This window comes from Eschrichtius robustus, chromosome 7 (genome assembly GCF_028021215.1).
Source record: "Eschrichtius robustus isolate mEscRob2 chromosome 7, mEscRob2.pri, whole genome shotgun sequence".
Lineage (NCBI taxonomy): Eukaryota > Metazoa > Chordata > Mammalia > Artiodactyla > Eschrichtiidae > Eschrichtius > Eschrichtius robustus.
The window spans coordinates 5,954,074-6,075,969 of record NC_090830.1 but is presented as its reverse complement, the minus strand read 5'-3'; the positions used below and the strand labels follow the sequence as shown (position 1 = coordinate 6,075,969).

At 41.0% G+C, this 121,896-nt stretch overlaps 2 protein-coding genes and 1 long non-coding RNA gene across 4 annotated transcripts; all 3 read left to right on the top strand.

Moving 5' to 3' along the window:
* The first annotated feature begins 13,734 nt into the window (after window positions 1–13,734).
* Window positions 13,735–15,450, top strand: LOC137767011 (uncharacterized). Its single transcript, XR_011074467.1, has 3 exons — window positions 13,735–13,854; window positions 14,107–14,199; window positions 15,337–15,450. It is a non-coding gene; the product is annotated as an uncharacterized lncRNA (long non-coding RNA).
* A 103-nt stretch (window positions 15,451–15,553) lies between these two features.
* On the top strand, window positions 15,554–17,545 carry LOC137767009 (zinc finger protein 33B-like). Its single transcript, XM_068547546.1, has one exon. The coding sequence runs from the start codon at window positions 15,872–15,874 to the stop codon at window positions 17,051–17,053; it is 1,182 nt and encodes a 393-aa protein (XP_068403647.1). The 5' UTR covers window positions 15,554–15,871; the 3' UTR covers window positions 17,054–17,545.
* Window positions 17,546–33,732: 16,187 nt separating this feature from the next.
* Window positions 33,733–77,975, top strand: BMS1 (BMS1 ribosome biogenesis factor). Of its 2 annotated transcripts, none has more exons than XM_068547521.1 (23): window positions 33,733–33,821; window positions 35,697–35,911; window positions 36,628–36,818; window positions 37,797–37,876; window positions 40,895–41,083; window positions 41,720–41,862; window positions 42,603–42,724; window positions 43,039–43,232; window positions 44,291–44,430; window positions 46,229–46,989; window positions 47,205–47,306; window positions 48,209–48,366; window positions 53,202–53,283; window positions 67,769–67,842; window positions 68,446–68,622; window positions 71,583–71,771; window positions 71,860–72,040; window positions 72,243–72,301; window positions 73,098–73,220; window positions 73,994–74,141; window positions 74,471–74,646; window positions 76,740–76,901; window positions 77,434–77,975. In XM_068547521.1, the coding sequence occupies exons 2-23, from the start codon at window positions 35,736–35,738 to the stop codon at window positions 77,662–77,664; spliced, it is 3,858 nt and encodes a 1,285-aa protein (XP_068403622.1). In that variant the 5' UTR covers window positions 33,733–33,821; window positions 35,697–35,735; the 3' UTR covers window positions 77,665–77,975. The 2 variants fall into 2 exon arrangements, with proteins under 2 accessions (XP_068403622.1, XP_068403623.1); XM_068547522.1 differs by having other exon boundaries at window positions 33,753–33,821; window positions 35,702–35,911.
* The last annotated feature ends 43,921 nt before the right edge of the window (window positions 77,976–121,896 follow it).

The following is a 121,896-nucleotide window of genomic DNA, read 5'->3' as shown; positions in this document are numbered from 1 at the left end:
AGCAAGTTGGGGAAAACTGTTTTCTTTCTCATCCCAGCTAGCTTGGATCCACTTAAGGGCAAGGACCATGTTGCATCCATCTTTGTAACTCCAGTGCCTCGTATAGGCACAGAGAAGGCCACAGAAAAAAATACTGTAGAACTGAACTGATGACAATTTATTATAGGTAAAAGGGAGGACTGAACTTGCACATGAAATTCAGAGTACCCTGGAGTGGTAGCTGATCCACATATGTGTGTGAGTCGAACAGTCTTCCAGAAAGGAGTAGTAATACTTTTGTTTCAGGATGTTTGCAACTATGGTGTAACCTTTTTAAGAACAGAGTTCAAAATTATTTTGAACATTACATAGCACCAAGCATAGTACTGAGCATGCAGTGGATGTTCAATTAGAAATATTTTTAAATATTTTTTTAAAAACCGACAATAAAAACAAATCTCTTTCACCATCTTCATTTTATCATAAAATATTTAAGTCCAGTGTTTTCAAAATCACATGAGATTTTCCCCTGCTAATGAATATTCTTTCTATATAGAGAAAAACACATAAAGATGTTATGATGTTGTACCCTCATTCTAGAACTGACTAGAGAAAAATGAAAAAGTTTTCCTTATATCCGATTTAAAGGAAAGGAAGAAGAGTTAGACTATAGATTATAAAAAACAAACAAACAAAAAAGGACATGCTTCTCAAAGTGGTTTGTCTTTTTGGATTACCATAAAACGTCATTTTAACTGATATCATTATTTAGTAGACACTTTATCTTTGAATCCTCTCTGAAATGTTTGCTCTCTCCACGTAATAGTAAGCTTATAGAATCTGAAAAATTAATCTGTAGAGAAGGCACTGTTCCTAGAAGTAGCTTCCGTTGGCTTTTTAAACAGCTTTATTGAGGTATAATTTTCATACCATGACAATGACCCTACGTGTACAATTCAATGATTTTTAGTAAATTTTCAGAGTTGTGCAAACATCACTATAATCCAAGTTTAGGACATTTCTGTCACCCAGAAATATTCCCTTGAGTAAATTTGCTGTCATTATCCACCCTCAGCCAACCACTTGATCTGCTTTTTCCCTCTATAAATACATGTCTTTTCTGGATGTTTCATATAAATATATAGTCCTTTATGTCTAATTTCTTTTATTTAACAAAATTGTTTTATAGGTTCATTCATGTTATGGCGTTCCAGTTTCTCTCTATCCTTACTACCATTTGATATTATCTGTCTTTATAATAGTCATTCTAGTGAGTGTGAAGTGGTATTTCATAGTTTTAATTTGCATTTCCCCAGTGACTAATGATGTTTGGTACCTTTGCATGTGCTGGTTAGCCATTTTTGTATCTTCTTTGGTGACATGTCTCATTCAAGTCTTCTGCACATTTTTTGAATTAGGTTGTTTGTCTTATTATTGAGTTGTAAGTCTACACATTCTGGTTACAAGTCTTTTATCAGAAATATGATTTGCAGCTATTTTCTCCTAATCACGTGATTTGTCTTTTCATTGTCTTAATGCTATCTTTTGAAGTGTAGTAGGTTTTAATTTTAATGAAATCCATTTTTTCAATTTTTTCTTGTATAGATCATGCCTTTGGTGTCTGGTCTAAAAACTCTTTGCAAAGGTCATAAAGATTTTTCTTCTGTATGTTTTATAGTTTAAGCTCTTATATATATGTCTTTGATCCATTTGCTCTAATTTTTGTTTATCGTGTTAGGTAAGAGTCTAAGGTCACTTTTTTTGCTTGTGAGTATACCATTTTCCCAGCACTCATTGTGGACATCCAATTTGTTTTAGCACAAAACTTAATTTCCCCTTGAATTGTCTTAGCACCTTTGTCAAAAATCAGTTGACCATTGATACACAGCATCTTGTGCAGTAAGAGTTTGTTGACTCAATTAAGCTGGATTTATCTGTTTGCCTGTACTTACACCAGTACCACACTGTATTGATTACTGTAGCTTTACAGTACATTCTGAAGTCAAGTAGTGTGTATCTTCCAAATTTTTCAAGATCGTTTTGGCTATTCTAGGTCCTTTGCATTCGCATATAAGTTTAGAATCAGCTTGTCAGTTTCCACAAGAAGCCTGTGGAGATTTTGATAGGGATTGTGTTTAATCTGTAGGTCAATTGGGGGAGAATTACCATTATAACAATATTCAGCCTTTTAGTCTGTGAACATGGAATGTCTATTCATTTATTCAGTTCATGTAAATCCAAATTTACATAACATATACAAAGGTACGATACAATTGTTAACACTACAAAATGATGTTTGTGAAAGAAAGCAGCTGTATACCTTGAAGTTTATAAAATAAAAAGTAGTATTGTTTAAACAACTAAACTGATCTTTCATACTACTCTTATTTTTCAATGGGATGACTTATTATGTATAAACATGCATAACATTAAAACTATACGACCCCCAAATCATGTGCATCTTTATTTTATGTAGTATTATATAAGGCATATAATACCTTTTCTCTTGTTTTCCTAATTTTTACTGGGTTGCCTTGGAACTAATACTAGGACATTGGATCTGACATTGTTGGTTGTCTACAAGTCATTCCACATTATTTCCCCACTCTCAGGCTTTGGGAATGACACTAGACACACCTAGGCACCTAGGACATGAAAAACAAACCCATAATCAGAAAACATTTGAATCCCAAATAGGACAATTCACTGTCTTTTCAGGATGGAAGGACTCCAGTGAAATCAACCTGCCAAAGGAATCTAGTTAATCTCAGCAAAAAAAAAAAAAAAAGGGTACTATATTGAGTGCTCTGCATTGATCTCTACTTCTGAAAGATCAGATATTTAGCAGTAGTTTGCTCAGCCTTGGTGAGACAGAACCCATGCTGTCAGGCCCATGAGTAGTCTCCATCCCAACCACAATGGCTACTCCGTTCTTGGGCTTGTGAGGCCAAGGCTGATATACACTGGATGAATGGTTCTGTCCACCTGAATGCCCCTTGCCTCTTCTGTGGTAGCTGCTCCTTGATGGACCCTGACAGAAGACTCAAAGCTCTGTACAATTTGTGCCTGCTACCATGTATCCAGCCATATGCTTCTTTCCCAGACTTCCTCAGCACCAGTCATCCAGCCTTGCTCCAACCAGCCAAACTATTTGCCAGTCTTCAAGAGTATGGGTATATCCTTACCTCAGATCGCTTTTCCTGCCACAAAGATGATGAGCAAGTGTACAATTTAAAGCCCTACTCACTTGGAGGATTTCTCCCTCACCATTGTCTTTCAGAGTGGAGTTGAGTTGTACTGGCCACGGAGGACACTGGGTGAGAGATTGTAATTATTTTTCCATTACACCAGCTGAAATCAGCTCATTCATTTTTGATCTATTTTTGATTATGTAAGCTAAGTGCTTGGGGAAGTCAACTGTGAGTTGTCTTTTCACATTCTTGATAATGTCATTTGATGTACAAAAGTTTTTAAGTTTGATAAATTCCAATTTAAATATTTTTTTCCTTTGTCTGGTGGGGCTTTCGGTGTCATATCTAAGAATGCATTGCCATATCCAAAGTCATGAAGATTCACCCTATGTTTTCTTCTAAAAGTTTTATGGTTTTATCTCATGCTTTGGCCTCATATCCACTTTGAGTTAATTTTTGTAAATGTTGTGATGGAGTGGACTGGCATGGGTTTATTTTTGGACTCTCATTTCTATTCCATTGATCTATATGGTTTATCCTTATGGTAGTACCACACTGTTTGTTTGTTTGTTTTTTTACCACACTGTTTTTGATTACTGCAACTTTGTAATAAGTTTTGAAACCAAGGAAATGTGAATCTCCAAATTTGTTCTTCTGTTTCAAGATTGAAATTCCATATTAATTTGAGGATTGGCTTCTCCTTTTCTGGAAAAAAAAAAGCCATTGGAATTTTGACAGAAATTGCATTACATCTGCAGATTGCTTTGGGGAAGTACTGATATCTTAACAATATTAAATCTTCCAGTCTATGAACACAGGCTGTCTTTATATTTATTTAAGTCTTCTTAAATTTCTTTCAGCAAAGTTTTCTAGTTTTCATTGTACAAGGCTTTCACTTCCTTGGTTAAATTTATTCTTAGATATTTTATTCTTAAAAGATGAGAGGGAATTCCCTTGCGGTCCAGTGGTTAGGACTCGGTGCTTTCACTGCTGAGGGCCTGGGTTCAATCCCTGGTCGGGAAACTTAGATTCCACAAGCCACGCGGTGCAGCCAAAAAAAAAAAAAAAAAGAGGGGAAGGTAGAAATTCCTTCAACTGAGACTAAGGTGATGGATGAGAAACTGACTTGTAGCAGTCTCGTACAAGACAGGCATGAAAAACTCTCTCATGGCAGCTCCTTGCCAGGCTTATCTCCTTTTGCTTTAAAGGAACTGCATCCAACCAAGACTCAGGAGATGTACCAGCCCACCACTGTGTCATGGCAGAGATATTTTCTTACAACTCTACCCCCAATCTTTTATGTAAACAGTTAATGTTTTGAAGCATAGGCTGTTCCATCATATACCCTAATTAATTGTACCCATCCTTTCTATTGTCTTAGACAACATTAGACGAGCATGATCACAACTATGAGCGCCAGCAGGATAGTCAATCCCACTTGGAGGGAAGACTGCAACCAGGCTCCCCATCCAGAGCCACTCCAGGTAAATATGTTGCAGGTATCGTTGAGATTAAAGAGCCATTCTCTCTAAGCTGAGAGATTGACTTGTTCACTTTCCATGGTTCAGTAGTCCAACTGAAGCAAGAGGTTTTGGCAATTACACGTACTCTGCCTTATACAGCTGGCAGGAAATTCTGGGTGATGTGATTGTCCATTACCACTCATGCTATAAAGTTTATTCTTGGTTGTAGCAATCTCTGCGGTAGCTTTTGCTGTCTTGGGATCAGGATCCAATTCTTACACGTCTAAAAGTTGGGATTATAATGTGAGGGATCTTAAGTGCCAGAAAGGACCTGTAGGAGGAACACTACCTTCTGAAGTGTACAGAGGAACAGCTTTTAAATTTTTATCAGCACAGACAGGATGACCAATCCAGCAATCAATTTCAGAGCTGTATCTATGGTCTAGGAAGAATGTATAAGGGAGTTTTTTTTTTTCCTCAGGCAATACAGGATGGCGGGGTCATTCAATGCCTGGCAGCAAGATCTAGTCCTAGCCCTTGTGGGGTTGAACATTATAAAGCAGATTGTGCAGGATTCCTTGTCCCTGTTGTCACCCACGTGGACTCCCACAGGAAAGGACCCTTCAACAATGAACATCAGTGGACCAACAGATGTTAGTTCAGGTTGATCAGCCTTGAGACACCCAGATAAAGAACACAGACATCTGGATATTGCATCACACAGTATGTCCATCTATATTCCAGGATTGAGACCAAAATCTAGGCTTAGTGATTTAGCCCACGAGGCCAGGGAAGCCTGACAAATGTGCCTAGATTGCCAGCTACACAGTTGAATGGTGTTATTAGTTTCCTAGGGCTGTCATAATAAAGCACCACAAGCTGGGTGGCTTAAAACAACAGGAATCAGAAATATATTCTCTCACAGTCCTGGAGACTAGCGGTCTGAAATTAGGTGTCAGCATGGTTGGTTCCTGCAATAGCAGGTTCTAAGGGAGAATCTATTTCATGCTTCTCTCCTAGCTCATGGTGGCTTCTGGCAATCTTTGACATCCCTTGGCTTTAGACACGTCACTGCACTCTCCATATTGTGTCTGTCTCCTCTATTTTCTCTTATAAGGACACCAGTTTTTGGATTAGGGCCCACTCTAATCCAGTATGACAGCATTTTAACCTAATTACATCTACCAAGACTCTTCAAACATGGTCACCTTCTGATGTTGCAGACGGACATGAATTTGGAGGTGAGGGAGCACTATACTACTCAACACAAAGCACAAAATCAACCTGCTTATAACTGTGTAGTTCATATTTCCCCAATGGTCCCTAAAATTCCTTTATAGGTTATTCTTTTAAACAGATTCACTCAACGACCCTGCATCACACTGCGGTGTTTGGCAGTCTCTTGCAGTCCTGAAAGAACCAGCCTCAGGGAGCTCCAGAGCCAAGCCACGCGGGGTAGAGAAGCCTCCTCTTTCATGCATAACCCTTTAACCCTCCGGGAGGGCGTAGCACCAATCCTTATGGGAAATGTAGTCCTACGTTCCCTGGCTCACACTGCGCGTGGTTCGGGAAGCCCCTCTGCCGCGGCTCATCCTGCGCACGTGCAGTTCAGTAGCCCCGGTGTCTCGCTTTTCCGTGTCTTGCGGAGAAAATCCTGGAGCGTCCAGGTCTGCGCGCGCTCAGGGAGCGGGTGCTGCCTGAGTCAGAGCTGCGGGTGAGCCCGAGCTGGGTGAGGGCCGAGGGGTGCCGGTGCAGCTTGAGGACTGGTGGGAGGTGGCAGGGGGGAGGAACCCCGCGGTGTGACCCACGGTGAGAGAGCCTGCGAGGATGGGGGCGGCCTCGGCTGCAAGGAGCGATGACGGGGTCGGGGCGCCTCTGTCAGGGGAAGGGGCGGCCTCGGTCGTGGGGATGCGGACGTACGGAACCCCGAGAGGCTGCCGAGTCCACGCGACTGCGGGAGGGGGGGCGTGAGTTTTGTATCCAGGCGGAGCCAGGTGTAAATTAATTACTGCTGGCAAGATGATTGATCTACCTGAGACGAGGTTTTCTCATCTGTAAAACGAGAATATTGATATGTACCACACGGGGTTGTTCTGAGGATTACGTTTTTACATACGTTTTGAAAATATGGACGTAAAGTTTTTACATATAGCACAGAACTTATAGTTGATACTAGCTGATAAGGTGTTTGGAAGATACTTTGTTGTTTTCATTAGCTGTTTTGTTTAATCTTCACAACAGCCTTTATGTAACTGTTTTCTATTTTGACAAAAAAGGAAAACTGAGGCTCAGAGGGTTCAAGTGAAATACAGCAGGTCACACAGCCACGGTAGATATCCAGCCTAAAACCAGCATTGTATTCCTCACAGCACCTCCCGCGGGGCACAGGGAAACAATCCCAAAGTGTGTGGAGTGAATCTCACCTTGTGGTCAGTTATTCTGGGATTTCTTGGCATCTCAGAACCCTTGGCACAGACTACATAATGTGTTGCTTGGACTGCTACACTGTCCAAACTTCAGCATCCTCAGTGCCCTTGGAGTTTAGACAAGTAAGTTCTGTGACATTTGGAGCCCTGAATGAAACTTCTAAATAAGATGATTTTGTCCTTTAAGCCTAGGTTCCTGTTCCTTTGCAAGTAGCAATCTTTATCCTGCTCAGAATGAGCAATCCTTCGCTAATATCACCACATCCAGAAGACCTCACCATGATGGTGAAAGGTCTGGACCAAGTTTCAGGAAAGATAGGTGAGTGGGACCCTGAGAGTGGTGGGCAAGGAAGTGTTCATTCTTTGGAGGGTTCATGTGGGCATGGTCTGCAGAGAGAGATCGCTAGGCCCAGCTTTTAATAAGCATACCATGCCTTCAGCCTCCACTCACTTCATCCAAATTCTGAGCTGCTCTCCTATGACGTCCGTCATGATGTGTGCCCTCTAGAGGGATGCTGGCTGCTCCATCTACCCTGACTTTATAGAGTCATAGAATAGGGTCATCTGTGTCTGCTTCATTTCAAAGCTGAGAAACCTTGACTGTGAGTGTACAAGTAACCTGCCCATAGACACCCAGTTTGTTAGTGGTGGAGCCAGGAGTAGAAAAAGGCTGTCCATATTATAACGGGTAAGTCACCCACCAGGTTTTATTACAACTCAGTTAGAAACAAACAAGTTTTTAAATAGACCTTTTCCTGAAGGAACTCCCCCATCCCTTTCTGCAGGGTGATTTCTCTGACTCGAAGGGTAGGCAACTCAGTAGGATATAAGCAAACATATCTTGAGTACTTTTCCTACAACATTGATGATGAAAATAATGGTTTGTCTTCTGATGTAATATTATTTGTTCAATTAGTCCTGAATTGGTTCTAAAAGAAAAATGAAATTAATAAATCATTAGGAAGTAAACCCAGGGTTAAATTGCTCAGCCAAGCTCTATAACTTGGCTGTCAGAGTTGCACATGTGAATTCTCCCTCCACATAGTTCTTGCTGACTCTTCAGAGGCCAGAGAAACTTTTTCCCACAGAGGGGCATTTAACCAGCTGGTAAGCAGAAGTTCTTAGGAAGCTCAAAGATTCCTAGCAGCCAGATCTCACATGACCCACTCCTGTTTTCTTTTCCCATAGCTGTACATACAGCCTTCTCTGTACTTTCCCAAAAGGAACAGAAAAAGAACAAGTCCCTGGTGAGTTGTTTGTTTATTCATTTCTCACATTGTCTTCCACTGCAAAAATGATTAAAGATTAAAATGATAAAAATTATTAAGGAATATATGGAGTTAACAGATCTAAAACAAGGAAAAATCAGCATTTAATTATATGGAGATAATCATAGTTGCTTTGTTAGTATGTATATTACACATATTGTATAACTCTCATTTCTACAATAATAATTATGTGCGGATTTATCTCTGATACTTTGTACAAAAGGAAAATGCTTTGCTTTGACTCTAAGAATAAACAAAAGTAACTCTTCATGGAACATAAAGACTTCTTGCGTGGCCTGAAGTCTGAAAAAAAATTCTTTGTCTTAATGAAAGTGTGGTAGTTGACAACCTCACTTAACAAGCCTGAAGTGAATGCTACCTCTGTTTTTCTTCTCTGATTGTTCTTTAGTGGGCACAGAAGGCAGAGAGCCAAAGCATGACTCAGTTGATGTAAGTTGATGATTTCTTCTGTCTGTTTCTTGGTATGGTCTTTTTCCTGTTGCCTTTTAGCAAAGCTCATCCCCACGCATTCCTCCTCGGTCCATTATAATTCTTACCTTACTATTGTTCTTGACTAATTTCATACCATGTGGATTTTTAACTATATCCGAGGATGAGACAACCACTCCAAATCTGAAATTCAGAAGCTGAATTTTGTGCCTCGTTAAGTAAGTAAGACCTATCACTGGCCAGACGTATTTTCAAAGCAAACTGTTGATTTCCTATAGGGTTTTTGCAAAGAGTTAGTATATTAGTTTCCTATGGCTGCTGTAACAAGTTACTGCAAATTTGGTGGCCTAGAACAACAGAAATTTATTGCCTCGCAGTTCTGGAGGCCAGAAGTCTGAAATCAAGCTGTTGTCAGGGCTGCACACCTGCCTAAGGTTCTAGAGAAGACTCTGTTCCCCATCTCTTTTGGCTTCTGGTGGCTGTTGGGAGAGAGGGAGGAGATGGAATGGAAAGAAAACCAAGATGAAGAAAAATATTCCTTAAACCCTGTATCAGTCAGGGTTTTCCAGAGAAACAGAACCAATTTTGTGTGTGTGTGTGTGTGTGTGTGTACACATATATGCATATAACACACATGTACACACACCCATATATATTCATACATGTATATATTCATTCATTTAAAGGAATTGGCTCGCGTGATTGTGGAGGCTGGCAAGTCTAAAATTTGTAGGGCAAATCGGTAGGCTGGAAACTGTCAGTTATAAATGTATATGGAAGTTGAAAAATAATACAGCTAATATTTAGTACCGAGTTCCCCTTCCCTGAGTTCCTCTGGCTGCAGGTCTAGAACGTCTCCAGTAGCAGCAATGTCGACAGTCCCACAGCTATTTCTTCTAAAACACCATTTATATTCAATTTGAATTTCATTTCTAAAAAACCCCTTTTCATTTCTTTACTGCTGTTTCATCTTTGTTGGCCAGTTCCCTGTTGCAGTTAACTGTTCTTGCAAATGTCTTATTGCTGAGAGACAAGGAGGCAACAGGGCTACATGCTTTGCTGTGTGTGGTGAAGGCACAGCAACCAGTCACTGGCAGACTTTGGAAAAAACGACATGGTTGATCATTGTTCATGATGTGTGTCTGTTATTTTGTAGTGATTTGTGGACTGAAAAACAAGCAGTGAAGTTTCTACTTTGCGCAATTACAGTTATCCTAGTAACTAAAAATCTGACCCGTGTTGTTGGGCTGGTGTTATTTAACTAAACTGTGGTGACTGAAATTCGTGCATATCAGAACCATGCAAAGTTGGACTATCTGTATAGACATAAACATTCATACATACCTATCTATTAACACAAATTTGTAGATGCTTAAAAGTTTTTCCTGGCAGTGTAGGTTATCAGAGACTTAGGAGAACTCTTGTGTAAAGGGATAATCCCAAGATTACACATCATCTATTCCCTGAACAGACCAGGGCATTTTTAAAGTTTATTTATTTTTTGGCCGTGCCATGCGGCCTGCAGGATCTTACTTGCCCAACCAGGGATCGAACCCGTGCCCATTGAAGTGGAAGCGTGGAGTATTAACCACTGGACCGCCAGGGAAGTCCCTAGACCAGGGCATTTTATATCACTGAAGCCCCAAACTGAGTTCTCTCCTGATTTTATGCTATTTGTTAATCCAGTTTGCATCCATACCAGTTTCTAAGCTTTCTGAGGGTAGAAACAGTGTTTTATGTACTTTATACATCCACAGAAACTAGGACACTTTCATACATATAATGTATTTTATGCTAGTGTGGACATCTATGTATGTATATACACTGTAAGGGAGCAAACTTTGCCACACCAAAATGTGTCTCTTTGGCATGAGGATTAATTTAGGCTGATTATTATTATTATTTTTTTATATCTTTATTGGAGTATAATTGCTTTACAATGTTGTGTTAGTTTCTGCTGTATAACAAAGTGAATCAACTATATGTATACATGTATACATATATTCTCATATCCCCTCCCTCTTGCATCTCCCTCCCACCCTCCCTATCCCACCCCTCTAGGTGGTCACAAAGCACCGAGCTGATCTCCCTGTGCTATGTGGCTGTTTCCCACTAGCTATCTGTTTTACATTTGGTAGTGTATATATGTCCATGCCACTCTCTCACTTCTTCCCAGCTTACCCTTCCCACTCCCCGTGTCCTCAAGTCCATTCTCTACGTCTGCATCTTTATTCTTGCCCTGCCACTGGGTTCATCAGTACCTTTTTTTTTTTGTAGATTCCATATATATGTGTTAGCATACGGTATTTGTTTTTCTCTTTCTGACTTACTTCACTCTGTATGACAGACTCTAGGTCCATCCACCTCATGACCAACAGCTCAATTTCATTCCTTTCTATGGCTGAGTAATATTCCACTGTATATACGTTAGGCTGATTATTTTTTAGAAACAGAAGACTCAGGAAGTCTTTCTTTTTACCTAAATAATTTAGATATAGGGCCTGTTCCTGGAGCAGAGCTGTCACCAGAGAAGCTGCAAAGAATGAAAGCTACGTGTGGTGGGGGAAACTCTACAGCAGCGGCCCCCAGCCTTTTTGGCACCAGGGACCAATTTTGTGGAAGACGGTTTTTCCATGGGATGGGGGTGGTGTTCAGGGATGGTTCAGGCGGTAATGTGAGTGATGGGGAGCGATGGGGAGTGGCAGATAAAGCTTCGCTTCCTTGCCCACTGCTCACCTCCTGCTGTTCCGGTCCATGGCCCGGGGTTTGGGGACCTCTGCTCTACAGGGCCTAGAGAGCAGAGTCTACTCTGTGTCCCATTGTCTCTGAAGGCCCAGTAAACCTTTGTTCACCAAACTTTTGCTTTTCCATTTCCATGTAAATTGCCTTCCTCCCCTTTGAAGCCCCAATCACTACCACTAACATCCTTTTTTTATCTTTTGCTCAAGATGGTATTTAAAGTGAGGGTTTCAGCCGTTTTGGCAAGTTACTTAGCTTTCCTGGGTCTCTCCCCTGTATACGTTTTATTAAACTTTTGTTTGATTTTCTTTTGTTAATCTCTCTCATGTCAGTTTATTTATTTTTTTATGGAAGTATAGTTAATTTACAATATTATATTAGTTTCAGTTATATAGCATAGTGATTCAGTATTTTTGCAGGTTATACTCCATTATAGATTATTACAAGATAATGGCTATAATTTCCTGTGCTATACAGTATATCCTTGTTACTTATCTATTTTATACATAGTAATTTGTATGTGTTAATCCCATACCCCTCCTCCTTTCCCTCTCCCCTTGGTAGAAATGTAAATTGGTGCAGCCACTATGGAAAACAGTATAGAGGTTCTTCAAAAACCTAAAAATAGAATTGCCATACTATCCAAGGAATTCCACACCTGGGTGTATACCCAGAAAAAAAAACACTAATTCAAAAAGGTACACGCGGGGCTTCCCTGGTAGTCCAGTGGTTAAGACTTCGCCTTCCAATGGGTTCAATCCCTGGTCGGGGAGCTGTCCCGCATGCCTTGTGGTGAAAAAACCAAAGCATGAAAAACAGAAGCAATGTTGTAACAAATTCAATAAGGACTTTAAAAATGGTCCACATCAAAAAAATCTTAAAAAAAAAAAAAAGGTACATGCACCCCAGTGTTTATAGCAACTTTATTTATAATAGCCAAGACATGGAGGCAACCCACGAGCCCATCAGCAGATGATTGGATTAAGAAGCTGTGTGTTACTCAGCCATAAAAAAGAATGAAATTCTGCCATTTGCAGAAATGTGAATGGACCTAGAGAATATTTGCTTAGTGAAATAAGTCAAGCAGAGAAAGACAAGTACTGTATGACGTCGCTTATATGCAGAATCTAAAAAATAATACAGATGAATGCATGTGCAAAACTGAAACAGACTCATAGATACAGAAAACAAGCTTGACCTAGAGAATATCATCCTTCCTTTTGTCCATGTGGTGTATCACATTGATTGATTTGCAAATGTGGAACTATTCTTGTGACCCTGGAATAAATCCAACTTGGTCATGTTGTATGATCCTTTTTACATATCGTTGCATTCGGTTTGCTAATATTTTGTTGAGGATTTTTGCATCTGTATTCATCAGAGATACTGGCCTGTAATTTTCTTTTTTTGTAGTGTCTTTGTCTGGTTTTGGTATCAAGGTAGTGGTGGCCTCATAGAATAAATTTGGGAGTGTTCCATCCTCTTCAGTTTTTTGGAATAGTTTGAGATAGGTATCTGGTAGAATTCCCCTGTGAAGCTGTCTGGTCCTGGACTTTTGTTTGCTGGGAGTTTTTATTTTTATTTATTTATTTTCGGCTGCTCTGTGCAGCTTGTGGGATTTCAGTTCCCTGACCAGGGATCAAACCCGTGCCCCCTACAGTGGAAGCACTGAGTCCTAATCACTGGTCTGCCAGGGAATTCCTGAAGGGAGTTTTTAAATTACAGATTCAATTTCACTTCTAGTGATTGTTCTGTTCAAATTGTCTGTTTCCTCTTGACTCAGTCTTGGCAGGCTCTGTGTTTCTAGAAATTTGTCCATTTCTTCTAGGTTGTCCAATTCGTTGGCATATAACTGTGTCATAGTCCTCTCTTAACGATTTTTTTTGTATCTCTGTGGTATCCAAATTGGAAATGAAGAGGTAAAACTCTCATGTCAATTTAATTCTTAGAGCAGCCAGAAGAACCTAGAAGGGCGGAGGAAAATTTCTTCCTCTCTGACAACATTACGCATGAATTAATAGATTAATTGGGTATTTTCACTATGTTTCTCTTTGTCCCACCACATATAACACAGAACAGGGAATATGGTAAACGTATAAACTTTTTCTAATAAATTCAACAGTGAATATGGTGAAGAATTAGTTCCTAAATATCTTTTCTCTGTCATACAGTTGTGAATATTTCAGATTGATCAGATATATGCTCTTACAGGGATCAATTTCATTTGAGGATGTGACTGTGAACTTCACCCAGGAGGAGTGGGGTCAGCTGGACCCTGATCAGAGGACCTTGTGCAGGGATGTGACTCTGGAGAACTACAGAATCCTCATCTCAATGGGTAAGCAGAGCTTCTCTAAGTAACAACATCAGACCTATCCTTTCTTTGTTACCAAAGCATATGGATCTTTTGTAGAGTTTAATGATATTTAGGTTTGGACACCAGGAATATTGTTTGTGTTTTCACCTTCCCATTGAAAGATTCCAGTGGGCCTCTTCATTGTGCAGTTCCTGAAGTTAGACCTTGGTTTTTCTTCTGAGTTCCTGAAGCCAGGCAGTGTTCTCCATGTCCTGTATCACTTTCCACTATCAGGGCATTGCATTACCAAACCAGAGGAGATCTTCAAGTTAGAGCAAGAAGCACCATGGATATTAGAGGAAGAATTTGCAAGCCATTGTTACCCAGGTGAGTAATCCAGGGGAAATTAGATCCCAGGTGGTTGTTTTAGATATAAGCATCTTTGGAGCATTTTGAACAAATCTATTTAGAGGCTCCATCTGTTTGGAAATGACTAGGGATATTTAGCCTACATGCCTCAGATACCTAAATTCACCACCAGATATAGCCTCACACATAAATGTTTTCTTTTTCGCTTGGCTTTTTAGGAGTTTAATCCCTATTACATGTACCTTGAATTTCATTCCTATCTCATAATAAATATTTTATCTTAGTTAGTCCCCTTTCCTCTAAGCATTCTCAGTTGCCCACATTCCCTTCTATCAAGGACTCCTTTTGTTTTCAGGAGTTAATTAATTAATTAACTTAACCAATACTGCTTGAACACTTGGTCCATGCCAATCATACTCTAAATGAAAGAGATACAGCAGTGGGTGAAATAAGTCCCTTGCTCTCAGGGAATTTACTTATTAGCAGGAAACAGACACAGGAACCTGACTGCCCTGTGAGAAAATGATTTAGAGGGGTGGCAAGAGTAGAAGCAAGGAGACCAGTCAGGAAAAGAGATAATGCCATTGACTAGGTTTAGGGGGACAGAGTGTATAAAGTGATGGAGTTCTGGGTGTATGTTGACAGTGGGGTTAACAAAATTGGCACATAGACTCTAATCTACCTCCTCTAAATACTTCATTCCTCTGGTAATTTCTTAGAACAACATCCTTGTCTACTTGTGCTCCCTGTCACATTTACTGCATAATTCTCTGATTGGGCATATTTTACTGTGAATTCCACTCTTTGTAATTCATCCATTCTTACTGAACCTTTAATTCTCTATTCCTGATGTTTCTTTCATCCCTTCTATCCATTTTGGAAGGTATATTCGTGAAGGGCCACATAAATATATGCACATTCATTGCCAACTTTACTCTCTCCTTTTCTACCCCGGTAGCTTTGATTAGTTGGTTCACTGTCACCCCGTCCCCTCAGCTCCTCAGAAAAGTGGGGGAAATGGAAAAATTTATTTGGAACTTTTATCTCAAAAGAATGATTCTGAAACCAAAGAGTCAGATAAATAGTATTTGTGTATTAGCCCAATTTTATAAGTAGTTTAATTCATAATGTATGTTTAATTTTTCTTATTTTTAGATGAATTGAAAATTGATGGCATGATAAAACGCAAAGAAAACCAAGACAGACATTTATGGCAGGCTGCATTTATCAATAACAAAAAAGTAGTTACTGCGAAAGAGAATGTATTAAGAAAACCATTTAATTTTTGCATAGACTCTATTCCTTCCAGAAAAATGCCAGTAAATATAACCTAGGTGGAATCAGTTTAGAAAATATATCAGAGTTAACCAATAATAATAGAAACTATTCAGGAAAGAAATCTGATGATACCAATGGGTGTGAGAAATTGATTCCTGAAATTAATCATGAGAAAACTCATACTGGAGAGAAACTTAATGAATTTAATAAAAATGAGAGCACTTGCTATCATAATGAAGATTTTATTCAGCAACAGGAGAGTCACAGTGTGGAGTAACTTTTTGAATATAATGAACACATTAAAGCCTTCCACAGTAATGCCCTCTTCATTACTCAAGAGGGAACTCACACAAGAGAGAAACTCTGTGACTATGGTGAGTGTGAGAAAACCATCAAGGATGAGTCAAACCTCATGTTACATCAGGTAATTTTCTCAAGGAAGAATCACTATAAACTTAATGAATGTGGGGAAACCTGTGATAAGTCAGTCCTCTGGAAGAAACATCATAGACTTCACATGGGTGAGAAATACCACGAGCATAACGTATGTGGAAAAGCCTTCTTCCAGAAGTCAAACCTCACAGTACACCAGAAAACACACACAGGAGAAAAACCCTATCAATGTAATGAATGTGAGAAATCTTTTTACCATAAGCCAGCCCTCACTGTATATCAAATAATTCATACAGGAGAGAGACCCTATGAATGTACTAAGCGTGGGAAAACCTATCAGAAGTCAGCTCTCCGTTGTCAACATCAAAGAACACACACAGGGGAGAGGCCTTATAAATGTAGTGAGCGTGGAAAATCTTTCTCCCAAAGGTCAGACTTGACTGTGCATCAGAGGTCTCACACAGGAGAAAAACCTTATAAATGTTATGAGTTTGAGAAATCCTTCAGTATAAAGTCAAAACTTACTATACATCAGAGAATACACTCAGGGGAGAAGCCCTATGAATGTAGTGAATGTGGGAAGATGTATTATATGAAGTCAACCCTCAATAAACATCAAAGACTTCACACAGGGGAGAAAATATGTGAATGCAGTGAATGTAGGAAGACCTTCTGTGGGAAGTCAGTTCTCCTTAAACATCAGAGAGCTCATACAGGGGAGAAACCTTATGAATGTGTTGAATGTAGGAAAACCTTTTCTGAGAAGTCAACCCTCAGTAAACATCAGAGGATTCATACCGGGGAGAAACCCTTTGAATGTAGCAAATGCAGGAAAGCTTTCTGCCAAAAGTCACAACTCATTCAACATCAGAGAATTCATACAGGGGAGAGACCCTATGAATGTAAAGAACGTGGGAGAACGTTTTGCCAGAAGGCCTCCCTCAATGTACATCAGAGAACACACACAGGAGAGAAGCCCTATGATTGTAACGAATGTGGAAAATCTTTCTTTAATAGTTCAACCCTCGTTAAACATAAGAGAATTCACTCAGGGGAGAAACCCTATAATTGTAATGAGTGTGGGAAGACCTTCAGCCACAAACCCACTCTTGCCACACATCAGGGAATACACACAGAAGAGAAACAATGTAAAGACATTTGTACAAAACACTCCTCCCATAATTCAGAGCCTTTGGTATGACAGAAGCTATATCTGGGGAAGAAACTCTATGCGTGTAATGAATATGAGAAGTCCTTCTACCAGAAGTCAGCCTTCAGTTTATATCAGAGAACTCACACGGAAGAAACCCTGGCAGTGTTTTTATCAATATACATTTCCTTTTGCTACTGGGCACATTGCTAATCTGTATTTCTGAGTTTCTCTTGCAACCACGTGGGACAATGTGAATGAGAGCTGGCCAATGAGATGTGTGCATAATGATGTCATTCACTTCTAGGTCTGAGACATAATGGACTCCATGGCAGTCCTTTGTGTTCTCTGTTCTCTGTGGGGTAGGAATGTAGTTGCCTTCCATTGAGAGGTCTGTATGCACTGTATGTTGGTGAACTCACACAAGAGTGGAGACTCCTGTCAAAATCCTGAATGTTTAGAAGCCTCGTCCATAAATCAAACTCACTGTAATGGGAAAAATCAGAGTCAAGAAATCTATTGGTTACAACAAATTTAGAAAGGCTTTACTAAAAGGTGATTGATATTTCACTGAACCTCAGGTAAATCAGAGTACAGTAAAACTTTGTAAACGTTTGGCTTTCTGAAAGTTTTCACTAAAACATACTTTATTATATTTCAGAGAATTTTTACTGAGGGAAACAATTTAGAAAACAAAGAAATTTTTTTTTTAGAAAAATGTTTGTTTTGGTAACAAAACTTTTGCTAAATATAATAAAATATTTTCTATGTATGTAGCTGCTGTAGTACATGTGTTTTTGTAAAACATCACAAATATTTTGAATGAATCATGTATACAGCGTTATGTATGTGTGAAAAGTCCTTGAGCTGTGGGAGACTTTTGTATGTGAGTGTATTGTATAATATTTTCCGTGTTTAAAATTTTCACTGGAACCCAATAGAATCAAACTAAAACATCAAGATCCTTAATTTAATGATCATTATGACATAACTATCATTGTAAATATCACTGCAGTCTTTTATATTTTAACACTATATATATATATATATACATTTTAATTAGTTTATTTTTGGCTGCGTTAGGTCTTCGTTGCTGCATGTGGGCTTTTCTCTAGGTGTGGAGAGCAGGGGCTACTCTTCTATTTATTTATTTATTTATTTATTTATTTTGGCTGTGTTGGGTCCTCGTTTCTGTGTGAGGGCTTTCTCCAGTTGCGGCGAGCGGGGGCCACTCCTCATCGCGGTGCGCGGGCCTCTCAGTGTCGTGGCTTCTCCCGTTGTGGAGCACAGGCCCAGACTTGCAGGCTCACGGGCCTAGCCGCTCCGCGGCATGTGGGACCTTCCCGGACCGGGGCACGAACCCGTGTCCCCTGCATTGGCAGGTAGACTTTTAACCACTGCGCCACCAGGGAAGCCCGAGGGGCTACTCTTTGTTGTGGTGTGCAGGCTTCTCATTTTGGTGGCTTCTCTTGTTGTGGAGCATGGGCTCTAGGCGCGTGGGCTTCAGTAGTTGTGGCACGTGGGCTCAGTAGTTGTGGCTCGCAGGCTCTAGAGTGCAGGCTCAGTAGTTGTGGCCCATGGGCTTAGTTGCTTCGCGGCATTTGGGATCTTCCTGGACTAGGGCTTGAACCCGTGTCCCCTGCATTGGAAGATGGATTCTTAACCACTGTGTCACCAGGGAAGTCCAAACACAATATATATTTTATGTGAGATTATATGTGACACATTTAAAGTATCATGCTACAGTTGACCCTTGAATAACGCAGGGGTTAGGGACACTGAACCTCCGTGCAGTTGAAAATAGAGTATAAATTATAGTTGGCTTCTGTATCATGGTTCCACATTCACAGATTCAACCAACCATATATACTCCTGTAGTATTTACTATTGAAAAAAATCCACATATAAGTAGACCCACACAGCTCAAACCTGTGTTGTTCAAAGGTCAACTGTACACACATTTTCTCTACTATGTCCTGGCGTATATTAATGGGTATGGCCATTGTTACTGAACGGTCTGTTCAGTAAAGAAGGCAACAGTATTTTGCCAGCCACATGTTTCTCTAATAACAATTATTTACATACAAAATAGAGGCTAAGTTCACAATTTTTACCTCTAGCATAAGCCTGAATTTAAGAAAGCAGCTGTGAACAGTAATGCTCGAGAAAACAACCCCCTCTTTCAATATCCTGAAATGTTTAAATGGGGACCCTAAGTAGGTTTGAGTGTACCAGCCCAGTTTAGATGGAATTAGGAATTATTTGTATAGTAACATGCTATATATGGTTGTCTTTACTTCCTAGTATTAACAACCATGGTATGGTGCAGAAGTTGGCAGACATTTTCTGTAAAAGGCCATATAGTACATATTTTAACCTTGTAGGCCACATGTGCTTCCTGTCACTTTTCTTTTACAACCTGTAAAAACCATTCTTAGCTCATGGCCCATTGGAAAACAGGTTGTTGGCCAGGTTTGGCCTGTGGGCCAAAGTTTGCTGACCTCTGATATAGCAGTTAAGAGCATGGACTCTGGAACCAGAGTTACTAGACTCAAATCCCAGTTCTGCTGCATATTAGCTGTGTGACCTGGGCCACATCCCTTATCTGTTATGCAGTTCCTTATCTGCAAAATGATGATAATGATATTACCTACCCCATAGGGTTCTAGTGGAGATTAGGTAAGTTAGTAAATGTAAAGTACTTAGACCATTGGATAGAGTGTAGTAAGTGTTAGCTTTTCTACGAGTAGTATAATTTCCTTGCAACAGATTTGTAGGAGCTTTTACAGACTTTTGATTAGTTATTCAACAGCTGTCTCTCACTTTTTCCATGCCAGCAGAATGTTGTTTTTGTTTCATTGTCCAACTTTCCTCTGTATGACACAGGAGATAATGATCTAACCTAATTTATTTTCAGCTTTTTGACTATGACTGATAAATAAAATTGTAAGATACAGTTGGCCCTCCATACCCGAGGGTTCTACATCTATGCATTCAACCAACCACGAATTGAAAATATTTGAAAAATAAATTCTGGAAAGTTCCAAAAAGCAAAACTTGAATTTGCTGCATGCCAGCACTGTTTACATACCATTTACGTTGTGTTTACAACTATTTACATATTATTTGCATTGTATTGGGTATTATTTAATCTAGAGTTGGTTTAAAGTACATGGGAGGGTATGCATAAATTATATGCAAGTAATACACCATTTTATATAAGGGATTTCAGCATCCACGAATTTTGGTATCTGATGTGGGTCCTGGAACCCTTTCAGGACATTTGGTCCTGTCCAAAACATCCATTGAGACATTTGGTCCATGATCCATTAAATAATACAAACATTTAACTTCATTAAAAATTTATGTTATTTTTGTTGTATTTCATGATGGATTTTGGATTTCACATTTATTCTTCCTCGTCATGAAGTTTAGCAGGGTTACTCTTAAGTCGATGACCAATTGCTCTTGAGTATATTTTGACCTGATTATTGGTTTCACGTTCGTTATATCTGCTAACAATTTTGGTTGTATGAATTTGATTTTGTTACTATCGTTGTGAAATTGGTGGCCCTCTTTGAATGTGACTACCAAGAACTGGGTGATAACTTATTCATTGCTTTGCTATTCATCCTTTAACACTTCAGTAAATCTCCAAATTGAAGGATGATGCACTACCATCAGCTTTTGAAATTTGTTATGCCAGCCTTTTACTGTGTTGTTTGTCCTCTGATCGCCAGTTAGTACTGATGTATAAACATTCCAAGTTTCTGGTGGAAATCTTGCAGTTTCTGATCTTCTGCTTCTGCCATGCCTTCCATGAACATACACTCTCTCCACATAATCCATTAGGTATCTAAATTTTCTTTTACAGTCTCCACAGTGTACTCAGAAGTTTCATTTATAACTTCCATAGGCAAATGGAAGTTCAAACAACAGGGATGTACAGGTGTTACTGTACATTGTCATATACTCTGGCGTTAGATCCAAAGAAGACATTTTTTACCACAGTGATTGTGTAACAAGCATCCTTTTACTTATGCACTTGGTAGGGGTAGTTGAATCTTAACTGATATTTGCAATCTTGAAATCCGTCATGCATGATGAAGGGTTAATATTGAGGTTTCTTTCCCATACAAATGCAAGTACTTTCTCATACATGTATATCTGTGTCTTCTCATCCTTTCATTGTCAGTGCATAAATCGGCGGCATAGTATAACCCAGTACTAGACTGCGCACAGTAAATAATTGAGTGAAGTGTGTTGGTGTCATCTTGAAGATGCTATCAGTGAATCTTGTTGTACTGGCACTGATATAGTGAATATTGTCATAAGTTGTGTAAATAAGAATTCTTTTTTCATCTGGAGCACCAGAATCGTGCATAAAAAATGGTTTGCCTCATCTGGTCACTTTACACTCCTCTGGAATTTCAGTTCCATGCAATGATGTTGGGTTTGGAGGTCCATGGGTTCTGGAGCTCCCACCACCTCCCTTTTGGAGTATATTCAGGGTTTCATAAGCAGGTATGAGGAGACTGACATTGTTAATTCAGCATACTTCCTAACCTAGCAACCCCAGATTTTTATGATCTTGTTCATACACGAACTGCATGTTCCTTGGGAGTGTCAGTAGCTTCCATCATATTTTCTGAAAAGTTGATAACTCAAGAATGCAGTTCAAATGAGACCCCCAGGAAGCTCTCAGATGTCCTAGACTACCCCCCCCCAATCACCATTTCACTGGTTCAGTCTGCCTGGAGAGCAAGGTTAAGGAGTTGGGGCTGAGTGTCAGAGCTTCATTTGGAATTTTGTGATCAAATGTGTGGACTCAGCAGTTGCTCTTATGACAACTTCAGTGGCCATGAAAAATCATGTAGATGGCTCCAAGAGAGGTTCAAGGGAATCCATCTGATCCTTCCTTGTCTTGTGATCTTTCTTAGCACAGAACAAGGAGCTTTCCCTCCTTGGCTCAATCAGAGCCCTTTTCCTCTGAACTGAGGGATAAAGGACAAGATATCAGGTCTCTTTCTGCTTGAGGATAGGTAAGGACAATGATCTTTGTGTGGGCAGGATAGCTTTAACACCTAGAAATGTCTGAGGTTTTTTTCAAAGAAAAATCGCAAAGATTTGTTCTTTCAACTTAGAGATACTAGTAACAACTAGGCTGGTTTGATGAGTTACTATGGTAAAAGTTGCATGCAAAGAGTTAACAAATCAGAAGAGATACTCCTCAATCTGCCCTAGGTTAAATTTGTAAAGGTAAAGTGTTATTAATACAAATATTTCAGAAATTTTATACTTTATGGATATCTCTGGAGGTTTGTCAGTGCCCTCTCTGTTGATAATATGTTTATAACCATAGGAATAAAATTCTTAGGAAGTAGTTATGTACAATTCTTCAATAGAGAATTGTATTCTCATTCTGTTATTATTTGCTACAGATATAAATTAACCACAGCCACCAAGTGTCTGTCATCTGCAGATAGTTTTTCATTCTGAGGCTTGCCTGAGCACTCTGCTATAAGCTCAACAGGTCAGAGTTTCTGTCTTCAACAAAGGACAGTCATGGAGCCTCATGGAACAGTACTGTCCAAAGTACTTCAATGATGGATACTTCAAAGAATAGACCCCTGGTTACAGCTTCTGAGATAACATCACTTGGACAACTTTCAGACTTTACCAGTGGACTTGGGATTTCCAAGACTCTTCAGTCCAAAAGTAGATGGCTTCAGGAGAGCAGACTAGTAACCCAAGACCCAGAGGAACAAGAATATATTACATTGGATCAAATGAATTGATGAGAAAAATTTTATTATTGCTATTCATAGGAATATTTTATGTAGTTTTAATTTTCTATTTCCTGTATGTTATGGGATGAATTGTGTTCCCCCAAAATTCATATATTGAAGTCCCAACACCCAGTACCCCAAACATGACAGTATTTGGACATAAGATCTTTATAAAGATATGATAAAGTTAAAATGAGGTCTTAAGGGTGGCCTTAATGAATCTGACTGATGTCTTTATAAGAAGAGGAAATTTGGACACACAAAGAGACATTAGGAGCACACACAAACACACACAAACGGGAAAGTCCACATGAGGACACAGCAAGAAGGTTGCCGTCTGCAAGCCAAGGGAGAGAGGCCTCTTGAGAAACCAAACCTACTGACACCTTGATCTTGGACTTCTAGCCTTCAGAACGGTGAGAAAATACATTTCTGTTGTTTAAGCCACTCAGCCTTTGGTTTGTTACAGCAGCCTAGCAAAATAATTAACTGGATTTATGAGGAAACTTTTCTATTTATAATCCAAAACAATTTAGTAGACTCTGCTTTTGTAAACTAAATTGAAACATTAAAAAATGATGTCTGAGTCTCACTGGCATCTCAGAATTCAGAAACTATTACTATGTCTCCTTACTTTCGTGGCAATATAGTTATTTTCATAGGTTCAATAAGAATCTTTCCTTTTTAACCAGGATATATTTGGACAAATTGATTGCACAACTAAGGACTTAACTAGAGCATCACATTTGTTAGTGTTGCATATTTGATTGGGTATGATGTCTTTATTGTTTTTTTTTAAGGTTTTTGGGTTTTTTTTGATGTGGACCATTTTTAAAGTCTTTATTGAATTTGTTACAACATTGCTTCTGTTTTATGTTTTGGTTTTTCCCCCGGAGGCATGTGGGATCTTAGCTCCCTGACCAGGGATCAAACCCATACCCCCTGCATTGGAAGGCGAAGTCTTAACCACTGGACTGCCAGGGAAGTCCTGGGTATGATGTCATTTTTAAGGAACAAGGTCTACTTATGAAGCCAGTGCCTACAAAGCCCTCGAAGGAAAACTAGCCTGATAGTGTCTTACAGAATTCCAGCCTTACCTTGCAGTCAAAAAGATGATTTTCTGGAATGCCAGGAACATTCGCAAATTTAGAGGATTTTGAGAAAGAGCAATTCACCCAAATGTCTAGGTACCATAAATCTGATGAAATTTGGTGGAGTTTCTTGGGATGGGTTTCCTAGCTCCTGGGATACCAAATACTAGTGGCTTTAAAAAGTACTGCTAAGTATCTCGGTAAGGCTAGGTCTTTAGCATGTAACAAAAAGTTTCACATGGATTCAAGATTTAGAATTTAAAAACTGACCTGTCAAAAGTATTTTAGAATATTAATAAAATGTTCTGTCGCTTTTGTAATTATTTACTGAGCATCAACTATGTGCCAGATCCTGTTCTATGGTTTAGGCACAAAGTGAGCAAACGAGACAAAATTGTGATCTGAACAGAGCTTGCATTCTTGTGGTGGAAGCAGCCAGTAAGCGCAGAAGGTATTCAATATAATAAAAAAGATGATAGGGTTCTCCAGAGAATTAGAATCAGTAGGAGATATGTATATACATGAAGCCCAAGGAAGTCACTTTTGAGCAAAATGTGTAACTCTTCAATGGTCCTTCGACATCAGATGAAATAAAAATTGAAACTTTGCAATGTGATGACATAGAAATCACTGGGGAATTTATTGAAGGTAATTTAGAGCAGTGGGTGTGAAATCAAAATTGTAGTGCATTGAAAAGTAAGGTAAAGTGAGAAAATGGAGACTGAAAGTTGACAACACTTTTGAGAAGCATCTCTTTATGAGGGAAAAAAGAAAAAGTATGTGGCTGCTGGATAATGTGAGGCCAAAGGAGAGAGGCTATTTAAAAAGCTTTTTATTATAGAAGTTTAAAAAAATATATACAAAAGTAGAGGGGATTGGATGATGCCCTTCACTTGGATCAACAAATGTCAACATTTTGATACACTTCTTTTATCTTTTTTTCTTTTATGTTTTCTTGTCAACTTTTAAAGCAAATCTCTGATACCATATCATGTTACTCCTACATACTCCAGAATGGATCCTAAAAAATAGACATTTTCTTGTATAACACCACAGTGCTGTTATCAAACCCAACAACTTTAGTAATTCTTTAATGTTATTTAATGTCCAATCTACACTCAGAATTCCTGATAGTCTCAAAAATATCTTTTTATAGTTGGTGTGTTCAAATCGGGATTCAAACACAGTCCACACTATGCATTTGGTGGTTAGGTCTCTCAAGTCTTTTTTAAATTGAATGCTGTCTCCCACCCCTTTTTTTTATGCCATTGACTTGAAGAAAACAGGTCCATTGCCCTGTAATATATTGCTTGATTGTTGATTTGGCTGATTGCTTCCTGGTGGTGGCATTTGAAATTGTTCTCAAATCCCTTGTATTTCCTATAAGCAGGAAGTTAGAACTGAAGGCTTGACTAGATTCAGGTTCAGCTTTTGAGGGCCCGAATACTTGATAGGTGGTGCCGTATACGTCATCATCATCATGAGTAGACACCTAATCTTTTTTTTTTTTTTTAAATTTATTTATTTATATATTTATTTATTATTTTTAGCTGTGTTGGGTCTTCGTTTCTGTGCGAGGCCTTTCTCTAGTTGCGGCAAGCGGGGACCACTCTTCATTGCAGTGCGCGGGCCTCTCATTATCGCGGCCTCTCTTGTTGCAGAGCACAGGCTCCAGACGCGCAGGCTCAGTAGTTGTGGCTCACGGGCCCAGTTGCTCCGCGGCATGTGGGATCTTCCCAGACCAGGGCTTGAACCCGTGTCCCCTGCATTGGCAGGCAGATTCTCAACCACTGCGCCACCAGGGAAGCCCCGACACCTAATCTTTGACACTCACACTTACAGTGACCCTAAGATTGATTGATGGCTTTAGGTGATGACAGCTTGGTGGTTTTGTAAAGTTCCCTGTCAACTTTCCTCTAATCCTCATATCATCATTAATAAATATTGCATGAAACAATTATTTCATGAGGGTCAAAAATGTATTTTTCTAATTAGATCATTTCCATATTGTGTGGTAAGAGTATATTTAGCTTTGTAAGAAATTGCCAAACTGTCTTCCAAAGGGGCTGTACCATTTTGCATTTCCACCAGCAATGAATGAGCATTCCTGTTGCTCCACATCCTCACCACCATTTGGTCTTGTAGATTTTTTAAAAAATTTAGTCATTCTAATATGCGTGTAGTATTATCTCATTGTTGTGGTAGACTTACTTTGAAAATCATTTGGCAGTATCACATGAGCTCCTCTGATCTGGCAATTTCACATATGTACCAAGAGACATTGTTTATAAGAGCAAAACCAAAAACTAGTAGCAACCCAAACATATAGTAGACAGAAGAATGAATAAATTTATAATATTATATTCATATAATAGAATACTATGTAGCAGTCTAAAAATATTTAACTTAATACATAATTTATGGAAGTGTACATAGCAATAAAACTATAATGAATATGATATTCATAATGATAAAATTATTAATAAGGGTCGCTTTTTTCAGGATCTCATAGCGGAGGGCACACAGGGAGCTTTAAAGTTATTGGTTATATTATTTTCCTTAAGTTGGGTAATGTGTATGCCTGTGTTTGTTTCATTCTTTGTATCATATATGTATTATTTACATTGCATTTTTTTATACTGGTGGCCAGGGGCATTGCACTATTTCATAATGCAAAGAAATAAGTACTTGATAGACAAAAATATTAATTCTCTTTACCCTAAATGGTTGCAGTCTTTGCTCATGTGTCTTTTTCTCATATGTAAACCTCTTCCTTATCTTCTTCAACCATGTTAACCCTTTTTTTTTTTTTTTTTTGGCTGCGGCATGTGGGATCTTGGTTCCCTGACCAGGGATCGAACCCATGCACCCTGCATTGGGAGTGGAGAGTCTTAACCACTGGACCGCCAGGGAAGTCCCTATGTTAACCCATTTTTTAAAAGTAATTTATTTTTGGCTGCGTTGGGTCTTCGTTGCTGTGCGGGGGCTTTCCCTAGTTGTGGCGACCGGGGGCTACTCTTCGTTGCAGTGCTTGGGCTTCTCATTGTGGTGGCTTCTCTTGTTGCAGAGCAGGGGCTCTAGGTACGCGGGCTTCAGTAGTTGTGGCACGCAGGCTCAGTAGTTGTGGCTCGCGGGCTCTAGAGCACAGGCTCAGCAGTTGTGGCGCACGGGCTTAGTTGCTCCGTGGCATGTGGGATCTTCCCGGACCAGGGCTCGAACCCATGTCCCCTGCATTGGCAGGCGGATTCTTAACCACTGTGCCTCCAGGGAAGTCCCTGTTAACCCATTCTTGATGAATCTTCTGAAAAATGGCCTGAGAGCTCTAGCACATGCTGTTCTTTCCCTTACCTGAAATCCGATAGCTTTGCCATTTGTGATAGTCAATTTTATGTGTCAACTTGAGTAGGTCACAGTACCCATATAATTCATCAACCAGTTCTGATGTTGCTCTGCAGGTTTTTTTTTTTTTGAGATGAGATGAACATTTAAATAAGTAGACTTTGTTAACCAGATTACGTTCCATAATGTGGGTGGGCCTCATCCAATCAGTTGAAGGCCTTAAGAGAGGGCATTCTGTCTCTAGAGACTCAGGCTGCAACATTAATTCTTCCCTAGGTCTCAGACTGGTGGCTTACCCTGCACATTTCAGACTTGCCATTCCCACAATCATGTGTGCCAGTCCCTTAAAATAGATCTCTCTCTTTCTCTCTCTCTACGTACACACACACCCCTATTGGTTCTGTTTCTCTGGAGAACTCTAACATGTCACTTACTGTATATCCATTTTTGAGATAACATATTAAAAGCATCTGGAAGTGCCTGTCAAATTGTAGGTACTTATAAGCATTCATGTTTTTTCTCTGACTTCTGCTTTCTATCTGTATTGTTTAACAGGTGCATGTTTTGTTTTCCTGTATTAGTTGTTGATTGCTGTGTAACAAATTACCCCAAAACTTAGTGGCTTGCAGCAACACTTTTATCTCACAGTTTCTGTGGGTCAGCATCTGGGCACAGCTTAGATGGGTGCCTCTGGCCTAGGGTCTCTGACAGACCACAGTCTTGGCTGTTATCATCTCAAAGGTCGACTGGGGAAAGATAAGCTTCCAGGCTCACTCACCGTGGTTGTTGGCAGGATTCAGGTCTGTGCAGGCCCTTAGCCTGAGGGCCTCAGTCCCTCACTGAGGGGAACACTTGGAGGCTGTCCTCAGCTTGCTTCATGAAAGTGTGCAAGCTGAGATGGCAGGAGAGAGTATACCCACAGGAAGGAAGTCACAGTCATTTATAACTTAACCACGGAAGTGACATCCCATCACTTTTGTTAGTTTCCATTCATTAGAAGCGAGTCAGTAGGTCTGGCTTCAAACGCCAGGGCGAATTCAGAGGTGTGAATACCAGCGGGTGGGGATCATTGGGATCATGTCAGAAGATGCCTACCACATTTTCATTTAAATCCATTCATTATTCAACAAACAGGTATTATATATGCCAGGCACTGTTCTAGCCACTTGTACCAGTGAATAAAACATACAAAATTCCCTGCCTTTAGCAGAGAGAGAGAGAGTTAATTACATGTTTGTATGTTTCAAGGTGATAAATGCTATAAAAATTAGGTCAGGATAAGAGCACTGGGGGTAAGGGTGGGAAGTCAGAAAAGGCTTCAGAGAGAGGGGACAGTTGAGCAAAAGCTTAAAGGGGGTGAAGGAACTGGCTACATGAATATCTGGAGGAAGAGAAACCAGTGCAGAGACTCAGAGGCAGGAACATACCTGCATCTTCAAGGAAGAGCAAGGAGGCCAGTGGCACTGAAGTCCAGTGAGCAAAGGAGAGTGTAATAGGAAATGAGGTCTGAGAAGATGGGACCGAAGTCTGCAGAGCTGGGAGGTTATTGTAAGGATTTTGACTTTTTCCTGAAGTGAATTGGATGCCGTTGAAGGGCTCTGAGCAGACGAATAACATGATCTTACATGTTTGTTTTATAAACTTGAAAATTAAATATAATATACACTCAGAAAGCACACAAAGCACAAGTGTACAGCCCAATAAATATTTACAAAGTAAAAATACCCATCAGTTAGCACCAGATGAGGAAAGAGAACATCACTGGCATTCGAGAAGCTGTCCCCAGGGCCCAACCTAGTCATACATCCCTCCTCTACAAAAGTAAATTATCTTGACTTCTATCACCTAGTTTCAAATTTTATATAAATGGAGTCATACAACATATTATCTTGTGTCTCGCTTCTTTTGCTGAATATCATCTATGTTGTTGCTCAATGCAGCTTATTTTCATCGTTACGTATTATTCCATTGTATAAATATACTATAGTTTATTCATGCTTCTATTGATGGACTTTTGGGGTTTTCCAAGTTTGGACAATGCTATGAACATTCTTGTACATGTCTTTCAGTATATATTTTTGTCGCTGGCTTGTAGAGTAGGTGTATGCTCAGTAATAATAAATATGCCAAACCATCTTCCAAGGTGTTTATACCAATTTAAATTGCGATTGATGCCTTACGTTTTTACAGGATCACTCTGGCTGCTGCATTGTGAAGTGACTGTGCAAGGGTAAGGGTGATTGGAGGAAGACTAATTAAGAGGTCATGCAGTAACCCATTTGTGGTAAGATGGGGCTCAGCCCAGAGCAGGAGTATTGGAGATGGTGATACGTGGTTGGATACTGGTTATATTTTAAAGGTAGGATCAACAGGAATTTCCTGACAGGTTGGATATGGAGGATAGAAAAAGAGAGGAGGCCAGGATGTGTCCACGGTGTTTGGCCTAATCATCTTTATGGACAGAACTGTCATCAACTGAGATAAAAGCTGGGCAGCCAGTTAGAGAGAAGATCATTAGTTCCATTAGGGCCTGTTACATTTGAGATGTCTATTTGACATCCAGCTGGATTGTCAGGGAGGTGGCTGGAGTTCAGGAGAGAGGTCTGAGTCATTGATACAAATTTGGGAATTGTTGGCAAATGATATTATATTGATCAGGGTCCAGTCGGGAAAAAGAAACCACACTGTAATTTGAACAGGCAAAGTTTATGTTAAGAATTATTACAGGATGGTATTTTACAACAATTCAACAGTTACAGGCTAGGACTTCTGTGGAAGTATCTCTTTCCCTTTTCCCTTCTTCCTCAACCCTCTCCTTTCCTTTCCTCTTTGAAATTTAACCTGGTGGATGTGGACTTACTGCTGCTGAGAGCCATCTTGATACCAAATGAAGCCTAAATACAGAATCCATGATAAAGGAAAACATAACCACAAATGGAGAGATGTGCCATTATGTGTGCCCTTGAATCAAGCTTTTCTTGAAGTAATTTATACTCTTGGGCCTGTCAGCTGTATTAACCAATACATTCTCCATTTGCCCAGTCCAGTTTGGATTCTATTTTCTGATACTCACTACAGGAAGAGTTATAATACAGATGCTTAGTTTTCAGTGTGTTTGCAGTATTTTCTTGAGAAATATTAGTTTCTCATTTCTCCTGTATTAGCCTTGGTGTCAAACTACCTGGTTTAAGTCTTGATCCTGACACTGTTAAGTGATCATCAGCTACTAAAGCTCTCTTTGCCTCATTTTCCTTAGTAATAAATTGACAATAAAAATATACCTGATAGTGGTTTTGTGAGGAATAAATGAGATGAAATGTAAAGTGCTTACTAAGGTGTCTTTCACATGCTAAATAAATGTTAGCTTTATAAATGTTTATAAATTTATAAATGTTATTTAGCTTTATAAAAAGCTAAATAAATGTTAGCTTTTTTTTACTGTTTAATAATTAAATAGTGTTTGTTATTATTTTCCATTGCTGAGAGATATTTGATTTATCCTGCAGTGTGTTTTGCTATAAATCTGCATATTTTTAGCCTTTAATTTCCCAATTACTGAATTTTAAGGCTGTAGTGTGTTCCAGAATAAATCATCCATATCACTATTGCTGAAGTGTGTGTAAACATAATCTCTTCCTATAACTTATTTTGTACATGTCATTGGTGACATATCATAGCCTATGAAATTCTCTTATTTAAGAAACTTATAACAAATGATAAAAGGAGAATATAAAAATTACTGAATTAACTGTGCAAAAAAACCCCAAGAATTATTAACTACAACAGGGAATTGGAGCAATGAGGCATGGACTTAGTAAGAAGTAAAGAGAACTCTAAAGCGTATAAGAACAGCAGATGTGAGGAGCAGCCACTACCCTAGGGTGGAGGTGGAGGGCCCAGGAAGAGGTCCCTCCCCCAGCCCCACACTTGCCCCCCAACAGCTGAGATCCAGACCTCACTGGAGGGGTGTGGCCATGGCCTACCAGTGTCAGGGGAGTCCCTGTGGTGCTGCACCACTGGAACTTGTTGGAAATCCCTCTTTAGGTGCTGGGGAAAGGGGCGGTGCCTTGCGAGAGTCACGCCATGACACAACTGCTGGGAAGTTGGGATGGGGGAATGGGGGGCTGCTGGCCACCACATACCGGAGGAGCTGGCCCTGGAGAAGTACCCACCTTCAGAAGCCCAGCCAGGAAGCACAGCAGAACCAGGAAGAAAGACTGCTTCCTCCTGCAAAGTCTCTCCGTCACCCTCTATTGACAACACCTAACATCATACCAGTGTCAAAGGAAATATAAAGGGCCTAACTCCATTTTTGCAGAGTAGGTAATGAAGGATGAATTTGTAGCACAGTTACAATAAATCAGTGACTGATACAGATGGCATATAAAACTAAAAGACAGAATGAAGTCACCAAGGGAATAAGTATAGACACAGAAGAAGACCAAAGGCTGAGCCCTGTGGGCTACCACTTTAATAGGTCAGGCAGGAGTGGAAGAACCAGCAAAGGCCACCGTGGAGGAGCAGCCAGGGTGGCAGGTGGTATTCTGGGAGCAAAGTGAATCAAAGAATAGGAGGAGAGGAATCAGAAAACATACTGACAGTTCTTTTGTGAAATTTTGCCTCAAAGGGGAGCAGGGGAAAGGTGTGGTAACACAGAGGAAATGGGGTCATGAGGAGTTTGTTTGTTTTGAAGATGAGAGAAATAACGCATGCTGTATGATGGGAATAGTCCAATGAAGACATGATGCTGGGGAGAGAATAGATGGGCTGGAGTGACGCCCTGGAGTAGTGAGGGATGATGCGATCCAGCACTCAAGTACAGAATTCCTTTAGGTGGACACAGGGGTAGTTCATCTACAGTAACAGGCAGGCAGCAGAGAGGGAGGGACACAGCTGGATGTGGTGGTGGAAGTCTTTGGTGACGGGAGTCTCCACTTCCATTTTCTCAGTGAAGTAGGAAGCAAGGAAGGGGGAGGTGGTGAGAAGGATCGAAGAGGGAAGAGGAGGTGTGAAATACACATTTAGAAGAATGGCATAGACCAAGCAAAGTTAGAATTATTAAAGTGAGGGTAGTCCACATGGTTCTGGGTTTTCCTCCAGCCATGCACTGCTGTAGTATGAAGTAGATGGGCAATTGGGTTTATCCAGGGCTCTCAATTTACCCAGCAGGTATGATGAGGTGACAGGGAGGGGAGGGAGTTGAGGATGCAAGACACTGATGATAATGATTCACCATGGAGTTTAAGCTAGGTTACTAGGGAGGGAGAAGTCATAAGGGAATAAGGTAGTACGATGTGGGTTGGAGGTCTTGATTTCAGGGCATTAGAGGGAGTAACCTGGAAAGAAAGCAGGTGGTGGTTATAGTGGGATGCTTCCAGGGTTCCATTCCTTGAACGGGACAAAGTCTAGGGTGTGATCACAGGGAGAGTGAGAGTCTGAGGTAAGAAAGAGGATAAGAGTGGGATTCATGGAGCCAAGAGGTTGTTAGAAGGATTACGTACCTGTATACTGAAATCTCCAAGAAGTGAGGGGAACAGTGTTGTAGGGTGTCACAAAATTATAAGCTCTTCACAGATGAGAGAAGTGTGTGCCCTATACAGTAGCCTCCCAAGCACAGCACAGAATGTGTAGTGTAGGCAGAGTGAATACCTGTGGGATGCTGAGGGAGAGAACAGGTCCGCTGTGAAAAGGCATGAAGCATAGATGAGCCTAGTTTTGTGAGGTAGAAGAACTGAGTCTCGGGTGCTTTGGTGGGATCATATTGAAAAGAAAGCCTCCAAGACAAGAGGGAGATTCAAACTCTGAAAATGTACCTAGCTTTGTAGGCACTAGGGTATTCCAGCTCACCCGAGAGGTGGGAATTGGCAGAGCACTGGGAAGGCAAAGTTGTGCTTCAAGAAAACGGCAAGAAGTGCATCCCCCAGGGAAAGCTCTTTTTCCTGCAACAGGGAAAGGCCAAAGCATTTCGTGCTGGGTCAGAGTCTGTCCCTGCCCTCAGAGTGTTGGTCCCAGCAAAAGAGGGTCCTAGCACTAAAGACGTCCGAGAAATCTCCAGCTCTGTCATCTTTAAGGATGAGCAAGCGGACCAACCGGTGCGACTCCCATCCGAGTGCTACTCCATTGGGCCAGTCGGAGGACGCAGTGCCTGGGGCTTTAGGAGTTGGCCGGCGCAGTGACTCCGGGGTGACCAGGATAAATGTGTTATTTCTGGCTTTTGTCCCGAACCAGGGAGCGGGTACCATGCCGCACCGTCACCACGGCCTCCGGGTGAACTCGGGCGTGCGCTGCACCCGGGGCTCGGAGACCCAGGGTATCACCAGTGCAGTGCGGTTGCTGGGCTGCAAAGCGACGCCCTGCGGCGCGGCAGCGGGGCGGGGTGGGGCGGGGCTCCAGGTGGAGAGCACCGCGCAGACTTTGCCTGCGTCCGCCCTCAGCCAATCACGAGCCTTCCTTCGGCTTTCCCCTGAAAGTCGTCCTTCCGCAGTTCTCTTTCTTCAGCCTCCTTGTTTCCCGCCGGCGTGTAGAGTCCTCGGGTACGTTGCATTTCCGTTTCCGGCGCTGTCCATGCGGGCCTGAGGAGGAGCTGCAGTTGTGTTCCCGGTAACGGTCGCGGGCTGGGGGAGGCGGCGGCGGTGGGGTCTTCGGGGCTGGGGCTCCGGGAGGGTCGCGAGTCGCGCGCGTGGTAAGGTCCTCGCTCGGTTCTCCCGGACAGTCTACTCCCGAGCAGCGCCTCGTGGCCCGGGCAGACATATTTGGTACCTGCCGGAGAAGTGCTGAATGAATTCACGCAGAGAGCCGGCACCGGGAGGGGAGGTGACAGGGAGAGATGAGAGGTCGTTTCCTACCGGGGTAATGCTTGCAGGTGACTTAAACCGGAGCCAGATCTGTGGACTCCAAATTGTGCTTTTCCCACCCCCATACCCCGAAAAAAGGAGGAAGGCATCCGTACAAGTTCGGAACCCAAATATAGTGGAGAAGAAAAATAAATGTCTCTGGAATTCTACAGCTGTTTAGTGAAAGCGTTCCTAGAACCCAGCTCTCCTGACTCCCGGCTAGGGTTTTTTGACATTATGCTGGTATATGTGGACTTTCTGTTTCCTCTGGTGTGTGTCCGTGGGAACCTCTGGCTGACCTCCAGCGGTTGTGCACACTTCTGATGCGGCCCTTATAGCATGGTACAGAAGACGTACGTTTGTATTTCTTCCACTAGTTCAGATCGCAGCTGTAGCCGTTTCTATGCACAATGCCTAGTGCATTATAGGCCGATGCAAATATTTATCGAACTGAAATGAATTCAGTACCTTAATTGAATGAAGTGACCCCACCCCACCCTTTTTTTTTTTTTCAAGCGAGCGCAGCAGATTGTATGCGACCCAATTTCCTAAAGAACTCTCTAATCCAGTGGTTTCCAACTTATGGGCCATAAATTCCTGGGCCTCTCAGAAGTCATTGTAAGGGTTTCTACAAATCCATGTTCCATGTGGTGTCCAGGCGTCATCCACAGTCAGTCAGATCTCACGCATGGAGATATTGCTGTTTTTTAAAGGCAAATAGATGAGTATTAGAACTTGAAAATTTTACATATTCAACAGTTTTAAAAGTAATACTGCTATTATGTTGGAGGGTTGTTAAAATGCTTTAGTTGTTCAGAGTAAAATATCTTAAAAATAGTGTAAGTTTGGAGGCCATTTCATTAGTCCAGTTGATATTTAGGGCTGAGTTAGTATGGTAACCACTAGTCACATATGGCTATTTAAATTTAGAGTTGAATTAATTAAAATTAAATAAAATTTAAAATTCAGTTTCTCAGTTTCACTAGGTACGTTTTAAGTTCTCAGTAGCTACATGTGGCTGGTGGCTACTGTGCTGAAAAATGTAGAATATTTTCATCACTGCAGAAATGGACAGTGCTGATGTAGACATTTAAGACAAATAAAAAGTCACTTAAGCAGAGGTAACTAATTTATAGCATAATAGAGATAAGTGAAATTGGGGATAATTTATTTATTTATGGCTGTGTTGGATCTTCGTTGCTGCGTGCGGGCTTTCTCTAGTTGCGAGCGGTGGCTGCTCTTCGTTGCGGTGCGCGGGCTTCTCATTGCAGTGCCTTCTCTTGTTGCGGAGCATGGACTCTAGGCACGCCGGCTTCAGTAGTTGTGGCACGAGGGCTCAGTAGTTGTGGCTCGTGAGCTCTAGAGCTCAGGCTCAGTAGTTGTGGCGCACGGGCTTAGCTGCTCCGCGGCGCGTGGGATCTTCCCAGATCAGGGCTTGAACCCGTGTCCCCTGCATTGGCAGGCGGATTCTTAACCACTGCACCACCAGGAAGTCGCAAAAGTCGGGGTAATATTAAGCAGTTTCCATGCCTGTTGGGTAAACAAATATATATCTCTTCGAAAAGACGTAAATGAAATTTACTGTTTTTCTATGGGTGTTTTCTGGATTCTAAAATGCTTCCCCTGCCCCCACCCCACTCAGTATAGGTTAGAGTTAGTTGTGGTTTGGTAAAAAGCTACTATGGAGACTAAGGACCAGAAGAAACATAGAAAGAAAAACAGTGGGCCCAAAGCTGAAAAGAAGAAGAAACGTCATCTGCAGGATCTCCAACTTGGAGATGAGGAGGATGCCCGGAAGCGAAACCCCAAAGCATTTGCCGTCCAGTCTGCTGTGCGGATGGCGAGATCCTTTCACAGGTATGTTTAGCTGGAGTCTAGTGGTTCTTCCAGTTATTCTTTTTAAATAGTAGGAGCCTCTCCAGAGGTTTGGATTCACGAGTCTGTTCCAACTCTGAAGGACATGGAGATGCAGGTCGTATATTTTATACTGAAATGTGAGAAGTCTTTCCTGTGGACGTCACTTTGCCTCCAGCATCTGCACACTGATTGGCTTCTTTTGTCCAAGAGAAAAAGAGTTTTTCTTTATAGAATTTGTTGTTTGTAAACTTTAAACAACCTCTGTGGTAACAGGTGTGCTTGTGTTTTTTTCCGGATATGTTTCATATAATTGGAGTATGTAGTATTAAACAGCTTTATTTAATGGGTCCTTATTGTAGGTACTTTAAAGGCAATGTACTTTAAACATTATTGAATTAACTTCTCCTAGTAGGAGAGCCAAATTTAACCCAATAGCCTCTGCTTTTATTTATTATGGTGCACTGCCTCCATGTTTGCCTCTTGTTTTCTTTTTAAGCTATTAAAGTCAACCAGATTTAAGGTGTGTATAGTTTTCAGTTCTGCTATTGTGTTGTATATATTTACTGAAGTGGTTATTTGGATTGGGGCCAGAAGTTAACAAGTTAATTGTATTCACACATTGTCTGTTCTGCTCTCTTTAAAGTTTGTGCTTCTAGGGATGATGCCATTTATATTTTGAAAGTGAATTTACTTTTTTTTTTTTTTTAAACAAATAGGACTCAGGATTTGAAGACAAAAAAGCATCACATTCCAGTGGTTGATCGAACTCCACTAGAGCCCCCACCAATAGTGGTAGTGGTGATGGGGCCTCCAAAAGTTGGAAAGAGCACTTTGATCCAGTGCCTCATTCGGAACTTTACCAGGCAGAAGCTGACAGAGATCAGAGGCCCTGTAACAATCGTGTCAGGTAGGAGGTGCTGTCATCTGTGGGACATGCATGTCTTTGTTTAACATTTTCTTCACTGGTAAATGGTAAAGTAATACTGTCACTCCATGTTACTGCTCTTGTACTTTTATTAAGGCGGCTGTAGCTTCAGAAAAGGATAGATTCCCAGAGATAATAATGATGTAGATGTATACCTTATTCTAACTGCTGTATGGATTTGCCAGCTGTGCTCCTCTGAAAGGCTTGGCAGGCCTGGGCAGGCTGGCTTGGTCATGGTGAGCACCTTCATTTAACAGACAGTGAGCACCTGCTATGTACCAGGTGCACCTGTTTGCCCTCCTGAAGCCACGTTCTTGTGGAAGTGAAGGAGTTTTTCCTTTCTTTTTCCTGTGAGAACTTGTCTGCTCTGGGAAATGGTGATGTTTCTAAAGTCTGAGGGAGGATGAAACAAATTCCCAGATGGCAGTGGTAGAATCTGAAATCTCTTCTCATAGTAATAACATAGTTGGATTGAGCCTTTTCTTTTTCTTTAAGGCATTCCCATCATTTTGACTGATTTCTTTTAGCTTAATTTAGAAATAATGATCGCTCCATGAATATTCTGTCGCATTAGGTTTGAGGGTTTTTTCGCGGTAGTGAGAACAGGGGAAGCTTTGATAGAGACAGAAGCTTTGGCCCACTGCTGAACAGCGGGATCACATCCATCATGAAGCCTACTTGTCTGCCCATTCCAGTTGGAATTTTACCTGTTTGAGCACTTGATTCCTATGGGTAGGCTTTTGATATTATTTTAAAATTAGAGAACATAACAAGAAAACTAATTTACTTTATTTGAAATTTACTTTATTTGATCAGTTTTCTCCTATAAAAATGAACTTCTGGCATACTCTTGTGAATGTACGAGGTGCTTTACTAGATGCAATTAAAAATAATAATTAGAGTTAACAGATTTTTTTCCAAGGCTTTTTAAAAGTAAAATTTTTATCTTTTCACTTATAGGTAAAAAGCGCAGACTCACCATTATTGAATGTGGATGTGACATTAACATGATGATTGATCTGGCTAAAGTAGCGGATTTGGTAAGTCATTGGGGGCAGCATGGGTTTCTGATGGGGATTTACAGCAATGTGACAGGTTTTTTATCCCATGTTGAAGGGAAGAAAGATTTAAGATTATTTAAAAAATGATGAGTATCATCAGGGATACAAAAGATGTGTTTGAATTGATGATGATAATAATTGTTATAGTAAACATAGAATGTGCAGAATGAAATGTATTCTGAAATCTAAAAGCAGACCATAGGTCAGAGAAAACCTTTAATGAATGTAGCTAATAAAAGCTCATTAAGATATGCATACATACATACAAGTTTATAATAGTACCATTTCTTGGACCCTTACTAGGCACTGTGCTAACAGCTTTCTACAAATTTAGCTCATCTAATCCCCCAGTATGCCTTAGAGGTAAGTAGGTATTATCTCTAGTTTACGTATGATGAAATCGAGGCTCCCAGAAGTTAAGCAATTTTTCTGAGGATGAGAATTCTGCTCTTGATGGTGCCAGAAACTCTGTTCTTAATGATTATGATAAAATATGGATCTTTTTACCATATTGGGTAAAAAATCTCATGGATTACCCTTGAGAAGTTGTCAGAGTTTATAATAGAAAATCTATACTGTACTCAGCATCTGGAAATTGTGCAGCCTTGATTGCATTTACAGAAATGTTAATGTCTGTTAATTAGCTTTAAAACTAGCAAAAATAAGCCAAAAAGGAAAAAAAAAATTAAACCATATTGATTAGGAAGTGTGGGGTAACAGATACCTTGTTGGGTTTTTTTTTTGTTTTATTTAACCCCTTCTGAAGAGCTGTTTGGGACAAAGAGCTACAGATTTTACCCTTTGGCTCAGGAAGTCTCCTAAAACATAAAATAAAAAGTAACTTAATATAGATGTTACAGTTGTGCCATCTTAATATCAGAAAATAAGTACCATTCAAATTTTGAATATGTAGTGCTGCCATTAATAAAAATAAGTGTGTTATTGCCAACACAAAATAGTATAAACTTATTAAATCTTGTGTACTTGAAATGATTGAAATAGTTCAGCATGTCATTAGTTTCTCTTTTATGTAACATATGTTGTATACTAATCTTAAAAGCATACACGTATTAAGAAAGATGCCATTCATATACATCTTTTTAAGATTTAAAAAGGAACACATGCATTTGGTAAGATATTCAAACTGTGCTACAGGGTATGCACAATGCATGATTTTGCTTTCCTTGCTCTGACCCCTAGTCTCTCAGTCCCTCTCAGCAGTATTTTCCAGGTACGTATATAAATATACATACAACCCTTTTAAAGCACACACTGTTTATCATACACAGTGTTCTGTGCTTTGCTTTTTTTCACTTAGTATGTCTTGGAGGTGTAAAATAAGCACTAAGTTCAACCTCATTCTTTTTAAGTGTTCTGTTGTCTGTACCATTATTTATTTAGCCTAGCTTAATGTGTTTTTGTTTTTGTTTTATTTATTTTTGGCTGCATTGGGTCTTTGTTGCTGTGTGCGGGCTTTCTCTAGTTGCGGTGAGCGGGGGCTATGCTTGGTTGCGGTGAGCGGGCTTCTCATTGCAGTGACTTCTCCTGTTGCGGAGCGTGAGCTCCAGGTGCGTGGGCTCTAGAGCAGAGGCTCGGTAGTTGTGGCGCACGGGCCCAGTTGCTCCACGGCATGTGGGGTCTTCCCGGACCAGGGCTCAAACCCGTGTCCCCTGCGTTGGCAGGTGGATTCTTAACCACTGCACCACCAGGGAACCCCAGCCTAGCTTAATATTGATTGCTCTGTTCTGGGTCATAAAGCTTCCTAAGTCACAGCGAAGGCACACAGTACATGGATTCGCGCGTGTGTGTGTGTGCACTTGCACATGTATGAACATTGGAGGAATAATAGAGGCTTTACTTATCTTTAGTTGACAAAGATTGTCAGCTCAGGGACTGTTTGCCACCCACCTGTTCTTCTGACTCTACAGCCAATTGCTTGCTAGTTGTCACGCCATGGTATCAAATGGGGTGTAGGAATACTCCACAGCCAGCCCACACAGCTATGCTTCCTCACAATGCTCAGTGGTCCACCTTCATGTATTTTGTGGTTTAGGATTATGAATGTTCCCTAGTTTAATCAAAGATTAAGTTTTTCTGTTTTTTTTAAAAAATTATTTTTAGTTAGCTACAGAAAGATGAGGACAGAGATGTATTAAGTCTCTAGGAATCAACTATGAAATTGTTTGTTTTGCATGTTTGAAGAGTATAAATTTTAAAAATTGGTCTTATGTACTTATATTTTCTTACAGATTACCATCCATGACTATCCTTTGACTCAGTTCTGAACTGGTAGACTTTTTTAGTTTCTGAGCAATTGCATGTTACCAATTAACTTCTAAGGTAGAGCTTTCTTACTACATACTTCCCAGTGGAAAACTTTTTTTCCCCTGAGGAGATTGAAACAAAAATGTTTGGCTTTCTTCATGTTTTTGATGTTTTTCATTGATTACCACGTCCTCCCATTTTTTTGGATATCAGAGATCTGTTATTTGGTTTCCTTGTTAGAGATCTGTTATTTGGCTTAAGAACACCTTACAAAAAACTTTATTTCTTGCAGTGAGGACTTTTCAGGTAAGGGCCAAATTAGATCTGGCCCTTTCTGAGTTATTTCTCATATATGCACATTCTTGAAATGTGGTTGAGACTGTGTCAAGGTTGCCTTTTAGAGCAAGTCAAAGGATAGTGTTTTCTCTATCATGGTGATTCCCTAAATAATCATTTGATTTAGTCTAGAGCAGGAGTTGGTGAACTTTTTCTATAAAGGGCCAGATAGTAGATATTTTAGGCTTTGTAGGTCCCAGTTTCTGTTGCAATCACTCAACTGTGGTTGTAGCACAAATGTAGGTGTAGACAATATGTAAACAAGTCAACATGGCTGCGTTCCAATAGGACTTTAGTTATAAAACAAGTGATGGGCCAGATTTGGCTCATGAGCCATAGTTTGGTGATGGTCTATTTTGGGTAGCCTCCTTGAGAAATTGTGTCTTCTGTTTTTAGGTTCTGATGCTTATAGATGCCAGCTTTGGGTTTGAAATGGAAACATTTGAGTTCCTAAACATCTGTCAAGTACATGGCTTTCCTAAAATTATGGGCGTTCTCACTCACCTAGATTCCTTTAAGTATAATAAGCAACTGAAGAAGACAAAGAAGCGACTAAAACACAGGTTCTGGACAGAAGTCTACCCGGTAGGAAGATAATTAATTATTGAATACTAACACTATAATCCTTTAAAAATAGAATGAGTGGGAGAGATTAGCAAACATCTTTACCGGATCACCTCCTTAGTTTCCTTAATATATCTGTTCATAGTCCCTAGAATATTTCCTTGAGATGGTCTTTATTCCGGACCTCTTGGTGTGTCTCATTTGTCTCTGCATCCCCCAGCACCCGGCAGTGTCTGGCTCTAAGTATTTTGGATTTGTGATTTAATAGAATTTGTCCAAAGTTTTTCCGTGTTACAGGACCAGGAACTATAGCGCACACATACTGCCGCTCCTTCCTCTCCCCCGTACTACTGTGTTGTGTCCCATCGGTCATAAAATTTTTTCTGTGCCCAGGAGCCTCACTGTTCCTTATGTATCCATACTCCAGATAGATGCCACTGCTTGACTTGAAACTAAATATATTTGCAGTTCTGTCCATACAAAGCCCTAAAAAGATGAGTCGTGAAAGAAGCCAGAGAAGTTCTGGAAGCATTGGCACAGTGGGTCACTAGAAGTCTCCCTTTCTTAGGATTGCTTCTTATTTAAAGGCCTTTATTTTGGTGCAGTGTTGACAAGAATTTCATTGAAATTTAATTTTTTGTTTTTCTTAATATTTAGGGTGCCAAGCTATTTTACCTTTCTGGAATGGTACACGGAGAATATCAAAACCAAGAAATTCACAATCTGGGCCGTTTTATTACAGTTATGAAGTTTAGGCCTCTTACATGGCAGACTTCTCACCCTTATATCCTGGCAGACAGGTAAAAAGTGAATGCAAACTTTTTCTTCCTGACCCATATGTTTCAAAGCGAAAAAGTTAGGAAAAAAACAATAATAGAGCTTATTTTGTCTTATTATTGAATAGTGGTGAGAGAACTGTACTTGATGGAAAACATCTACTTCTTTTGTATCATTACTTAAAGATGCCGTGGCTTCAGGAGTAAAGTATGAAATGTTTAGAAAAATGTGAGGATTCTGAAGCATTTAAAGCTACAGGATGTGGGCCCCATCCTGCTTTTTTACCCTTAATTTTCAGTGATGCTGTCTTTGGACCATGGTGCTCCAGTCACTCAGATGTGCCCTGTGCTTTCCTTCCTTTATGCTTTTTTCATATATTTTGTCAGCCTGGAATACCGTTTCTCCACCTGCCAAAATCCAAGCCACACTAAAAAATCCAGGTCAAAGCTTAATCTTCTTCCATAAATGGTTTTTCTGGATATGTTCTCTACTTTTCCTCAACTCCAGGGCCATGTCGTTTCCCATCTTTGGTGTCTTGCTTGTGGAATGTGTATCCTGTAGAGCCTGAGAGAGATGCAGTCATGTGTTTGCCCCTTTGCCCCTGGTAGATGGTGAACTCTGCTCCCTTATTTCTGTATTTTCTATACTTTTCTAAACAATATGGGTAGTGAATTACTGAATGTGATGAATCACTGAAATGTGAAGAGAGGTACAAGAACTCTGACATTTATTTCTGCCATATAATTGGGTTTTATTTTTCTAGGATGGAAGATTTGACAAACCCAGAAGATATTCGAACAAATATCAAGTGTGACCGAAAGGTGTCTCTTTATGGTTATCTAAGAGGAGGATACTTGAAAAATAAGAGCCAAATTCACATACCAGGTATCCTTTTGTCATAAAATATACTATATTTGTAAAACTCTTGGGATGACTTCATTTCTCAGGAAAACTGAAAAATGGCCATACAAGATAGAGCCATCTTCCTGGAGGTTTTAAGAGTTAACTCAGCTCTGCATTGGCCACCCAAGGTGTTGAGTTGACCAAATTTCCTCTGCTCTGATGGTGTTGTTTAGCTAAAGAGATACAGTGCTAGTGTCAAACCGTGCCCTTGTTGTGGTTGAAGCCTTCCGACTGTGGGCCATTTCTGCCGCCAGTCACTCGTCAGCTGAAGCCATCTTCCTGTGTCTGTCTTCCAGGTGTAGGAGATTTTGCTGTGAGTGACGTCAGTTTCCTCCCAGACCCCTGTGCGCTTCCTGAACAACAAAAGAAGCGCTGTTTAAATGAGAAGGAGAAGTTGGTGTATGCACCTTTCTCTGGAGTTGGTGGTGTGCTGTATGACAAAGATGCGGTCTATGTCGACCTTGGGGGCAGCCATGGCTTCCAGGAATCGGTGAGAGGGAAGTCACGGGAAGTTATGTAGTCACCTTTTATTTACTGAAGCTTTTTATCTTTAGTCATATTTATGATAAAGGCCACACTGCATATTGTAAATGTTCAAAATACTTAAATTGCACCAAGCAGAAAGTGAAAGTCACATCCTCCATACCTCCCTGCTGCCGACACACACAGGGGATCCCATGTCCCCAGTGTGAGCTTTGGAAGCAGTTTGGTGCCTGTACTTCCCATTTCTCATCATATAAAATTGATATGTTTTCTAGCTCTCTTTGGTCATTCTCTTTTTTTTTCTGTTTTTCTCTAAACATATACATATTTATTTAGATTATATATCTAAATTATTGTATATTTTTTGCAGATACCATATATATGGTATTTGTGTGTGTGTTAGAGAGAAATAGTATTTGTTATATGGGATCCAACTGTAAATGCTTTTGCAACTTTTTGGGGGCACCTAAGAATATGTGAATCTGTTTTTCCCCTGTTAGTATTCATAGAACTGCTTCAGTTTTTTCATAGCTGTGTAGTATTTCATCGTATAGATAAACTTTGTTTACTGAACCAATCCTTGGAGGGCTATGGTGCTCAGTCCCAGTTTCCCCTGGTTTGAGCAGTACTATAGTGAGCGCCTTCGCCCATGCAGCTTTGCTCACTGGGAGGGGTCTTTTTATGCAGTAAATTCCTTGAAGTGCAATTTTTGTATCAAAGGTAACATTTTTAAAAAATAGACTCCAGATTTTTATTTCTTTGACTGTTCTGAAATGGGATTTTTCCGTAAATGCTTTCTGTAGCATTGGCAACACAGTATTTAGGTTATCAGACTGTATACTCCATGTACTTTGGAAAAGTTTAATGAGGACAGAGATCAATTTTAGGCCTTGTTGTAAGAATTCTTCTTTTTCTTCCTCTTCTTTTTTTTTTTTTTTTGAGGCAGTAAGAAGGGTTCTCAGGAACTGTGTTTAAGGTAATTTTGAGAAACTGATTGAAACCAGTGTGTTTTTCTTCAGAATCCTTGTGCATTCCTCACTTTCCCTTTCTTGGTGGCCTTGACAGGAGGAGGTGAGGCCCACCCATGAACTGGTCCAGAGTCTCATTTCCACCCATTCCACTATTGATGCCAAGATGGCTTCAAGTAGAGTGACACTTTTTTCTGATTCCAAACCACTGGGGTCAGAGGATATAGATAATCAAGGGTAAGTGTGCTGTTTTTGTGTTCTTAAAAAAAAATTATATTACATAAGGTTATATCATACATCATTCTGCCATCATAAAACGTTTTGGTGGGATTCATTCCAGGTTGTTTGGTTTTGCTTTTTGCTTTGTACATGCTTGTATTTCTGAGGGCTCTTTACTTATGTGACATTACATGGAAGTATTTTCTTGAAATCATATGAAGGATTCAGTTTTTTAACAGACTCAGAATATTCCTTAAATTTCACAAAACCTTTTCCATAGGTTGCTTTTGTTTCTTAGGAGTCCTGAGGCCACTTGGCTTTATTTTAATGGCCAAAATAACAAGCAGAGTCAGGGAGCTTTTTCAGGTCGCTGTCCAGAAGCCACATACCTTGTCTCTAAAATTTTTACTAAGTTGTGTTGTAATATCTCCTGTGGCTTAATTTCTACTAATATAGGGCTTATGTGAATTATTATCAGTCTGGGTTGGGAATTTGTATATTTATACATAGTGGGTATTTTGGTTTTATTGTAGTGATTTATGACTGCCAATAAAAATTAGCCTGAAAATGATTGAGATCATCTAATTTATCATTTATTATAAGTATATACAAAAGCAGGAATAATTTTTTGGAAAAAATCATCTGCCCTCTAACTAGCAGATGGTATAGCATGGTAATTAAGTGCAGTGGGCCTGCTAGTTTGAGGAAATCAATTAATTTCCTAATATCTCACAGGAGTTGTGATGATTAAACACAGTAGTGCACATAAACTACTTATCATGGTGCCTGACAGATAAGAAGTATCACTAAAAGATCCCTGTTATTACGATCATTATTATTAGCTATTTTCATTTTTGAGCATTCCTGTAATTATCCTTGAGTACATGGATTTATCTAACATAGTTACAGTTATAATACACGTAAAATTTTTATATCTATATTGTGAACATTTCCTTTTTCTATATAGTTTCTTATATATAGTCATCATTTTGTTATTATTGACATATTCAAACTTATCCATTCTCTTTTAGTACAATTTTTAGTATTTTTCTAATTGTTTTTTTTTTATAGTTTTATATAATACTGCTACATTAAATAGCTTGATAGTTTTTTATTTTATCCCATAGTTTTGGCATCTTGATGATTCTTCTTTATCAAGTATTGCATTGGTGATTTCAAAATGGGAATATTCTTAGTCAGTTATTCCTTCTCCATTCATTAGCTGGCATTCTTTAACAAAGAGCTTTCACCCCTTTATTTTAGTATCACTGTTGACTAATGGAGTTTTAAAAAAATATTTGTTATTATCCCATTACTATCATTAGTCTTTGTGATGTTTATATTGTCCCTTCAGTCTGTCTTCTGTGTCCTTTTGGCGTGTCCCTGTTAGTGCTTGAGCGCTTTTTGCTTTCTGACAGCAGGATGTTCCAGGCTTACTTTGTGCTTTCCCTGCCTTGGACCTGCAGTCAGCCATTTCTCTAAGGATCATCTGGTTCAAGCTTGGAACTAATGGGTCTTCTAAAAGATCTGTTAAGCACTCACTTCCCTTTTGAGCAGTTTCTTTCTAAAATTAGACGTTTTTTAAAAAGGTTATCTCTTTATTTTCCCTATAAGTTCTTTTGTAGAGTGGTATTATGGAAATATGCATGAGTTTGCTTATTAAGTATTCCAGTATTTATCAAATCATTCCTTTATATGCTATGTCATGTAAAATCATTCCTTGACATAATTTTCTATTTCTTTGCATATTTATTGACTTGCAGATTAGCTGGTTATTGTACAAATAGAATTATTTTGCATTCTCTCTTTAATATAGGCTGTGGATGCCAAAAGAGGAAAAGCAGGTGGATTTAAAAACTGGTCGAGTGCGTCGGAAAGCCATTTTTGGAGATGAAGAAGATGAGTCTGGAGATAGTGATGATGAAGATGATAAAGAAATGGCTGAAGGTGACAGGTTGGAAAATAGCTCTAGTGATGATGAAACAGAAGAGGGGGAAGATGCTGAAATGACTGGTAAACAGTATATGTCTGGTAAAGGTATCAAACGGCAAAAACTTGAGATGGAAGAAGACGTTGAGGTGGATTTGCCAGCGTTTGCTGACAGTGATGATGACCTTGAGAGAAGCTCAGTAGAAGAAGCAACAGAGGAAGCTGATGAAAGCATTGAAGAAGAGGATTCCACTGCAGAGGAAGAGAGGGATATTTTAGAATCTAAAGCTGTTAGAAAAGGTGGTAAGGCAGGACTGTTACAAACTAATGGTCTGAGTGATAGTTTGAATCTGGAGAAGTCTTTGACAATGAAAAAAGCAACCCTCACCACTTCAGATTCAGGTCATTGCACAGCTGAAGAGGCATTTGCATCTGAAGATGAATCTGAAGAAAACTCCTCTCTCAGTACAGAGGAGGAGGATTCAGAAAATGAAGAGGTTATTAGGAAAAAGTTTCCAAAGCCTTCTCAAGTGGTCAGTAGTCAGAAACTGGGGTCAGAGAACTTAATTGATGAGACCAGTGATATAGAAGACTTACTCAGAGAAGAAGATTATAAGGAAGAAAATAACTATTCCACAGAAACTTCAGGTATGCTTAAATTTAATTTAACTGCCGTTACAAACTTGGCACTGAAAATGTTCTACAAATAGAATGTCTACCATTTGGGGTCTGCTGTTTTGGAGACTTTGTTAACTGTTCAAGTATTACACCTCATTAAAGGATTTCAGGATGAATGAGTGATGAGCTTGAAGCAGAGAGGACAGACAAACAGACTTAACTGATGTCTGTGTTGGTCGTTTCAGGTGCCCTCAAGTGGAAGGAAGACCTTTCCAGGAAGGCAGCTGAGGCCTTTCTGAGGCAGCAACAAACAACTCCAAACCTTCGAAAGCTCATTTATGGGACAGGTAAAGGAGCTCTGGTTCAGATCTAGAAACATTTTAGTTTCTTAGACTATTTTCTGAGAAGGAGATGAAGAAATTGGTTAGAGGATTTGGGTGGTACTTTTGATATCCATACGATATTCCTGGCTGTTATAGTTTGTATTTGGCAGATGTTTTTAATCATCAGCTCATGAGGACTGTAAATCAGTCGTATGAAGTAGATTTATGGGTTTGCCATAAAACTTTTGATAAGAATAGTCTTCATTATGTCATTTTGTACCCCCTATAGAAAATCCTTCATGAATTTTTTGGTAGAATTTAGTACCAGAAAAATAATTCTGCCTGAAAAGGTGTTTTTTCCTCTCTGAGAATGAGTGCTCTGTATTACTCATTCTGTTTTTTCCTTTTGCCTTTCTCCTCTGATTTTATATTTTATTAAATTTGTCTATATGTTCTTTTTGGAAAGAGCTTGACTCAGTAATGCAAAAAATAAAGTGGCGAACCTGGTATTGTGGTCCCTATTTACTGTATGGTTAGAACAAGGCCAAGGAGTATATGTGAGGTAGGAGCATGGAATCGGGGGTTGGTATTTACTGATTGCCATTCAGGTTTTGTCTAAGTACTCTAAGTGATTAGAGACTCAGCACTCTTCAAGAGAAGCTATGATAATTGAAAGCTCTGTCTTTAAATGTCCCCTCCCTGCCCCATCCCCCAGTATTCTCCCTCCTCAATGGACACTTTGCTGCTGCCTTGCAGGAGGGCAGATGTCCTCCAGACCTGCTCAGCAGTAGTTCCATGGCCTTTCTGTGTCTGTGGCTGATGCGCTCAGGGGCACACACCATACCTACTGCAAACAGAGACCTTCAGTCCCTAGTCCTCTAGTGGGTGGATTTATTCTCACTTTTCTATCATGGTGGTCTCTTTAGTGACAGAGGATAATGAAGAAGAAGATGGTGATACCAAGGAAGAGCTCGGAGGGTTGTTTCGTGTCAACCAGTCTGCCAGCGAGTGTAAGCACAAGGCTGACTCTTTGGACTGCTCCAGATTTCATGTGGAGGTGCCCCATGATTGGGATTTAGAGGAGGTGAGGCTGAATATAAATAGTGTATTTGACTTAATGAGAAAATTAGGGAATTTTTTAAAAAGATTATGTGATTTCAGTATTGCCTACCTGTTATTTGCTTCTTATTTTTTGTTTTTTTTTTTTCACATCTTCATTGGAGTATAATTGCTTTACAATGGTGTGTTAGTTTTCAACTCTTAGTGTGAATAGTATTGTTAATCTTTATTTTGAAGCATTGCACGTAGGTTTTCATACATTTGAGATACTTTGTGTTTTATAACTAGGAGATACGTAGTGTCCCTGAGTTAACATTTATAATTTCTACTATTTGTAAGCAAACAGGAATCCATGACACTGGTAAATTTTCTTCCCCCACTCATCACTCTCTGGTCACACCAGAGAATTCATTCAGTTCTTAAACTTGCCAGGTTTAATCCCATCTTAGACCTCTTGTCTTCTGTTTTCTTTTCTGGAATGTTCTTCTGATCTTCCCAAGGCTGACTTCTTTTGATCATTTGGTTTAGCTGAAATGTCACTCCTCAGGGAGGCCCAATGACTATCATATTATGTATTTTAATTCACTGGGTAGCACTTGTGCACTTTACGAGATTTTTATGTAAGCATTTTTTGGGTAAAATTTAATACAGATTATAGAAAACCACATAAAAGTAATTGTTTAACTTAATGGATTACTAGGTGAGCACCTCTAACCACCATGTGTCCATCCTACTCATAGTCCTCTCCTCCCTGCAGAAGGAATCACCACTCTTATGGCAATCATTTCCTTCTTTCCTTTATAATTTCATCCTCCAAGTATGTATCAGTAAACACCAAAGTTTAGTTTTACCAGGTTATTTTTGTTTAGTTTTCTCTATGCCTTTTAAATCTCTCAATCTACAGTATTCCCCTCCACCCATCTCTTTTTTCCTTACCTTTTCACTTGTTTAAGAAGCCAAATATTTGACGTGTAGAGTTTCTCGTATTCTGGATTTCCTGGACGCATTGCATCCCTATGTGTGGTCTGTCAGACTCCACTCTTCTCTATATTTCCTATAAATTGGTACAGAGCAATACCAATAGAATTGTCTATGGTGATGGGTAAAGAATTGTCTTATGTGGCTACTTGTGGCTATTGAGCACTTTAAATGTGGCTAGTGAGACAGAACTAAAATTTTAATTTTATTTAAGTTTTGTTTAATTTTAATTAGAATTTAAATAACCACATGTTGTAGCTACCCTCTGGACAATGCATCTAGAAGTTTGATTAGATTTATGTTTGAGGTTTTCGTTTTTTGTTTTCAAATTTTTTGGCAAGACTGCTTCCTAGGTGGTGGTGTTTTTTCATTAGGAGGCACATAAAATCATCTTGTGATGTTAGCTATTGATGCTCAATGCCTAGATCCATTAATTTATTAAGGATGTAAAATGGTGATATTTTGTTCAAATTTCTCTTGTTAGCTGGAATACTTCTATATAGAGAAGCTTCTCATCTACTATTTGGTTACCCAGTTCCATATAAGCAGTATAAATGGTTGATTATTTTTATCAGTTTTCAGAATGATTCTCCAAAGGTGACTTTTTTTTTTTAAAGTTTTTTTTTTTAACTCATGAATTTAAATATAGTTGATGTGTTTCCTTCCCCTGCACTTGTTATCCTTACTGATGATCATATTTATCACATCTGTGACCAGTGAGAGTCTCTTCAGATTGGCTCCTGAGTCCTTTTGACATGATCCTAGTAGTCCTTAGATTGCTTCATTGCTGTCAGATATGATAAGGTGTTCCAGTATCATCTTGTACATTTCTGATGCCAGACTTGGAAACAGCCATAAGAAGTCCTGATTTTTCTTAGTACAAAATGGTATTTCAGCATCACAGTCTAGGTCTATGTATACTCATTGCTATGGGTCGGTCATTGTTTCTAGGCCTTTTCAGTGACCAGAGCTAGGAAAATTCATACATACATTTTCAATTCAGATTCAGGACTACAGGGTTCTTACTTAATCTCTTTTATCTTATGTTTATATCTCTTGTTTTTCCACTGTAGAATTAGTCCCTGTTTGAACTTGAAGATGATTAAATTAGAAAATTGTGTAATTATTTGCTTTATCCCAATTATACATAGAAGTGTCAGAATAACATTACACATGTTTCTATTAATATGATTACTGAAAACTTAAAGTTTTTTCCTTTTAAAAAAAAAAAAAATATTTATTTATTTATTTGGCTGTGCGGGGTCTTAGTTGCGGCACGCGGGATCTTTGTTGCCGTGTGTGGTATCTTTTAGTTGCAGCATGCGGGATCTAGTTCCCTGACCAGGGATCAAACCCGGGACCCCTGCATTTGGAGCACGGAGTCTTAACTGCTGGACCACCAGGGAAGTCCCCTGAAGTTTTTTTCTTATATGTTCTCCCTTTTGTTTTTTCAAAAGTGGCTACACCATTTTGCATTCCCACCAGCAGTATATATAGCTTTTGAGTCCTCCACGTCGGAATAACATCACCAACACTTGTTATTACCTGTTGTTGTTTTTGTTGTTCTTGTTTTTTATTGTTATAACCATTCTAGGAGGTGTGATGTAATATCTCATTGCAGTTTTGATTTGCCTTTTCCTGATGCCTAATGATGTTAGACATCTTTTCATGTGCTTGTTTTCCATTTGTATATATTATTTGAAGAAATATCTATTCATACTATTTTCCCATTTGAAAAATTGGGTTATTTGTCTTTTTATCATTGAGTATGTATTCAGGATCCAAGTCCCCTTATCAAGTATATGATTTGCAAATATTTTCTCCTATTCTGTAGGTTATCTTTTCTTTGCCCTTTGAGGCATGAAGTTTTAAATTTTGATGAAGTTCAATTTCTCTGTATTTTTGTTGTTGTTGGTATCATATCTAAGAAACCATTGCCAAATCCAAAATCATGAAGATTTACTCCTATGGTTTGTGTAAGGGTTTTATAGTTTAGCTCTTACGTTTAGGTCTTTGATACACTTTGAGTTAATTTTTGTATTTGGTGTGAGATGAGTCCAACTTCATTCTTTTGCATGTGGATATCTAGTTGTCCTAGCACATGTTGAAAAGTCTGTTCTTTCCCCTATTGCCTTGTCTTGGCACCCTGGGTGAAAATCACTTGACCGTAGTTACATGGGTTTATTTATGGACTCTTAATTATATTCCATTGATCTATACATTTGTCCTTATGCTAGTACCGTACTATTTTGATTACTATTGTTTTGTAGTAAGTTTTGAAATCATGAAATGTGAATCCCGCAACTTTGTTCTTTTTCAAGATTGTTTTGTCTTTTCTGGATCCCTTGGGTTTTCTGTATTTTAGAATCAAAGAATTCTTTGCAGAATCTTCTTCTGCAAAGAAACCAGCTGGGATTCTGATAGGGATTGCACTGACTTGGGTAGTATTGAGACCTTAACAATACCAAGTCTTCTAATCTGTTAACATGGGATGCCTTTCCATTTATTTAGATCTTTTCTTTAAAGAATGTTTTGTAGTTATCAGAGTATAAGCTTTGCACGTCTTTTGTTGGATTTATTCCTGGTATTCTTTTTGATGTGATTGTAAAAGGAACCGTTTTCTGAATTTCATTTTTGGATATTCATTCCTAGTGTATAGAAATAAAGTTTACTGTTGTATATTGATCTAGTATCTTACGATCTTGCTGAAGTCATTTATTCTGATAGTTTTTCAGTAGATTCCTTAGGGTTTTCTATACACAAGATCATACCACCTGTGAATAGAGATAGTTTTTCTTTCTAAACTGGATGCCTTTTATTTTAATTTCTTACCTAATGGCCCTGACTAGAACGCCTAGTACAATGTTGAATAGAAGTGATGAGAGGAGACATCCTTGTCTTACTCCTGATCTTAAAGGGAAAGCTCTCAGTCTTTCACCATTAAGTGTGATGTTAACTGTGGGTTTTTTATGGATGCTTTTTATCAGATTTAGGAAGTTCCCTTCTAAGTTTGTTGAGGGTTTTTATCATGGAGGGTCTATTTTTTAAAATTTATTTGGTCCCTGGTTCCCCTAAGTCAATTGTTAAGCTTCATGAAAGCAAGGATCTTTTGGAACAGTTTGCCATTCAGTGCCTGCAAAGCTTCTTGGCACAGAGTAGATGTTCAGTAAATATTTACTGAGTAATTGTAGGCATGAAGGAATGAGTAAATGAGCAGATTTGCTTTTGCATCCATTGTAGTCATGCTAGCTTCAAGGCTACTCTTTGAGAGTGAGGTTGTATCTGAAAAATGTGAATCATGATCAAAATGTGATTGAAAGCCAGGACCTATGTGCAGATTTCTTTATATGTGCTTTTGAGCCCTTGGCAGTGAGTGACATGTGCTGTCTTAAGTCAGGTTCCCCAGGAAGCAGTCTGAAACAGAGTTGTGTACAAGTTTTAGCCTGTATTTGAGAGGTGCACCCAGCATCCACTACATGTGTGTACTGGATGATCTGGCAGATCTGGGACTGGGAGCCTCATCAATACTCTTTGCACTGTTGGGCTCATACAAGACATTTTGTCTTTGGCAGAGGAATTAAGTTTTCAAACAGCCATGATAAGTCTGGGTTAACGAATTAGTAAATATCTGTTTGTTTACTTATGAGGTCACTGGGCTGACGTTATTTTCCCTATCCACTGGTTAATGCTATAATATTTATGTTTTTATATCTGTTGTTATACTATCTACATCAAAGTTATTTCATAGGCCCACTTGGAATGAAAATATCCATAGAAGTGTCTTGAAAAGTATTTAAAGGCAAATTGTCACCTACTGTTTCTCAAAGCAGTTATTTATTGAATGATTGGAGCCTGTCAACTAAGCTGACTTTTCTGTATAAGGTTATGAACAGTATCAGAGATTGCTTCGTGACTGGGAAGTGGGAAGAGGATAAAGATGCAGCCAAGATCTTAGCAGAAGATGGTAAGTAAATGGCTGTATTCTTCAGAGAAGACTGCCTTCTCTCTATATTATTTTCTTCCATATCTTTAATATTCAAGTTGAAAATATTAGTCAATTGTGAAATGGCTTGGGGAACTCTGACAAGAGTTCTGACAGGAGTAACATTCTAGTTCCTCCTTTCATGATGGTCTTATTTTCTCCCTCTGGTTAGTTGACTTATTAGATATGGACGTTGAAGAAGAGTGGGAAGCTTTCCATAAATTTTATCATGCATTGTTAAAAATAGTCATTCTTGTTTACGTGCTGTGATTAGATTCAGGCTAAGCGTTTTTGGCAGGCATGCATAGGTATGTAAAGGCTTCCTAAGAAACATTTTCAGTTTCTTCTATGATCATTGGTCAAATTTGGTTTTCTTGTAGTGGTGGTTGTGGTTTTTGTGTTTATATTTTGACATTTTCATGACATATTCTTCATAATATTTTCTGACAAGACTTTCAGTGAAATTTTGAATTTATAATAGAATAAAGCACTCATCTGTTATTTGCACTTTCTCATTTCTAACATTGTTCCTTTTTTCTTTTTCTTTTTTGTTTTTTAGTTAGATTTGCACGTTCTCTATTTTGTTAGATCCATAACTTTTGGATTTATTTTTCATTCTACTATTTTTCTCATGATTAAAAAATTAACAAGGTTTGATTTTTTTCTTTTACTTGTATTTGTTAGTTGTGGGATTAGAAAAGGAATTTTTTGGTTTTGTTTTTAAGGAAAGCACTTTTAAAAATTAAGGTATAGCTTAATGTTCAACCTAATATATTTTGACAATTATATACACTTAGATCCATCACCCAAAACGAGAATAAGAACATTTCTGTCACACCCTAAATGTTTGTCTGTGTCCTTTGCAGTCAGCACCCATCCCCTACCCCAGGCAGCCACTTTTGGATTTCTATCACCCTAGATTTGTTTTGCCTGATCTTGGACTTCATACAGATGTAGTCGGACAGTATGTATTTTTTAGTGTCTGGGTTCTTTCCCTCAACACAATGTTTTACTTTTTAATAAATCAACCTTGTTGAGATATGTTTTACATACAATTAAGTATACCTGTTTTAAGAATATTCTTGTTTGGCTAGTTTGGACAGTTGTATATGTTCATGTACTACCATTACAATCAAGAAATAAAGTATTTCCATCACCACAGAAAGAACCCTCATGCCCCTTTGCAGTCAGTCCCTACTCCCACCATCACACCAGTCCCGAGGCAACCAATGATCTGCTTTCTCTCACTATAAATTAGTTTTGCCTTTTCTAGAATTACATAATAAAAATACTCTCTTTTGTCTGTAGATTCTTTTACTTAGCATACTGTTTTTGAGGTTCATTCATATTATAATTTGTTTCTTCTTGTTGCTGAGTTAAGTATTCTGTTGCATGGATATGCCACAATTGTTTATCCATTTTTCTCTTGATGGCCATTTAGGTTGTTTCCAGTAGTTGACTATTACAATTAAGGCTGCTCTGAACATTCACGTATAGGTCTTTTTTTGTGGAAATTGGTTTTCATCTCTCCTTGGTAATACCTAGGAGTAGAATGGCAGAGCTATGGGGTGGGTAGATGGACACCCAACTTGATGAGAAACCAATAGAGTTTGACTCCATTTTTAATGTTAGACTGATGACAGCTCTTAAGCCCCACCTGTTCTGTCCCCCTTTCTGTCCTACATCTGGGCAAGCTGATAAAAAAGCCAAGGTGCTCCTCTTTTGGCATCAGGAGGGATTTCAAACCATATACACTCCAGCTGTCACCAAAGCCCTACCACCTCGTAACCACCATTAACAGCTCAAGCTATTCTCCTTTCCCGCCTGCTCTCCCAAGCTGTATTTGAACTAGCTTGGGAAGTCTGCCCTCCTCTCCCCAAAATGTCTCATTTTGTGAATTACAAATCTTTCCATATCCTCTTGATTCATGTGTGTGTCATCTGTCTCAATATTCAAACCATATTTTGGGTGGGAGGGTCATCCTGTCTCTGTGGGTTGATCACGAAGTAAACTGCCCCACAGTTCTTCAAAGAGAACTCCAGCAGTGGATGACAATTTCAGTTCACATCCTAGTGGGTGTGAAATAGTATCTCGTGGTTTTAATTTGTAATTCCCTGATGACAAAGGATGTTGCGTATCTTTGCATGTGCGTATTGGCCAATTTAGTATCTTCCTTTGTGAGGTATCCATTTAAGTCTTTTGCTTATTTTTTTAAAGTTTATAATAGTTTAGATTTAGAGAAAAATTGTGACTATAGTACAGAGTTCCCACATACCTCACACCCAGTTTGCCCGATTATTATCATCTTACATATGGATGGTACATTTGTCACAATTAATGAACAGAGCACTAACAAAACCTTGGGTCTCTGCCAGTTTGAGCACCTTTCTGTGTGTTAGGGGGCCATTTGTATTTCCTTCCATAAACTGTCTTTGAATATGCTTTGCCCATTTTCTATTGGGTTATTGTTGATATTTTTTCATACTTATTTATAAGAATTTTTTATATATTAGAGAAATAAGTCTTTTGTGATATGAGGTGCCACATTTAACCCCCTTATTTTAACATTTGTATTTTAACTTTTTGATTCTTTCATGTGGAATTTTTTTTTTTTTAATGAAGTTAGATTTATCAGTTTTGCCTTAAATGACTTTTGGGATTTGTCTTATACTTAAAAAGGTCTTTTGTTAAAAAAAAAAAAAAAATCTAAAAAAGGAGAAGAAAAATCTTCCATTGTTTTTTCTAGTACTTCCTGATTTCCTTTTTTTTTTTTTTAACATTTAAATCACCGACTTATCTGCTACTTATTTTAGTATGAGTTGAGAGGCATAGATAGAGTTTTTCCCAGGTGGCCACCAGGTTCTTTCCAATACTATTTATTCTTTTCCCAACTGATTAAAATGCTCTTTTTGTCATATTCTTAATTGATAGATATAGAAAAAAATTTTGGGGCTTTTCTAGTTTACGGCATTGATTTCTGTTGGTTCATTCATCATTGCGATGTTTAAAACCCTTATATAGCTTTATAGTATGCTGTTAAGACACCAACTATTAAAACTGGTATGACTGGTTCCTATCTCTCTCTGTCTCTGCTAGGTTTTTTAGAATTCTTCTGACTATTCTCTTACTTATTTTTCCACGGAAACTTAAGAATCATCTTTTCTGTTTCCAAAAGAAAGTGTGGTGGATTTGTGTCTTTTTTAGTAGCTGCATTGAGGTTTAATGGATATACAGTAAACTGCACATATTTAAAGTGTACAGTTTGAAAAGCTTTGACATGAGTATACAATCACTACAATCAAGATAATGAACATATTTGTCACCCAATGAACATATTTGTCACCCCAAAAGTTTCCTCATGCCACTTGTTATCCCTCCCTTCTGTCCTTTCCCTATCACCAGGTAACCACTCTTCTGCTTTCTGTCACTATACAAGAGTTTGTATCCTCTGCAATTTGATATAAATGGAATCATATGGTATGCAGTCTTTTCTAACTTATTGTACTCAGCATAATCATTTTGAGATTCATCCATGCTGTTGTATGTTCATTCCTTTTTATTGCTGCGTAGTTAATTTCTTTTTATTGGTGAGTAGTATTCCATTGTATAATGCAATACAGTTTGTTTATCTGTTCACCTTTTGATGGACATTTATATTATTTCCAGTTTGGGGCTATTGCAAATAAAGCTACTGTGAACATTCTTCTACAAGTCTTTGTATGAACAACTGCTTTCATTTCTCTTGGGTACATACCTCAGAGTGGACTAAATGAATCATATGGTAGATGTAGTTCTAATTTTTTTTAAGAAATAGCCACATTGTTTTCCTTAGTGGTTGTACCATTTTGCATTGCCACTAGCACTTTATGAGACTTCCAGTTGCTCCACATCCTTGCCAGTGCTTGATATGTTGGTCTTTTTAATTTTAGACACTTTTTAAGGTTTAGAGTGGTATCTTATTTTATTTTCCTAATGATTAATGATAATGAGCCTTTTTTCACATGTGTATTTGCCATTTGTGTTTCTTCAGTGAAGTGTCTGTCAAATCTTTTGCCCATTATTTTACTTTGGTTGTGTGTTATTATTGAAGTTTAATTCTTAATTACTTTTGATACAATCCTTTATCACATGGAATTTGCAATTTTTGCCCATTGTGTAGCAAAGACCATCATATATGATCTGTGAATAAAGACAGTTTTACTTCTTTCTGTGCTATCTAGATGTCTTATTTTTCTTGTCTTAGTACACTGGCTTAAACTTCCAGTACAATGTTGATTAGAAGTGGTCAAAATAGACTATATACATATTGTAATATTACACCTACTGTTACCAACATTTTACCACTTTGAGTAACATGTGTAAACTTTTCTTCCATTTAGGCCCTTTTATCTTCCCCACTTAAAAAGATTTTTTTTTATTATTATATAAGTTACAGATGTACAATATAGTGATCCACACTTTTTACAGGTTATACTCCATTTATAGTTATTATAAAATATTGGCTATATTCCCTGTGTTGTATGGGGAATATATCCTTGTAGCTTATTTTATACCTAATAGTTTGTACTTCTTAATTCCCTACCTCTCTATTAGCCCTCCCCACTTCCCTCTTCCCACTGGTAACCACTAGTTTGTTCTCTGTATCTGTGAATTTGCATCTTTTTTGTTATATTTAGTAGTTTGTTGTAGTTTCCCCACTTTTAAATATCATTGGCTTGAATATTAGATAGTGGTATAATTTTTTTGACTATGAAATATGATTTTACAAATTCATAAGAAGATGGATAGTCTGTTCTGTATATCCATATTTCTGTTCTTTTTTTCTTTTTTCTTTTTTTTTCTGATGGCCTCAGATTACTCCTTTTATAATTTCCTTTCTGCTTAAGAACTTCCTTTAGCCATTTTTTAAGGGTAAGTATGGTAGCTACAAATTCCTGTAGTTTTTCTTCATCTGAGAATGTCTGTTTCCTTCTTCATTTCTAAAGAATAGATACATAGGCTGTCATTTTACTTGGTGTCCCCCTATAGGTAATCTGTCATTTCTTTCTGGCTGCTTTCAGATATTTTTTATTTGGTTTTAGTTTTCAGAAGTTTGATTGGTGTGAATTTTGTTGGGTTTACTCTGTTTGAGATAACTCATCTTCTTGAATCTGTAAGTTAGTGTCTTTCAACAGATTTAGGAATCTGCAGTCATTATTTCTTTCAGCTCCAGACTCCTTGAGACTCTGATGATACAGATGTTGGGATTTTTTTGTTTCTGTCCCACAGGTCTTTGAGGCGCTCTTCATTTGTTTTTAGGCTTTCTCTATGTTGTTCAGACTGAATGAATTCTATTATGTGGCCTCAAGTTCTCTGAGTCCATCCTCTGTCATCTCTACTCTTACTATTGAGCCCACGTAGCCAGTTTTTAATTTCTGTTACTGTATTTTTCAGTTCTATAATTTCCATTTTGTTCTTCAATTTCTTGTTGAGGTTTTCAATTTTTTGGTTGTTGCTGTAAGATTTATAGTTGCTTGTTGAAGTTGTTTTTTTTTTTTTTTTTGGTTTTATAATTTTATTTATAATGGCTGCTTCAAGATACAAGTCAGATAGCTCCAACATCTGATTCATTTCAGTGTTGTTTTCATTTGTCTTTTCACATTCAAATGATGATTTTCTTGGTTCTGGGTATGACAGGTGATTTTCTATTGTAGCCACACATTTTGTTTGGAGACCCTGGGTCCTATGTAATTTTAAAATTTTAGCAGGTGATCATCCTGTTTAGGTTTAATGTGCAGGCCCTGGTCTACTTCATGGGCTGTGGTTCCAATGACAATTTAATTTCAGAGCCTTTGTGGTACTGTTTTGCTCTACTTGGTTTATCTGGTGCTACTGGTTCCTGCTGGTGCTACTGGTTCCTGCTGGTGCTACTGGTTCCTGCTGGTGCTACCTGGGGGAAACAGAGGAGCTTCCCTAGGCTGGGTCACCTAGTGTGGCTAGGTTGGGGAAAGTTGTTTTGGCCTCTGGGGCCAGTTTGCTTGTTCTGGGGGCATCTCCTTTGCTTGGTCCTGCCTGGACGCATATTGTTTTTAAGGTGGAAGAGGAGAGTCTCATGCCTGGTGGAATCCCTCCTTGCTGACAACCCTTGGGCACCTGGTACATCTTGGTGGAGGAAAGGAGATTCAAGCTCTTTGGGAAGGCTAGCACTTTCCTTCATCACTTGCTGTCAGTGGGATACCCAGTTTACCTGGATTGCTGGTGAGATCTGGTTCAATCTGAAGGAAGAATGAGCCTATCTCATTCTGCGGCTGCCTTCTGTTGCCACTTGTGGATTGGAAAATGGTGGCCCTAAGTTGCCTTTCTGTGGGTTGTGGTATAGTGAGACATAGGCCACTATGTCATTCCTCTGGTCCTGGGGATGCTCACCAGCCCATCTTTGTCTTTCCACCTTTCAGAGTTCTCCTTTGGTTGTCTCTTGTGCTCTTGCATCATTTCTGGAGTTGATGGTTATACACAGTCAGGAGGAACAGAGGAGATATGTCTACACCATCTTTTCCAGACTGGAAATCCTTGGTAGTTATTTTCATTGTAACTAAGTAAAAGAGAGAATTAGAGTCTTCATGATATTGAGTCTTCCTTTCCACACACATGGTGGTTTTACTTGTTCAGTAGATAACATTAATAATACCTCCTTCATTGAGTCATGTTGAAGAATATAGTTAAGGCATGTAAAACACTTAGAGCAGTGCCTGGTATGTGAAGCACTTAAAAGCATTAGCTAAGGTTATTCCATGTGTCCTTTATTTTATTTTACTTTTTTATTGGAGTAAAATTGCTTTACAGTGTTGTGTTAGTTTCTGCTGTACAGTGAAGTGAATCGGCTATATGTATACCTATATGCCCTCCCTCTTGGCCTCCCACCCTCCCCCATCCCACCTATCTAGATTGTCACAGAACACCAGGCTGAGCTCCCTGTGCTATACAGCATGTTCCCACTAGCTATCTGTTTTACACATGGTAGTGTAATTATGTCAAACCTAATCTCCCAATTCGTCCCACCCTCCCCTTCCCCCAGTGTGTCCACATGTCTGTTCTCTATGTCTACGTCTCTATTCCTGCCCTACAAATAGGTTCATCTGTACCATTTTTCTAGATTCCACATATATGCATTAATATACGATATTTGTTTTTCTCTTTCTGGCTTACTTCACTCTGTATGACAGACTCTAGGTCCATCCACATCTCTACAAATGACCCAATTTCATTCCTTTTTATGGCTGAGTAATATTCCATTGCATATATGTACCACATCTTCTTTATCTGTTCATCTATCATTGGACATTTAGGTTGTTTCCGTGTCCTGGCTATTGGAAGTAGTGCTGCAGTGAACATTGGAATACACATGTCCTTTTGAATTATGGTTTTCTCAGGGTATATGCCCAGTAGTGGGATTGCTGGGTCATATGGTAGTTCTATTTTTAGTTTTTTAAGGAACCTCCATATTGTTCTCCATAGTGGCTGTATCAATTTACATTCCCACAAACAGTGCAACAGGGTCCCCTTTTCTCCACACCCTCTCCAGCATTTATTGTTTGTAGGCTTTTTGATGATGGCCATTCTGACTGGTGTGAGGTGATATACCTCATTTTAGTTTTGATTTGCATTTCTCTAATAATTAGTGATGCTGAGCAGCTTTTTTTTTTAAGAAATTCACGTTCTTTTATTTATTTATTTATTTATTTATGACTGTGTTGAGTCTTCGTTTCTGTGCGAGGGCTTTCTCTAGTTGTGGCAAGCGGTGACCACTCTTCATCGCGGTGCGCGGGCCTCTCACCATCGTGGCCTCTCTTGTTGCGGAGCACAGGCTCCAGACGCGCAGGCTCAGTAGTTGTGGCTCACGGGCCCAGTTGCTCTGTGGCATGTGGGATCTTCCCAGACCAGGGCTCAAACCCGTGTCCCCTGCATTGGCAGGCAGATTCTCAACCACTGCGCCACCAGGGAAGCCCTGCTGAGCAGCTTTTCATGTGCCTCTTGGCCATCTGTATGTCTTCTTTGGTGAAATGTCTATTTAGGTCTTCCGCCCATTTTTAATTGGGTTGTTTGGGGGTTTTTTGATATTGAGCTCCATGAGCTGTTGGTATATTTCGGAGATTAATCCTTTGTGCTTCACTTGCAAATATTTTCTCCCATTCTGAGGGTTGTGTTTTAGTCTTGTTTATGGTTTCTTTTGCTGTGCAAAAGCTTTTAAGTTTCATTAGGTCCCATTTGTGTTTTTTGTTTTTATTTTCATTACTTTAGGAGGTGTGTCAAAAAAGAACTTGCTGTGGTTTATGTCAAAGAGTGTTTTTCCTATGTTTTCCTCTAGGAGTTTTATAGTGTCTGGTCTTATATTTAGGTCTTTAATCCATTTGGAGTTTATTTTTGTGTATGGTGTTAGGTAGTGTTCTAATTTCATTCTTTTACATGTAGCTGTCCACTTTTCCCAGCATCACTTATTAAAGAGGCTGTCTTTTCTCCATTGTATGTTCTTGCCTACTTTGTCGTAAATTAGGTGACTATATGTGTGTGGGTTTATCTCTGTGCTTTCTATCCTGTACCATTGATCTATATTTCTGTTTTTGTGCCAGTACCATACTGTCTTGATGACTGTAGCTTTGTAGTATAGTTTGAAGTCAGGGAGCCTGATTCCTCCAGCTCCGTTTTTCTTTCTCAAGATTGCTGTGGCTATTTGGAGTCTTTTGTGTTTCCATACGAATTGTAAAATTTTTTGTTCTAATTCTGTGAAGAATGCCATTGGTAGTTTGGTAGGGATTGCATTGAATCTGTAGATTGCTGTGGGCAGTATAGTCATTTTCACAATATTGATTCTTCCAATCCAAGAACATGGTATATTTTTCCATCTGTTTATGTCATCTTTGATTTCTTTCATCAGTGTTTTATAGTTTTCTGAGTACAAGTCTTTCACCTCTTTAGGTAGGTTTATTCCTAGGTATTTTATTCTTTTTGTTGCATTGGTAAATGGGAGTGTTTCCTTAATTTCTCTTTCTGATTTTTCACTGTTAGTGTATTGGAATGCCAGAGATTTCTGTGCATTAATTTTGTATCCTGCAACCTTACTAAATTCATTGATTAGTTCTAGTAGTTTTCTGGTGGCATCTTTAGGATTTTCTGTGTATAGTATAATGTCATCTGCAAACAGTGACAGTTTTACTTCCTCTTTTCCAATTTGTATTCCTTTTATTTCTTTTTTTTTCTGATTGCTGTGGCTAGGACTTCCAAAACTATGTTGAATAAGAGTGGCGAGAGTGGACATCCTTGCCTTGTTCCTGATCTTAGTGGAAATGCTTTCAGTTTTTCACCATTGAGTATGATGTTTGCTATGGGTTTGTCATTTATGGCCTTTATTATGTTGAGGTAGGTTCCCTCTATGCCCATTTTCTGGAGAGTTTTTATCATAAATGGTGTTGAATTTTGTCAAAAGCTTTTTCTGCGTCTTTTAAGGTGATCATATGGTTTTAATTCTTCAGTTTGTTAATATGATGTATCACATTGATTGATTTGCGTATATTGAAGAATCCTTGCATCCCTGGGATAAATCCCACTTGATCATGGTGTACGATCCTTTTAACGTGTTGTTGGATTCTGTTTGCTAGTATTTTGTTCAGAATTTTTGCATCTGTATTCATCAGTGATATTGGTCTGTAATTTTCTTTTTTTGTGATATCTTTGTCTGGTTTTGGTATCAGGGTGATGGTGGTTTCGTAAAACGAATTTGGGAGTATTCCTCCCTCTGCAATTTTTTGGAAGAGGTTGAGAAGGATGGGTGTTAGCTCTTCTCTAAATGTTTAATAGAATTCGCCTGTGAAGCCATCTGGTCCTGGACTTTTGTTTGTTAGAAGATTTTTAATTACAGTTTCAATTTCATTACTTGTGATAGGTCTGTTTATGTTTTCTAATTCTTCCTGGTTCAGTCTTGGTAAATTGTACCTTTCCAAGAATTTGTACATTTCTTTGTGGTTGTCCATTTTATTGGCATATAGTTGTTTGTAGTAGTCTCTTAAAATCCTTTGTATTTCTGCATTGTCAGTTGTGATTTCTTCTTTTTCATTTCTAATTTTGTTGATTTGTGTCCTCTCCCTTTTTTTCTTGATGAGTCTGGCTAAAGGTTTATCAATTTTGTTTATCTTCTCAAAGAACCAACTTTTAGTTTTATTGATCTTTGCTTTTGTTTCCTCCATTTATATTTCATTTATTTCTGCTATGATATTTGTGATTTCTTTCCTTCTACTGACTTTGGGTTTTCTTTGTTCTTCTTTCTCTAGTTGCTTTAGCTGTAAGGTTAGATAGTTTATTTGAGATTTTTCTTGTTTCTTGAGGTAGGATTGTATTGATATAAACTTCCGTCTTAGAACTGCTTTTGCTGCATCCCATAGGTTTTGGGTCGTTGTGTTTTAGTTGTCATTTGTTTCTGTGTATTCTTCTATTTCTTTGATTTCTTCAGCGATCTCTTGGTCATATAGTAGCACACTGTTTAGCTTCCATGTATTTGTTTTTTACAGGTTTTTTCCTTTAATTGATTTCCAGTCTCATAGCACTGTGGTCAGAAAAGATGCTTGGTACGATTTCAATTTTCTTAAATTTTCTGAGGCTTGATTTGTGACCCAAGGTGTGATCTATCCTGGAAAATGTTCCGTGTGCACTTGAGAAAAAAGTGTATTCTGCCAATTTTGGGTGTAATGTCCTATAGATATCAATTAAATCTATCTAGTGTATTTTGTCATCTAGAGCTTGTGCTTCCTTACTTATTTTCTTTTTGATGAACTGTCCATTGGTGTAAGTGGGGTGTTAAAGTCCCCTACTATTATTGTGTTACTGTCGATTTCCCCTTTTATGGTTGATAGCATTTGCCTTATGTATTGAGATGCTTCTGTGTTGGGTGCATAAATATTTATAATTGTTATATCTTCTTCTTGGATTGATCCCTTGATCATTATGTAGTGTCCTTCCTTATCTCTTGTAACAGTCTTTATTTTAAAATCTATTTTATCTGATACAAGTTTTGCTACTCTAGCTTTCTTTTGATTTCCATTTGCATAGAATATCTTTTTCCATCCCTTCCCTTTCAGTCTGTATGTGTCCCTAGGTCTGAATTGGGTCTCTTGTAGACAGCATATATATGGGTCTTGTTGTTTTTGTATCCATTCAGCCAGCCTGTGTCTTTTGTTTGGAGTATTTAATCCATTTACATTCAAGGTTATTATCGATATGTATGTTCCTATTACCATTTTCTTAATTGTTTTGGGTTTGTTTTTGTGGGTCTTTTTCTTCTCTTGTGTTTCCCGCCTAGAGAAGTTCCTTTAGCACTTGTTGTAAAGTTGGTTTGGTGGTGCTGAATTCTTAGCTTTTGATTTCTCTGTCGAATCTGAATGAGATCCTTGCTGAGTAGAGTAATCTTGGTTGTAGGTTTTTCTCTTTCATCACTTTAAATGTATATCCTTCCATTCCCTTCTGGCCTGCAGAGTTCCTGCTGAAAAATCAGCTGATAACGTTATGGGGATTCCTTTGTATGTTATTTTTTGTTTTTCCCTTGCTGCTTTTAATATTTTTTCTTGGAATTTAATTTTTGTTAGTTTGATTAATATGTGTCTTGGTGTGTTTCTCCTAGGGATTATCCTTTATGGGACTCTCTGTGCTTCCTGGAGTTGGGTGACTATTTCCTTTCCCATGTTAGGGAAGTTTTCCATTATAATCTCTTCAAATATTTTCTTAAGACCCTTTCTTTTTCTCTTCTTCTTCTGGGGCCCCTATAATTCAAATGTTGGTGCATTTAGCGTTGTCCCAGAGGTCTCTTTGTCTTCAGTTCTTTTCATTCTTTTCTCTTTATTCTGCTCCTCGGCAGTTATTTCTACCATTTTGACTTCCAGCTCACTTACTTGTTCTTCTGCCTCAGTTATTCTGTTATTGTTTCCTTCTAGTGTAATTTTCATTTCAGTTATTATGTTGTTCATCTGTTTGTTCTTTAGTTCTTCTAGACCTTTGTTAAACATTTCTTGATGTTCTCAATCCGTACCTCCATTCTATTTCTGAGATTCTGGATCATCTTTACTATCATTACTCTGAATTCTTTTTCAGGTAGGTTCCCTATTTCCTCTTCATTTACTTGGTTTTGTAGGTTTTTACTTTGTTCCTTCATCTTGACACTTGACATATTGTTTTGTCGTCTCTTTTTTTTTTTTAAATGGGTGGGATTGTATTCCTGTTTTACTGGTTGTTTGGCCTAAGGCTTCCAGCACTGGAGTTTGTAAGCTGTTGGGTAGAGCTCGGTCTTTGTGCTGAGATGAGGACCTCTGGGAGACCTCACTGTGATGAATATTCCCTGGGGTATGAGGTTTTCTGTTACTCCAGTGGTTGAGACTCGGAGTTCCAACCACAGGAGCTCTGGCCCAACCCCTGGCTTGTGAACCAAGATCCTGCAAGCCTTGTGGGGTGGCAAAAAAAAAAAAAAGAAAAGGAAAAAGAAAAAAGGAGCAGAACAATAACAAAGAGAAAAAAAATAAAATAAGATTAGAAAACTAACAGATATGTAAGAAAGAATAAAAAAATAAAAATATAGATCAAAGAACAACCGGAAAGTAAAAGAGAACCACAGTAGTAAAAAAGAGGAGTTTAAAAAAAAAAAAAAAAAGCCAGACGAGGCCTTGGCTATGGGGGTGGGGCTTATGCAGGGGCAGGGTTTAGGTGGTGGGTGGGGCCTATGCTTAGAACCCACAGGGCTGGAACAGGCCCTGCGGGGTGGTGGGGCTTAGGCTCAACGCAGCAGGAGGTGCCAGGAGTGCCTCTGTCCCTGGAGGGCGCAGTACCAGGTCCAGGACCCCAGCAGGCTCACTGGGCCTGAGTGGGCAGGGGAAATGCTAGGTGCCTTCCCCCGAGTCCTCCGATCCCGGAGGACCCCTCCCCATTGGCCTCTCTTGTCCCCCCCCACCCCCACCCTGCCCCATGCCCCTAGGACCCACGCAGCAGGAGAGGGCTCCGGAAGACAGGGGACCAGACCCCAACAGGCTTCCTGGAGCCGATTGGGCGGGGGAAATGCCCATGGTGCTTCCCCTGATCCCCCGGCCCCAGAGGGTCCCCCCTGTCCACTTCTCCTCCTCTTCCCTTCTTCCCCCTCCTCCCTCCCTCCCATGCCCCTAGGACCCATGAGGCCAGAGGGGACCCTGGAGAACGAGAACGGATGACTAGGCTGAGAGCCCAGCAGGCTTCCCAGGGCCGAGTGGGTGGGGGAAATGCCCATGGCACCTTCCCTGATCCTCTGGTCTTGGAGGACCCCAACATCCCACCTCTCCTCCCCGCACCTCCCTCCTATGCCCCTGGGATCAACGCGGACTGGAGGGGGCCTTGGAGGGAGGAGGACCTGGCCCAGGAGCCCCACAGGCCTCCCGGGGCCCAGTTGGACAGGGGAAATGCCTGATCCTCCGAGCCCCTGAGGGTCCCTCGACGTGGGAACCCCTCTCCCATCCCAGCCACCCCTCGGGGTGCCATTCCTGTCCGACCTCCACTTCTCCTCCCCCCTCACTCCCCCATGTCCTACCCAGTCGCTCGGGGGTTCCTCCCGTCACCTTGGGCGTCGAGGGCCCCCACCAGCGTCCCACTGGCACCCTAGTTGTGTCTCCATGTGTCCTTTAAAAAGCATATTAAAGCTTAAAAAATTTTTAAACTAAAGTTCTAGTACATTTCTTGTTAGGATTATTCCTAAGTACTTTATCCTTTTTTGTTTTTTATTACAAATGAAATCTTCCGACCTTTTATGTGTCCTTTGGTTCTTTGGCTCTTTCTTATATGAAAATGTTTTGATACCTTTCTAAATGTTGCCTCCCAGAGTTTTAACTTGCCTGTTTCTTTTAAGGGTAGGATCCATAACTAAACTTAGAGCTCCAAAAACAAATAAATGAGCTCTTCTTATGGGCTTGACATTGTTTTCGATACTACTGTTACTCTAAATGCTGTATTTTGTGTAATCTCAGATCTTCCCTAGGTATGTCACATGGTTGTGCTGTGTTGATCTTATTGTTGAGACTCTTTTTCATATGTGCTGTTATCATGCCATGACTTTTCAAGTCACTCTTTGAACTGTTGGTTTGGGGACTGACATGCAGGGCCACGCATGCCACCTCTGTATGCATCTCTGCTACGGAATGTTCATCACCTATCCTGGAAAAATAGCTTGTGGCTAAGTGGCATTTTGAAGTAGAATATGGAAAAGTGGATTGGGCCCATTTCCTTAACCTAAACAGGTGATGAAATACTGACAAAATTTAACAAGAAAAAGAAGGCTGTGTAAGGGCGGGATTCTTTAGGGTTGTGTAGCAATAAGCACAGTAAAAATGAAGTTTGAGATGCAGAGCACTTAGGCCACTTGGTGCTGGGTGGTGCTAGAGTGTCACATGCAGGCCCTACTTACAGGGGAGTCATTTGGATGTTCTTTTCCCAGAGGAGCTCTATGGTGACTTTGAAGACCTGGAAACAGGGGACGTGCACAAGGGAAAATCAGGCCTGGATACTCAGGTATGACTTGGCCATGGCCAGCCATCAGCCACTGGTCCTTGATCTGTGGTCAGTATGTTCTGCAAGAGGCCCCATATGAGATGGATGGATTCCTTCCTAAAAGTGAAGAGGGTGGGAACGGACCAAAAGTTGTTGGTTTATTTATTATTGTTAATTGTTTTGAGTGATACCTATTACCTCTTCTTCTTGTTATGATTCTTCAGTCATTGAAAGTTTTATTAGCTCCTGGGTCAATGTCTTGCCATCATTCTCCTCCACTTAATTTTAAGTGCCGTTTTAAAAAAAAAAATAATTCCCTGTCCTCCCTAATATTTGTTTAGAACAGTATCTGGGAGCATCTGGGTTGGGATCAGTTGCTATTATTTTTATTCATGTTTGGCATTCCCAGCCATATTAAGGAATGGCAGCTAATTGTAATGCAGATGTCTAAATGTCTCTTGTTGCAGTACATGTTATTTAGAGACAAAGGCTGTTTTATTTTGTTTTCATGATGATCATAACTAAGATTTTTGCAGCTCAAATAGAACTTTTAAAATCTGCCTTAATGTTTAAAGAAGAGGTCTCCACAAATTTTTACAAAATTTTCTCTTCTGGAAATTTAAGGTTGAAGATGTGGAGGAAGAAGTTAAAGAAGAAGTTGACCCCAATGCAGAGGAAAGTGCTAAGAAAAAGCATTTGGATAAAAAGAGAAAATTGAAAGAGATGTTTGATGCAGAATATGATGAAGGAGAAAACACATACTTTGATGATCTTAAAGGAGAAATGCAGAAACAAGCACAGGTGAGAAAACTCAGTTCCTATCAGCCTCATTTCAGGGCTGTAATAGTGCTGTGAATATGTAACTTTGATTAGGTCTTTGCTCCCTGCCCGCTTCTGGGCCTCCTGTTTGGGCTCCTAGGTCAAGATGCAAATAGGTGTGTTTATTCATGCAGTTATCTAATTGTTTCTTCAGTCAGACATTCACCAGAAAAATATCAGTGTCTATTTTGTACCAAACATTAAATGTTGCGGAAGCAGAAATGGCTGAGACACGGCCACCATTTTTGAGGATCTTACAGAGTAGTGATTTGAGACAGTGTGTTTATTTACATGCAAGCATTGCCTTAGTATTCTGATTACTACTCCCTGGAACCGTAATTGAATAATTTGAATGTGTACGTGATTCTTGGCCTGTGTGGCTTATGCATATACCAGTGCTCTCTGGGGATGGTTTTCTGAAAACCCATCTTGGTCAGAGTTCAGAGGATACTTCGAATGTAAGGTCAGGTGCAAAGATAAAGGGAGCCTGTGGAATGCTGAAAGGGAGATAGTGTGGCCCTGCCGTCCGGGGATGCTGAGCAGGCTGTTTGAGATGATGAACTGACTCTGAAGGAGACACAGAGATGTGTACAGTTGATGGCAAGTGTTTGAGATGCGCTTTGACAAGTGGGGCCACCAAGAATCCCTGTAAACGCGAGCGTACCTTAATATGTCTTCTGCAGGTTAAGTATATGATTTGTGAAAATGCAGCTGACAGGGTTTGCTCAACCTAGGTCTTCATCTAGTCAAAGAAGTGTCTCCTGGTTAGTCATTAACATAGTGATTCAAAGTGTGTACTGACCTTTGATAGAAGTGACTAGGAAATGTAAGGCAGGTTCTGAAGTCTTTGCTTTAGGCCATTTATAATTTAAAATCACCTAGGGGCTTCCCTGGTGGTGCAGTGGTTAAGAATCCACCTGCCAGTGCAGGGGACACGGGTTCGATCCCTGATCCGGGAACATCCCACATACTGCAGAGCAAATAAGCCCGTGCGCCACAACTACTGAGCCTGTGCTCTATAGCCCACGAGCCACAACTACTGAAGCCTGCGCGCCTAGAGCCCGTGCTCTGCAACAAGAGAAGCCACCACAATGAGAAGCCCGCGCACCGCAATGAAGAGTAGCCCCCGCTCGCCGCAACTAGAGAAAGCCCGTGCGCGCACAGCAACGAAGACCCAACGCAACCAAAAAATAATAATAATAAAATAAAATCACCTAAAACCTTGTGGGTCATTGTAAAGAACTTTGAATTTTTTACTCTGAATGAAATGGGGGTCCATCGGGGGTTTTGAGTAGAGGAGAGACATGCATGATCTGCTTACCCCTTGAAAGGATTACCCTGGCACAAGTTCAGTAAGATTAACATGACTTACACTGGGGAGGGGGTGGGGGGTTGCAGTGATGAGAGGAAAGAAAGAGTCAAATTCTGGCTATACTTTTTTTGAAAGGTAGATCAATAGGATTTCCTGGTGGATTAAATGTGAGATGTGTGAGAGGGGAGATAAGGATGACTTACTGGAGGGATTGGGTTGTCATCAGTAAGATAGGAAAGCCTTTCATTGATGTCAGTCTACCTGGGAAGGTGAAGTTTGGATCTGTTAGGTTTGAGATACCTTTCAGACAAGAGGAGTGTCAGGTGGTCAGTTCTGGAGAGCTGTTGAGGCCAGGGACTTAAATGTGATGTACTCAGGATCTGGGTGCTTTTTAAAACTATGAGATAGGTGGAATGACCTGGGGAGTGAGCATGGAGTCAGGAGAGGAGAGGACCAGGACTGGGTACTTCAGGAGACTGGGCAGAGACAAGGAAGCAGCAGTGGAGACTGCGCAGCTCTCAGGAGATAGAAGAAATGTAAGAGGACATGAAGTATGCTGGAAACCACTGTAGAAGGAAGTGATAAATTGTTTCAAATCCTGCTGATGTGTTAACTACAGTGAAGACAGAATTGAGCACTGGATTAAGCACATGGAGGCCTTTAGTGACTTTGGCAAGCATTTCAATGGAGTATTGGTTCAAGTCCAGTTTTAGGGGATTTATGAGAATATGAGCAGCGTAACTGGAACCAGACTTTAGAAAACTTCTGTGGCATTTTGCTTCAGAGATAAGCAGAGAAATGGGGCAGTAGTGAGAGGAAGTGGAGTCAAAAGGTTTTAAGATGAGAGAAATAACAGGAAAGATTTGTTGGAATAAAGTCCAACAAAAGTGGATGATCTAGGGTGCAAGTAAAGCTTGGCATTAAATAGAGGCATGGATAATCTCTAACAGCTGCCTAGTAGAGCTTCCTGTGATTAAGGAAATGTATATCTTACTGTCTAATGTTGTAGCCGCCTAGCCACATGTTGATACTGACCACTTGAAATACAGTTAATGTGATTAAATGACTGAATTTTAAATTTTTATTTAATTTCAACTTAAATAGCCATGTGTGGCTACTATACTGAACAGTGCAGAGCTGTAATAAAAGGCTGAATATGGGTGTAAACCCTGGTAGAGGGGCTAACTGTGGAAGTTCTTTTAGGTTGCTTAAATTTTGAGTGAATTAGGAAACAGTCAACAGCTGAGAGTGAGGATGAGGGAGGAGGTACTGGGTGTTTGATGAAAAGAGAAAAAGTGTGAAATAATTGGGAGAGTAAGAAAAGAAAGTGTGGATGGGGAAGTTCAGAGTGTTTGTCGACCAACATTAAGGGCTGCTTTCAGAGTTGTTTGTATTTACTGTAGTATAGCTTGGAGCAACAGAGAAGAAAACAGTTGGGGCGTATCCTGAACAAACTGTATAGATAAAACATACATTATTTTTAATTAGGATAAAGCCTAAATAATTCTGTACATGGTTCCTTTATTTAGAAATTGCTCTTTTTTTTAAATGTTAATCTTACATTTATTAAAAGTGACAACATTATGGGTTTTTAATTGTGTTTGGTTTTTTTTCCCCTTCTCATGTATAGCTTAACCGGGCAGAATTCGAAGATCAAGATGATGAAGCCAGAGTTCAGTATGAGGGTTTTCGACCTGGGATGTATGTCCGAATTGAGATAGAAAACGTCCCCTGTGAATTCGTGCTTAACTTTGACCCACATTACCCAATTATTTTGGGTGGTTTGGGCAATAGTGAGGGCAATGTTGGATATGTACAGGTAGGTACCCTTCACTGTATGCTTAACGATTGAGGTTCTTTGGTCATACTTGTACCAGTAATCTTACTGAAATCTCTTCTCCTTTCAGATGCGTCTGAAGAAACATCGTTGGTATAAGAAAATCCTCAAGTCCCGAGATCCAGTCATTTTTTCTGTAGGGTGGAGGAGGTTTCAGACCATCCCACTTTATTATATTGAAGACCACAATGGAAGACAAAGGCTTCTGAAATACACCCCACTGCACATGCATTGTGGAGCAACCTTTTGGGGTAAAAAGGGATTAGAATAAACTTGCTTGTAGGTTAATTTAAATCTTTTAGGCTTTATCATTATAGTTTTGCTTTTTTCCTTTCATGAAATCCCAATTCATAAGATTTTTCTCTTTTTTTTGGATTGGAGTGTATATGTAAAGCAGAATCCAGAATGTGTGGTTCACTGTATTTTTTTTTTTTTTTTCCTGTTTCCTTTAAGGTCCTATCACTCCACAGGGTACTGGGTTCTTGGCAATACAGTCTGTCAGTGGCGTAATGGTAACTATCTTTGATGGTTTATTTTATAGATTGTGTTTGAGAAATAATGTCTTGATTATGGAATATGTACCTGAAACTTTAAGTTGAAAATTATTCAAGTATTTATAGTAAACTTCTCTTTGCTTTTAATTTTCCTGCTTTTAATTTTGCTTTTAAGTAAGGTGTGGGAGTAGAGAAGAGGGAAATAGAAGAATTGTAATGGTACTGATGACATTTTATATTTTTATGCTTTTATGCTTTTATATTTTATGCTTTTTAATATTTTTCTAAAAATATTTAAGCAGTGCTCACCATGAGCTAACCACTCGACTAGGTTCTGGCATACATTGGATACCAGTTAGACATAAGACTACCCCCTAGTAATCTGGTTTAGCAAGGTATGTTCACACAGTCTTCATTTGACCAATCAGAGCAGGTTTTATTGGCCTCATTTAACAGAAAAGAAAACAAAATAATGGGCAAATGGAATCCATCCTGAATGTCCAAAATTTAATTTCTCAAACATTTTAGCCAAATTTTCATATTCCCTTTCATTCATTCATCTTTGTGAAACTGTGTTACTATGAAATCACCCTCAGGAAAATGCTCAAGATATCATTAATTTTGGCGTACATGTATTATAGTTTCAGATAGCTTTTGTTAAAATACTGTTTTGCATGTTCATATATTCTTTCTTACTTTTTCTTAGGTGATTGTAAGTGAATTGCACTTTGGTAATTTGTTGCATTACAGAGAAATGTAGTTCTTCTCTTGCTGACATTATTCCTGTATTCACATTTTGGGGGTTCCTTTTTAGGCTGATTTCCGGATAGCTGCCACAGGAGTTGTCCTTGATCTGGATAAATCTATAAAAATTGTGAAGAAATTAAAGCTAACTGGTTTTCCATATAAAATTTTCAAGAACACTTCATTCATTAAGGTATATATATATATATATATCTGTATATTCATATGCTTATAAATGTGTATATTGTTAAAGGAGGAATGAAATATTCTAATATAGGTCTAAGATATAGTTCTAATGTTTTCAGAAAACTATTTGAAATCTTTTATAAACTTGGTCTTTGATATTTTTGGTTTACTTCTTTATATTTTATATTCTTTATATTTAGTTTACTTCTTTAGATTTCTGAGCATATTTAAGTAACACAGAGCAGTATAACATGGGAGGGTAGTTTGAGCAACATTAATTGAAAATTTCATCAGTAGAGGATGTTTCCATTAAAAACACAGAGTTAAGATGATCATAAAATGTTCTTATAATATAAGGTAATACTACCATCAGCATTTATCTTGCTGTCTCTTTATTTTCTGAGTGTGTGCACCTAAGTAATAGGATGTGAACTGTCGTCAAGCCCTGTGAGATGACAGCAAAGGCCATCTAGGCCAGTTCAGACCAATAAATATCTTTTTGATCTTCTTTTCTACAAAGATAGCAGTGATGAACATGTTAATGAGCCCACAGTAGAGTCTTAATTAGTGTTATTTCAGGGAAGATAGAGTTGTATTCCTTTTGACTTAGTAATTCCACCTTTAGGGGGAAAAATATAGTTGATTTTTTTATCACCTTTCAATGAATTATTCTTTGTTTTTTAACCAAGGATATATTTATGAACTAAGAAGTAAAATATCTGACTTTGTGTGTATGTATTTTTTTAATATATATATGTATATGTATATATATACCTGTAGGGAATGTTTAATTCTGCTTTGGAAGTGGCCAAATTTGAAGGTGCTGTGATTCGAACTGTCAGTGGAATAAGGGGACAGATCAAGAAGGCGCTCCGGGCTCCAGAAGGAGCTTTCCGGGCCACCTTTGAGGATAAACTGCTGATGAGTGGTAAATATCCTTTGTGGTGTGTTCTTAACAGCATGTTACCTACCATTCACTATTGATTTCTAGCCAGTGTGAACTATAGGTGGTAGTTTAGGTCTTTAGAAACAGGAGTCAGCTGTAGCTCTCCCCAGCTGGAGCATCTTGTGTACCACTCCCAGCCACACCCAGAAAAAGCTTTGTGTTATTCAGAAGTAGTTCACTTGGTGAAGTCTCTCTTCAAATACTGTGCAACCAGCTAGAGAAGTTTGGAGTGAGTATTTTGTTCTTTTGTTTACCAAGATGGATATGAATCTTCTTTTGAAAATGTTAATGTAAATTTCCTCTCTTTCCAGACATTGTCTTCATGAGAACTTGGTATCCTGTCTCTGTTCCAGCCTTCTATAACCCAGTAACATCTTTGTTGAAACCAGCTGGTGAGAAAGACACCTGGTCAGGAATGCGGACAACTGGTCAACTCCGGCTCTCCCATGGCATCAAACTAAAGGCCAGCAAGGATTCTCTGTATAAGGTACAATCACCCATGTGCTCTGTAGATGGGTGTCACCTAGAAGCTTCATATGTAATGTTTCTTGTGGTTTGAATTTTCAAGTAGAAAGTCTAACATTAAATTTGAATGAACATGTTGTACATTCCTAGACTATTTTGGAAGGAACACAGGACAAGTGGTAATAGTGGTTTTCTGTGGATTGGAAAGGAGACTTAAACTTTTCACTGTATATACCTCTTTTGAACTTTTTTTTTTGTACTATATACATGTATTAATTTGAAAAACATTAATGTACTGATTCTTATTGAAGCAAGGGGGAGGGGTTTTTTGAGAGTTTTAATAAACTTTTTATTGAAGTGTTAACATACACACAGAAAAGTACACAAATAATAAGTGTATAAAGCTCATTGAATTTTAGCATACCTAAGTTGCCATCGCCTGGATCAAGCAATAGAATTACCAGCACAATAGAAGTCCCCCTTGTGACCTCTCCCAGTCACTACCCCACCTCCACCTCAGAGATAGCCGCTATCCCAACTCCTGACATGGAAATTCCTTCTGCCTTTTTTTGAGTTTTATAAAATATACCACGTACTGTTTTGCCTGGTTTCTTTCCTTCAGTATTATGAGATTCATCCATGTTCTTGTATATAGCAGACATTTATTTGTTTTTATCGTTGAGTAGAATTTCATTGTATGAGAATGTCGGTTTTATCCATTGATGGACAGTGTTTCGAATTTTTGGCTATTATAAATGCTGCCCTGAACACTTATATGCAACTTGTTTGGTGTGCATGTGCACACAGTTCCGTTGCATAGATCCCCATGGGTGGGATTGCCAGGTTACAGGGTACATGTGTTCAACATCAGTGTGTGATCCCTGTAGTATACTGAAATACCAGGTTAGACTTGAACAGCTTATCAGAGTTCTAGTTATTCCACATCCTTTCCAGTAGTTGGCCTCATCAGTATTTTAAAATGTTAAGTTCTCAGTGCCTGTCTGGATTCCCATTTTCATTCAAGTTTTGGTCTCTGAGAACGTCCATTATTTTGTTCACAGGTTAACAATGCATTTGAAAAGATTTGTTTGTGTTAATGCAGGATATTTAATTGTTTTGTAATAAGAGGGTAATTCAGGGTATTGGTCTGCCATCCTGCTAGAAACAGAAGTTTTCCAGACATTAGTTTTTCTGTAACATAGTTAATAAAATTTGAATCACATTGCCATGAATTTCTCTTAAAATATACTTCAGGACATAGTACCTGTTGTCCAGTCTGTGGTGCTTACTTGTTTTTGAGAAGGAGATTTCTCTGATTTCTTTCATTCTAAAATATTTTGGTTTCTTAAACAGAATATTGAATATTATTGTGGGTGATGTCTTTAACAGTAAATTCATAAAGATACAGCAGACATATTCTCTATATAGTTGTCGACCTTGGTAAAGGTCTAGGGCAAAACTTTCAACTTATTAACTACTTCTGAGGCAGGTAAGAATTTTGGTCATCTCAATTTAAGCATAGAATTTGGTTAGCTTGAAAACTGAATGTAGAAGGAGTTTTGCCTTCATTTGTCATTTAAATGTCACTCTTCTCAACCAGCCTTCTATTAGAAACAGAATAAAGTTAAACTTCTTAATGAGAATCAGGGATGGGGGCATTTCAGCTGCTCATTGGAGGAAGAACTATGTCCTTAAATCCAGAGAGGTTTATAGTCAAGATGAAAAGCTAGTTATTCTTGTTAGGCTAGAAAAAACCGTCTCAGTGCCCCAAAGATAAGGCCAGAGTTTTCCATTAACAGAAACTTTGGATCTTTTCATCTGCTCTGTTGAGATCCTATCGTCCATACTGTAGATACTGGGCACAGTTGATTTCTTGGAAGAATTGTAAATATGTATATTCTATATATTCCTTTGTTTTGCCTGCAGCCGTGCATGCCCATTGAGGCAATATATATTTGATGGATGATTGAGTCCTCATTTCTGATGGTCAGCAAACTGTGGTGTTACTGATCTTGTGGAAAAATCAACCCATTGAGAAGATTTTATGCAAGTTTTAAATGCACATAGATCATAATATAAATATGTCACAGTCTTTGTTTTATTTTTCTTTTTCAGCCAATTGTGAGGCAAAAGAAACATTTTAATTCACTGCACATTCCAAAAGCCTTGCAGAAGGCCCTGCCATTTAAGAGCAAGCCCAAGACCCAAGCAAAGGCAGGCAAGATTCCAAAGGACAGACTGAGACCAGCTGTCATACGGGAGCCTCATGAAAGGAAGGTACTGTTGATGGACGGCTTCCAGCATGTTGCATTTAGATGTGAAAATAATGCTTTCAGTAACACACTTGGCATTTTTACTGCATTCTCACTTTTCATTAGGAAAGGATAAGGGCCAGACTTATTCAAGGCACTAGATCTGGAAGTTAGAAGAAAGGCCGGAGTCCATTTTGCTTCTTGTGTTTAGTCATGCTCTGCCTTATGCATTTTAATGGGGAATAATAGGCACACAGCTGGCAAATCACTCTTAGTTGTACAGAGTATCCACAGAGTGATTTAACAAAGGTGGTTTTGTGGTCAAGGCCATTATTTAAGTATTTTGCTAAGTAAATATGCTCCTACTTATATTGCCATGCAAATTACAATTTCCTAGTTCAGGATAAATTTTCACTAGGTTAATATTCATTTGGATCATGAATTGATTGTAACTTTGATGCCATCAGCTGTGGTGTTTAGGCCTCCTGAAACTTAGAAGGAAAGCATGCTGTAGCTGTAAGAATATTCTGATGCTCACTGGGTTTCGCCCTTGTCAGATCCTTGCGCTGCTGGATGCTCTGAGTACAGTGCACAGTGAGAAGGTGAAGAAAGCCAAGGAGCAACGGCATCTACACAACAAAGAACACTTCAAAGTGAAGCAGAAGGAGGAAGAAGAGAAACTGAAGCGACAGAAGGACCTCAGGAAGAAGCTCTACCGAATTCAGGGTCAGAAAGAAAGAAGAAATCAGAAGTCCAGCCTGAAGGGGCCTGAGGAGCAATTGAAGTGATCTGCAGACAGACAGACAGACAGTCATTTGAATCTGCAGTGATGAATGGTTTCATATATTGCAGTACTTTTAAATAACAAGTCAGGGGAGTGGAGCCTAAGCACAACCTCTTTGTTGGATTTATTGCCTAGACTGTGCCTTTGAGAGGAGAAATGGAGACTGCTGATAGGACACCTGTTCATTCTCAACATCTGGGTTATGTCAAAATAAAGCGATATAATTTATGGTTTTCTAGATTCCCTCACATTCCTCTTACCTGTCTCAGTTTAATTTTGTGCTACAAAAGTATCATTAAAATATCTTCTTGTTAATTTTGGCTTAGTAGTTTTCATTAGGGGATGAATGCTTGATAATTGCTTACTCTACCACCTTCATGATGAGTCTTCCAGAAGGGAAAAAATATTAACTTGAATCCTCAGCATTAAGATAAAATTTTAGAGAAGGATATATAGTTATTTTTATTTTTTTGTCTGTCATATGTTATATTCTTTGATTATTGACCCTAATGGACATTTTAACGTCTTATTTCACATGTTTTTCAAGTTAGTATAATAGCTAGTTAACACTAAATACTGTTTTAATGCTTTTAGACTAGGGATGACATCTGTGGAGGTAGTTAGGCATTCTGTCTGCAGTTCATGTTGATATACCCTCTGGGTCTAAAATGCATGCCTGAGAGACATCAACACCTAGCTGGGAGTGGGTAGAATCATCTAGGAATAGGAAGGGATCAAGATGAAACAGTCAGGTCTTAGTCCAGCGTTCTTTCCATTAGTTCAGTATCTTCACATACATCAAAGAACATCACCAAGTCCAACCCGCATATGCAGGCCAGCGCCCAAGAAGCGCAAGTGATCCTGCTGAGATGTCCATTTGACTAAAAGCTGAGCAGGTCCAGCTTAGCAAGGCTGTGCACAGAAGCCAGACACATAACCGACATGAACAAAGAGGGCAGCCTGTCTTTCCCAGTGTCTTAGACTACTACACGCAGACTTGACCATCCCAGTACTAGGTGCAGGGAGGGTCTGGGTAGGGCTCCAGGCTCTGCCACTCTTCATGGTGTGACTCTGGGTAAGTTCCTGAGTATCTTGGAGTTTCAAGTTTCTTATCTGTAATATGGGGATGATAAACTAATCTTGCAGTCTGTGAGGATTTAATGAGACAAAATGCAAAGTGACTGGTACAGAACAGATTTTTAAATTTTTTGTTTCTCCTTCTGGTCCCATTTTAGAGTTGTATAGGTCTGTGAATTTGGACACTTATATAGGTTGTAAAACATACCTATATATTCATGTAATCAACACCACTGTCAAGATACCAAACAGTCCCATCTCTCCAAAGCACTTCCTCATGCTATGCAGCCCAAGCCTTCCCCACTTCCCCACTCCCCACTACCAAAAAAACTGATGTGATTTTTTTTTTTTAAGATTTATTGATTGATTGATTGCTATGTTGGGTCTTCGTTTCTGTGCTAGGGCTTTCTCTAGTTGCGGCAAGCGGGGGCCACTCCTCATCTTGGTGCGCGAGCCTCTCACCATCGTGGCCTCTCTTGTTGCAGAGCACAGGCTCCAGACGCGCAGGCTCAGTAATTGTGGCTCACGGGCCCAGTTGCTCCGCGGCATGCGGGATCCTCCCAGACCAGGGCTCGAACCCGTGTCCCCTGCATTAGCAGGCAGATTCTCAACCACTGCGCCACCAGGGAAGCCCTGATGTGTTTTTCATCACTACAACTTTGTCATTTCAAGAATATCATGTAAGTGGAACAATATGGTATGTACTCTTTTGAAATTGGCATCATATCTTTGAGATTCATCCCAATTGTCCTGTGTATCAATGGTGCGTTCCTTTTGATTACTAAATAGTTACCAGCTGTACAGACAGGCCACAGTTGGTTATCCATTCCCCAGTGGAAGAGCATTGTGGTTGTTTCTAGTTTTGGGCAATTATGAATGCAGCTGCTGTAAATATCTGTGTAGAGGTTTTTGTGTGAACATAAATTTTCATTACTCCAGGGTAAAAATACCCAGGAGTAGCGCTTCTGGGTCATATGGTTTAAAAGAACTGTCAAACTGTCTTCTGGAGGGGCTGTACCATTTTGCATTCCATCTCACTGGTTTTAATTTGCATTTCCCTAATGACCAATAATATTGAGCATGTTTTCATATGCTTACTTGCCTTTCATATACTGTGTCCTCTTTGGTGAAGTTTATGTTCAAGTCTTTTGCCTACTTTTTATTTGGATCATTTTCTTGTTGTTGATTTTGAGAGTTTCTTATATATTTTGGAAGCAGTCCTTTGTCACATATGTGATTTGCAGGTACTTTCTCCTAGTCTATTGCTGTCTTTTCGTTCTCTTAACAGTGTCTTTTGCAAAATTTAAAATATTTGTCAAGCCTAATTTATTACTTTTTTTCTTTTATGAATCATGCATTTGGTGTCATGGCTCAGAACTCTTTTCCTAACCACAGATCATGAAATTTTCTCCTATGTTTTCTTCTAAAAGCTTTATAGCTTTACGATTTTCATTTTGAGTTAACTTTTATATAAGGAGTGAGATTTAGGTTGGGGTATTTTTTTTTAACTAACAGACAACAAATTGTTCTAATACCATTTGTTGAAAGGCTATCCTTTCTCCATTGAGATACCTTTGCATCCTTGTCAAAAATCAGTTGGGCATATTTGTGAGGGTATATCCTGGGCTCTCTGTTGTGTTCTGTTCTTTGATTGATGCGTCTATACCTTTGCTGCAAGATCTTGATTATTGTAGCTTTACAGTAAGTCTTAAAATTGGGAAGTGTGATTCCTCTAAATAAATTTATTTCTCTTTTTCAAAATTGTTGCAGCTGTTCTAGGGCCTTTTCCTTTTGGTATAAATTTTAATAAGCTTGCCTACATTTATCAAAAAATCCTGCTGTGATTTTGATTGCATTAAATCTGTAGATCAACTTGGAGAGTATTGACATTTTCACTCTGTTGGGTCCTCCAATCCATGGCATATCTCTCAATTTATGTAGGACTTTTTTTGCCTTTAAACTGTTTACTGCTAGTTTTTAGAAAAACGACTGATTTTTGTATGTTGAGCTTACATTCTGTGACGTTACTAGGCCCATTTATTAGTTCTAGACCTTTCTTGTGGAGGAGGGGAACACATTCCTTGGGATTTTATACTTAGACTATCATGTTGTCTGCAAGTAGAGACAGTTTTTATTCCTTCCTTTCCAACTGTATGCCTTTTTTTCTTATGTGTTACACTGGATAGGACTTCCAATATAATGGGAAATTGGACTGTTCAATGTGGGCATCCTTGCTTTGGTCCCGATTTTTTTGTAGATGCTCTTTCTCAGTTTGAGGAAACTCCTTTCCATGCCTGGTTAGCTAGGAATCTTTATCATGAATGAATGTTGAATTTTGCCAAATGCTTTTTCTTCATCAATTTATATAATCATGTGGTTTTTCATCTTTCAATTGTTAATATGATGATTACATTGATTTATTTTTCAAACATTGAACCATATTTGAACCTATATAGATATTGCATCAAGTGTAGCAAACAAAATATTAAAAAATAATATTTACAATTGAGTGACGTTTATCCCAATATTGTATCCCTGGATGATGTATTATTATTTTAATATTTTGCTAGATTTCATGCACTAATGTTTTGTTGAGGATTTTTGCATCTATATTTAAAAGGGATATGGTTCTGTAGAGTTCTTTTGTCTTTTATCTGATGATGGTATCAGGGTAATGCTGGCCTTATAAGATGATTTGGGAAATGTTCCCTCTCCTTTTATATTCTGGAATTGATTGGGTAGAATTGTTGTTATTTCTTCTTTAAATGTTTGATAGAATTTGTCAATGAGGGAATTCCCTGGCGGCCCAGTGGTTAGGACTCTGTGCTTCCACTGCAGGGGGGCATGGGTTTGATCCCTAGTCAGGGAAATAAGATCCCGCAAGCTGCGTGGTACAACCAAAAAAAAAAAAAACAGAATTTGTCAATGAAACCATCTAGGCTTGGACATTAAAAAAAAATTTTTTTTAACAATGAATTTAATATCTTTAATAGTTACAGGGCTATTCAGATTATTTTATCTTGAGTGAATTATGGTAGGTTATGAAATGGAATTGATTTATTTCACCTAAGTTGTGAAACTTATAAGTATAAAGTTATTTGTAGGAAGGATTCGCTTATTACCCTTTTACTATCTTTTGGGTCTGTAGTGATAGCACCTCTTTCGTTCCTAATATTGGTAATTTGTGTCTTCTCTACTTTTGTTCTTTTGTCCAGTCTTCCTAGAAGTTTATTAATTTTATTGATTTTTTTTCAAAGAACGAGCTTTGGGTTTCATTGATTTTCTCTATTCTTTTGCTGTTTTCAATTTCATTGGTGTCTGCTCTTTATTTCTTTTCTTGCACTTGCCTTGATTTTTTTCTGTTCTTTTTTCCTAATGTCTTAAGGTTGAAGCTTAGATTAATGATTTGAGACCTTTCTTCTTTTCTAATATAAGTATTCAATGCCATACATGTCCCTGTAAGCACTGTGTAGCTGCACGTCCCAACCAGACCTCTGTGGGCTGTGGTCACAGTGTCAGTTCCATTTACAAAGTCCTTGCAGTGTTATTTGGGTCGGTCCCACGTGTGGATTACCCGTAGCCCGTGTAGGACCGGGACATTGATCTATCTCTTAGGCCCATTCTCAGAGTCAATGATATGCTCTTTAGAGTCAGATCTATGCATGCACAGCTCAGGAGGGAGCCCAGGAGCTCATTAACAAATTTTGGGGGTCCTGAACCCCACTGTCCTGAACGCCTCCCGTTCCATGATTTCCTGGTACTTTCCAGTCACCTGGGCTCTCCTTTTTAGCCCTCCATCCAAGACACTGCAGCTTCCTTACCATGGCTGTGCCCACATCCAGGGTCAAGCAGTCAAAGGACAGAGAGTAAGAAAACAATGGTTAAAAGAAAACAACAAACCCACCCTACTTGGATCAAAAAAAAGGGTGTGCCTGTGGGCTGCAGGGGGCTGGGGCAGGAGAAAATGGAGTAGAGAAGAGGGGGGATTTCTTGCACTCTTCTCTGGGTGTTAGGAGACACTTTTCTGCTCCTCAGCCAGAACCAGAGGGCTTTCCTGAGCGCTCTGTTTGCACCTATGTCCACCTCCGAGTTCAGGCTGCCTTGAGTGAGGAGAACTGTGAGGTACTAGGGAAAGGAAAATGGTAAAACTCACCACCGGCTCAGTGTTACTTTGAATTATGGTCTCCTGTCCCAATTCTCCTGCTGTTATTTGATTTTAAAAGTCCTCAAATAGCTTCTCCGTGCATTCTATTCAGCTTTTACACTTGCGTTTCAGTGGGAAACAGAGCAAAATGTACTTACTTACTCCGTTTTCCCTGATCTGAAATCCTCTTTGTTTTTCTCCTTAAATTCCTACAAGTAAGATTCTGAGGCCATTTTTTAAAAATGCTTTTTATTTTAAAATAATTAAAGATCCACAGGAAGTTGCCAAAAAATTACAGGGAGGTTCCTTGTGCCATTCCTCCAATGCTATCATCTGGCATAACTGTAATACAATATCAAAATCAGGAAATTGACCTTGGTACAATCCACAGAGCTTATTCAGATCTCATGAGTTATTCATGTACTAATTTGTGTGTGTGTTACTCTGTGTGATATTATCATGTGTGTAGCTTTGATGATCACAATCTTGATACAATCATGATATAAAACTGTGCCATCACTACAAGGCTTCCTCATGCTACCACTTTAGAGCTACACACCCTCACCGCATCCCTAACCTCTAAAAACTATTAGTCTGTATTCTATCTATTTATGTTACTTCACAACTTTATGGAATCATATAGTTTGTATCCTTTTAAAATTGGCTTATTTCACTCAGCATAATTTCCTTGAGTTCATCCAAGTTGTTGCTAGTATTAATAGTCTCTTCCTGTTTAATGCTGGATAGTATTCCATAATGTCTATTATGTTCTGCAGTTTGTTCAGCATTCACCATTGAAGGACATTTGAGTAGTATTCCATAATGTCTATTATGTTCTGCAGTTTGTTCAGCATTCACCATTGAAGGACATTTGAGTAGTTTCCAGTTTTTGGCTATTACAAACAAAGCTGCTATGAATGAATATACATGTATAAGATTCTGTGTAAAAATAAATTTCCATTTCTCCTGTAAAAACACCCAAGATTGCATTTTCTGGGTCAAATGGAAAGTCCATTTTTAATTTTAAAAGGTACTTCCAGGGACTTCCCTGCCTGTCCAGTGGTTAAGACTCTGTGCTTCCATTGCAGGGGGCACAGGGTTGATCCCTGATCGGGGAACTAAGATCCCTCATGTGGCGCAGTGTGGCCAAAAATTAAAAAGAAAATAAAGGAACTTCCAAACAATTTTCCAGAGTGGCTGTACCATTTTACATTCTCACCAGCAATGTATGAATGCTCCAGCTTTCTGCATCCTTGCAAACATTTAGTGTTATTGCTTTCTTAAAGCCATTCTAATAGGTGTGTAGTCATAATTCATTGTGGTTCTAGTTTGAAATTCCTTAATGACTAATTATGTTGGCCATCCTTTCATGTGCTTATTTGCCATCTATATAGCCTCTTTGGTCAAGTCTCTGTTCAAATCTTTTGTACATTTTCAATTTTGTTTATTTAATGTTGACTTCTGAGAGTTCTTTATAAATTCTAGACACAAGTTCTTTGTTAGGTATGTGATTTGCGAGTATTTTATCCCATCTGTAATTTCTCTTTTCATCATCTTAGGATCTTTTGCAGAGCAAAAACAATTTTAATTTTGATGGAGTGTGGTGCAATTTATCAACTTTTTCTTTTATGGATTATACTTTTGGTGTCAAGTCTAAGAACTCTTTGCCTTGTCTCTCCTCTCCCCTCCCCTTCTGCCAGTGCCTTGATCTTGGACTTCTCAGCCTCCAGAACTGTAAGAGAGAAACTTTGGTTGTTTAAGCCACCCAGTTGAATGGTGTTTTTGGTCTAGGAGCCCAAATGGACTAAGACAATGGGAGATAAAAAGAAAACCCAGGAGTTCAGTGCAGTGTCATCCCTCAAGTCCTCTGCTTCCCAGCCAGTCTGCTTTCCTCTTTCCACCTTATATATCTTTTATTTATTTTTATTTATTTATTAAAATTTTTTTTATCTATTAATTTTTATTGGAGTATAGTTGCTTTACAAGGTTGTGTTAGTTTCTCTTTCCACCTTACAGATTCCTTTTATGATCGTCTCTTAGATTATTTCCAGCGCATTTAGTCATATTTAGAGGGAAGGAGCAGGGACATGTGAGTGTACACCGTCTTGTCATGGAATGCCCAGTCAATCTTTCAAGTGTTTGGGACGTATTGTCACAATGTCTGTCCCTTGGGAAAGGTGTGACAATTCATACTCCCACTGGCAATGTCTGCATGCATCCATTTTCTTCTTCCATGAAAAAACATCTGATGCTGTGATTTTGTTTTTAAATTTTGCTTCTTGTTCCTAATAAGATGGTTAATTAATATGGGCTGCTGGCTCTAGTCTATGAATCCAAACCTTGGAGATGCCACAAAAGGGATAATTAATTGCTAGAGCCCAGGATGAAGATGAAAACCCATGAGAAATCCCGTGGAGGCAGAGCCCAGTGGGGTGAGGGAGGGGAGGGGAGGCACATTCCAGTTTGGAAGCTGCTGCTCAGCTACCCAGGGTCAGGCTGGGACAGCTTCTTTCCTACCCGCGCCCTGGGGTCCCTGCCTGCCCAGCACTGCTCTTGTGAGGAGGAGATCCTATGCCAGACACAGGCATCCAGGCAATGCCAGAGTAGCCCGGAACCTACCTGGAGTGAGTGCCACACCACCTCGGCAGGTTTGTGGGCTGCCTCATGGCACCTCCCCATCTGAGCGGATAGTCAATTACGATGCAGGTTGACAGCCCCTGGACAAAGACAGCACCCAGGCTGGAAGACAGGGAAGTTCCCTGAGGCCCAGAGTAGCCCCTCGGGAATGAGCAAAAAAGGGGAGGCTGAGCCAGGTAATCTCACCCTACTCTCTGCCCTGAGGAGCATCCTGCCCGCCTTCCCTAACCGTCCCTGGAAGGTGCTGCCTGGGGCTAAGGCTCCCGGCTCCTCCTCCCAAGTGACCAGCTAAGGTGGCTCACCTTCCTCAGGGAAAGTGAGCAGCTGTAGGGAAAAATGAGACACGTGAGAAGAGTAAACTCCGAGAGACAGAGACCACAAACTGAACACCAGAGGGAACAGATAAACAAACAAGACAGGAAAAGCATTTACATGTGCATGATAAATATCCTCAGGAGGATATTGGAAATATGAGGCTAGATGATGCAGTTATGAAGAAGAACCAGCTGGGGTTAAATGGGTATGAACAATGGAAGTGCTGAAATGGTTAACTCAGTGGGAAGGTTAAAGGGCAGAAGAACAAATGAATGAACGGGGATCAGGTTGGGGGCTCTTCTGGAGAAGATGAGGAGGAGGCCAACGAGATGGAGAGTTAAGGAGGGGTGGAGGTGAGAAGGGAAGGCATTCACATTCATCTCATATGAGTGCCAGAGGGGGAGGAAAAGATCAACAGATAAGAGGAAATATTTGTAAAGTAACTGAGAATTTTCCCATTTCCGATTCCTGCCAGTGATGCATGTGCTCAGTGCTTTTAATTTTTGCCGGTCTGCTGGGTACAAGAAATATTTCATTATTGTTTAAATTTGCATTTTTATCAGATAACTAGAGGGCTTTAGCATCTCTTCAAGTGTTTATCGGCCATTCTCATATCTTCTGTAATTTGTGCATCTCCTTTGCTAATTTTTCTGTTGGGTTCTTGGCATTAGTGACTTTGTAAAAGCTCCTTATATATTCTGGATGTAAACCCTGTGGCTGTTTACAAACCTTATAAATATATTTTCCCTAATATGACACTTGTCTTTTGGGGTTTTTTTTAAAGGTTTTTATACACATATATATATTATTTATTTATTTTTGGCTGCGTTGGGTCTTCGTTGTGATGTGCGGGCTTCTCATTGTGGTGGCTTCTCCTGTTGCAGAGCACGGGCTCAGTAGCTGTGGCTCATGGGCTCAGTAGTTGTGGCTCACGAACTCTAGAGCGCAGGCTCAGTAGTTGTGGCGCACGGGCTTAGTTGCTCCACGGCATGTGGGATCTTCCCGGGCCAGGGCTCGAACCCGTGTCCCCTGCATTGGCAGGCGGATTCTTAACCACTGTGCCACCAGGGAAGCCCTGACACTTGTCTTTTGACAAATCCATGATGCCTTTCTTTGTATAGAGGTTTTAAACGTCCATAACATCAAATCTGGTATTTTCCTTTATGGCTTTGAGGTTTTGTGTCTTGTCAGGGTGAGTCATTCTTACCTATTTAATTACAAAAATGACCCTCTATTTTAAATATCCTCCTATTGTAAAAAAAAATCTTTCCATTTGTTTTCTAAATTTTCAATTTTTATTTTTAGCTTAAAATATTTAGCTTGTAATTATTAAAGTATTACTTTTCTCTTCAAATTAATATTATCAAGCTATTAATTATTGGTTTTATTTACTTTTATTGATTTGTTTTTCATTTAGTTTATTTATTTAGTTTATTGAACTAATATATGAACATATTTAGTTTGTAAACATTCCAACGATACAGGAATAGTGTAAAAAGAATGTTTTTCTCTTTAACTTCCTTCCAAACTCTCTGCTTCACAGCTAGCCACAGTGATCTGTCTGATGTGTATATTCCAGATCTTTTTTGGACACTTATATTCATGTATATTTATTTTCCTCCATGTGTTGTCTTTTAAAAAAAACACAAATAGGATTGTCTTGTTTGGAAGCTTTCTACTTTTTTTTTAATTGGGGTAGAGTTGTTTTACAATGTTGTGTTAGTTTCTGCTGTACAGCGAAGTGGAAGTTCCCAGTGCTATACAGCAGATTCTCATTAGTTATCTGTTTTATACATATTAGTGTATATATGTCAATCCCAATCTCCCAGTTCATCCCATCCCCCTTTCCCCCCTTGGTGTCCATACATTTGTTATCTACATCTGTGTCTCTATTTCTGCCTTGCAAACTGGTTCATCTGTACCATTTTTCTAGATTCCACATATATGCATTAATATACAATATTTGTTTTCTCTTTCTGACTTAACTTCACTCTGTATGACAGTCTCTAGGTCCATCCACGTGTCTACAAATGACCCAATTTTATTCCTTTTGGAAGCTTTCTATTTTTAACTACTGTATGTGTCTCAGAGGATCTTTCTGTATCATTGCAGTGTGTGTGTGTGTGTGTGTGATCCTTGTTCGGTCTGTTAATCCTGTAGAGAACTGGGAGCTTCGCATTTTCCCCTGTGTTTTGGTAACATCCATAACAGCATCCCCTGTCCCTGGAGGCTGATGGAGCCCCTCTAATCCCTTTTTACCTTTTTAGTTCTATGTTTATTGTTCTTTTCAGGTTTTCTGCCTCTTGTTAAGCCTATTTTGGCGATTTATATATTTCAGGAAAATCTTCCATTTCATCCAGATACAACAAAACCGACCAGAGTGAAGCTGTGCCTACCATCCTCTTGTGGTTTAAATCATCTCCTTCATATCTGCAGTCGTGTCCCTTGTTTTAACCTCACATTTTCAGTTTCGTACCTTTTCCCTTTTTTCTTTTGCTTGACTTTCCAGAGGTTTGCTTATTTTAGTGGTCTTTTCAAAGAACTGGTTTTTGGTTTTATTTATCAAATCTACTTTTATTACTGTTGTTTTCAAATTAAATTAGCTTATTTCTTATTTCATCCTATTTAAAAAAGCTTAGTTTTGTCTTTCTTATATTTAAGTGTACGTATGTATACTCAAGGCTATAAAATGTCCCTTTCTTTGGACATATGCCATAGGTTTTGATAGGTCATGCTCTTATTGTACATCTCTTCCTCAACTTACAATGGGGTTACATCCTGATAAACCCATTGTAAGTAAAAAATATCATAAGTTGAAAATGTATTTAGTATACCTAATCTACCAAACGTCATAGCTTAGCCTGGCCTACCTTAAACATGCTTAGAACACTCACATTAGCCTATAGTTGGGCAAAATCACGTTAACACAAAGCCTATTTTATAATAAAGTGTTGAATAGCTCATGTAATTTATTGAGTACTGTACTGAAAGTAAAAAACAGAACAGTTGTCTGGGTACAGAATGGTTGAAAGTTATCTGTTGTTTATCCTTTTGGTCACGTGGCTGACTGGGAGCTGTGGCCCAGCATCACGAGAGGGTACCGTACTGCATTTCACTAGCCCAGGAAAAGACCGAAATTCAAAATCTGAAGTACAGTTCTACTGAATGCACATTGCTTTCACACTACTGTGAAGTTGAAAAATCGTTAAGTCAAAACATTTTAAGTCAGGGACCATCTGTAGTCTGTTTCTAAAGAGCTTTTCATTTCCGTTTTTATTTTCTCTTTAACATAAGTTGCCTTTCGCTTTTTTCCCCTTTTATTCTGTTTATTACAAATTCATTTGAGGATATAGATTTCCCTCTAAATGCCAGTTTTGTTGAATTCCATATTTTTATATGAATACCTTACTGCTATTGAGATCCAAACATTTTATAATTCCCATTGTGGAAATTAATTTTGTTTCCAAAATGCATTTTTAACATTCTTACTGTCCCTAATTGTATTACAAACTGGGGACAGAATGTGATCTGTGAAAGATGCTGAGGGCTCCTTGCTCACCCAGCACAGCATCAATGTTTCCAACTGCTCTACGGGAGCCTGACAAGAACATATGTTCTCTGTTGGGTTCAAATCTTTCTGTAAAAAGCGAGTTAGACATATTCTGATCTATTTTCCTGTTCTGTAATAGCCTCACTTGTTTTGTTTGCTGAAATCTCTGGCGCTAGTGAATCTTTTAACATATCCAGGATGTTTCTCTGCTTAGGCTGAAGGGGTAGAGTGGAGAGAGGCCAGATACCTGTTGTCCAGGACTGGCACCTTTTCACTTGCTCTCCTTGCGTCTTGCCAGGAAAGTGCTCTCCTGTCTCAGAGCGTAGTGAGCACAGTAGGCAGGAGTTGCAGGTTGGGGTGCATTTCTCCTGGGTTGGGGGTGTGTGTGTCATCTCTGCTGTTGTAGCGGGGACACTGCCCACTTCTCTTGTGACAGATATTGTTGGTCAACTGGCTCCCACCTGGCCTGGGCTCCTGGCCAGCCCACTGTGTGGAGATGGTCCCAGCAGGGATGGAGAGGAATGCAGGCTCCTGGGAGAGTACCAGGGCCTCCCAGGGCCACTGCTGCTCTGACACCAGGGTGTCTGGGAAGCCCCACACGTCTTCCCCAGCGGGCGGTCCTCCTCCTGTGGTGATTCTCAGGGTGCCCCCCTCAGCCTGCAGCTCTGTCTGCCTTGCACTCCGTCTTACCCCACTCCGTCACCTCCTTATCCTCTGCTCTCCCAAACTGACTCACATCTTCCCTGAGGTTTATGAGAAACAGCTCTAGCATGGTGCTCTAGCAGGGTGCTAAGAGTGTGGAGTTTCTGAAAGCAGGGACTCAAACAGATATCTGCACACCCATGTTCCCAGCAGCATTATTCCCAATAGCCAAAATGTAGAAGCAACCTAATTGTCCGTCAGTGGATGAATGGATAAACAAAATGTGGTGTATCCACACAATGGACTATTGTTCAGCCTTAAAAAGGGAAGGAAATTTCGACATATGCTACGAGGTGGATGAACCTTGAAGATATTATGCTTAGTAAAATAAGCCAGACACAAAAGGGCAAATACTATGTGATGCCACTTATATTGGTACCCAGAAAAGACAAATTCGAAGGGATAGAAAATAGAACAGTGGTTGCCAGGGGCTGGGGGGAGGGAGAACGGGGAATTGTTTCATGGGTTTGGAGTTTCAGGTTGGGAAGGTGAAAATTTTCTGGAGATGGATGGTGGGGACGTTTGCACAACATTGTGAATGTACTTAATACCACTGAACTGGATATTTAAAAATCGTTAAAATGTAAGTTTTATGCATATTTTATCACAATTAAAAAAAAAAAACGCATGGATTTTGGAGCCAGTCTGCCTGTACCAAATGCTGCCTTGGCCATTAAGTCGCTGGGCATTAAGCAGGTTACTAAACCTCCTTGTTCCTCATTCCTCATCTGTAAAATGGGAATCCTAGTGTTTAAAGCATGGCTCTGGGGGGTAACACTGGCAGAGTTGTTAAAGCGGCCTGGCCCGGTGTTAGGGACAACTGCAGCCACCTTCCCTGGGGTGCCTCCATGGGGCTGGGATTGCGAGAAAGGAGCTCTTTTTACCATCTTGTTTATCCCCAGCCTTCTTCCAGGAGGGCTTAGCCATGCTTCTCCTCCCACCCAAGCCTCAGCACCCCTGCCCATCGTGCCCTACTTGTTCATTGACCTCTAATATCATCTCGTTCATGCTCAGCTCTAGAGTGGCAAGCACCAGCCCCTGACCACTGGCGTCTCGGTTCCCCGTGGGCTCGGCGCAGGCGTCCATCTGATTTCTCCTAAAACTTTATCGCATCTGTTTGTTGAGACACCTGCTTCCCCCACTGGCTGTTAACGTCCTGGACAAGGTGCTCGGCTGTGAGTGACCGAGGCCGCGGGGTCCTTCTGGGTCCTCCGCTACCGCAGCCTGCCTGCCTGCCTGCCGGGCTCGGCAGTGCGGCCCCCTCCCGGAACTGACTAAGATATCGCGTTCTTTGCTGCCCTAACACCCGGCCCTGCTGCCCGTCAGCAAATGCTGTGGGGCTGGACTGGTCCTCTTCTGGGGGCCTCACTTTCCCCGTCGGTGATATAAACCAACGAGGGCATCGTAGCTCTGATACCGTGTACCTTTCTGACAGGGAGCGGGGTCAAGCCCGTGTAAGCTTAGCGGGGCCACCCAGGTGAGAGAGATTGTGCGTGCACACGTGTGCGTGCGTGTGCGTGCGTGTGCGCGGGTGCGAGTGCGCCGCGTGTACGTGCGGGCAAATGTGCACGTTTCTGTGTTCAGACGGAGGATGGCCCCAGCTCCCAGCAGAGCGGGAGGCTTTCTTCCTCTCCAGACCCTGGAGCGTAGAGAAGGAGGGCCGTTTCCGAAGTCTTAGGTGAGTAAGCTCGCCGCTCACTCTGCTTGGGCTCCGCTCCCCGCGCTCATCCCGGGGAGCTACACGCAGAGGCCGGGAGGGGGCGCCCCAGACAAGCAAATGCAGAGCGACGGCAGGTGGGCCTCCGCCTGACTGCCAGGGAGCGGGTAGCGCGCGACTCGGATCCTTGCCTACCGCTGACAGTGGGAATAATAATTATTAATCACGACAGTTATTGCTTATTTAGCGCTTATTGTCCCAGGCACTGGGCTGACTGCATAACGTGCATTGTCTCGTTTTATTTCGCCAATATTTGGAACCCTGTATTTTTGTAAATCTGTTATTAAAAAGCTCCCAGAGTTGAGCTAAAAGTATAGAGACCCGAGTTCTGCCACTCAGTAGTTGTGTGACTTTGGACACGTCTTTGAGCCTGAGATTCTTCTACATAAAATAGATTTTTTTAGCCTGTGTGTGTACATACACACAGGTGTGTGCAAGTGTGTGCGTGTGTGCATGCACACGTGTGTGTTTTCATGGACATGTCTGTGTGAGTGTGTGTGTTTGCACGTGTACATTAAAGACCATGGAGTTGGAGTTGGAGGAGTCTAGAGGACATGCCAGGAAGGCAGTTGACACCAGGCATTTGGTGCCCAGGAGAGAAGCAGTGTTCCCCATGCATCCTGCGGGGTGGTGTTCTGGGGAGAGAGGCTCAGAGCCTGCTTGCAGTAAGGAAAGAGGGGCGCTGGGGGCTGGACCAGGGCAGTCCTGTGCTTCAGGGGAGGTGGAGAGCATGACTGAGAAGATGGAGAGAGTGGTCAGAGAAGGGAGTGGAAAAAGGGGGCATCGAGAAATGCACAGGCTGCTGGGAGGGCATCTTGGCACCTGGGCTGAGGTTGTCCCTTGGGAAGGAGGCTGCCATAGGGATTGTGCTCGCCGGTTGGAACAGAAGCCCTAGAAGGAGGCCTATGAAGTATGGCCGAGTGGGTATAAGGCAGTGACGGTGCCACAAGCAGGAGAGAGATGGGTTATTCCACAAGCATGGTTGGGACAACTAGTTAATCCACTGAAAAAACATAAAGTCACTCCTTACACTATGGTTAACATAAATTCCAGGTAGATTAAAACTTTAAATGTAACAAAAAGAGGAAAACTGAAAAGAAAAGACTTGTGAGAAGGTGGTTAATTTGGGGATTATCCCGGGAAGCAGGAGTGAGCGAGTGGAGACGGGCGGAGGTGGGTGAGATGTTGACTGTGGGACTTTGAGGCTGCGTCGGGGGCTCCTCCTGCCACTGCTCCCCCAGAAGTTCCTCTGAGGTCTGGATGCCTCGCACACACAGTCTCCCTGTGTCAGGTAAGAGAAACGTTAGGTGAGATGCAGCATCTGAAGTCAGGGGCCGCGGAGAGCGTCCTGGGCACCCGCTGCCGTAGGTTTGGGAAGGAGAGAAAAGTCCCGACCCTGGAGACTGCGGCTTGAGGACCTATTTGAACTTGCTTAGACCCTTCCACACTTTTTTTAGGTCTGCATATTTTTCCATGGTTGCAGTCATGGAAAGGTACGCTGCTAAGTCGTCTTGACTTATCCACTTTATTTTATTATTTTTATGTTTTATTTTTTGCCCACGCAGCTTGTGGGATTCTAGTCCCCCAACCAGGGATTGAACCCAGGCCCCCTGCAGTGAGAGTGCAGAGTCCTAAGCGCTGGACCGCCAGGGAAGTCCCAGTCCACTTAATTTTAAGACTTGGATCTCTCTCTTATGATACGGCTTAATCCGGCTGTTGCTGTTGCTGAGACCTCCCTGTGGCGGGGCACTGGTCGTCGTCAGCATTCTGCTCTTCCGCCACGGGGCTTCCCTGAGGCCGGCTGGCCTGGACTTCCCAGGGTGGACCACGCTCTGCACTGCACTGCTATCCCCATCCTCACCATCACTGCCAGCACTGGTGGACAACTTTCCATGCACCAAGCCCAGTTTCAGGTGCTTTACAGGAATTTTCTCTCAGCCCTCGTACTAGAAGCAGAGGCACAGTTGTCACCCCCTTTACTGATGAGGCGCTGGAGCTTGCAGAGGTTAAGTAACAAGACCAAGGGCATCACTGTTTCCATCTGGGTTGCCGCCAGCCCAGCCCTTCTCCCTGTGTCCACGTCCCTTCCCACCTTAACGGAGACACCATCAGGAGCCTCGTTGGGTCCAGCCAGGGGGCTCTGGGGGCTCCATCAGCCCCTCAGTCCCTGGGCTTCCCTGAGGTACAGAGCTGACTGGTCTCTCCCAGCTCTGGGAAGGTGCACGTCTTGCCGTCAGGGTCTCCACAGGGCCTGGCATGGGGTCCTGGAGAGATCTTGTTCTATGAGCTCCCCACCCTGCACATGTGCACACATGCACACACGTATGTACACACGCACCCCCATGCCCTCTTGTCTCTGAACCTTGAATGATACCCTCCCCTGCCCATTCTTGCCCATCCTTCAGGACCATCCTCAAAACCCCATCTCAGCCATCTCTGGTTCTCTTTTCTTCCCTTCCTCATAGAAGAAGTGATGCTCTCCTCTGTCACCAAACGTTCATTAGGTGCTTAGTGAATGCCGGGCCCTCCTGTGTCAGGTGCAGCTACCAAGTGCAATCTGTGTGCCGAGCCCAGGCTCCTCTGGGAGTCCCGCGGTGGGCTGCCCCTGTGTGCATCAGCAGGTCTGTGTCCTAGTCTCTAGGTGTGTTCCTTCATGCCCGCATTTGTACATTTGTTCAACAAATTGATGTTGAGAAACTCTCATATGTACTTTCTCACCATGGTCAGGACATAGGACTATAGAGTTAGCTACTCTGGGCAGCTAACATAAAGTATTCTTAGAGAAGAAACCAGGAGGCGTCGTTATAGGACGGTGGCCTTGGGTGTATCCCGTAGTCTTCTGTGGTTGGGTTAATAGGAGTTGTGTCCCCAGGGTACTGAACTGCAAAAATGAAGAAGCAGACTTTGAGATCATCCCCTCACCCCCACCCCATCCCACCCCAGCCACTAACTCCAGGGGGGATGGTCCTGTCTTCTCTTTCTAATAACAATCAACTAAAGACAGCCGCTATCATCTACTGGGTGCTCTCTCTGGGGCAGGCTCTGTGTTTAGTGCTTTGTGTATATTCTGTTATTTTGAACCTCAAAACAACCCTATACTTATCCCCATTTCACAGATGAGGATATTGAGCCCCAGTGAGGTTAAGTAGATTCCCTCTTAGCCAGTAGGTGGCAGCACCACAGTTGGCTTCACCCCTGGAGCTCCGGGGCTTATACCCACAAAGCCGCATCGTATAATCTCTGTGCCAGGCTCTTCACAGCAGTCTTGACAAGCAGATGTGATTGGTCCTGCCCCACTGAGGCGCAGGCAGGATGGAGCGAGGACGGTGCAGCTGCAAGAGCTGGAAAGAGGGTCCAGAGCTTGTTCCCCTGAGCAGGGGGCCCTGGTGTGAGAGGGTGGACTCAGATCCACGCCCACCTGCTGCACGCAGGTTTTCTAGGCAGCCCTCCTTACCTGTAAAACTAGGAGGGCCTAGGATGTGGGCCCGCTGGGCAGGTAACTGGGCCTTCGCCTGACAGGTGTCTGCACACGTGATCGCTGGGGAGGGTGCCTGGGGCTTGGCAACCAGCGCTGCTTGCTGGCCCTGTGATGGCCCTGATCCCAGGTGGGGCGGCCCCTGCAACCTCCTGCCCTGGGTGCCAAGCCCCGGCCTTCCCTCCTGCTCTCTCTGGCACTGGTTGCCCTAAATCGGCCCCGTGTGAGCAGTAGCCCTTCTAGAAACCACGTCCTCCAGGGAGATTTGATTATGTCCTGGTGGTGCCACCTCGCTAATGCAATCAGGAAGTTTCCTCAAGACCTCAGCTGCTTTGCTGGCAGCCGGGCCTGGCTCCCTGGACGACCGCGCTGCTCCTTGGCTCACGGCTTCTCTCCAGGCTGGACGGGCCTCAGAGACCCTCCACCATCCACGCCAGTGCCCACAGGGAGGGGCCGGCTCTGGGGCACGGCCTCGCCAGAGTGTCTTGTTGTTGCTTTCCTCTCTCCTCCCTCCCTTTGAGGTCCTTGGCTCTGGTTTTATTCAGAATCATGGAGACTCTTTATCTGTTTAGAGAAAGCACTCAGCAATGAGGAATCAGTACTTTAGACCTTCCAGACAATGGCCATTTTCCATCAAGGTTAGGCTCTTAACTGAAGATTTTAAGAAGAGAGGAAAATTGGGGAGAGTCCAGAAATTCTCTCCAGTATAATCTGTAATCAGAACCAAAGAGATGTGTTAATTCCCGTGGGTTCTCTTCCTGGGATTGCCCAGAGTGTGGCGTCAACAGACACTGGGAGTCGGGGTGAGAGGGCGCTGATGGGGTGAAACGTTCTAGGAAGCAGAGACAGGGAGGGCTGGGGCACACCTTGCCCTTGATTTCCCTGTGCCTCCACCTCCTCACTCCAGTCTGCACTCAGGACTGACCTCAGAGGCAACTCGGTGTCGTGCCGTCTGAAAACGTGGGGACAGGGCCTCCAGGGGTGAGTGTGTGCTGCAGCTGGGCAAGCGGGGGCCTTGGGGGCAGTGCAGGGTGGGTGGCGGTCAGGGTCTGGGGCCGAGTTGAGGGTCTGGGTTTTCCCAGCCCGGCAAGAACTAGAGTTTGAAGGTGAGGATGATGCAGGATGAGCAGAGGTTTCCCAAGACGTGGCCGGAAGAACTACTTCTCCAGGTGCATCGGGCGGCCGGGGCCCGGCTCAGGGGCACATGCTGCCTGTCCCGTGTGCCCTCTCCACGTGGCCCGAGTGGAATTCCCTCTGGCCTGGCCTCCTCACTCCTTGCACCCTCTGCAGCACGCTGTGGCTTCTGGGAGTGGAGCTGTCAGGAAGGAAGTAAGATGTTAGCTGTCCCCTGGGGGTTTCTTAGCCCTGGGCTCTGGGCCCAGATCTGCACACGGGCTGAGGGTCCCCCGACAGATCCCGCTGGCTTCAGCAGAGGTCCCCACGAGCCCACTCCACGGCCCCGCTTTCTGACCACACAGCGTAGCTGCCGGTTGGACAGAGAACAGACGGGGCCTTGGACCTGGGGGCAACCATGGGCAGGATGGTGATGATGACACGGCCATGTCATCACTGATTTCCACACCAGCCTGATCCCGTCCCACGTGTGACTTCTCTCCCTTTCCTGCTTAACATTGCTGAGGGCTCCAGGCCTGAAGTGAGACGTGGGATCTTTCTGTGGGTCAGGATGGAACCCAGGAAATTAGAAAAAAGTACCGTTACCATGTGTTGAGACCCTACTACGTGCCAGGAGCTTTAAGATTCCCTAAAACAATCTTGCAGGTTATTCTCCATCACCCTCCTGGTGACGCAGGAGGAAATGGGGCTCCTGGAGGCTCAGTGACCCTCCCCTGAGGGTCCAGGTAACCTGGCCCAGATGACAGTGCCGACGCGGAAGTGAGGCGGGGATTGGAGGCAGGTTGGTCCAGGTCCCTGGCCCTCCCTCCGCAGGCAGCGCTGTGAGAGGAAAGGGTGTCAGTGGACGGTGGGCTTGGCTCCCTTGGGAGAGCTGGGTCTCCACGACCTGCCAGCCACTGCATGCTGGGCTCCCCGGGAGAGCTTGGAGGGCGGGCACTCCCTCCTTCCTACTGCCTGCCTGAGTCGTCTGGGTGCCTTTGGGCCACATGGCAGCGAGCTTTTCTGTGCCCCTGAGGGGACCAGGACCCCTGAGAGGCGGGCGTCCTCCCATCTCCTGGCCCAGGAGCCCGAGCACTACTTGCTGCTCTGCCATTTATTACTCCTTTATGTTCGTGCCTATCGCAGAACAAAAAGCAAGGCTGTGTCAGGGAACCAGGGGCGGTGGCCAAGACTGCCACCCATTTCTTTTTTTTTTTTCCGCTGGAAAGCCCCATGGTTTGGTTTCTGCCTGCCACCCGTTTCTGACAGTACTCACTTTTGGATTAATTCAGAAAGTGACCTACATTGATTACATTACTGAGTTCCCACAGAAATGTGTCCAGAACCAGAACTTAACATGGCATTCTGAGGAGGTTGGAGTGAGATCTGGTCACGCGAAGAACGTCCCTGTATTAGTCAGGAAACCACTGGGGACCCTCAGATGTCTTCAGGCCTTTGTATGAGCAAACACGCAGTAACAGGTCTCCTGCAGTGGGTTGGGAAAATACTGATCTTTCCGAACACATGACTATGGCTGCTTGTCCTGGGTAATGAGAATTATAATATATCCGGTTTTCCTTTTTACCTTGGCTTCTAGGAAGCTCAGCGCCAAGTTTTATGCTCAGCTCCAGACCTACTTTCCTTGGCCTGGTTCTTTGGTACGGCCCCTGGTCTCTCTCTATCGAATGAGTCTGTTGCTCAATTTTCGTACATTTTCCCCCATTATTGCGGATTGTGGGACATCTTTTCTGGAAGGAGGTCAGGCATAAAGAGTGAGTAAGAAATGACAGGAGGTGACTTTGTCCTTGAAGGGCTCTCTGCCCAAGATGGGTTATGGCTTGTGGGCAGGGAAGGAGCGGGACCGAAGGCCTCAGGGGTGGTAACCCGGGAACAGGTGTCAAGGAGCACACACCTACAGGGACATCATGGCATGTCGTGTGACATGGACACTAGAGATACGCAGAAGTGTTCCGAATGAGCATGACTGAACCTCGCTGTGCTCAGGAGGGCAAACCGGATCACAGTGGTCACTACTTTCCCATTTCTTGACTGTCTTGGCTCGAACCTGTGGCGACATTGCACGTGTCTGTGTTGTGCTTTGCTCACTAACCTTGTGGCAGAAAGAGAAGCCTCAGGCTTTACACCAGCTCGTGTCTGACAGTGGCCTTCTTACGTCTTGCTGAGACCCAGATTTTCCCTATTTTTTTCCCCTGATGAAGATAGTGCTACAGGGAGCCTGTTAGAGCCTAGAGCATTTCCCTTCTCTTCAGTCATTTCTGGGGGTAATCGCCCAAATGTGGAATTAGTGTGCCCGAGGAGGAGCATTTGAATGCAGGTAATGTGTGGGACCAGCCTGAAGGACGGGGCCAGTTCCCGGGCCACATCCCCCCCAGATGCTTGCTCTTGTACCCCGAACTTGTCACTGCTGGGTTTGGCATTAAGACACTAATCTGGTGTAGCACTGAATCTGAATTTCTTTGACTGCTATGTGGTTGGACAGTTTGCTCTAGTTTTTGTTCTTGTGGGAATTTTTTTTTTTCTATTCGTGTTTCATTCTCATAAACTATCTGTTCAGACCCATCACACCTTTATCAATCAAGGACTTGCTGAATTCATTAAAATTTGAGTGAATATTTTATAAAACTAGCTATAGGTCAGTCATATTTGATAGAGACAGTTTCTAGGCTGGTTTTCTTCTAATTTTAGTTTTTTTCTTAGAAATTCAGATTGTTTTCTACTCAAGTCAAGGCCCTGATTTTGCTGGTGAGAGGGGACCGTCCCTGTCCCGATGTAGTTCCCCACCCCGAGTCTGGGGGCCAACTGAGCCTGGCTGGGAGGGGTCTTGGGGGGCACATCCTGTGGAACTGAGGCCTGGACACATCATGCTTTATTCCCACTCAGGCCCCAGAGGCCTGGGACCTGGGGCAAGGTGGACACCTGGACAGGGGTTGGGGGCACACGGTGCCTCCTGAAGGACCAGGGTGGGTGAGCTTCCCACTCAGCCCTGGGAGGGCGGTTGCAAAGGAATTCTTTTTTGTTTTTAATTAATTAATTAATTAATTTTTGGCTGCGTTGGGTCTTCTTTGCTGCACGCGGGCTTTCTCTAGTTGCAGCGAGCGGGGGCTACTCTTCGTTGCGGTGCACGGGCTTCTCAATGCGGTGGCTTCTCTTGCTGCGGAGCGCGGGCTCTAGGCGCGTGGGCTTCAGTAGTTGTGACATGCGGGCTCAGTAGTTGTGGCTCGCAGGATCTAGAGCTCAGGCTCAGTAGTTGTGGCACACGGGCTTAGTTGCTCTGTGGCATATGGGATCTTCCCAGACCAGGGCTCGAGCTGTGTCCCCTGCATTGGCAGGCAGATTCTTAACCACTGCGCCACCAGGGAAGTCCCTGCAAAGGAATTCTTACCTGCGCTGTGTGGCTCTCCAGCCCCACCTGAGAAGGGAGGTCCCATGACCCTCAGGGGCCACACGGCCCTCCATGCTGGTCTGCGCTGGATGAACCCTGGAGGACACGGTAGGGATTGGGGGGGGGAGCACCCCCAGTGGAGGGTTTTGTGCAGCAGAGTCAGAAACAGGGAGGAACTGAGTCACAGGCACTGAGCAAGACCCCTCCTAGCTCTTCTCGTTCTGCAGACCCAGCATCTCCTCAGCCTCCTGCCCACCTCGCCCTCCCCTTGGGGTTCCTTGGCAGACAGTCAGTCCCGCTGATCACGTACTGTCCTCTCCCCACGAGCCTTCCCTTGCCGCTGCTGCAGTCGATCCCCAGGCCTCTGTGCAGCACTTCCTTGGCGTGGCATCCCAGAGGACTTCCTGGTAGAGGTGTCCCTGCAGGCACAGGCTGGCTGTGTACACGGCCCACAGCTAGGCGCAGTAGGTGGTTGTCAGACTAATGTGTTTGTTGGATGGTAGGTTCTGGCAGGCAAGTGAGGTTCCCTTCAGGTCCCTGTGGGATCTCCTCAGCCCCTTCAGATGGGAGTGTGGAGTTCAGGGTGCTCTGGGTGGAGTGGGAGGCTGGGAGGTGCTCCTTTTCTGCCTCACTGCAGAGCCTGGGCGCAGTTCCGGAAGGCAGCCAGCCTTCCCCTTGTCTCCGGCCTCCTTTGTGTATGAGTCACCATCTGGAAGTCACCCTCATTTGTTTTAATTTAACGGGACTCGGCTCATTCTGGGAGCACGGCCACTGGTTTGTCCTTCCTTCTACTGTAGCTTTACGCTTCTGTGAAAAATGGGGGCAGGGTGCAGAGTGCTTTGCAATAAAGCACTTCCCCCTCATCATCTTTTAAAAATTTTTTCTTAGCAGAAGCAATGGGAGAAATTTACTGGCCTGTCAGAAAAGCCATCTCTCATCAGACTGGAGAAAGGAAAAGCAGAGGTCATCAATTCATGGGCAGTGTCTCAGGAAGGGATTAAATCATTTAGCAACATGTCCTTAAGAAATCATTGCAGCCTCACACTGCCATTTTCTTTTCCTGGACCTTCCCATCAAATACATTTTCCAAATGCAAGGCGAGTCAGCTGCTGATGGTCGGAAGGCTGTGCCTGCTCCATTTCTAGAAGAATAGGCAGACCTGTGTGCATGTGGGCTTGTGGATGATACACACACGTGTGCCTGCATGAGCCAACAAATCGGTATTTGTATGATATAGTTCCATAAACACACACACACAACCATTGTCTAGCTGTGATGTTCAATTTTTTTTTTTTTTTTTCGCTGCATCGCGGCATGGGGGAATCTTAGTTCCCCAACCAGGGATTGAACCCGTGCCCCCTGCAGTGGAAGCACAGAGTTGCAGGCCCCTTGATAGTCAGTGCACCAATGGTTGGGAGCTTTGGCTTTGAGGCCTGCTGGACCGGGGTTCAAATTGCAGCTCTGCACTAGTGAGTTGTGTGGCCTACCCTCTCAACACTGTCCTCCTTGGGCCACGTGAGCCTGGAACACGAGGTGCTATGACTGGCATTTACGTTGATGGATGGGGGTCCTTTTGCTTGACAATGTCCCTGAAGTTCTGGCAGCCTCTCTCAACAGGACAAAGAGGGCACCAGGACACTCCAGTAGCCATGAGGCATGAGGTATGGATAACTAAGACATTGTGGCTAATTTTATGTGTCAACTTGACTGGATGATGGGGCACCCAGATTAAACATGGTTCCTGGGTGTGTCTGAGAAGGTGTTTATGGATGAGATTAGACTGAGTAAAGCAGATTGTCCTCCCATGTGGGTGGGCCTCATATAATCAGTTGAAGGCCTGAACAGAACAAAAAGTGGAGGGGGGATTTGTTCCCTTCCTGCCTGTCTGATTGAGCTGGGACACCAGTCTTCTCCTGTCCTTGGACTTGGACTAACATCATCAGCTCCCCAGTTCTCAGGCCTTTGGACTCAGGCTGGAAGTACAGCACTGGCTCTCGAGTCTCCAGCTTGCAGATCCTGGGGCCTCTTAGCCTCCATAGCCACAGGAGCCAATTCCTCATAATAAGTCAGTCACTTTGTCCATCTATCTATCTATCTATCTGTCTATCTATCTAATCTATCTATCTATCTATCATCTCTCTCTCTCTCTCTATCATCTGTCTATCATCTCTCTCTCTCTCTATCATCTTCTATCATCTACCTATCTATCATCTATCATCTCTGTCTCTTTATCATCATCTATCTATCATCTGTCTATCTATCATCTATCTAATCTATCTGTCTATCTATCATCTATCTAATCTATCTGTCTATCATCTATCTAATCTATCTATCATTTCCTATTAGTTCTGTTTTTTGTGAAGAACCCTGACTAATACAGATATGAAGGTGATCAAAACAGCCCAGCCAGTCATGAAAAACAGAACAAAACAGATGAAATATCCCTGTTGGAATTAAGTAGGAAAACCTTCTAAGCACGAATTGCTCCCTTTTCTTCATCCAAAAAAACACTCGCTGAGCGCCTCCCTGAGCTGGGCCCTGGTCTAGGGAACCAGGGATGAACAAACTGCCTGTCTGTCCTCATGGGGCTTCGGTTCTTGGTGACTGAGTAGAGAGGTGCAGAGGGTGGACGCTGTGCCGGCAGCGGCAGGGCCATGGCAATGGTGGGGAGTGGGGGGGGGGGGAGACGCATGAGGATGGCCGCCAGCCTCTGTAGAGGACAGAGCACTGTGGGCGCCACCCGCCTCATGGGAAGGGGGGGGGGCGGGTGGGAAGGTGGGAGAAGCTCAGCAGGTCCGTGGAGCAGCAGGGGGCTTGGGGAGCTGCCAGCCCCCGCAGGAGCCGCCCCAGGCAAGGCAGCCGGCGCTTGGCCGGGCTGACAGGCTGGCAGGCTTCATTACGTACTACAGGAGGCACTGAGGCAGAGACTGCCCGGGGCAGGGGAGGCGTGAGCCGCAGCCCTCGCCGGCCTCTGAGGGCCTGGAGCGTCCCGCGCCAGCCTCCCTCCCTGGAGCACTTTCTGTTTTCCTCTCCTCGTGACAGTGTCACGCTTCCTGCCCAGGCTCAGAGGGCCCATCACGCTCCTTCACCTGGTCCTCCCACAGCGTTACCTGCAGTCTGCCTGGCCCCCGGCAGGAGTCGGCAGTGTGGCACAGGGCCTGGTAAGCGGTCGATAGCCTCAGCCAACGGGGAGCTGAGAGTCCCTGGTGCCGGCATGGTACCTGGAGACGAGCCCCTTCCGCCACCTTGGTGGGCATCACGTGGGAACCGTCCCACCCCCTCACCCACAGTCACTCCTGGGAGATTCGTGGCGCAGCTCTTGCTCGCTGCCCCCACCCCTGTTACTACGTAAGTGGCGACAGCTGGAAGTGCCCCTTGGGCAGCTGGAAACGGGTGGGTGGAGCTATGCCAGAGACGGAAGGCCAGAGGCGTCCTCGCGTCAGAGGACAGTGAGATCTGGAGTCGGCCTGGCCCTCCTGTGCCCCCTACACCTCCCTCCTGGAGCTCTTAGTCACCAAGGGCTCCCCGTGTGTCCGCCCCACACCCAGGGACCCAGGGCTGACCCTTAAGGCATTTGGGGCCCCTCCCTGGAGCCTCGCCCCTTCCTGGGCTCGAAGGGGTCGCCGTCGCGCTCACAGCCCAGCCTAAGAGGTGCCTCCGGGGGCAGCCCTGTTGTCCCTCCCGCCATGTCCCCCTCTCCCTGTAGGTGGATGTGAGTCATGAGAATCAGGCACTGAGCCTTACCATGTTCTCCATGGTTCTGCTTCCCCCAAGAGAGACCGAGGGCTGAGGTCAGAGACACACCAAATCCATCTTTCATGCTTATTAAACAAGCTGTAAGTGAATACGTCCCCATGCCTGCGGGCACTAACTGGATGGGGGACGCAGAGTTAAAAACTGTGGTCCCTTCTCTCCAGGAGCCAAAGCCTACGGGGTTAAGGCATCCAGTTCTTGGGGGACTGCAGGAGCACACAGGGTGGGGGGCAGGGGGCGACAGGCTCCCCGAGTAAGCCCTAGAGAGGGAGGAGCTGACCTCGAGGGGGAGAGGCTTATCCAGGCTGAGGCGACAGCCAGCACAAGACTGGGAGTTGAGGGACACGGTGGGCAGAGTGAAAAGCTCGTCCCTCTGACCAGGACTTCCCTGGTTTTAGCAATAAAAATCCCACGGGCCAGAAAACCAAGCCCAACTGGGATGGCTGGTCCCCCTGCCGGGAGGCAGGGTGTGGGTATAAGAGGAGAGGCCAGGAGAGCAGGCCCAGCTCCGAGGGTGACGGACATGCCCAGGAGCTTCAACTGGGCCCTGGGTGGTGTGGAGCCACCACAAGGTTTGATCCAGGGGGCCCGCGGGGTCAGACTGTGCTTCTGGAAGGTCCTGAGGCTGCACTCAAGGACGACGGGCAGGGCGAGGCAGAGGTCGGCCAGGAGGCTTCTGGTGATCAAGGCCAGGTGTCAAAGTCCCTTGAGTCGGCCACAGTGGGGGAAGGGGAGGCAGGCAGGAGGCGAGATCAAGGACTCGGGGACCCAACGGGCGTTGAGGTGAGGCAAGGGCCTGCCCAGGGTGCGGCTCGGGTGTCCAGCGCTGGGTCGAGGGGATCCGTTCCTCCAGGGGAGCTGGCTGGCTCTGTGTTGGACCCATGGAACAGGAGGTGTCCTTGACTGGGTGAGACAGAAGTGCAGGGGGACCCAGGCTGGAGTCACCGTGATCGCAGTGTACCCAGTGAGCTGGTCACTGAAGGTCCAGAGGCCCCTAGGAGTGTGCAGACTGAGGGCAGCTGGCGGGCAGGCGGGGGTGGGGAGAGCAAGGGGGCCCCATGGAGGGGGGCATGGGGCATGGACAGCAGAGGGGAGAGGTGGCCATCAGGGCCAGGGAGGGGACAACACACGGAAGGGGGTCCTTCAGGTTTGCCAGTTCGCTGCTTCATGGGGAGACCAGCATGGACCAGTGGAGACAGTGGTGTGGCCACTGGTTCCCCAAGTGGGTGAACAGCTGCCTCATTACCTTCCTTGGTGGCGTGAGTGTGCAAGAATGAGAGACATAGCCAAGGGTGCTGGAGGAGGAGGGCCGGCCAGGCGGACCCCGCCCAGGGGAGACCCCGGGCATCACTGCTCCGTCAGTCTCCTAGTGTGAGTGGAGTGGCAGGTCCCCTTGTCCACAAACTGGCAGAGCTTGTCTGAGATGAGATTATGTCTGAAAACATTTCATGAACACAGCTGTGTGGATCTCTGGACCTGACTTCGTTGTTGTTGGTTCTGTGAGTAGATTTTAAATTCTTTTTTTTTTTTTTTTCATTTTTTTTAAACATCTTTATTGGAGTATAATTCCTTTACAAGGGTGTGTTAGTTTCTGCTGTATAACAAAGTGAATCAGCTATACATATACATATATCCCCATATATCCTCCCTCTTGCGTCTCCCTCTCACCCTCCCTATCCCACCCCTCTAGGTGGTCACAAAGCACCGGGCTGATCTCCCTGTGCTATGCGACTGCTTCCCACTAGCTATCTATTTTACGTTTGATAGTGTATATATGTCCATGCCACTCTCTCACTTCGTCCCAGCTTATCCTTCCCCCTCCCTGTGTCCTCAAGTCCATTCTCTATGTCTGCATCTTTATTCCTGTCCTGCCCCTAGGTTCTTCAGAACCACTTTTTTTTTTTTTTTTTTTTAGATTCCATGTATATGTGGTAGCATATGGTATCTGTTTTTCTCTTTCTGACTTACTTCACTCTGTATGACAGGTTCTAGGTCCATCCACCTCACTACAAATAACTCAATTTTGTTTCTTTTTATGGCTGAGTAATATTCCATTACATATATGTGCCACATCTTCTTTATCCCTTCATCTGTTGATGGACACTTAGGTTGCTTCCATGTCCTGGCTATTGTAAATAGAGCTGCACTGAACATTGTGGTACATGACTCTTTTTGAATTATGGTTTTCTCAGGGTATATGCCCAGTAGTGGGATTGCTGGGTCGTATGGTAGTTCTATTTTTAGTTTTTTGAGGAACCTCCATACTGTTCTCCATAGTGGCTGTATCAATTTACATTCCCCCCAGCAGTGCAAGAGGGTTCCCTTTTCTCCACACCCTCTCCAGCATTTATTGTTTGTAGATTTTTTGATGATGACCATTCTGACTGGTATGAGGTGATACCTCATTGTAGTTTTGATTTGCATTTCTCTAATGATTAGTGATGTTGACATCCTTTCATGTGTTTGTTGGCAATCTGTATATCTTCTTCGGACAATTGTCTATTTAGGTCTTCTGCCCATTTTTGGATTGGGTTGTTTGTTTTTTTGATATTGAGCTGCATGAGCTGCTTGTATATTTTGGAGATTACTCCTTTGTCAGCTGCTTCGTTTGCAAATATTTTCTCCCATTCTGAGGAATGTCTTTTTGTCTTGTTTATGGTTTCCTTTGCTGTGCCAAAGCTTTTAAGTTTCATTAGGTCGCATTTGTTTATTTTTGTTTTTATTTCCATTTCTCTAGGAGGTGGGTCAAAAGGATCTTGCTGTGATTTATGTCATGGAGTGTTCTGCCTATGTTTTCCTCTAAGAGTTTGATAGTGTCCGGTCTTACATTTAGGTGTCAAATCCATTTTGAGTTTATTTTTGTGTATGGTGTTAGGGAGTGTTCTAATTTCATTCTTTTACATGTAGCTGTCCAGTTTTCCTAGCACCACTTACTGAAGAGGCTGTCTTTTCTCCATTGTATATGCTTGCCTTCATTATCAAAGATAAGGTGACCATATGTGCATGGGTTTATCTCTGGGCTTTCTATCCTGTTCCATTGATCTATATTTCTGTTTTTGTGCCCGTACCATACTGTCTTGATGACTATAGCTTTGTAGTATAGTCTGAAGTCCAGGAGACTGATTCCTCCAGCTCCATTTTTCTTTCTCAAGATTGCTTTGGCTATTCGGGATCTTTTGTGTTTCCATACAACTTGTGAAATTTTTTGTTCTAGGTCTGTGAAAAATGCCAGTGGTAGTTTGATAGGGATTGCATTGAATCTGTAGATTGCTTTGGGTAGTATAGTCATTTTCACAATGTTGATTCTTCCAATCCAAGAACATGGTATATCTCTCTCTCTGTTTGTATCATCTTTAATTTATTTCATCAGAGTCTTATAGTTTTCTGCATACAGGTGTTTTGTCTCCTTAGGTAGTTTTATTCCTAGGTATTTTATTCTTTTTGTTGCAGTGGTAAATGGGAGTGTTTCCTTAATTTCTCTTTCAGATTTTTCATCATTAGTGTATGGGAATGCAAGAGATTTCTGTGCATTAATTTTTTATCCTGCTACTTTACCAAATTCATTGATTAGCTCTAGTAGTTTTCTGGTAGCATCTTTAGGATTCTCTATATATAGTATCATGTCATCTGCAAACAGTGACAGTTTTACTTTTTCTTTTCTGATTTGGATTCCTTTTATTTCTTTCTCTTCTCTGATTGCTGTGCAGACTATGTTGAATAATAGTGGTGAGAGTGGGCAACATTGTCTTGTTCCTGATCTTAGTGGAAATGGTTTCACTATTTCACCATTGAGAATGATGTTGGCTGTGGGTTAGTCATATATGGCCTTTATTATGTTGAGGAAAGTTCCCTCTATGCCTGCTTTCTGGAGGGTTTTTATCATAAATGGGTGTTGAATTTTGTCGAAAGCTTTTTCTGCATCTATTGAAATGATCATATGGTTTTTCTCCTTCAATCTGTTAATATGGTTTATCACATTGATTGATTTGTGTATATTGAAGAATCCTTGCATCCCTGGGATAAACCCCACTTGATCATGGTGTATGATCCTTTTAATGTGCTGTTGGACTCTGTTTGCTAGTATTTTGTTGAGGATTTTTGCATCTTTGTTCATCAGTGATATTGGCCTGTAGTTTTCTTTTTTTGTGGCATCTTTGTCTAGTTTTGGTATCAGGGTGATGGTGGCCTTGTAGAATGAGTTTAGGAGTGTTCCTCCCTCTGGTATATTTTGGAAGATTTGAGAAGGATAGGTGTTAGCTCTTCTCTAAATGTTTGATAGAATTCGCCTGTGAAGCCATCTGGTCCTGGGCTTTTGTTTGTCGGAAGATTTTTAATCACAGTTTCAATTTCAGTGCTTGTGATTGGTCTGTTTATATTTTCTATTTCTTCCTGGTTCAGTTTCGGAAGGTTGTGCTTTTCTAAGAGTTTGTCCATTTCTTCCAGGTTGTCCATTTTATTAGCATATAGTTGCTTATAGTAATCTCTCATGATCCTTTGTATTTCTGCAGTGTCAATTGTTACTTCTCCTTTTTCATTTCTAAGTCTATTGATTTGAGTCTTCTCCCTTTTTTTCTTGATGAGTCTGGCTAATGGTTTATCAATTTTGTTTATCTTCTCAAAGAACCAGCTTTTAGTTTTATTGATCTTTGCTATCGTTTCCTTCATTTCTTTTTCAATTATTTCTGATCTGATTTTTATGATTTCTTTCCTTCTGCTAACTTTGGGGTTGTTTTGTTCTTCTTTCTCTAATTGCTTTAGGTGTAAGGTTAGGTTGTTTATTTGAGATGTTTCTTGTTTCTTGAGGTAGGATTGTATTGCTATAAACTTCCGTCTTAGAACTGCTTTTGCTGCATCCCATAGGTTTTGGGTCGTCGTGTTTTCATTGTCATTTTTTTCTAGGTATTTTTTGATTTCCTCTTTGATTTCTTCAGTGATCTCTTGGTTATTTAGTACTGTATTGTTTAGCCTCCATGTGTTTGTATTTTTTGCAGAGTTTTTCCTATAATCGATATCTAATCTCATAGAGTTGTGGTCAGAAAAGATACTTGATATGATGTCAATTTTCTTAAATTTACCAAGGGTTGATTTGTGACCCAAGATATGATCTGTCCTGGAGAATATTCCATGAGCACTTGAGAAGAAAGTGTAATCTGCTGTTTTGGAATGGAATGTCCTATAAATATCAATTAAGTCCATCTTGTTTAATGTATCATTTAAAGCTTGTGTTTCCTTATTTATTTTCATTTTGGATGATCTGTCCATTGGTGAAAGTGGGGTGTTAAAGTCCCCTACTATGATTGTGTTACTGTCAATTTCCCCTTTTATGGCTGTTAGCATTTGCCTTATGTATTGAGGTGCTCCCATGTTGGATGCATAAATATTTACAATTGTTATATCTTCTTCTTGGATTGATCTCTTGATCATTATGTAGTGTCCGTCTTTGTCTCCTGTAATAGTCTTTATTTTAAAGTCTATTTTGTCTCATATGAGAATTGCTACTCCAGCTTTCTTTTGATTTCCATTTGCATGGGATATCTTTTTCCATCCCCTCACTTTCAGTCTGTATGTGTCCCTAGGTCTGAAGTGGGTCTCTTGTAGACAGCATATGTATGGGTCTTGTTTTTGTATCCATTCAGCCAGTCTGTGTCTTTTGGTTGGAGCATTTAATCCATTTACTTTTAAGGTAGTTATCGATATGTATGTTCCTATTACCATTTTCTTAATTGTTTTGGGTTTGTTATTGTAAGTCTTTTCCTTCTCTGTGTTTTCTGCCTAGAGAAGTTCCTTTAGCCTTTGTTGTAGAGCTGGTTTGGTGGTGCTGAATTCTCTTAGCTTTTGCTTATCTGTAAAGGTTTTAATTTCTCTGTCGAATCTGAATGAGATCCTTGCTGGGTAGTGTAATCTTGGTTGTAGGTTTTTCCCTTTCATCACTTTAAATATGTCCTGCCTCTCCCTTCTGGCTTGCAGAGTTTCTGCTGAAAGATAAGCTGTTAAACTTATGGGGATTCACTTGTAGGTTAATTGTTGCTTTTCCCTTGCTGCTTTTAATATTTTTTCTTTGTATTTAATTTTTGATAGTTTGATTAATATGTGTCTTGGTGTGTTTCTCCTTGGATTTATCCTGTATGGGACTCTCTGCGCTTCCTGGATTTGACTATTTTCTTACCCATATTAGGGAAGTTTTCAACTATAATCTCTTCAAATATTTTCTCAGTCCCTTTTTTTTCCTCTTCTTCTTCTGGAACCCCTGTAATTCGAATGTTGGTGCATTTAATGTTGTCCCAGAGGTCTCTGAGATTGTCCTCAATTATTTTCATTCTTTTTTCTTTATTCTGCTCTGCGGTAGTTATTTCCATTATTTTATCTTCCAGGTCACTTATCCGTTCTTCTGCCTCAGGTATTCTGCTATTGATTCCTTCTAGAGAATTTTTAATTTCATTTATTGTGTAGTTCATCATTGTTTGTTTGCTCTTTAGTTCTTCTAGGTCCTTGTTAAACGTTTTCTCCATTCTATTTCCAAGATTTTGGATCATCTTTGGTATCATTACTGTGAATTCTTTTTCAGGTAGACAGCCTATTTCCTCTTCATTTGTTTGGTCTGGTGGGTTTTTACCTTGCTCCTTCATCTGCTGTGTGTTTCTCTGTCTTCTCATTTTGCTTAACTTACTGTGTTTGGGGTCTCCTTTTCACAGGCTGCAGGTTCGTAGTTCCCGTTGTTTTTGGTGTCTGCTCCCAGTGGGTAAGGTTGGTTCAGTGGGTTGTGTAGGCTTCCTGGTGGAGGGGACTGGTGCCTGTGATCTGGTGGATGAGGCTGTATCTTGTCTTTCTGGTGGGCAGGACCACGTCTGGTGGTGTGTTTTGGGGTGTCTGTGAGCTTATTATGATTTTAGGCAGCCTCTCTGCTAATGGGTGTAGTTTTGTTCCTGTCTTGCTAGTTGTTTGGCATAGGGTGTCCAGCACTGTAGCTTGCTGGTCATTGAGTGGAGCTGGGTCTTAGCATTGAGATAGAGATCTCTGGGAGAACTTTCGCCGTTTGTTATTATGTGGGGCTGGGAGGTCTCTGGTGGACCAATGCCCTGAACGTGGCTCTCCCACCTCAGAGGCTCAGGCCTGACACCCAGCTAGAGCGCCAAGACCCTGTCAGCTACACGGCTCAGAAGAAAAGGGAGAAAAGACAGAACGAAAGAAATAAAATAAAATAAAATAAAGTTATTAAAATAGAAAAAAATTATTAAAAATAAAAAAATTAAAAGGTAATTAAAAAAAGAAATAGAGAAAGAAAGAACAACCAAACCAAAAACAAATCCACCTATGATAACAAGCGCTAAAAACTATACTAAAACAACACCAACAACAACAACAAAAAAGTGGACAGTCAGAACCCTAGGACAAATGGCAAAAGCAAAGCTATACAGACAAAATCACACAAAGAAGCGTACACGTATACATTCACAAAAAGAGAAAAAGGAAAAAATATATATATATAAAAGGAAGAGAGCAACCAAATCAATAAACAAATCTACCAATGATAATAAGCTCTGAATAGTAAACTAAGATAAACATAAAACCAGAAACAAATTACAGGCAGAAAGCAAACCCCAAGTCTACAGTTGCCCCCAAAGTCCACCACCTCAATTTTGGGATGATTTGTTGTCTATTCAGGTATTCCACAGATGCAGGGTACATCAAGTTGACTGTGGAGATTTAATCCGCTGCTCCTGAGGCTGCTGGGAGAGATTTCCCTTTCTCTTCTTTGTTCGCACAGCTCCTGGGTTTCAGCTTTGGATTTGGCCCCGCCTCTGCATGTATGTCGACTGAGGGTGTCTTTTCCCTGACCAGACAGGACGGGGTTAAAGGGGCAGCTGATTAGGGGGCTCTGGCGCACTCAGGCCGGGGGGAGGGAGGGGTACGGAATGTGGGGTGAGCCTGCGGTGGCAGAGGCCAGCATGACATTGCAGCAGCCTGAGGCACGCTGTGTGTTCCCCTGGGGAAGTTGTCCCTGGATCACGGGACCCTGGCAGTGGCGGGCTGCACAGGCTCCTGGGAGGGGAGTTGTGGATAGTGTCCTGTGCTTGCACACAGGCTTCCTGGTGGCTGCAGGAGCAGCCTTAGCGTTTCTTGCCCGTGTCTGGTGTCCACGCTGACAGCCGCGACTTGCGCCCGTCTCTGGAGCTCGTTTAGGCAGTGCTCTGAATCCCCTCTCCTCACACACCCCAAAACAATGGTCTCTTGCCTCTTAGGCAGGTCCAGACTTTTTCCCGGACTCCCTCCCGGCTAGCTGTGGCCCACTAGCCCCCTTCAGGCTGTGTTCACGCAGCCAACCCCAGTCCTCTCCCTGGGATCTGACCTCCAAAGCCCGAGCCTCAGCTCCCAGCCCCTACCTGCCCTGGTGGGTGAGCAGACAAGCCTCTCGGGCTGGTGAGTGCTGGTTCGCATGGATCCTCTGTGCAGGCATCTCTCCACTTTGCCCTCCGCACCCCTGTTGCTGCGCTGTCCTCCGTGGCTCCGAAGCTTCCCCCCCGCCCACCCCCCTGTCTCTGCCCGCGAAGGGGCTTCCTAGTGTGTGGAAACTTTTCCTCCTTCACAGCTCCCTCCCACTGGTGCAGGTCCCATCCCTATTCTTTTGTCTCTGTTTTTTCTTTTTTCTTTTGCCCTACTCAGGTACGTGGGGAGTTTCTTGCCTTTTGGGAAGTCTGAGGTCTTCTGCCGGCATCAGTAGGTGTTCTGTAGGAGTTGTTCCACATGTAGATGTAGTTTTGATGTATTTGTGGGGAGGAGGGTGATCCCCACATCTTACTCCTCCACCATCTTGAAGGCGCCCCCTGATTTTAAATTCTTAATGTTCAAGGCATATTCAGGTTTTCTCTTTCTTTGTGAGACTCTGTAAAAAGTTTTGTTTCTTCAAGTTATTGTCCATTTTCTAAATGTTTTCAAATGCATTGGCATAATAATGATCTATAGTTACCTTTAAATTTTCTGTTCTATTTAAAATTATATCCTCTTGAGTCCTTATATTATATGCTAATATTTTTTCTCTTTTCATTCTCTTCATCATTTGTTCTAGCGGTTTGTTTATTTTTATTAGTATTTTCAAAGAACTACCTTTTTGAGTTTGTTGATCCTTTCTATTTAATCTTTATTGTCTATTTCATTAATGTTTGCTCTGATCTTGATTATTTCCTTCTTTTTATCTAGAGATTTATTATTTTATTTTTATTAACTTCTTCATTTGGACTCTTAAGTATTCTTTCCTAACAGATAACATTAAAAAGTCCCCTAAAAGTACCTTTCAGTGGCATCCCTCAGGTTTGGATATGTATTACTTTCATCGATGATGTGTTATAAGCATGCATACAGTACGAATTGTTATATGCCTCACTTTTTGCACTCAGTATTTTGTTTGTGAGATTCATCCACTTGGTTGCCTGTTGCTGTAATTTATTCATTTTCTCTGTTACATAATATTTCATTGAATGATTATGTCATGATCTGTCCATCCTAATGTTGGTGAATATTTGGCTTGTTTCCGATCTTTGGTTATCATGAATGATGCTGCTGTGACCATTCTTGTACATGACTCTTGAGATACATGTCCAGACATTTAGACTGGGTATATATCTAAGAGTGAAATTTCTGGGTCATAGGATATGCTTATATTAAACGTTAGTCAATGATGCCATCTGTTTCCAAAATATTGGTACAATATAAACTCTTGTCAGCAGTGTGTGAGTACCCACCCCGTTCTCCACAGTCTTGATAACACTTGGTATTGTCAGTCTTTTAAATTTTAGCCATTCTGGTGGATGTGTAATTGTGTCTCAAAGAGGTGTGAATTTGCATATCCTTGACTACTAATGAGATTGAATAATTTTGCAAGTATATTACCCACTGGCATATCTTTCATATGAATTCCGTGTTCAGTTTTCTAGGCTGTTTTTCTTTTGATTTGCCTGTCTTTTCCTTATTGATCAGTAGGCTATATAGAGAGAATTAAATAATCTGGTTTTTTTATATGTATTGTAAATATATTCTTCCAGTACGTGGGTTGCTTTTTCACTTTCTTAGTGGTATATTTTGATGAACAGATATTCTTAACTTTAATTTAGTAGTCCAACTTAGCAATCTTTCTTTATAGTTAGTGCTTTTTGTATCCTGTTTAAGAGGTCTTTCCCTACCTCCCAAATCACTCTCCTATATTATCTTTAGTACCCCTAAAATTGATATTTATGCATGATGTGAAGTAGGAGTCAAGGTTTATTTTTTCCCCAAATGGATACCTGGTTGTTCTGGCACCATTTATTGAAAACTCCATCCTTTGTTCTCCGGCCTACAATGACAACTAAAATCAAGTGCCCATGGATGCATGAGTCTGCTTCTGGCCTTTCTGTTCTGTTCCACTAATCTGTTTGTCTATTCTTGCACCAAGACCACTCTGTCAGACAGCTTAAAATAATTTTTATTGATATTTGGTAGAACAAGTCCCGTCACCTTGTTTGTCTTCTTAAACCATGTCTTAGCTATTTGGGGGCCATTTCATTTCTATTCTAAACATTTTTAGAATTAGTTTGTCAAATCCCCCTAAAAACCCTGGTGGGATTTTGACTGTGATTGATTGATTGCATTGAATCTGTTTATCATTGTGGGGATGATTAACATCTTTACTGTATTAAATCCTCCAATCTAAGAACATGATAGATCCCTCTAGTTATTTAGGCATTGTGTTTCTGTGTAGAGCTCCAGCACACACTTTGTTAGATTTATTCCTGTGTATTTGATTTCTTTTTTGATGGTTTTTTATATCACTTAAAAATTTAAAATTCATGTTTGTTGCAGATACATAGCAATGCAATTGTTTATTTACTTATTGAAGTATAGTTGATATACAGTGTTGTGTTAATTTCTGCTGTATAGCAAAGTGATTCAGTTATACATATATATACATTCTTTTTAATATTCTTTTCCATTATGGTTTACCACAGGATATTGAATATCGTTCCCTGTGCTATGCAGTAGGACCTTGTTGTTTATCCATTCTATATATAATAGTTTGCATCTGCTAATCCCAAACTTCCAGTATATCCCCCTCCCCCTTGGCAACCGCAAGTCTGTTCTCTATGTCTGTGAGTCTGTTTCTGTTTCATAGAAATGTTCATTTGTGTCATCTTTTAGATTCCACATATAAGTGATATCATATGGTATTTGTCTTTCTCTTTCTGACTTACTTCACTTAGTATGATAATCTCTAAATCCATCTATGTTGCTGCAAGTGGCACACTTTTTTATGGCTGTGTAGTGTTCCAACAATGCAATTGTTGTTTCTATATTGATCTTTTATCTAGCAAGTTTGCTAAAATTATTTATTCATTTAAAATTTTATCTGTGGATTCTTTTGGGTTTTCTATGTATACCATTATAACATCTACAAATGAAAGCAGTTTTATTACTTTGTCTTCATATTTTAATTTGTTTGCTTGACAAAGGCCAAAATTAATGAATATCAATAAACTCCTCTCAAGAAATACCTCAGATCACTGTCTTGCATCCCATTTTACTCTTACTCTTCTCTAATATTTTAGTTCCCACTTGTTTTGTAGAGCAAGAGTTTTAAAATTTTGATAAGGTCCAACTTACCAATTATGTTTTTGTGTCAAGTCTAAGATCTCTTTGCCTGACTCTAGACCCCAGGGATTTTTCTCCTATATTATTTTTTCTAAAAATTTTATAGGTCTACCTTTTACATTTGAGCCTATGATCCATTTTGAGTTAATTTTTGTATAAGGCATGAGGTGTCGGTGGAGATTTATTTTTTACTAAGGATATCCAATTGCTCCAGCACCATTTGTTGATAAAGCTATCCATCCTTCTTTTTTTTAATTTTTTAATCCTTCCTTCTTGAATTACTCTTGCACCTTTGTCAAAAATAAGTTGAGCCCTCATGCCACATAATATTTATGTCAGTCTATTTCTGAGTTCTTGAATCTGTTCTATTGATCTATGTCTCTGTCCATCCACCAATACCACACAGCTTTGATTACTGCATATATAGTAAGCCTTAATATTGGGTAGAGTACTTTATTTTATTTAATATCAGGTACTTTATTTTTATTTGTCAAGATTATTTTAGTTATTCTAGGCCCTGTGTTTTTCCATGTAAATTTTAGAATAAGCTTGCTTATGCCTACAAAAAACCTTCCTGAGAATTTGATAGGAATTGCATTAAACCTATAAATCAATTTGAGGAGAATTGACATCTTTATAACAGTGAGTATTTCAATCCATGAACACAGTATGTCTCTACATTTATTTAGGTGTTCTTTGATTTTTTCCATCAGTATTTTGTAATTTTTAACATACAGACCCTGTATATGTTTTGTTAAGTCTACACTTAAGTAATTTTCTTCAGAGTGATTATAGTTGGTATTGCATTTTAAATTTCAGTTTTCACTTGTTCATTGTTAGTATATAGAAATACAGTTAATTTTTATGCATTGATCTTATTTCCTGAGACATTGTTGAACTCCCTTCTTGTTTCTTTTTTATTTTTTGTGTAGGTTCCTTAGAATTTTCTATGTAAACAATCATGTCATCTGCAAATAGGGACAGTTTATTTCTTTCTTTCCAATCGGTATACCTTTATTTCTTTTTCTTTCCTCATTGCAACAGCTAGAACTTCCAGTGCTATGTTAAATAAGAGTGGCGAGAGTGGACATATTAAGGGAAAGAATCCTGTCTTTCATCATTAAGTGTGATCTTAGTTGTATGTGATAAAGATGCTCTTTATCAAGTTAAAGTATTGATAATTCCCCTCTATTCCTAACATGATGAGAGTTTCTGGGGTTTTGTTTTTATCAAAAATGGGTGTTGGGTTTTGTCAATGCTTTTCCTGCATCACCTGATATGATCACATGATTTTTCTTCTTTAGTCTGTTGGTATATTTGATGACATTGCATACTTGGAATAAATCCCACTTGCTAATGTTGTTGGAATTGGTTTGCTAACAGTTAGTTGAGGAATTTTGTGTCTAAGTTGATGAATGATATTGGTCTGCAGTTTTCTTTTTGTATACTCGTTTTATCTGGTTTTATGTGCTAATACCAGCCTCGTAAAATGAGAAGTGTTTCTTCTTCTATTTTTTGGGAAGATAATGTATAAAATTAGTGTCATTCCTATTTTAAATATTTGGGAGAATTCTCTAGTGAGATTATTAGGGCCTGGAGATTTCTTCTTCAGAAGATTTAAAATTACAGATTTAAAGTTCAATTTTGTTAATGGTTGTAGGATTATAAAATTATGCAATTTCATCTTTGTTGAGTTTTGGTAATTTTACTTTTCATTCATTTGAGAAATGAGACTTCCCCCCCATTTTAATATAAGCATTTAGTGCTATAAGTTTCCCTTTAGCACTGCTTTAGGTGCATCCCACATATTTTGATATGTAGTATTTTCAATTCATACAGTTCTATGTATTTTTGTAATTTTACTTTGAGACTTCTTTGACCTATTTCTTCTAAATTGTTGAATATATCAGCATAAAGTTGGTCATAGTATTCTTGTAATATCCTTTTAATGGCTGCAGGATCTTTTATGAGTTCCCTGTTTCATTTCTGATATTGGTGATTTGTGTATTCTCTCTTTTTATCTGTGTCAGTCTTGCTAGAGGTTTGTCAATTATATTGATGTTTTTTGAAGTATCAGATTTTCATTTTATTAGTTTCTCTACTGCTTTTCTGTGTTCAGTTTTGTTGATTTCTGCTCTTTATTATTTCTTTGCTTTGCTTTGGGTTTATCTTGCTCTTCCTTTTCTAGTTTCTTAGATTATTGATTTTGAGACCATTTTGCTATTAGTTTCCCTTTCAGACAGCTTTAGCTGCATCTCACATTTTTGATATATTGTATTTTTACTTTCATTCACTTCTTGGTATTTTTAAAATTTTCCTTTGAGACTTCAACTTTGACCACATGTTATTTAGAATTGGGTTACTTATCTTGCATGTGTTTAGAGATTTCCTTGTTGTCTTTATGTTATTGATTTCTAGTTTGATTATATTATGGTCAGAGAAAACCATCTGTATGATATCTATTATTGTAGATTTGTTGTGGTTTGTTTTGTGGCCCTGGATATGGTATGTTTTGGTGACTACTCAATGGACACTTGAAAACAAGGTATATTCTGCTGTTGTTGGGTGGAGTGTTCTATTGCTATCAGTCAGATCTTGTTAGTTGACTGTGTTCTTCAGATCTATATCCTTGCCAATTTCCTGTCTAGTAGTTTCTAACAGTTGCTGAGAGGGAGGTATTGAAATCCTCAACTATAATTGTTGATTTTCTATTCTTCCTTTCAGCTCTATCAGTTTTTGCTTCATGTATTTCGAGGCACTGTTTTTGGTGCATATACACTTAGAATTTTTATGACTTCCTGGTGGATTGATTCTTTTATCATTATGTAATGTTACTTTTTGTTTCTAGCAATTACCTTTGCTCTGAATTACGTAATTGGATAATATAGCCATTCCTGCTTTTTTTTTTTTTTTCAAACTTTGGGTTTATTTATTTATTTATTTATTTATTTATTTATTTATTTATGGCTGTATTGGGTCTTCCTTTCTGTGCGAGGGCTTTCTCCAGTTGCAGCAAGTGGGGGCCACTCCTCATCGCGGTGCGCAGGCCTCTCACTATTGCGGCCTCTCCCGTTGCAGAGCACAGGCTCCAGACGCGCAGGCTCAGTAATTGTGGCTCACGGGCCTAGTTGCTCCGCGGCATGTGGGATCTTCCCAGACCAGAGCTCGAACCCGTGTCCCCTGCATTAGCAGGCAGACTCCCAACCACTGCGCCACCAGGGAAGCCCATTCCTGCTTTTTTAAAACTAATGTTCATAGGATAAATTTTTTTTTTAATTTATTTATTTTATTTTATTTATTTTTGGCCGCATTGGGTCTTCATTGCTGCGTGCAAGTTTTCTCTAGTTGCGGCAAGCGGGGGCTACTCTTTGTTGTGGCACATGGGCTTCTCATTGTGGTGGCTTCTCTTGTTGCAGAGCATGGGCTGTAGGCGCGCAGGCTTCCGTAGTTGTGGCATGAGGGCTCAGTAGTTGTGGCTCGCAGGCTTTAGAGCGCAGGCTCAGTAGTTGTGACTTACGGGCTTAGTTGCTCCAAGGCATGTGGGATCTTCCTGGACCCGTGTCTCCTGCATTGGCAGGTGGATTCTTAACCACTGTGCCACCAGGGAAGCCCTAAATTTTTTTATCTATCATTTTACTTTTAACCTACCTATGTCATTGAATTTGAAGTGAGGTTTCTGTTTTGTTTTGTTTTGGTAAATAGTAGGTAGTTGAACTATGGGTTTTTACGTGTTTAATCTACTCCTCCTATCTGTCTCTGTGTTTATATATTTAGACCATTTACATTTAAAGTAATCATTGATATGTTAGAGCTTAAGCTTGCCATTTTATTGTTTGTTTCCTCTGGTTCTCATTCCTGTTTCTCTTTTATTGTCTTCCTGTTGGTTACTTCCATAACTTTTAGTATTTCATTTTTATTTGTTTATAGTGCTTTTGAATTATTTCTTTGTATAATTTTGTATAATATAGTTTTCATTTTGGTTGTTCTACATATTACAATATACCTGTGTGACTTAGTACAGTATCAATGTACTAAGTACTAGTACAATGTACTAGTACTAAGTACTAGTATCATTGTTTTACCACTTAAAGTGAAATGTGGAAACCTTTCTTCCATTCAGGTCCATTTACCTTCCTTAATTTTATATACTGTACTCTTCAGCATCAGATAATGCTATAATTTTTATTTCAATCTTTAAATATGCTTTATAAAAACTCATGAGAAAAAGGATAGTCTATTTTTGTATATTTCTGATTATTCTGTTTTTCTTTCTTCTTTTCTGATGTTCCATGACTCCTTCTTTCATAATTTCTTTCCTGTTTGAAGATCATCCTTTAGCCAATTTTTAAGGATATATCTGGAGGTGACAAATTATTTATTTTCCTTTATCTGAGAATGTCTTCCTTTCCCCTTAATTTTTTAAATAGATCTTTTTTTGAGTATAATTGCTTCACAATACTGTGTTAGTTTCTGTTGTACAAGAAAGTGAGTCAGCCATATACATACATATATCCCTATATCCCCTCCCTCTTGAGCTTTCCTCCCACCCTCCCTATCCCATACCTCTAGGTCGATGCAAACACTAAGCTGATCTCCCTGTGCTATGCTGCTGCTTCCCACTAGCTATCTATTTTACATTTAGTAGTGTATATATGTCAATGCTACTCTCACTTCACCCTACCTTCCCCCTCCCCCAGCATGTCCTCAAGGCCATTCTCTATGTCTACGTCTTTATTCCTGTGCGGCCACTAGGTTCGTCAGTACCATTTTTTTTTTTTTTTTAGATTCTATAAATATGCGTTAGCATACAGTATTTGTTTTTCTCCTTCTGAGTTCCTTCACTCTGTAATGACAGACTCTGGGTCCATCTGCCTCACTACAAATAACTCAATTTCATTTTTTTTATGGCCAAGTAATATTCCATTGTGTGTATGTACCACATCTTCTTTATCCATTCATCAGTCAATGGACATTTAAGTTGCTTCCATGTCTTGGCTATTGTAAATAATGCTGCAGTGATCACTGGGGTGCGTGAATCTTTTCGAATTATGGTTTTGTCTAGATATATGCCTAGAAGTGGGATTGCTGGATCATATGGTAGTTCTATTTTTAGTTTTTTAAGGAACCTCCATACTGTTCTCCATAGTGGTTGTACTAATTTACCTTCCCACCAACAGTGTAGGACAGTTCCCTTTTCTCCACACCCTCTCTAGCATTTGTTATTTGTAGAGTTTTTAATTATGGCCATTCTGACCGGTGTGAGGTGGTACCTTATTGTAGTTTTGATTTGCATTTCTCTAATAATTAGCAATGTTGAGCATCTTTTCATGTGCTCTTTGGCTATCTGTGTGAAGAAGACTCTGATTCTTATTTAAATTTTCTATTTTAGCAGACGATCACCTTGTTTAGGTTTCGTACAAGGTCCTAGCTTACTTCTGTGGGCTGTGGTTCCAATGGCAATTTAATTTTCAGGTAATTTGTGGTGTTATTTTTATTTTCTTGGTTTTACTCATGCTACCAGGCTCCCATTGGTCCCTGCTCTTGCTACCCGGAGGGCTGAGGGGTTTCTCTAGGCTTGTCAGCCTGTTGTCGCTCAGTGGGGGAAGGGAGTCTCAGGCCCACAAGGGCAAAGAGGTCTTCCTGTCTGGGCCCCTGTTGTGGCAGGATCTCTCCTGCTTGTGGGGGACAGAGAGTGCCTCCCAGGTTAAGTGTTTGTTGTGGTGGGATTCCCTCTGCCAGTGCCCTCTCCCCTGCCCTGCTATATCTGGTTAGGGAGGCAAATCTCAGGCCTGCAGAGAAGGTGAGCACTTCTCCTGGCCATTTATTGATAGTGGACTCCCAGTCTGTCCGCCTTGCAGGTGGTACTGAGCTTTTCATAGGGAATGTCTAGGGAGAACCCTCTTGTCTAATGGTATGAATCCCTGTGACATACGTGGAGACTCATATGGTTCTTGGTGGTGTTACACCAGCAGAAACACTGCCAGAGTGGACTGAAGAGTATAGAGAGAACACAAAATGAAATGAATACAAAACAGAAGAAGGCTGTGGGACCCCCAAAATTCTAAAGGCAAGAAATGGCAGCCCATAACACTACTCATGTGCTACCCTTTAAGAAAAAAGAAGGATGACTCTGCGGGCAGAACCACTAGCTCAAAGGGCTAAGCCTTGAGCCAGAGGATTAGTTCCAGATCTTTTTTTAAAAAATTAATTAATTATTTATTTATTTTAATTTTTGGCTGTGTTGGGTCTTCGTTTCTGTGCGAGGGCTTTCTCTAGTTGCGGCAAGCGGGGGCCACTCTTCATCGCGGTGCGCGGGCCTCTCACGTTGCGGAGCACAGGCTCCAGACGCGCAGGCTCAGTAATTGTGGCTCACGGGCCTAGTTGCTCCGCGGCATGTGGGGTCTTCCCAGACCAGGGCTCGAACCCGTGTCCCCTGCATTGGCAGGCAGATTCTCAACCACTGCGCCACCAGGGAAGCCCCCAGATCTTGAAACAAAAAGAGTCTACATGGCGGGGGACAGCCAAGAGGCCTTCTCTGTTACCTTCAGTGTGTCCTGGATGCCCTCCCTGTCTCAGAACCCCGGCAGCCATCCCCTCAGAGGGCAGAAAGCATCCACCTCACAGGCTCTCTACCTCCCCCCTCACAGTTCCTCTGTGTTCAGGGCCCTCTTGGCTTCCCTTCTATCTCCTAAGCCCACGTTCCCTGGCACCCAGGCTCCTGCCTATGCTCC

What these genes read in the sequence shown, in the direction of transcription:
- LOC137767009 (XM_068547546.1), top strand. Translation starts at nt 15,872, where the DNA reads ATGTTACATCAGGTAATTTTCTCAAGGAAGAATCACTATAAACTTAAT.
- BMS1 (XM_068547521.1), top strand. Translation starts at nt 35,736, where the DNA reads ATGGAGACTAAGGACCAGAAGAAACATAGAAAGAAAAACAGTGGGCCC. An exon ending in ATGGCGAGATCCTTTCACAG is followed by an intron (nt 35,912 to 36,627) that starts GTATGTTTAGCT and finishes TTAAACAAATAG; the next exon opens with GACTCAGGATTTGAAGACAA. An exon ending in GCAATGTTGGATATGTACAG is followed by an intron (nt 71,772 to 71,859) that starts GTAGGTACCCTT and finishes TTCTCCTTTCAG; the next exon opens with ATGCGTCTGAAGAAACATCG.